A 144,179-nucleotide genomic window follows, 5' to 3' on the forward strand; every position below is an offset into this window, starting at 1 on the left:
TATGACATAATCATCGCCATAACAACCATTATGACATAATCGTCATCATGGCAACCATTATGACATCATCATTGCCATGGCAACCACTATGACATCATCACCATGGCAACCATTATGACATCATCACCATGGCAACCAATATGACATCATCATCGCCATGGCAACCATTATGACATCATCATCGCCATGGCAACCATAATGACATATTCGTCACAATGGCAACCATTATGACATCATCCCCCTGGCAACCATAATGACATCACCACCATCGCAACCATTATGACATCATCATCACTATGGCAACCATTATGACATCATTATCACCATGGCAACCATTATGCCATCATCATCACCATGGCAACCTTTATGACAACATCATCATCATGGCAACCATTATAACATCATCGCCATGGCAACCATTATGACATTATCACAGTGGCAACCATTAAGATATCATTATCGACATGGCAACCATTATGACATAACCATCACCATTGCAACCTATTATAACATCATCATCGCCATGGCAACCATTATGACATCATCATCACAATGGCAACCATTATGACATCATCATCACCATGGCAACCTTTATGACATAAACGTCACCATTGCAACCTATTATGACATCATCATCACCATGTCAACCATTATGACATCAGCATCACCATGGCAACCATTATGACATCACCATGGCAACCATTATGACATCATCACCATCGCAACCATTATGACATCATCATCACTATGGCAACCATTATGACATTATCATCACCATGGCAACCATTATGAAATCATCATCACCATGGCAACCTTTATGACATCATCATCGCCATGGCAACCATTATGACATCATCATCGCCATGGTAACCATTATGACATCATCAGCACCATGGCAACCATTGTGAAATCATCATCGCCATGGCAACAACTATGACATAATCACCATGGCAACCTTTATGACATCATCGTCGCCATGGCAACCTATTATGACACCATCGCCATGGCAACCATTATGACATCATCACCATGGCAACCAATCTTCTATATATATAATTGTCTAAGGGTTTTTCCATCTGTCTGTCTGTCTGTCCTGGAAATCCTGCGTCTCTGATTGGTCGAGGCCACCAGGCCTCGACCAATCAGCGACAGGCACAGTATCGACGTAGAAATCCCGCGTCTCTGATTGGTCGAGGCCGCCAGGCCTCGACCAATCAGCAACGAGCACAGTATCGACGTAGATGTCATAATGGTTGCCATGGCGACGATGATGTCATAAAGGTTGCCTCGACCAATCAGCGACGGGCACAGTCTGCCGCGAATTCTGGAATCATCATTGTCCATATACTACGGGGACATGCATATTCTAGAATACCCGATGCGTTAGAATCGGGCCACAGTCTAGTATAATATAATGGCCCCACATAGCCTTCCATATAATGTAATAGGTCCTTCATAGCCCTGAATATAATATAATGGCCCCCACATAGCCCTGAATATAATATAATGGGCCCCACATAGCCCTCTAATTAACATAATGGGACCCACATAGCCCTCCATATAATATAATGGCTCCATATAGCCCTCCAAATAATATAATGGACCCCAGATAACCTTCCATATGGAGGGTGTAATGGAGGGTATAATGGCCACACATAGCCCTCCATATAACATAATGGCCCTACATAGCCCTCCATATAATGGCCCTATATAGCCGTCCATATAATGTCCCCCTACATAGCCCTGAATATAATATAATGGGCCCCACATAGCCCTGAATATAATATAATGGGACCCACATAGCCCTCTATATAATAGAATGGCCCCCACTCATCCCTTCATATAATATCAAGGACCGCACGTAGCCCTTCATATAATATAATGGCCTCACACTACCTTCCAGATAACATCATGGGCCCACATAGCCCTCCATGTAATATAATGGGCCCAACATAACCCTCCATCTATATATATAATTGTCTAAGGGTTTTTCCGTCTGTCTGTCTTTCTGTCTGTCTGTCTGTCTGTCTTTCTGTCTGTCTGTCTGTCCTGGAAATCCCACGTCTCTGATTGGTCGAGGCCGCCAGGCCTCGACCAATCAGAGACGGGCACAGCGACGATGATGTCATAATGGTTGCCATGGTGACGATGATGTCATAAAGGTTGCCTCGACCAATCAGCGATGGGCACAGTCTGCCGCGAATTCTGGAATCATCATTGTCCATATACTACGGGGACATGCATATTCTAGAATACCCGATGCGTTAGAATCGGGCCACAGTCTAGTCTATATATATAATTGTCTAAGGGTTTTTCCGTCTGTCTGTCTTTCTGTCTGTCTTTCTGTCTGTCTGTCTGTCTGTCCTGGAAATCCCGCGTCTCTGATTGGTCGAGGCCGCCAGGCCTCGACCAATCAGAGACCGGCACAGCATCGACGTAGAAATCCCGTGTCTCTGATTGGTCGAGGCCGCCAGGCCTCGACCAATCAGCAACGGGCACAGCGACGATGATGTCATAAAGGACGTAGACATCCCGCGTCTCTGATTGGTCGAGGCCGCCAGCAACGAGCACAGTATCGACGTAGATGTCATAATGGTTGCCATGGCGACAATGATGTCATAAAGGTTGCCTTGACCAATCAGCGACGGGCACAGTCTGCCGTGAATTCTGGAATCATCATTGTCCATATACTACGGGGACATGCATATTCTAGAATACCCGATGCGTTAGAATTGGGCCACAATCTAGTCTAATATAATTGCCCAACATTGCTTTCCATATAATTTAATGCTTCCACAAAGTCCTCCATATAATAGAAAGCACAGGTACATGACTTTTACCTTCCTAAGACCATACTGAGGACCAGGGGGCACACATTACGGGTGGAAGAAAGGCACTTACATCAGTTAAATAGGAAAGGGTTCTTCACAGTTAGAGTAATCAGTCTGTGGAATGTCCTACCACAAGAGATAATAGACAAACCCAAAATTTATAGGCCTAACAGAGGCACTTGCAATATACTGTATATACTCCTACAAACCACAACGGAAGCATATGCCAATTAAGGATAAAAAATTATATATTTTATTACACATAGACATATACACAATGAAAACGGAGAATTACAATACAAAATAGCTGCCACTACAAAGCCATGCCCTCTATGCGAAAGTGCCTATACAGCCTTTTAATAATAAATAATAGCTATATATATATAGTACCATCAGACATGAAAGCACCTGGACTAATAAATATCTATCCTGAATGCAAAGTGAGATACACATAGAAGATGTCTAAACTAGCAGGTGCATATATGGAAATATATCACACAGTCCTATATGCCTAATTACAATAGATAAATAGCAAAATATATATAATCATGTAATCACTAGCCTAATGCTGCATAATAAAGACAAATGTTATCATTACTCAATGGACGCTAAAGTAAAAAAAGTATTAACCCATGGGGGACAGCGCAGGCCCCAGATAAGATGCAAGTAAAGTACCTAGTGACAATGGTTGTATTTCATGTATAGCCCATTTTTATAATATAAAGTGCAAATATAAAGAGTAAAAAATATATATAAGGGCTATTTTACAAAAAGATACCATCCATAGGAGACAACGCTAGTGTAGCTACACTATGCTTTATTGCTAATATTGGCGGTTAACATTGTTTTGTCACTTGGCACTTTACTCCTTTTCTGCCCTTATGGAGGATAGCGTTGTCTCCTATGGATGGTATCTTTTTGTAAAATAGCCCTTATATATTACCATTGAGTAATGATAACATTTGTCTATATTATTCAGCATTAGGCTAGTGATTACATGATTATATATATTTTTTGATATTTATCTATTGTATTTAGGCATACAGAACTGTGTGATATATTTCCATATATGCACATGTTAGGCTACCTTCACACTGGCGTTTTTTTAATACGTCGCAATGCGTCGTTTAGGGGAAAAAACGCATCCTGCAAAGTTGTTTGCAGGATGCGTTTTTGCCCCATAGATTAACATTACCGACGCATTGCGACATATTGACACACGTCGCAACCGTCTTGCGATGGTTGCGCCGTGTTGTGGCGGACCGCCGGGAGCAAAAAACGTTAAATGTAACGTTTTTTGCAGCCGACGGACCACCGCTTTTTCCGACCGCGCATGCGCGGCCGGAACTCCGCCCCCACCTCCCCGCACCTCACAATGGGGCAGCGGATGCGCCGGAGAAATGCATCCGCTGCACCCGCTGTGCGGCACAACAAACGCTAGCGTCGGAATCTCGAATCTCGAATCCGACGCTAGTGTGAAAGTAGCCTTAGTTTAGACATCTTCTATGTGTATCTCACTTTGCATTCAGGATAGATATTTATTAGTCCAGGTGCTTTCATGTCTGATGGTACTATATATTGTCATATTATCACTCTTTGGTAGCTATTATTTATTATTAAAAGGCTGTATAGGCACTTTCGCATAGAGGGCATGGCTTTGTAGTGGCAGCTATTTTGTATTGTAATTCTCCGTTTTCATTGTGTATATGTCTATGTGTAATAAAATATATAATTTTTATCCTTAATTGGCATATGCTTCCGTTGTGACAGGAGATAATAATAGCAGACACTAAAACAGCTTTTAACCCCTTTCAGACATGTGCCATAATAGTACGCACATGTCAGATTCCCCCAGCGCTGGAGCCCGCACCTTTCCAGTCACATGACAGCTGATCTATACAGATGACATGTGCCCGCAACAGTTGGGGATGGAATTACGATCCGCCTGCGGCTGCTAACTGTTAAATGTTGCTGTTAATCTCTGACAGCGGCATTTAACTTGCGCTTACAGGAAGCGCATCACTAATCCCGCACAATGGTGATTCCAAATCAGTGAGTTCATAGACAATAAACATATATAGGTTATTTTTTATTTAAGTAGTGTGAGATAGCACTCACTAACGGGTTGGGGAATACTCGCTTAGGAACACTTTTTCACTTAAACAGTCTATGCGGTTTATTAAAGAGTCATAAACCGTATCACAAACAGTCCATTACACACTGTATCAGGACTTCAGATTAAAGGGACACTGTCACCTGAATTTGGAGGGAACAATCTTCAGCCATGGAGGCGGGGTTTTTGGGTTTTTGATTCACCCTTTCCTTACCCGCTGGCTGCATGCTGGCTGCAATATTGGATTGAAGTTCATTCTCTGTCCTCCATAGTACACACCTGCGCAAGGCAAGATTGCCTTGTGCAGGCATGTACTACGGAGGACAGAGAATCAACTTCAATCCAATATTGCAGCCAGTATGCAGCCAGCGGGTAAGGAAAGGGTGAATCAAAAACCCCGCCTCCATGGCTGAAGATTGTTCCCTCCAAATTCAGGTGACAATGTCCCTTTAAATTGCGGTCACTAATCATGCTGGACCTCAGTCTGTCCAGTTACCATGAGTAACATGGTACATGACCGCACAGTTCAGAATGCTTCTTAGTACTCATGCCGACCCATCGGTGTTCTGCGATCATGTGAAGGGGTCACCAATGGGCAGGATTAGTGACGTGCTTCCTGCAGGTACTAGTTAAATGCCCCTACCAGAGATTGACAGCAGCTGCATATACCAGGATGGGGGGATCATATACCAGGATGGGGGGAGCATATACGGGGATGGGCGGGAGAGCATTTACCAGGATGGGGGAGCATATACGAGGATGGGCGGGAGAGCATTTACCAGGATGGGGGAGCATATACGAGGATGGGCGGGAGAGCATTTACCAGGATGGGGGAGCATATACGAGGATGGGCGGGAGAGCATTTACCAGGATGGGGAAGCATATATGAGGATGGGCGGGAGAGCATTTACCAGGATGGGGGAGCATATACGAGGATGGGCGGGAGAGCATTTACCAGGATGGGGGAGCATATACGAGGATGGGCGGGAGAGCATTTACCAGGATGGGGGAGCATATACGAGGATGGGCGGGAGAGCATTTACCAGGATGGGGGAGCATATACGAGGATGGGCGGGAGAGCATTTACCAGGATGTGGGAGCATATACGAGGATGGGCGGGAGAGCATTTACCAGGATGGGGGAGCATATACGAGGATGGGTGGGAGAGCATTTACCAGGATGGGCGGGAGAGCATATACCAGAATGGGCGTGCATATACCAGTATAGGAAGCATGTTCCTTTATATCTGCAGTCTGGTACCCCTGCTCCTGTCTGTGGCTGGTCTCTGCTGCCCCCGCATACTTTCTGCTGCCCCCGCCTGCTCTCTGCATGAGTTGTTTGTTGGCACTTTGTGATAAATAAGTGGGTTTTGGGTTGCAGTTTGGGCACTCGGTCTCTAAAAGATTCACCATCACTGTACTAGTTCTTTAAAGCAGTTTCATCTTTCCTAATGTCAGTGTTAATCCTATTCATAAACCTCATAATAGGAAGTGGTACATCCCTCCTACAAGAGATTACGGTAGATAAAAATTGGCTCCTTTTAGTCTAGCAACTGTTCCTCTTTTATACATGCATATCACATACAGTACAAGTTTTTAATAGGATTATTTTATTAAGTTTATTGCAAGATCAAAGGTTAACATTGCTCCATTCTACATATTCATAGCATATTTATAATTTCCCCATGATGTATACATTTCTTTTTATAATTCTAAAAGAACTTATAGAGGATGCTTTACTTTACTTTTAATAGTACATAGGAAATAATAATCCAATCAAACAAAAAGATATTGTAGGAAATAAGTTTATTGATGTCTATCGTTATACTATTATTAAGCATAATAGTGTCATTGAACAACAACGTATAGGGCCATTGAGAAATAACTTTGCATATAATAACAATAATAATAATAAATAATGTATTATCTCTAGATTAATTCTTTAGAATCATAATGTTACAGTATAGTGGTAGCATAAGATAATACATTTTCCAGAATTCTAATCTAATTCTACCTCTGTATACTTATTATGTAGCAGAAATAGTCATCAAGTCTAATAAGAACAGCACCTACTAGCACACAATTGTCAGTAAACATGGGGGAAAAATGTATCCAAACTGACAGTGACTGATTGTGATGCAGTTGTAGCGATTCATTTGTAAAGCATTATTGCTGTGGTCTTATAGTTGAGCTTTGATCATTTAATTATTACAACAATGCTCTCACAATAAACATTGCTATTTTAACAGAACCTTTAGTCTAAATGTATTATTTTTAATCTTCAAAATTAAAAATTAGGTTATTAGAAAATACAATACAAAAATAAACTCTATATTTCATCTCTGATTCTGCCGAGTCGTGCTTCAAGACTGGTCCATGGGAAAGTAAAAGCGCCATTAAGAAACACTGTAAAAAGTCACAAAATTTTGCCATTTGTCTTCAGTTTGTTCAGCTCCGGCAAAATGAGTGGAGTTAGGATTGGGCCTGGGCATGGTGACACATGCTCACCTAATTTATGATGAGCTGTGGAGTGCCTTATGCCATAATTCTTAATCCAGTCCTGCTAATGAATCATGCGTGACTATCTCCAATACGCCCCCTTGTCAATATTGGCATGTATAATGGCGGTCTTGATGAATCGGGGCCAATTTTTTAATTATACAGTTATATGAAAAAGTTTGGGCACCCCTATTAATCTTAAGCTTATGTTTTATAAAAATTGTTTTTTTTGCAACAGCTATTTCAATTTCATATATCTAATAACTGTTGGACACAGTAATGTTTCTGCCTTGAAATGAGGTTTATTGTACTAACAGAAAATGTGCAATCTGCATTCAAACAAAATTTGACAGGTGTATAAGTATGGGCACCCCACCAGAAAAGTGACATTAATATTTAGTAGATCCTCCTTTTGCAAAAATAACAGCCTCTAGTCGCTTCCTGTAGTTTTTAATAAGTTCCTGGATCCTGGATGAAGGTATTTTGACCATTCCTCTTTACAAAACAATTCCAGTTCAGTTAAGTTTGATGGTCGCCGAGCATGGACAGCCCCCTTCAAATGATCCCACAGATGTTCAATGATATTCAGGTCTGGGGACTGGGATGGCCATTCCAGAACAGTGTAATTGTTCCTCTGCATGAATGCCGGAGTAGATTTGGAGCGGTGTTTTGGATCATTGTCTTGCTGAAAGATCCATCCCCTGCGTAACTTCAACTTTGTCACTGATTTATGAACATTATTGTCAAGAATCTGCTGATACTGAGAGGAATCCATGCGTCCCTCAACTTTAACAAGATTCCCGGTGCAGCATTGGCCACACAGCCCCAAAGCATGATGGAACCTCCACCAAATTTTACTGTGGGTAGCAAGTGTTTTTCTTGGAATGCTGTGTTTTTTGGCCGCCATGCATAACGCCTTTTTGTATGACCAAACAACTCAATCTTGGTTTCATCAGTCCACACTACCTTCTTCCAAAAAGAAATTGGCTTCTCCAAATGTGCTTTTGCATACCTCAGCCGACTCTGTTTGTGGCGTGCTTGCAGAAACGGCTACTTTCACATCACTCTCCCATACAGCTTCTCCTTGTGCAAAGTGCGTTGTATAGTTGACCGATGCACAGTGACACCATCTGCAGCAAGTTGATGCTCCAACTCTCTGGAGGTGGTCTGAGGATTGTCCTTGACTGATCTCACCATTCTTCTTCTCTGCCTTTCTGATGTTTTTCTTGGCCTGCCACTTCTGGCCTTAACAAGAACTGTACATGTGTTCTTCCATTTCCTTACTATGTTCCTCACAGTGGAAATTGACAGGTTAAATCTCTGAGACAGCTTTTTGTATCCTTCACCTGAACAACTATGTTGAATAATCTTTGTTTTCAGATCATTAGACAGTTGTTTTGAGGAGTCCATGATGCCACTCTTCAGAGGAGATTCAAACAGGAGAACAACTTGTAAGTGGCCACTTTAAGTAGCTTTTCTCATGATTGCATACACCTGGCTATGAAGTTCAAAGCTCAATGAGGTTAGAAAACCAAAAAAAGTGCTTTAGTAAGTCAGTAAAAAGTAGGTAGGAGTATTTAAAACAAGAACATAAGGGTGCCCATACTTATGCACCTGTCAAATTTTGTTTGAATGCAGATTGCACATTTTCTGTTAGTACAATAAACCTCATTTCAAGGCAGAAACATTACTGTGTCCAACAGTTATTAGATATATGAAACTGAAATAGCTGTTGCAAAAAAAAAACAATTTTTATAAAACATTAAGCTTAAGATTAATAGGGGTGCCCAAACTTTTTCATATAACTGTAATAAATCTATTTGTTAAATATATTGTATAACAAACTGAACCCTTGGTCCTATATATTTTATATATTTAGTAATCTTTTAGAATTAGGACTGTGCTCTACAAAATAAGGTAATTAAGCTCTATGGCACACAGTGAGATGTCTAAGGACTGTGCATGAACCTCTGTCATTGAAATCAATCAGAAATATGAGCAACTAACCAGGGCTATTTAGACCAAGAACTGGTCATAAACAGTGTATTCATCAAGGAAACCTAAATCAGGAATACAAAACTAGCTCCTTCTTGAAGTGGAATTAAGTTTTAGTGGCTAGAAGAAAATAATGTAACAGGGACATTTAATACAATTAAGTAAAGAGCAGTCCATTGTCCTCCTTCCTACTGCTTTCCTACAACAGACGGTTTTAGGCAGAGTTTCTCACCAAATTACAATTCCCTCCTATTCACAAGATAGTCTCCAATGTTCATACATTTATCACCTGTCCTGTGGATCGATAATAAATCTGATTGATATAAAGTACCTTCTACTTTGCATCTAGAATTATTACCATGAGATCATTTCCCGTCCTAGTCTTAGATGTCCTGGACTCAACAGATAAAATGAATAATGATTTTTCAGTGTAGGTTTTTTTTATTTCTTTCAACACATGATAATCTTATATTCTTATCAAACATTCCTCCAAGAAACAAGATTTCCATATCTTGTTATGACAAGGACTTCCAAGCTTGTTACAGCTAAATGCACTTTACATTAACCCATTCATGTAGTGGCCATTTTCCGTCTTTTTTGTTTGTTTGTTTTTCTTCCCCTTCTTTCCAAGAGCCATAACATTTTATTTTTCCGTCAATATAGTCATATAAATGCTTGTGTATTTTTTTTTATTAACTATATTGTTTTTAGTGGGGCAAAAGGGGGGTGTGTTGAACTTTTGCATTTTTTTATTTTTCATATATTTTTTAAAACTTTTTCTTTCACGATCTCCTATGAACACCAGCCACAGGCTATCATGACAACCTATTGGCGCCCCGTGATCACGTCACGGGCTTGACAATGGGAGTGTGAAACGATGTCGCTGTCAGAATGGCAGAACTCCACTCCACCTGTGGCTGTTAGAGGCACAAGGTCGCTGATTAAGTCAGGCATCATGTGCACGGAAAGATGCAGGCTTGATTTGCGAGCCCTCATTAAAGGCAGGAACACGGCAAATGACGTAAGTGAACATCATATGTCGTGAAGGGGCTAAATGTCTTTATAAAGCTAGTTGGTATTTGTCCTATACACCAATGGGTACTAAATGCAGAGACTACCATGGAGAGTAGGAGATAATTTCCATGGCTCCATTATACTAAAATATGTGTGGTAAAACTGGCAATTTTGGGTAACAGTTTTGACGTACATATATCTCTGTTTTAAGAAGTCAATCTTTGTAGTTTTTCCAGTGTGGTGAAATGTCATAATGACTTTGAGTAGTTGCTGACTGGTAATATGGAGATTTACAAACTCTGTGGCTTGGAAATAGCTCATCTTGAAATAAAAGAAACACTGGTTGTAAATACACATGTTTTGCTCTCTTTTTCTACACTCAAAACCCATGTCTTGTACTACCACTCAAAATTGTAGTGTCTGCATTTAAAGGTCATGTGTCGGTATTATCAACACTTCTCTGCCATCTATATGGGCATGCGCATCAGAGGAAGTTGAATAAATTGATATCTGCTCTCTGATGTCTTATTCCAGACAGATCTACCTGAGAGTCTGCCTCCAGTGCTTATTTAAATTAAATGTCTCACACTGGTGGCAGATTCTCAGGTAGATCTACGTCCAGACCATAGATCTTAACAGCTAATTTACATATTAAGAAAAAAAGTGGATTTCGCAGGAATAAGACATTGGATCAGAGATATAAAGGCATCGTTTTAGTTATGATCTCTATACCTATATAGACGGGTTAGGAGGGTTGATCCTACTGACAGATTCCCATTACTTTTAGTCATGCAGTGTTTAATATAAAAGTATACAAATAAATGAACACCTTTACTCTTTTTTAGACAATGTTTCTTTGTTGTTCTGCTGTATCTCAATTATAATATAATGCAAATGTGAAAATAGTCTTAATTTATAAAAAAGTTCTTCCATTTGTGTTAGCAGCTCCAATGCAAACCAGCATGTCTAAGGATGCTTTCACATTGCTTTGTGTGTCCCCGTCGGAGCATACATCCAAAATACCCCGCAAAATGGGGTCCCGACGTATGTGCCAATAGGGCCATAGACTGCAGCAATTTATTACTCTCTCTACCCGCTAAGGTCAAGACAGTGGAGCAGACAGATAAAGAAACAGTATGTATATAGAAACTTCTCCTAACAGAAGGATTTATTTAAATTAAGACTATTTGCAGATTGTCTTCATTTTTTTCTATTACTTTAGATGAATTGGAACAATTAGAAAAAGAATGGTTCCAAGCATGGACACAATACATTCATTTTGTTATAATTAAAAGTGAATCCATAGTGAATGTGAATGCAATTTGTTTTTTGCCCACTTATACAGTGCCTTTAAAAAGTATTCATACCCAGTAAACTTTTCCAGATTTTCACATTTATTTTATTGGAATATTATTTGATGGACCAACCCAAAATGGCAAGTATTTCTGAAGTGTAAAGGATTAAGGTTCTGATTTGATTTTTAACCTAAGTCATATTGCAGGGCTCGTTAAAGAGTCGATATTGACTTGTAGGATTGCTACTTAAATTAGGTTTCACTAGAGTTCTAGTCCTCCTCCTCTCTGAAGAGAGAGTTCGCATATTTAATTTCCCAGCGGAGCATGCAAGGCTTTAAGTTTCCTCATACTGATGAGGTTTGGTTTAAAGTTGTGGAGAAGAGTAAACCAGGGTTAGGTTATAAAAAATAGGCCAAGCTTTTAACATCTCGGCCCGTAGAAGTGCAGCCGCACGAAACGGCCGTAGTCCGTTATTCCACGTTCTCCTGTAAGTTCCCTGCACATGTTCTGATTAAAGGCATATAATTTTGAAGGACTTTCTTTTATCTTTTTCCTTGCTGGATTTACACCAAGAAGAGAACTATGTAGAGAAGAAGCAAAGAGGCCCATGGCCACTCTGGATGAGCTGCAGAAATACACAGTTCAGGTGGGAGAGTCTGCCCAGGCAACAACTATTAGTCATATACTCGGCAAATCTGTCCTTTATGGAAGAGTGGGAAAAGCCATTTTTCAAAGCAAGCTATAAGAAGTCCCATTTGCAGTTGGCAAAAAACAATGTAGGGGACAGCATGTGGAAGAAGGTGCTCTGGTCAGATAGTATAAAAAAGTAACTACCGTATATACTCGAGTATAAGCCGACCCGAGTATAAGCCGACCCCCCTAATTTTGCCACAAAAAACTGGGAAAACTTATTGACTCGAGTATAAGCCTAGGGTGGAAATGCAGCATTTACCGGTGAATTTCAAAAATAAAAATAGATCATTATTTCCTCATAGCTGTGCCATATAGTGCTCTGCACCGTTCATATTTCCCCATAGCTGTGCCCCATACAGTGCTCTGCACCGTTCATTATTGCCCCATAGCTGTGCCCCATACTGTGCTTTGCACCGTTCATTATTGTCCCATATCTGTGCCCCATATATGCTCTGCACCGTTCATTATTGCCCCATATCTGTGCCCCATATATGCTCTGCACCGTTCATTATTGCCCCATATCTGTGCCCCATACAGTGCTCTGCACCGTTCATATTGCCCCATAGCTGTGCCCCATACAGTGCTCTGCACCATTCATTATTGCCCCATATCTGTGCCCCATATAGTGCTCTACACCGTTCATACTGCCCCATAGCTGTGCCCCATACTGTGCTCGGCACCGTTCATTATTGTCCCATATCTGTGCCCCATATATGCTCTGCACCGTTCATTTTGTCCCATAGATGCTCCACACAAATCTGTGCCATGGCCGCTGCTGCTGCAATAAAAAAAAAACAAAACACATACTCACCTTTCTTGCTTTCTTGCGGTCCCGGCGCCTCCATCTTCCCGGCGTCTCTCTCCGCTCTGACTGATCAGGCAGAGGGCGCCGCGCACACTATATGCGTCATCGCGCCCTCTGACCTGAACAGTCAGAGCGCAGACGCCGGGAAGATGGAGGCGCCGGGAAGATGGAGCGACGCCCGACGGCTGGAACGCGGACAGGTGAATATAAAATACTTACCTAGTCCCAGCGATCCTGACGCTCACTCTGCCTGTCACAGCTGTCTTCGGTGCCGCAGCTTCTTCCTCTATCAGCGGTCACCGACACCGCTGATTAGAGAAATGAATACGCGGCTCCACCCCTATGGGAGGTGGAGCCGCCTATTCATTTTTCTAATGAGCGGTCCCACGTGAACGCAGATAGAGGAAGAACTGCAGCACCGAAGACCGTGGGACGGCAGGGACAGCGCCAGGATCGCTGGGACTAGGTAAGTATACCTCAGCGCCCTCACCCCCTCACCCGCCGACCCTGCCGCCCACCTTGACTCGAGTATAAGCCGAGAGGGGCACTTTCAGCCCAAAAATTTGGGCTGAAAATCTCGGCTTATATTCGAGTATATACGGTATTTGGGCTAAATGCAAAACGCTATGTGTGGCGGAAAACTAACACTGCACATCACTCTAAAAACACCATCCCACAGCCAAACATGGTGGTGGCAGCATTATGCTGTGGGAATAATTTTCTTCAGCAGTGGCAGGGAAGCTGGTCAGAGTTGATGGGAAGATGGATGGAGCTAAATACATGGCAATTCTGTAGGAAAACCTGTTATAGGCTGAAAAAGAGTTGAGACTGTGGTGCAGATTTACCTTCCAGCAGGACAATGACCCTAAGCACATTGCCAGATCTGCAAAGGAATTATTTAGATTAATGCATATTCATGTGTGTGAATGGCCGAGTCACAGTCCAGATCTAAATCTCATGGAGAATCTGTGGCAAGACTTGACAATTGCTGTTCAGACTCCTCCATCCAATATCACTGGGCTAGAGCTAGTTTGCCAAGAAGAATGAGCAAAAATTTCAGCCTCTAGGTGTCCAAAGCTAGTAGAGACTTACCCCAAATGATTTGCAGAAGTAATTTCAGTACAAGTATTGACTGAGGGAGCTGAATACAAATGCACATCACAATTTTCATATTTATATTTCTTAAATATTTAGAAAACCATGTATCATTTCCTTTATACTTCACAAATACTTGTCAGTTTGTGTTGGTATATCCCAATAAAATACATTTACGTTTGTGGGTGTAATATGAGAAATGTGGAAAAGTTCATGTGATGTGAATACTTAAAATAAAAATGGACTAATATGGCCAATCCCTTTTAAAAATGAGGACATTCACATGAGCTCATTGATCTCCACAAACCAGGCCGCTGAACCCCATAGCAGTCAGCTGTTACAGGTGCAATTTGGGTGTTATTCATCCTTTTTATTGACCCTTTCGCTAAAGGTGAGATTTCTGTTAGCAATGTGATCAGAATGTAAGGCATTATAGACATGGCCATAAGAAAAATGAGCAAAAAATATACTGGCATGCTCCTTTAGAAGCTAATGCTGTACTGAGGTATTGTCTACATGAATCAAGTTCCAAGTGAGAGAATATCTCCTTATGTACCATATTAAACACAGCCTTCACAGAAGCACACAGAGCCTAGGAGGCTATGCGCATACTGTATGTACAGTTTATTCTCTAGGACAGGGGTCCCCAGCCTGTAGCTCGAGAGCCATATGTGGCTCGCGGTCCCATGAATTGTGGCTCGCGACTGTCTGCCAGCTCAGTGCATTAGCTCCAGGTCTAGCAAACAGGTATGAAGAGCACATCTCTAAATGGTGAATTTTGTGAGTAGCCCTGCACAGAAAAGCAGATCTGGATGCACATATACTGGTCTTAGGGGTTTAGAGATGTTTTAGGTATCGAGGATGATATTACCTGTTAGAGAAGGGTCTTGAAGCTTGTTGCGACAGTGTGTTGGGAGTCCTTGATGGGAGAATACTGAACTGGGGTATTGTGGGAACCCCTGGATCTCAGTGTACTGCTTTGGAGTGATTTCTGTGGAAAAGCTTTGGTTGTCATTATACCCGTTAATGGGGAATTTGGTTGACACTACGTTGAGGGGGACAGGAGCAGGATGCTGCTCGTGACCCCCTCTCAGAGCTGAATGTGACTCACGACTCTCTCTCAGTGCTGAATGTGGCTCACGACTCTCTCTCAGTGCTGAATGTGGCTCTCTAGATCAAAGGTTGGGGACTGCTGCTCTGGGATAAGGACCCCAGGATGAAGGCTGCACAATTTTCTAGGAAAACAGAAGCTTTATCTGCAAAACAGCGCAACTATTAGGGACTGTGCACATGTCACGGTATTTTCAAGTTTTCATCACAATTTTTCCTGCACAAATTTGACACAAAACCTGAAGGATTTCCTAGTACCAGCAAAGTGAATGAGATTCCTGAAGTCTCATGCACATGTTGTTTATTTTTTCCTTGCAGATTTGCAGCATTTTTAAATCTGTAGCATGTCAATTCTTTTAGCGTTTTTGCTGCAGATTTCACCCATACAAATTAGTGGGAAACATGCAGCGAAAATGCAGCAAAACACGCATAAAAACCTTATCAAAAGTGCATAAAAAATGCATATTTTATGCTGCAATTTTCATGCAAACACATCAGTATTTGCAGCAGAAAACTCTTTGCAAATACTGATGTGTTGGCATGAAAATCGCAGCATAAAATATGCCATTTACAATCAGTTTGAAAACTGTAAATGGTTATGCTGTTTTACAGAAAAATTTTCTGCAAAATTGTGCACCTACTTTACAGTCAGTCAGTAAATTCCCTGACAAAGCTATAGCGAAACGTGCATTGGAGTGGTGGTGGGGGCTGGTATATGCCTTTCATGGTCAGTGTCATGGTTACAGCTTCAGCATAAGGCCGGCGTCACACACAGCGTATGAAAATACGGTCCGTATATTACGGCCGTAATACGCTGAAAAGTCCCGAAAATAGTGGTCCGTAGCTCCTCCGTAGGCAGGGTATGTCACCGTTTTTTGCGCATGGCATCCTCCGTATGTAATCCGTATGGCAGCCGTAATGCGTGTTTTTATCGCAGGCTTGCAAAACCGACATACGGCTATACAAGGGATCCATGTGTAAAAAAAAAAAACATATATACTGTCTATATATATATATATATATATATATATATATATATATGTCAGTAGACACATATATGTATATATATTAATATTTCATCCAGCGCGATATAGCAGAGGACAACCAGCAGAGGGCGCCCTCTTATGATCTCGAGCCAGGGAGCTTTCTAGGAAAGTTCCCATGATCTAGGAACAGCCAGCAGAGGGCGCCTCACCGCAAATGCAGGTAAATATAGGTCAATGACCTACTTTACCTTCATTCTCCGGGGTTTTGCAGGCAGGAGTAGCGCTGCATTAACAGAACTCCTGCCTGCAAAATATTTTAACCCCTTCAGATGGATTTACATCGTTGGACCTTACAGATCCTCGGAAGGTATGTATATTCTTGGTTTATTATTTTTTTTTTATTTACAGATCGAGGGTCTTCAGTGAGTGGATTGAGAGTAGAATAAATTAATACAACAACCTTTGTGTTTTTTTCATTAAATTAATTTTTAATAATGTGTGTGTGTTTTTTTAACCCTTTACTAGTATTGGATTAATAATGGATAGGTGTCATAATTGACGCCTCTCCATTATTAATTTGGCTTAATGTCACCTTACAATAGCAAGGTGGCATTAACCCTTCATTACCCCATATCCCACCGCTACACGGGAATGGGAAGAGAGTGGCCAAGTGCCAGAATAGGCGCATCTTCCAGATATGCCTGTTCTGGGGTGGCTGGGGGCAGATGTTTTTAGCCGGGGGGGGGGGCCAATAACCATGGACCCTCTCCAGGCTATTAATATCTGCCCTCAGTCACTGGCTTTACCACTCTGGCGGAGAAAATTGTGCGGGAGCCCACGCCAATTTTTTCCGCCATTTAACCCCTTAATTTACTAGCTAGAACGGCCAAATTTTGCATATACACACTACTAACATTAGTAGTGTGGAATATGCAAAAAAAATGGGGATATGAGATGGTTTACTGTTGTTAAATATTAATTATTCTTATTTTTATTCTGTACCGAGCACATGGTTTCTTGCTGACACTATCAAAAGCTATTTCTGTGTATGTAGCTCAGAGTATAAGTTAACTCCATATACAGAAGACACGTGATCTGTAGAAACCATATATAAACGTCTCTTAGGAGGGGGTGGGGGCTTTTTGTCACGTGGGACGGTCACCTCCCTTCCTTCACCATCATTCTCCATGGACATGAGACAAGACACGAGGAACAACAGCTGTTAGCTACTCCATGCCATGATGACTTCAGACTTTCACACAGACAGATGACTTCTACCATTCAGGACCCTGGAAAGATGAGTAACAGGAGAAGCGCTGATATCTACACATGGACACTCTGTTTGTAATTGTTTCATCTACCTTTTATGTTTTTGCTGCGATGGTGGATAACTCAATAAACCACTATACTTTCGTCAGAATATCATGACATTTTTCTTTTAAGAATAACGCACCTGGTTAAGTCTTGATTAGATATTTTTGCTCAATAACGATTTTTAACATTGGCCTAGCCAGCCAGTTTTGATTTTTTGTGCTATTTTTGCGTGAATTTCCTTCTTCTTGCACACGGGGGAAGACAGAAGAGTTCCGCTAGATTGTGCAAGTATTCAGGAATTCCACTTCAAAACTTCAAGTCACAAAGAACTCATATAAGAACCTACGAATTACGAAGACTTTAACAGGTGTCAGACGGATTGACAGCAAGCACTGGTAGTGCTGAAGATAGATGTGCTAAAAATAGCCGTGCTGAAGTCCGGAGCCCAGCGTTGTAAAAGCAAAGGGATTACAAGCTGAGATTTCAAGGTAAGACAAATGGATTTGATAAATTCATATGCTAAATCAAGTCAGATAGAATTTGTAAGTTTGTATGGATCTAGCTTAGAAATATTTTGGTCTAATTTATTTGCAGAATGCAGAATAGCGAATTCGAATTTAGATTCTAAGCTAATGTTTAAGAAAAAAGAAAAAGAGCAACTTAGAAATATTTTACATATGGTTTATGTATTTAACGAGTTTGTGACAGAGAAGTCCAAAAAAGACAGTGTAGAAAGAATTTCTAAGGAAACTAATGATGTTCCCAAGATTGACTGTAATGAGAAGAGTGAGAAAGATGTGACGCACGTATCTGTAATGACGATGACCACCCAAAGTGACATTGACTTTGTGACACAAGATGAAAAACAAGATGGAGGAAGTGAAGGAGACATGACAATTGACAAAGATGATCTACGAGGGACAGATGTACCATTGCCCTTAAAAATAGACGACTCAGAGGCCCAACTCCAACCTAAATCTAGGAAAATTCTGCTAAAATTATGCTAAATCATTCCTGCATATGATGACAAAATCCATGTGTGCAGAAATTCAGAGATATTTGAAAGTTTTGCTGATAAGTTTGATTTGACTAATCAGGAGAAAAATAATTTGTTTAAAATTTGGCTGCCAGTAACTTTTATGAGAAGATATTCATTAGAAATGCAGAATGAGGAGTATGAAAATATGACTGATGTAGAAAGATTAAGAATTTTGATTTTCTGTGGATTAAAAGAAAATTATCCAGATCTTGATATTCTTCTAAAATTGAAGATTGGCCAGAAAGAATGTACTTTTACATTCATGTCCATTTTTGAAAGGATTTATAAATTGGTCTGTACGAATTTGAATCAACAATCCATGATAAATTGTTTTGTAAACAAGTTTAAATTCTTAAATCCTGTATCTCGTATAATTGCTACACAGAAAAATTCTTTATACGAATGCGCCCAATCCCTTGATTTTTCTAGAAAACACGAGAATCTTGAAAGGAAAACACATTTTACTAAGTTTTTGAAACCAGTCAGAATTCAATCTTATCAAAAGCCAAAATCAAAATCTTCAAATCTGATCCAAAATCAAATCTATGAAGTACGAAGAAAATTACATATTTGTTACAAACCGTATGAAAAGATTCAGGAGTCTATTAAAGAAATTTCTCTGAAAGATTTAAAATCTGAAGGGTCAGATCTGTCTCTAAAGATGGCGGAAACTGACAGACGGAAGCAGGTGAGTATCCCAGGGGGAGCTCAGCTGAACACTCCATTATCACAGCAGCTCTTCAAAGAGTCCATAGGGTTAAACTGACCTTACTAAATTTAGCATTTCAGCAGATTATCGACAAACAGCCAAATTTTGGGATAGGAATTGGCTAAAAATTAATTATATTATATGATGAGTTATACAATGTATTATTTATTAATGTAATTATTCTATTTCAATATAATTCTGCAGTTACATATATTAATATAGTATACAGTAAATACTGTAGCATATTTGTATAAGTAGAGATTATATTAACTGCATTTTTATATATATAGCGAAATAATTAAAATTTACTCCAGTAAAAAATATTTAGAATTACAATTAAATACATTTATTAAATATATACATATGTATAAGATATTTAAATTATTTTGTTTTGAAATAAATATGAAATTAACCTTTATCTTTCATTTCCCTTAGAATTTTACTTTCAAAGCGAGGATTGAACAAAAAATACCTGTTTCATGAATTTATGTCTTATTCACACAGGAAGTTATATTAACTGCATGATTTTTATATATTTAACACTTAAAAATAAATAATATATCTAACAACCTAAAAATGTGTGTACTACATGTAAATTTTCTTTCTGTAATAATCTAAAACGTGTTTTTTTTTTCCTCCCACTGCATGGTGTGACATATGTGAGTTAAGGAATATCATATAGCCTTGTTTTTTTTTAGTTTTAGAAATTTTCCTCAGGCTTTGCATTCAACCGGATTCAGTTACAGGCTTGTTTCAGGATTAGCTGTGAAACATTCAACTCGGGTTTCTTGTAAATGGAGGAGTCCTTTCTATAGGTTACAACATAGTGTTAGATAATATTTGGGGAATATTCAAAGGAATATTAGAATACTAAATTTAATAGATTACAATGCGCATTGATTGATAATTAGGATACAATATTTTGGGTTAATATACATGTTTTTTATTCTTTGTATGTGAAATGTATTGTGAACGTCTATGTGAGTCACATGTGACAGGTGAGAGAACATATGAGCAGCTGCTGAGTGAATTTGACATGAGATGTGATGTAAGAGTGACAAGAGCGTGGTATGTGGAATGTGGTATGTGGAATGTGGAATGTGTATGCACAGTTTGACTGAGGCCTCATGATTTATGGTATGTCAGAAAAAAAAACCCAACAACTGTGTGTTTAAAAAAAAAAAATAATAATAATAGGATTCAGTTAAATTATTAGAATATTAAGATATATTTAAATATTATTATGCAACATATATTTCTTTGGTGATTATTATTTAATAAGTACAATAATACATCAATATGATTTTTCTAGAAAACCTACATTTAGAATAATTTTTCCAAATTATAATTTTATGATATTCAGTGTTTTTTTTTATAGTTACATAGATAAGTACACATCTTCAAACAAATATATGGCACAAGTTGATATGACAGTTATAAAAATAATTATTTTTCACTTGGGTTTTTACAAATTAATTTTTTCATAAAATAATATTTTTTGATACTAAGGGGGAAATGTGTTTTTGATCCTGATCACATCATCACATTTCATCAATACCTCTTCTTCACACATTTTAATAAAGAAGAAATATTAATAAGGTATTATTGGGTATAATAACAATACATATTATAAAAGTCATTTTTTTCTCTAATGAAGGGTATTATATGCAAAGCTGCATAATTTCAATATTTTGGTGATCCAAGGTTATGACAACATCCACATGGGGAAAATATTAAGGGAATGTGTTACTGAGACATAACCTCAGCATTTGTCATCAACATATAAAGGTCTTATTCTTATTTTTTATTCTCATTTTTGTTTTTAATTTTTCATTTTTTTTATCAACAAATGAAGGCCTTATTTTAATTTTTAATTTTTAATTTTTTCTTCAATTTTCTATTTTTCATTTTTATTTTTTTATCTCAAGAAAAAATCTATATTTCATAAAGTAATGTCTAATACAAGAATATTGCTTGATCAAATATAGTGATCATATGGTTTCATTATATAAGAAATGTTTCAATTCTGAGTTAAATACAATTCTTTCACTCATTCATTCATTCATACATATATTTTTATTTTGGTTCATGGCTATACATACTTACATATTATTGGTCTACTAAACATAAATTAATAAAGTTTTAATAATAAATATCAGCACTTGTTACATAAAAGACATACTGACATCTATGGGTTCAAGAAGAAATTACACCTGTGACATAAAAATGTCCAATCACATGAAGAATATGGTAAATAATATATCATTTATTATTATTATTATTATTTTATTTTCTAAATATAAATTTCATATTAATATCATTTAATAATTATATGAATATTATTGATTGCTATGGTACGCTGTGATATTATAAGTTAGGGAAATTACCAGATTTGGTATAGAATAGGGAATGAAGACTTCAATCAAGATACCGGAGATACGTTAATAAAGACTTTTCATTTTTCTAAATTCAATTGATTCTTAAAAGTTGCAAGAAGAAAAGCCGTTATCCAGAAGTTCCACAAGGTAACAATGCTATGATTTCTGAGAAATAATAGACTGTGTCAAATACAATTCATGTCACTACTGACAACAACTACAGCATCCATCACTGACAACTGAGTACAGTATCAAAGATGAACTGTGTTATTACGTTCCAGTGGTTTCCTATCACCTATAAGACTTCCATGAAAGCTGGTGAACACTCAGGTAATTGTCAGGACGATACAATAACCCTGACATGTGTCCTGTGCACTAAGGACTGGTTATGGTGCTATGTTTAGCAAGGAAGAGTCAATGTAACCCTTGCTGTGCTGACCAAAGACGTCACACCTGTCCCAAGACCAGCGTGGATGATATGAGGATTCCAGATGATTTCCAAGGCGAGCCAATGTAAGTCCAGGTTTCTAAAGGTGACACTGCACAGATATTAAAGCTACATTTCATCTATGAACTTTGTTTTCTTATCAACATTTGAATTTATGGACTTTGATTGACACATGACACACAGTCTCTACATATCTACATGCTATCATCTATTACAAAAGACTTATATTAAAGATTGTTTAAAAGAACCAAGAAGACATCAATATGAAGATCAGATGACATCACACCTGAGATGCTTCAAGTAGATATAGGGAAGTATAATATATATATTTTATATGAATATTAGTCACGGCCTACCATAACATGAAGTTACATATCATTATATTATTGAGAACATATAACAATATTATTATTGATATTATTTATTACATCATTTTGCCAAAGAAGAAAGAAGATTTTATTAATATTTTACTTTGAGGGTTCCAATCAATGTCTGTCACCCTCAAAAGGGGGAATTGTTAAATATTAATTATTCTTATTTTTATTCTGTACCGAGCACATGGTTTCTTGCTGACACTATCAAAAGCTATTTCTGTGTATGTAGCTCAGAGTATAAGTTAACTCCATATACAGAAGACACGTGATCTGTAGAAACCATATATAAACGTCTCTTAGGAGGGGGTGGGGGCTTTTTGTCACGTGGGACGGTCACCTCCCTTCCTTCACCATCATTCTCCATGGACATGAGACAAGACACGAGGAACAACAGCTGTTAGCTACTCCATGCCATGATGACTTCAGACTTTCACACAGACAGATGACTTCTACCATTCAGGACCCTGGAAAGATGAGTAACAGGAGAAGCGCTGATATCTACACATGGACACTCTGTTTGTAATTGTTTCATCTACCTTTTATGTTTTTGCTGCGATGGTGGATAACTCAATAAACCACTATACTTTCGTCAGAATATCATGACATTTTTCTTTTAAGAATAACGCACCTGGTTAAGTCTTGATTAGATATTTTTGCTCAATAACGATTTTTAACAACTGTATGTAAACCAGGTCTCATATCATGTCGGGTTTAGGAAGGAGAAAGCAAAAGCCGGTAATTGAATTACCGGCTTTCTGCTATATCGCGCTGGATGAAATATTAATATATATACATATATGTGTCTCAATGACATATATATATATATATATATACCTATTCTATGTGTACACATTTATTCTACCTATTCTACTGTAAGCTGTCAGTGTGATTTTACTGTACACCGCACTGAATTGCCGGCTTTTCTCTCTAACAGCGCTGCGTATTCCTCGCAAGTCACACTGCTGGTCCGTGTGTGATCCGTATTTTTGGGGCTTCCATAGACTTTCATTGACGTTTAATTTGCGCAATACGGTGACAAACGCAGCATGCTGCGATTTTCTACGGCCGTAGAAAGCCGTATAATACTGATCAGTTTAATACGGCAGATAGGAGCAGGGGCATAGAGGGTAATTGTGCCGTATTTTTTGCGAGTTTTACGGACATAGTTTCTGCGCTCTTACGTCCGTAAAACTCGCAAGTGTGACGCCGGCCTAAAGGGTGCCGTACATTTTCTTACTATGCAATATCTATTCAGTCCAAAATAATTAATGTATTTATTACTATTTTATTATTTTTCTATTGCTGCACAGTATACATTCTATATTATATTTCATAGTTACATGAAATGTGACTTTTTGTATGGTTAAATATTGTGTTATTAATGTTTCACTGTCATCTATATTTATTTAAATTTTTGTAAATATTTATCTCTGTTTGTACAGTGTATATATGAAAATATGTAGACACGTACATTGGTACATTGTATACACCTTGCTCATCCATCCTCCTCCTTTTTATTTCCTTCCCACCCACCTTTTTTCCATTCCCAAAATTTTTACTTTCTGCTTTCCTTGTTTTTAACCCCTTTGCGCCGCAATCCATTTTCATTTTTGCGATTCTGTTTTTTGCTCCCCACCTTCCCAGAGCCATAACATTTTTATTTTTTCGTCAATATGGCCATGTGAGGTCTTGTTTGCTGTGGGATGAGTTGCACGTTGTACTTTTGAACGACACAATTGGTTTTACCATATCGTGTACTCTAAGGCTAAGTGCACACGTTCAGGAATTCATGCAGAAAATTCCTGTGAAAAACCGGACATTTTCTGCATGAAATCCGGAAGAAATCCGCATGCGTTTTTTGCCGCGTTTTTGACGCGTTTTTGACGCGTTTTTTCCGCGGTTTTTTCCAGACACTTCCCAATGCATTTTGTAGTGGGAAATCCGCATAAAAACCGCAAAAAGAATGAGCATGTCCGGATTTTGTGCCTGATGCGTTTTTTATGCGGAAAAAAACGCATCATGTGCACAAAACATGCGGAATTCATTCTAAATGATGGGATGCTTCTTGTATGCGGTTTTTTTGCGGTTTTATAGCGTTTTTATAGGGAAAAACCGCGAAAAAACCGCGAAAAAACTGGAACGTGTGAACACAGCCTAAAAGGGAAAAAAATTCCAACTGCGGTGAAATTGCAAAAAAAAGTACAATTCCACAACTTTAAAAAAAAAAAAAATTTTTTGCCATGTTCACCAAATGCTAAAACTGACCTGCCGTTATGATTCTCCAGGTCATTACGAGTAGACTCCACACATGTCTAGGTTCTTTTTTATTTAAGTGGTGAAAAAATATCCAAAGTTTGTTAAAAAAAAAAAAATTGCAACATTTTCTGAGACCCGTAGTGATGTGATCTCGGGTTGGGCGAGGGCTTATTTTTTTTTTGTGCCGAGCTGACGTTTTTAATGATTTAATGATACCATTTTAATGCACTGTCTCGGCGACCAAACTAACGTAATTCTGGCCTTTTTTACTTTTTCCTCGCTACATGGTTTAGCGATCAGGTTAATCCTTTTTTTTATTGATAGATCGGGCGATACCAAATATGTGAAGGTTTTTTTTATTGTTTTATTGTGAAAGGGGGGTGATTTGAACTTTTATATTTTTTTAAATATTTTTTAAAACATGTTTTTTTACTTTTGGCATGCGTCAATAGTCTTCTCCACTAGAAGCTGCCAAAACCCGATCAGGTCTGCTACATACAGGTGATGATCAGATTGCTTGTAAATAGCCGAATTGCTGACTTACTATGAGCACTGACCACCGGGCCCATAGCAATCTGGCATTGACAACCATAGAGGTCTGCAGGAGACCTCTGGTTGTCATGCCAATCCATCGGTGACCCGCGATCAGGTGATGGGGGTCACCGATGGGCGGATATCCGGCGCAATTGCCAGAAGTGTATGTTAAATGCCGCTGTCAAACTATTTAAATGGTTAACAGCCACAGGTGGATCGCAACAGCTGACATGTGCTGGGAAAGATGTGGGCTCATGTGGTTGCATCCCTCAAAGGGGGAGACACGACATGCACAGTACTAGTAGGGTGCATGTCGTAAAGGGGTTAAATAAATCAAATAATAAAGAAACATGATTTGTCCTGTTCCAATTTTTGCCTCATTTTTTAATATAGTTTTTTTTTTTGTTTTACAGTCAGTAAACTAGGCTGAACTGTAAATTGACGTGTTTCTCGCCTCCTGTTTCAGCTGTCACAATGCTGCACAAGTAATCCATTTTTATTTTAGTTATTAATCACAAAAGAAACATTTCCATAACTATACATGGGATGGATACAAAAATGTACAGAGTACAATTAAAAGATAGTCCTCAATATAGCTCTTAAGAAGTGCATCACGTCCCTGTCTCCCGGCTTTCTAGTTGTGGGACTGTAGGATTCTGATGATTAACCGTTTAGACTATTGACATGGTTGAGCCACTGTCTAAACTGTGCCCCTTTGGAGGTAGCAATGGAGGAGCATTGAAGCTAGTAGAATACAGTGATCTGGCCAGCTTCAGAGCAGCGTGCATCAAGAGGAACTTACAATCAATGTACTCTTGGCCTAGGAGACCAGCCACCACTCATTGACTGCAGCGGTAACCAGTACATGCCATGAATAAGAACCACACATAAATGCTGATTCAAAACGCGTAGGTTTTTACAGGATGTCCTTTTTTTATGCTTTTAAAATATTTGGATGTTTCAATAAACGTTTTTATTCACACTGGAAAACAAGTGCTGGATTTGCACTAACTTTCCGAGAAGTAACCGGTAACCTGACCAGCAAGTAGTACGCGGTAAAGTTAACAAATACTTTTGTTCTTGAGAACAAGAAGTATTTATCATAACAAGTGAATTGTAAAGTTCCTTTTTTTTTTCAAGCACTTTGTAATTATAACTATTTATACTGTTAAGACTAACATGTCGCAATGAAGTATTGCCATTCACCTATGAGTTACATGGCAAAAATAACTCTCCAATGAAGTCCAATCCAAGAAACATAGTCAGCACATGTCCCTTTAAAATCTTCCATTTTTATTACTTCACATTAAAGGTTCTTACTAAGGCCCCAGGAGGTCAGAAATGTGTTGCTTTTCACCTATTGTCATTCTGTTACCACAACTGCATGCTTGTAGCCTTTATTATGTGGATGTGGATTTATACAAAGTGATAAACGTGGATGAATATCCATGCTGTGTGCAATATTCTGTACCCTGATCACCTATTAATTGATTTATTTGATTGTGTTCGTGCCCATACCAATGAATCAATATATAAAAATAGTGTTTCCTTTAATTATAGTATTATTTACTATATAATGGAAAATATAAACATATATATATTTATATATGTAAAATAAAAAGTACAAACAACAGTTTTAGCGCCTAAAACTTAGCAAATTATTGGCTGAGATCCACATCATGATGTGTATAGTATACTATAGTCAATCTGTACATTTGATTGAAGGACTAATGGAAGGCTTAAAGGGGCATTGTGCTACCTGATAAATGATTAATAGGCTACAGAAGAGCAGAAGAGGACCAGAGTGCGGGAAAGGAGAGAAAGTAGAGATGGGTGATAATTATAACCCATGCACAGTTCACATATGACTGACAACTAAAAGAGGGGTTGCTAAAAAAAAAACTCTGGAGTCGTCCGTTAATGTAACAGTCTAGCAATTTTTTTGTAACTGACTTTGTAACTAGTCTCCCAGTATACATATTTAAATTGTTAATACCATATTTAATAGTTCATTTTGTTATCGAAATTCATGGATTCCTTCTCCCGATTTATGTTATTTGATCTCATGGAGTGTCCCTGGAAATTAATTGCCTTTGCATTCTCAGTCACCAGAACTGCTTGCATGGTTGAATTGCATAAATTGTATCACTGAAGTTCTTCGCGGGGGGGGTACAGAAACTCCTATCGTAAATACTTATGATGGTTGCATGGCTCCTGTCGCAAAATTATAAAAGACGCAAAAAATAACCATTTAACCTGAAGTTTTATATTTATCAGAACATAGAAAGGAGGATTATCACTGGCTCTAGCTACCAATGTGATCAGGGCCAGCGTCAGCACCCGGCGTACCCGGGCAACTGCAGGGGCACTGAACAAATGGGGTGCCCACTCGTGGCCGAGACACCAGGGAGCCCTGGCTGCTCCCCCAGCAGCTTCGGCACTACTTGAGGTCAGCCATCACTTAAACAAACATGGTCGCGCACAGTGCACTCTGCAGCTGTAGTAATGATGCGGCCGGGCAGACACATAAGCAAAGTTAAAGGCACAGTGCTGGCCCGACCGCATCATTTAGTAGCAGACAAAGCTGCAGAGTGCACTGTGTGCGGCCATGTCTGACTGCCATCAAACAGCGCGCTCTCCATAGCCACAAGCCAGAGCAGCCTGATGAGCGACAAGCCAGGGGGAGGTGACTGAGGCTTGTGTCTGTCTGTGTATGCATGTATGATGTGCATATCTGTGTGTATATCAGTGTGTATTATTGTATATATTTATGTATTTTTGTGTATTTGTCTTCAAATATATGTATGTACATATCTGCGTATTGTGTGTGTGCATGTCTGCATATTGTATGTATATATCTGCGTATTTTACTGTATGTGTGTGCTGTGCATGTCTGCGTATTGTGTGTGTGTGCATGTCTGCGTACTGTGTGTGCATGTCTACGTACTGTGTGTGCATGTCTGAGTACTGTGTGTGTGCATGTCTGAGTACTGTGTGTGTGCATGTCTGAGTACTGTGTGTGTGCATGTCTGAGTACTGTGTGTGTGCATGTCTGAGTACTGTGTGTGTGCATGTCTGAGTACTGTGTTTGTGCATGTCTGAGTACTGTGTGTGTATGTCTGCGTACTTTGTGTGTGCGCATGTCTGAGTACTGTGTATGTGTGCATGTCTGCTTATTGTATGTTTGTGCATGTCTGCGTACCGTATGTATGTGAATGGTTACGTATTGTATATGTTCATGTCTGCGTATTGTGTGTGTGTGTGTGTGTGTGTGTGCGTGTCTGCGTATTTTGTGTGTGCAGATCTTCCTATGTGAAGGATGGGGGGAAGGCTAGGCCCTGTGTAATATATCTATATTTCTCCTCCGTATCTGTGCATCATGAATCGTGGTATGTGGGCCCACTGAGACTCTTTTGCCCGGGGCCCACAAAAACCTGGAGCCGGCCCTGAATGTGATGCTGTACTGGTTTAATAGCAGAGCACAAATGGATAAAATACAGGATGTTGAGAAGTCAAGATGGAGGCTGAACTACAGGGATATGACTGTACTATATACTGTAAGAGAAGGGCAGAGTGTGATAGACAATCAAGCGGGATGGAAAGAAAAAAGGCTGGACTCCTTCCTTAAATAAATGGTAACACAGGAACACTGCAGCAAAAGTGATTGGTGGTCCCTGAATTGTGAGGATTTCCTCCTTTTTTGTTTGTTCATTTGATGGCTTACTCTAGTGAAAATTTTTGTATAGAGCTTAACCGTCGCTCCAGCGCTGCCTCTCTGCCACTGCCTCCAATATATTTGTTCACATGGCTGCAGTCGTAATGTCATGATTACATCATGTGACTGCCACAGCCAATCGCTGGGCTCAGCAGTCTTGTGCCTGTTACATCAGCATCACCAATTAGTCCAGTGATTGTCTGCTGAGGTCACATACTGTACTCATAATCACTAGTGATGAGCGAATATACTCGTTACTCGAGATTTCCCAAGCACGCTCGGTGACCTCCGAGTATTTTTTAGTGCTCAGAGATTTAGTTTTCATCGCCTCAGCTGAATGATTTACATCTGTTAGCCAGCTTGATTACATGTTGGGATTCCCTAGCAACCAGGCAACCCCCATATGTACTTATGCTGGCTAATAGCTGTAAATCATTCAGCTGAGGCGATGAAAACTAAATCTCCGAGCACTAAAAAATACTCGGAGGACACCCGAGCGTGCTCGAGAAATCTCGAGTACAAAGTATATTCGCTCATCACTAATAATCACCACTGCATCCAATTTAAGCAACAGAGGCGGTGTTGAGCATATTTAGTTTTTTTTTGCAGAGTAAGTACATGGAATTAAAAAAAATGAAAGTTGAGTTCTCATTTAATATGAACACTTCTGTAATACGAATAAATAAAACTTGGCACTGACTAGGGATATAGGGGAAATAGGCTGTCCAAATACAGTATTTGAATAAAAGAGATAGAGCGCATAAAAAAATGGCCAAACAACACAACATTTACACTATCCAATGCATAAGGGCCAACAGATTGCTACATGGCACAAATATCAGACTCATAAAGGGTGCAAATACCTGAGCCGCAAATAATAGTGCCATAGAGTGCTCACGTGCTTCATAATGTAAAGCACTTAATCAGACACTATGTTTCAGGCTACTGCCCCTCATCAGTGCAAAGTGTTAGATGTGGTTTGGTTAGAGGCATTGAGTTTTTGTTTTGGCTTTTATCCTGTCATGTGACAAGGCTCATTAGAGAGTCGATACTGACTTTTAGAATTGCTACTTCCTATAAGTGACACTAGAGTTCTAGTCCTATTCCTCTCTGAAGAGACAATTTACATATTTCCCAAAGGAGAATTGCGGCTTAAAAGTCTCCTCACATTGGCATGTCAGGCTTGACATGTCACTCTCTGCAAGGGGAAACTTTACCTCTTGGATTTCTGCTACAGAATTGACATGGAGTAGACCATTTGGATGAATTATCGCACAATATAGCAGGGGAATAACCTGTTTCATTAAAGTCGTACATGAAAAATATCCCTGTAATTGTATTCAGGTTACAGAATGGCCCAACCAAAGAAGTCTTAATAAAAAATGTAGTAAATTTTGGAAAAAAATGGCAGCTGATTGGCTTATTATGAATGGATTTCACAGATCTTATGACTTATTATTTTGCTGTGTGTCAGTACAATTAGAAAAATCACATTGAAAGGTTGGTGTAATTTTTTTTCAATACTGATATTATTTCCTTGTGTAATATTGATTACCTGGGGCTCTCAATATTATTTTGTGCCACTATATTTTGTAGAATAAATATAGAAATATTGAATCAAAATAAATCCTACTTAGAAAAAAAATATGTTCCCTTTGTATTTGTACTTAGATTTCATGTAAAATATATTGCTATTTCTTTACATTTCAACAATCTCTTTACATTGATTCCAAATATAAAAGATGCAGAAATTACTGTAAGGATTTGGCATCCAAAACTAATAGTAATAGTTATTACACTTCAAGGCAGCCCAATACACACCTTTGTGATTTACAATAAAAATACTTCTAATTCTACATACAGTAGCTTGTTTTTATGAATCAAACCTAATTAACACTATAATAATGTTAACCAGTTGTGAGTGGCTTACTGCCCAGTTGGAATTTAGCCCAGTGTTTGTATACTGCCTGAGTGTCATGCTGCATTATCTAATAGACTCAATACAACTTGTGCTTTACACTGCTGACTTCATGGAGGAATGTTTAGATACCCAACAGTGGTGACTAAGCTGTATGAAAGTTGCTGGTTGCATATTTAGTAGATAGCTCATTTCTAATTTCCATGCTCATGCAGTGAGTTTGCATGGTGGTGTAATGCGGTCTACCAAATCTAATAGTCCACTGAAGTTATTATAGCCCTAGGTTCTTCGTAAGAGGCTAACATGGCCTGCTTTGGTGGTATGACGGTAATTATATCTGCTAAGTCTGGAGAGGTTCCATCTCTATCTATCAGAGTAGTAACATGTTCCTCCCTGTCTTCATATAAAGTGCTTATGTGGAGCAAGGGATGAGTTGGGTTACGGTTGAATACACTCATTGGCTCAGGCTTCAGCTGACTGAGGGTAACGCTTGACGTGGAAACTGTAGCGTTCACCATATGACTGCCACTGGTAAGAAATGTCCCTGATACTGAAACATCTCCACAGCTTTCAGATAATGGCTGGTTTTCTTTCTCAAGAATTTTAGACGATTTGGATACATCTGTTAAAAAAGCAGAAACACATTTTAGAATACTTGCAATGGTCTCACCAATAATTAAAGGGGTTGATGAAGTTATCTAAACTTTCATGTGTTAGGGGTATAATTTTGTGGCACATACAGTACTAATATATATGTATTATAGGTTCTCCTTTTGTTCTTGTTATTACAGCCTTCTTAATAGACTGCAGAGAGGTACTGCCCCAAAAAATGGCTGCTGGAGGAAGAACATTTGACCAATCCTGCCAAACCATCTACTCCAATTGAAAAAGAGATTTCCAATGTGCAGAGTTTTCAATAGGAGCAGGGCTGCTGAGTTAGTCTGGTCCATCGGAGGCCATATTGCGTACAGGCGGTGTGCGGTCTGAGGAAAGCTGTACTAACGTGTACAGGAGGAAAAACGTAGATAAACATTGTAGGGAAACAGAGTGAACCAGACCACAGGGTGATACCTTCCTAAAAAAATATATATTAAAACCAGGTCATCTGCTCACCTCAGTGAGTTGTGTAGGCACAACTTCAGTGAAGGCTTAATAACGGTTTTTGCTCCTCCGTGGCTGGGGGATGAACTCCACCAGGACGATTGAAAGGAAAGGACAATTTACGGTTTTAGGCTGCGCTAACCAAAATGAAGATCCTTGATCCCCAATAAATAAAGAAGTGGCTTTTATTTCACACCGGACTGGCATCCTTCTCAAGACCATTTGCTGCTATTTCCCTCTCCATGTCAGACCGCTTTACTGAGTTACGTCATTCTGCTCTACCAACTCTGCTGCATCTTCCTGCTGTCTCCATCCAGTTAAAGGGAGGCATGGCCAGATCCTGCAGAAATTTAAGCCTGCTGCATCCTCCAGAGTTTGGCCTCCCTAGCCTATCAGGAGATATATTAGGCAGCTCTTCCTTCTATTCCCTGCCTGAACTTAGGTTTCTGGTTCCTGTCTGTCTGGTCTCCAGCAATCAGTTTAAGTGCTTTTTTTGTCTCGTCACACTTGTTACTGACTTGACTTGTTTACCCATTCTGTCTTACCACCCCACTCCTGACCCCGGCTTTGCATGGTGAACCCGTGCTGCCTGCCTGGGCTGTCTGACTATGCTTCTGTCTTTGCCCTCCTGTGCTCCACATTCCTGCTTTGACCCTTGGGTCAGCTGCTCCAGGTCTGGGTACAGCCCTGGAGCAGATGAAGGGTAAGTATACTATGAGCTCACAGGCTTGTACATAAGGCTGGGTTCACATTACGTTAATGCAGTCCTTTAGACGGACTGCGTTAAACCGCGGCATAACGCAGTTTAACGCAGTCCGTTAACGCTGCCATTAACCCCTATTATTGTGCGCATCGCCAAAGCATGCCATAATCGGCATGCGCTAGCGATGTGCCGTCATTCAGTGATGGAGCCTCGGACACGGGCTGCAGCGTCTGAGGCTCCGTCACCGCTAGAACAGATGAATTGTCTGTCCTAGCGGTATAGCATAACGTGATGGCGTGTATGCTATAGCGTTAACGCTGCCCGTCAATGCTATGCGTTGAACGGGCTGCTTTAACGCAATGTGAACCTGGCCTAAGTGACAATGACTGAGTTACAGCTCTACCTCATCTGTTTCATGATAATGGTACCAAATTCTTCGTGTTTGAATTTGGAAGAAGTAGAAGTCTTCAGAATATTTGTTTTGTTTTTCACTCGGGAGAAATAATAATTATTTTGTGTTTAGCAAAGGCAATTTTAGTAGTATCACATGTCCCAAAAAATTTTTTCTGAAAATTGGGTATATGACATAAAAATCAAGTAGCAAAGTTAGCATATGAGTGTAGCCTTCCAAATACATGGTATATCTTGTTGCTTGCTGTGATCCTGGCAGTCCGAGTAATAGAACAGCCAGAAATGGACCAAGACATAAGATCTACAGACATAATTTTCATCATTTCATCTTGTGTTGACATTGGCATTTTGCATTGTGCCATATGGCTTGAAGCCTGGAGCCAATACACACAACCACAATGACGTCTATTAAAATGCCACTATCTTACATGTTAGTTTTCAGAATTTCAGTTTCTGTGGCTCATTATTATCAGTGCTATCAGGATAGCTTTGTTTGTACATATTACTTTGCATTAAGGATTCTACATGTCTCAAGATTCAATATACTTGTATGTAGTGAATGGAAATAAATGTACTGGAAGTAGCCCACAATCAATCAACATATATGGCTACACAGATCTTACCTTTAACAGAGGCAGACACATGGGCCATGACACCTTCATTTTGGCTAAAGAAACCATTCTCTTGACTTTCTGATGTTGCAATGGGAGCAGTTTCTTGTGTTTCTGGTTTGGCCTTTTTATTGCTAAGTACATAAGGATGAACATCTAAAGAGAAGTGCCGAGTGTGTTTCTTTTCACTGATGATGCTTGCCATGCTGCTGGCCTCACTCTTTTGACATGAAGGCTGGGGTGAAGTTTTGGAAGCATCTATAAGTGGAGCATTTAAGGTGTCTGTAGCAGTTTTCCTCCTCACTGGCTTGGGCTTTTCTGGCTTACTATTTTCAATCTTCATTATGGCTAATTGTTCCTTGAAGGGTTGGGGTAAAGGGTTGCTACTTGGGATCCACTTCATTTTCTTTCTAGGTCGCTTTATAACAAGCTGCTCGTTGACATCAATATCAGCAGGGTCTAGACTGGGGTCTACAGTTTGGATCCCGGAATCTCGCATGGTTGGAGTAGCGTCATAATTAGACTGTGCTAATGCTGCGAGTAGTTGACGAACCACATTGTCATACATAAGATCACTTTCATTGGTTATAAAGTCAAGACGATTTAGAGATTTTATATGGTCACGATTTTCGTTACAAAACAAGGCTAGAATGTTAATATCACAAAATTGGGATTTTTGCCATTGTTTCTTAGTCTTTATTCCAACTTTATTTAATTTGTCAAAAATAAAGTTGGACTTTCTTACAATGAAGAGGTGTATTAAATTTATAAGGATGATTAGGTTCATGAAACTAAGAAGAAAAATATCGACTGCAGCAATAATTCGCTGGAGTTGGACAGATGGCAACTTGCAATTAACTCTTATATGCAATTTTGAGTTACTAGTTTTTAGATGGGGTTCTCCTAGCGCACATGTGAACTCATTCTGCTTTTGTGTAGCATAATAAGTACTTAAATAAGTCATTGGTATGATACTTAAAAATATAATGAGCAAATGTCTTGCTAAATATAGTTTAGCTAAAAAGTTACTCCGACCTCGTCTTTCTAGATATTTTTCAAAAAGGTTTTGTTCGGGGCTTTTTTCCTTTTCTGCATTCTCTATAATTTCACGTTTCTCTCGTTCTGTAATGCCGGGACCCTTTGTTTGAATTTGCTTCTCGATTTTGGGTGCTCTTCCCTCGGCTGCTCGGTGGTAGCAGTTGTCAATTTCTTGAAGTAGGAAGTTCAACTCTGAAGTCAATCTTGTTGAGGCAAGGAACTCCCATCCTAGGGCAGGAATATACATGATTCCAGCAAAGGCCAGTAAAGCATATGGCAGGAACTTGTGTTCAAACAATGATGGCCACTGGCTGGCGTTCACACCTGGAAGTGCATCTTTAAGTTCTGTCCAGCAATATCCTCTGGCATACAGTGCTTGGTCCCGGGTGAAGTTGTGAGGTGTGTAGCAATAGATAGGTTCCTCTGTATAACAGATAGAAAAGTCACTGCTGTAGTTTTAGCCTACAAAAGAAACTCTGAAAAATAAATAAATGTATAGTGATCGAATGTGACACTCTGGGGAAATAGCATATGTGAGCATGTCCTGAGGCACAGAAGGGCTTTTCTCAGGAGTAAAGTATAACCATAATGCCAAATGTAGCTGAGTGATTATACAGCGTATGTATATGTCTTTGGATAAATTCAATCTTCTAAAAACTATAATCAAAATTAACGGAAAAAAAAGATACAGAGACATGTTGATAACAGATGTAATGGAAAAAAAAGCAATTGATATGAAGCTATAATAAGCTTATGTATCTGGAGATTCTGACAACATGCATAAGCAGAGTCATTAGGATGATCATTTTAACTTTGCATTACTGTGAGTAGATCTATAGTGTAATACACATAATGCATTGTTCATCTTGTGTTATACTGCTGAAATGTCTACAAAGAATATGGACATCTTCATTTTACTTTACATAAATGCATGCATTTTTGGATAAAAGTAATTTTTTCAGTTAAAAACTCTGCACTGTTTGCCCTCCATAGCCTCTTTGTTCCACTGACTATTGCTGGCTGCGGAATCTGCTGATTGAGAATCCATCAGTGAGCTTCTTCTAGGGAGAGTTTGTAGATATTAAGTTCTTCTTATCAGCTCCTCTCAGTTGATTTATGACTGCAAAGTTGATCTCAACTTTAACGTGGCCATAAATCAGCCAAAAGAAGCTCAGAAATAAGTAAATAAGTGTGAAAAACACACAAGTTGGGCTACATTTAGCCCAACTTGGGTCTCTCCCTAAGGTGGCTAGCATATATGTATCGCTTGCTCACCGAGCCCCACTCCATACAGCCATCCAATTCCAGCCCTGTGCTGATGAGGGCCCAAAGCCCGAAACACGTGTTCACAGGTAGGAATTGGTTGGCTGTGTAAATTTAGAAACTAATCCGCAGCATTGCACGCTTGGCGGTTCCAAGCGCTGTGGATTAGACTGGGGTGGAAAGAGATGATTTGCATAGCTCCGCCTACTGCAAAGGATTCTGGGTAAACCTGCTATTCTTTGTATTATGCTGCTTGCAAGTAGTTTCCGTTTCAGGAAAGCATCCACTATGTATTTCCTTTAAGTAGAGGACTTTTCGGTCTCTTTCGTCCCGCTACATTTAGCCCAACTTGGGTCTCTCCCTAAGGTGGCTAGCATATATGTATCGCTTGCTCACCGAGCCCCACTCCATACAGCCAACCAATTCCAGCCCTGTGCTGATGAGGGCCTAAAGCCCAAAACACGTGTCCACAGGTAGGAATTGGTTGGCTGTGTAAATTTAGAAACTAATCCGCAGCATTGCACGCTTGGCGGTTCCAAGCGCTGTGGATTAGACTGGGGTGGAAAGAGATGATTTGCATAGCTCCGCCTACTGCAAAGGATTCTGGGTAAACCTGCTATTCTTTGTATTATGCTGCTTGCAAGTACTTTCCGTTTCAGGAAAGCATCCACTATGTATTTCCTTTAAGTAGAGGGCTTTTCGGTCTCTTTCGTCCCGCTACATTTAGCCCAACTTGGGTCTCTCCCTAAAGTGGCTAGCATATATGTATCGCTTGCTCACCGAGCCCCACTCCATACAGCCAACCAATTCCAGCCCTGTGCTGATGAGGGCCTAAAGCCCGAAACACGTGTCCACAGGTAGGAATTGGTTGGCTGTGTAAATTTAGAAACTAATCCACAGCATTGCACGCTTGGCGGTTCCAAGCGCTGTGGATTAGACTGGGGTGGAAAGAGATGATTTGCATAGCTCCACCTACTGCAAAAGATTCTGGGTAAACCTGCTATTCTTTGTATTATGCTGCTTGCAAGTACTTTCCGTTTCAGGAAAGCATCCACTATGTATTTCCTTTAAGTAGAGGGCTTCTCGGTCTCTTTCGTCCCGCTACATTTAGCCCAACTTGGGTCTCTCCCTAATGTGGCTAGCATATATGTAAAAACATTCCCATCAGACTTAGTTCAGTGATGGAGCAGTACAGAGGCTGGGTAGTGTGGGGGAGGGGGGCAGTTTAGAGAAGGGGAAGCATGGGGGGACAGTATAATTGTATGGTATGGAGGAGACAGCATGCAGAAGAGTGAGGAAGAAGCGCAGACTGATCAGTATAGGAGAGACAGTATGATGGGGCAGAGAAACGAGAGGGCGGTGTGAAGGGCATGTACCAAAAGAGGGACAGTGTGGGAGTCATGATTTGTGCAGGGAGCATAGTGAGGGGCAATTATTCAGGGGCACTGCATATGGCAGATATTTTTATTCAGGAGCATTCTAATTGCATTGTTATTGTTAAGGGAAACCTGTTGGGATGTGCAGCAGAAGACCAGAGACAATGAAGTCTGTAGAAATGATTTGTGGATGTAAAAATCCTCATAGCATTTGGATAAAGAAGAAAATAAAGAAAAGTACTCTAATCAGAAAAGATGTCACCTTTAAGATACCTGGATGTAATAGGATGTAAATGTTTATTTGTGATACTGCCTGTATCTCATTAGTACAGTGGTTCCTGCATGGTCCAGTCTGATGATGACTGATAACAATTTCCAAAATCTCCTTAGCTTTGTTCAGGACCTACTGGGATTTGTAGGTTCATGCAACAGAAGGGGGGAAAGCACATCAGCGAAATGCGCATTGGGGTGGGTGGTATTGTGGATGGTCGACTAACTACATCATGGGTAACCTCTGTATTGCACCCCTCTCCATGTGGATGAAATAAATGTTACTTATATATTTATATCTATATATTTGACTACCACTTTGGCATCCCTGGTATGTAGGGTTCATATATACTTATGCCACTGGTATTCGCAGTTTGACCTTACACCACTCTACCACCCTTTCATACTCGATTCATTTCCTCTTTTGATCCCTCCCACATGCATAAGTTTAATTTCTTGATTCATGTTTTTTTAATGTGTATTATTTTCTAATGCGTACTATTTTGCAATAAAATATACATTATATTTTAATATTATATATCTCTTTGAGTGATGTTTTTGGATATTTTGTATCCTTTTCTAGGTTGCATATGCCAGTAACTCAACCATTTACTAATTTGTCTATGAAGGGGAGACTAAGGCCTCTTTCACACTTCCGTCTTTCTTTTTCTGTCACAATGCGTCGTTTTGTTAAAAAAAAGGATCCAGCAAATGTTTCTGCTGGATCCGTTTTTTTTCTCATAGACTTGTATTAGCAATTGCTTTCCGTCGGGCGGAGACCACGCACAGGGGAACGTTTTTTCTGCACATCGGAAAATCGCTCAGCGACGGATCCTGCGCTGCCTGTCGTTGGCTATAATGGAAGCCTATCGACGCAGGATCCGTCGCTGACTGTCAAAAGCAGGAATCCAGCAACGGATGCCATCTTTTGAAACTGAGCATGCAAGGAAGAATTTCCCGTCAGGGAAATTCTCTCTCTCTTTTTACTATTGATGCTGCCTATGCATCATCAATAATAAAAAGATATAATGTTAAAAAAAAAAAATCATGATATTCTTACCTTCCGGCGTCCCCCGGCCTTCCCGATACTCAAGATGCTGCAAGGGACGCCGGAAGGTAAGCATATCACGATTTTTTATTTTTGTAAATTATTTTTAACCTGGGTTGTGTTGTGTATGCGTTTTCGCAGCGGAAAAACTCAGCGAAGACGCATACACAATATGTGCATATAACCTCGACAGATCCATCAAAAAAACGGACCCAGTGCACCCGTTTTTTACAATCTGCACAGGATCCGTCTTTTCAACATTTTGACTGATTGTAAAAAAACGGAAGTGTGAAAGAGGCCTAACCTCTATGTTTAGAACCCCTACAAATATAATGATTTGTTTTTGGATATTTTTATGGTTCTGGTCAAACTATGCAGAATTTTTAATGAATCACAATGGTAAAATAGATTTTTTTTACATTAAGTAAAATAAATAAATAATTGACCTTGAAGGTGTCCATATCTTATAACTGTTATGTTATACAAATTTATGCATAGACGTGTTAGCCTTTAAAGCAAAGGGACCGGTCTCCTCAATGTCAATGTGTACCATGGCCAAAATGTAACTAGAACAAGGCACAGATGGTAGAGAATTCATTTGTCAATCTGTACATAAATGTCGCAAAGGAATATATATTTTAAAAAAAAATAATAGACATTCATGAGAAGTGCGCCATCTGTTCAACTAATGCAGGCAATTCAACTGGAAAATTTTGTGGACTTTTTGGCAAAATATTATATATAGAGAGATATATAGTTTCTTTACAATAATTGAAAATTGTAGCATTTCACAATATATCAGTTATTCGTATGCGCTTACCACATTGTATGCTGTGTTATCGTACACCCCTTTGTATTTTATCAATGTAGCTTTTGATATCTATCGATGTTTGTAAAATAGATAAGTGAATACATAGGTATTCAATTTAATAATACAGTATTCAGATCATTCTTTCAAGTGTGTGTATTTAGTGCATAGCTTTGAAGGGCATACTTGAGTTTTGAAAAACGTTAGCTGAAGGCTCTACCACTCCATTTATTGCAAAGCTATTGAAATATGAATGTATTTACACAATATAACAATTTCAATCAACAGATAATACACAATGATCATATAAAACTGAGTAAAAAGAGAATCTTTATATCCTGAAACATTGATACCAAGTAAATAACAGACTAAAACCCCACTCACATAAATACGCTATTATAATAACACACCAGTCTATACAGCTGATGTATGATTATTTTTCATATATTAATGAACTGATGCCACTTTATAGATGAGTGGTGCTTGAAATGTCTGGCAGCTGTTTACCCTTTTTCTATTTTTAAAAATCATACATAATTATTATTATTTGTATATGATCACCAGCATAAAATCTGATATGAATCTGATTATTTGCGTGTGCTGCACAGTACAGAGAGAAAGCTGTCAATCAGCGGGGTTGAGCGGGGCGAGCGCCAGATCATGAATATATGGACTTCAATAGCTTAGCACGTACCTAACAATTTTATGAAAAAAGCTTAAAGAAAAAAAAAAGAAATGAATCCTGATTGCAAATGCAATTTTCATTTTCTAACATCTTATTTTTTTAGGAACTGACCTTGAAGGTTTTAGAGAGTACAGTTGTGGTTTATATAAAACATAAGAAAAGATTCTTAAAGCACCACTCCAGCAGTTTTTTTTTATTATACTGCTGGCATGGTGTCACTAATCTAAATTTCCTTTAACTAGACTTATACTGACCAGCTGCCGTCCTCATCTTTTATCGGTGCCACTCCGGTTGGTATTCTTCAGCAGGTTGTGACTTGCCGGATCATTCCAGTGTTTGCTGGTCGATCTAGAAGTCACTACTTAATGTAAAACTATGAGAGCCTGAATGTGGCTCTCAAAGACTTACTTTTAGAGTTTGTCACTTACTTTGGACTTCCGTCAGTCAGAAGTTGCGGTCGCTAGATGGCGGATCGGCATTAGAGCAGCATCGGGAATAGAAGAAGCTGGAATGTATAATACTAGGGTCAGGGATATTACAATAGTGGCACCACTCCAGGGCCGAAATAATAAAAATTTATAGAGTGGTTCTTTAACTATGTGCAATAGTGATAAATAGCAATACATTCACTTAAGAGACCCATTTAGACTATCTGGAAAGAGCGTTTCTTAGAACACTTGTTCGCCAATTGTCATCTCGTGTAAGCATGCTGGCAATTACCCAATAAACAAGGGAAACGTGTTTTCATCAGGTTATTGGTTTGTTCATGTGTTCATTAAAAAATTTTTTTTTTGCCATCACTTCTGTTGTGAATTCTGTGGCAGAGCTCCCTCCTGTGGTCACAAGTGGTGCTTCGGCTGATTCTCTCTGTGAGCTTCCGTTGGTGGAGGAAAGTGGTACTGCGGCTTCTGAGTTTCCTTCCTCAGGTGATGTGGTGAAGTCGTTAGGTGCTGCTCTATTTAACTCCACCTAGTGCTTTGATCCTGGCCTCCAGTCAATGTTCTAGTATTGGACCTGTTTCCTCCTGGATCGTTCCTGTGGCCTGCTGCTCTGCATAGCTAAGTTCCGCTTTGCTATTTTGTTTGCTGTTTTTTTTCTCTCCAGCTTGTCTATTTGTTTTTTCCTGCTTGCTGGAAGCTCTGGGACGCAGAGGGTGTACCTCCGTGCCGTTAGTTCGGTACGGAAGGTCTTTTTGCCCCCTTTGCGTGGTTTTTGTAGGGTTTTGTGATGACCGCAAAGTTACCTTTCCTATCCTCGCTCTGTTCAGAAAGTCGGGCCTCACTTTGCTAAATCTATTTCATCTCTACGTTTGTCTTTTCATCTTAACTCACAGTCATTATATGTGGGGGCTGCCTTTTCCTTTGGGGTATTTCTCTGAGGCAAGGTAGGCTATTTTTCTATCTTCAGGCTAGCTAGTTTCTCAGGCTGTGCCGAGTTGCATAGGGAGCGTTAGGCGCAATCCACGGCTGCCTCTAGTGTGGTTGGAGAGGATTAGGGATTGCGGTCAGCAGAGTTCCCACGTCTCAGAGCTCGTTCTATGTTTTTGGGTTATTGTCAGATCACTGTATGTGCTCTGACTTCTATGTCCATTGTGGTACTGAATTACCTCATCATAACAGTACTGGAGGCCAAAAGTACTAATGATTCTCAATAGAGGGAAAAAAGAAGTTCTGAGACCATTTTTTTTTCTCTGCACTGTGTTTTGCCTTTTTTTTCCCCTAGACATTTGGGTGGTTCAGGACACAGGTGTAGCGATGGACATTAAAGGTCTGTCTTCATGTGTGGATCAGCTCACGGCAAGAGTACAAAATATTCAAGACTTTGTGGTTCAGAATTCTATGTTAGAACCGAGAATTCCTATTCCTGATTTGTTTTTTGGAGATAGAACTAAATTTCTGAGTTTCAAAAATAATTGTAAACTATTTCTGGCTTTGAAACCTTGCTCCTCTGGTGACCCAGTTCAACAAGTTAGGATCATTATTTCTTTTTTACGTGGCGACCCTCAGGACTGGGCATTTTCTCCTGCGTCAGGAGATCCTGCATTAAGTAATATCGATGCGTTTTTCCTGGCTCTCGGATTGCTGTACGATGAACCTAATTCAGTGGATCAGGCAGAGAAAAATTTGCTGGCTCTGTGTCAGGGTCAGGATGAGATAGAGGTATATTGTCAGAAATTTAGAAAGTGGTCCATACTCACTCAATGGAATGAAGGTGCGCTCGCAGCTATTTTCAGAAAGGGTCTCTCTGAAGCCCTTAAGGATGTCATGGTGGGATTTCCTATGCCTGCTGGTCTGAATGAGTCTATGTCTTTGGCCATTCAGATCGGTCGACACTTGCGTGAGCGTAAATCTGTGCACCATTTGGCGGTATTACCTGAGCTTAAACCTGAGCCTATGCAGTGCGATAGGACTTGGACCAGAGTTGAACGGCAAGAACACAGACGTCTGAATGGGCTGTGTTTCTACTGTGGTGATTCCACTCATGCTATCTCTGATTGTCCTAAGCGCACTAAGCGGTTCGCTAGGTCTGCCACCATTGGTATGGTACAGTCAAAATTTCTTCTGTCCGTTACCTTGATCTGCTCTTTGTCATCGTATTCTGTCATTGCATTTGTGGATTCAGGCGCTGCCCTGAATTTGATGGACTTGGAGTATGCTAGGCGTTGTGGGTTTTTCTTGGAGCCCTTGCAGTGTCCTATTCCATTGAGAGGAATTGATGCTACGCCTTTGGCCAAGAATAAGCCTCAGTACTGGACCCAGCTGACCATGTGCATGGCTCCTGCACATCAGGAGGTTATTCGCTTTCTGGTGTTGCATAATCTGCATGATGTGGTCGTGTTGGGGTTGCCATGGCTACAAGTCCATAATCCAGTATTAGATTGGAAATCCATGTCTGTGTCCAGCTGGGGTTTTCAGGGGGTACATGGTGATGTTCCATTTCTGACTATTTCGTCATCCACCCCTTCTGAGGTTCCAGAGTTCTTGTCTGATTACCGGGATGTATTTGATGAGCCCAAGCCCTACCTCAGCATAGGAATTGTGATTGTGCTATCGATTTGATTCCTGGTAGTAAATTCCCAAAAGGTCGACTGTTTAATTTATCTGTGCCTGAGCACGCCGCTATGCGGAGTTATGTGAAGGAGTCCTTGGAGAAGGGGCATATTTGCCCGTCATCGTCGCCATTAGGAGCAGGGTTCTTTTTTGTAGCCAAGAAGGATGGTTCGCTGAGACCTTGTATAGATTACCGCCTTCTAAATAAGATCACGGTTAAATTTCAGTACCCCTTGCCGTTGTTATCTGATTTGTTTGCTCGGATTAAGGGGGCTAGTTGGTTCACCAAGATAGATCTTCGTGGTGCGTATAATCTTGTGCGTATTAAGCGAGGCGATGAATGGAAAACTGCATTTATTACGCCCGAGGGCCATTTTGAGTATCTAGTAATGCCATTCGGACTTGCCAATGCTCCATCAGTGTTTCAGTCCTTTATGCATGACATCTTCCGAGAGTACCTGGATAAATTCCTGATTGTGTACTTGGATGACATTTTGATCTTCTCGGATGATTGGGAGTCTCATGTGAAGCAGGTCAGAACGGTGTTTCAGGTCCTGCGTGCTAATTCTTTGTTTGTGAAGGGATCAAAGTGTCTCTTTGGTGTTCAGAAGGTTTCATTTTTGGGGTTCATCTTTTCCCCTTCTTCTATCGAGATGGACCCTGTTAAGGTCCAAGCCATCCATGATTGGACTCAGCCGACATCTCTGAAAAGTCTGCAAAAGTTCCTGGGCTTTGCTAATTTTTATCGTCGCTTCATCTGCAATTTTTCTAGTATTGCTAAACCATTGACCGATTTGACCAAGAAGGGTGCTGATGTGGTCAATTGGTTTTCTGCTGCGGTGGAAGCTTTTCAAGAGTTGAAGCGTCGTTTTTCTTCTGCCCCTGTGTTGTGTCAACCAGATGTTTCGCTTCCATTCCAGGTCGAGGTTGATGCTTCTGAGATTGGAGCAGGGGCTGTTTTGTCGCAGAGAAGTTCTGATTGCTCGGTGATGAAACCATGCGCCTTCTTTTCCAGGAAGTTTTCGCCTGCTGAGCGAAATTATGATGTGGGCAATCGAGAGTTGCTGGCCATGAAGTGGGCATTCGAGGAATGGCGTCATTGGCTTGAAGGAGCTAAGCATCGCGTGGTAGTCTTGACTGATCATAAGAACTTGACTTATCTCGAGTCTGCCAAGCGGTTGAATCCTAGACAGGCTCGTTGGTCGCTGTTTTTTGCCCGTTTTAACTTTGTGATATCGTACCTTCCGGGCTCTAAAAATGTGAAGGCGGATGCTCTGTCTAGGAGTTTTGTGCCCGACTCTCCGGGTTTATCTGAGCCGGCGGGTATTCTCAAAGAGGGAGTAATTGTGTCTGCCATCTCCCCTGATTTGCGGCGGGTGCTGCAAAAATTTCAGGCTAATAAACCTGATCGTTGCCCAGCGGAGAAACTGTTTGTCCCTGATAGGTGGACGAATAAAGTTATCTCTGAGGTTCATTGTTCGGTGTTGGCTGGTCATCCTGGAATCTTTGGTACCAGAGAGTTGGTGGCTAGATCCTTTTGGTGGCCATCTCTGTCACGGGATGTGCGTTCTTTTGTGCAGTCTTGTGGGATTTGTGCTCGGGCTAAGCCCTGCTGTTCTCGTGCCAGTGGGTTGCTTTTGCCCTTGCCGGTCCCGAAGAGGCCTTGGACACATATCTCTATGGATTTTATTTCAGATCTTCCCGTCTCTCAAAAGATGTCAGTCATTTGGGTGGTCTGTGATCGCTTCTCTAAGATGGTCCATTTGGTACCCTTGTCTAAATTACCTTCCTCCTCTGATTTGGTGCCATTGTTCTTCCAGCATGTGGTTCGTTTACATGGCATTCCAGAAAATATCGTTTCTGACAGAGGTTCCCAGTTTGTTTCGAGGTTTTGGCGAGCCTTTTGTGGTAGGATGGGCATTGACTTGTCTTTTTCCTCGGCTTTCCATCCTCAGACTAATGGCCAGACCGAACGAACCAATCAGACCTTGGAAACATATCTGAGATGCTTTGTTTCTGCTGATCAGGATGACTGGGTGTCCTTTTTGCCTTTGGCTGAGTTCGCCCTTAATAATCGGGCCAGCTCGGCTACCTTGGTTTCGCCGTTTTTCTGCAACTCTGGGTTCCATCCTCGTTTCTCTTCAGGGCAGGTTGAGTCTTCGGACTGTCCTGGTGTGGATACTGTGGTGGACAGGTTGCAGCAGATTTGGACTCATGTAGTGGACAATTTGACCTTGTCCCAGGAGAAGGCTCAACGTTTCGCTAATCGCAGACGCTGTGTGGGTCCCCGACTTCGTGTTGGGGATTTGGTTTGGTTATCTTCTCGTCATATTCCTATGAAGGTTTCCTCTCCTAAGTTTAAACCTCGTTTTATTGGTCCGTATAGGATTTCTGAGGTTCTTAATCCTGTGTCTTTTCGTCTGACCCTTCCAGATTCTTTTTCCATACATAACGTATTCCATAGGTCATTGTTGCGGAGATATGTGGCACCTATGGTTCCATCTGTTGATCCTCCTGCCCCGGTTTTGGTGGAGGAGGAGTTGGAGTATATTGTGGAGAAGATTTTGGATTCTCGTGTTTCAAGACGGAAACTTCAGTATCTGGTTAAGTGGAAGGGTTATGCTCAGGAAGATAATTCTTGGGTCTTTGCCTCTGATGTCCATGCTCCCGATCTTGTTCGTGCCTTTCATATGGCTCATCCTGGTCGTCCTGGGGGCTCTGGTGAGGGTTCGGTGACCCCTCCTCAAGGGGGGGGTACTGTTGTGAATTCTGTGGCAGAGCTCCCTCCTGTGGTCACAAGTGGTACTTCGGCTGATTCTCTCTGTGAGCTTCCGTTGGTGGAGGAAAGTGGTACTGCGGCTTCTGAGTTTCCTTCCTCAGGTGATGTGGTGAAGTCGTTAGGTGCTGCTCTATTTAACTCCACCTAGTGCTTTGATCCTGGCCTCCAGTCAATGTTCTAGTATTGGACCTGTTTCCTCCTGGATCGTTCCTGTGGCCTGCTGCTCTGCATAGCTAAGTTCCGCTTTGCTATTTTGTTTGCTGTTTTTTTTCTCTCCAGCTTGTCTATTTGTTTTTTCCTGCTTGCTGGAAGCTCTGGGACGCAGAGGGTGTACCTCCGTGCCGTTAGTTCGGTACGGAAGGTCTTTTTGTCCCCTTTGCGTGGTTTTTGTAGGGTTTTGTGATGACCGCAAAGTTACCTTTCCTATCCTCGCTCTGTTCAGAAAGTCGGGCCTCACTTTGTTAAATCTATTTCATCTCTACGTTTGTCTTTTCATCTTAACTCACAGTCATTATATGTGGGGGCTGCCTTTTCCTTTGGGGTATTTCTCTGAGGCAAGGTAGGCTATTTTTCTATCTTCAGGCTAGCTAGTTTCTCAGGCTGTGCCGAGTTGCATAGGGAGCGTTAGGCGCAATCCATGGCTGCCTCTAGTGTGGTTGGAGAGGATTAGGGATTGCGGTCAGCAGAGTTCCCACGTCTCAGAGCTCGTTCTATGTTTTTGGGTTATTGTCAGATCACTGTATGTGCTCTGACTTCTATGTCCATTGTGGTACTGAATTACCTCATCATAACACACTTCGTCCTGTATAACATGACGTATGTTCCCGATAACTATGATTTTCTGTACACAAAGAGCAATAGTTAATGATCCTTCTGTGCACGTAGAATTATGGTCGGCCTGTCTAAACAGGCCATAAATCTACAGCCGGCTTTTATGTAGCTGGAAAATCTACAGTGGATCAAAGTGTACTCAACATTTTAGGAAATTTGTTTTAATTAAATATATGTGTGTGATGTTAAAAAATAATTTTTGCAATTGGGTTTCATTAACCCTTTAACTAACGCCAATACACCTTTTAACAGCAGTAGTTAAGGGTGCTTGTGGTGCCCCTGAGGGTCCAGTCACCACAGAGGTACTGCATCAAAGCCAGAGGTGTGGTACTCCAACTCTCTGGTAAGAAGGGGACACTGCATAAAACCCTAACACTTGCACCCATCACTAGACCTCCCCAGACCAGTGAGGGATTAGGTAGAAGGTGTGGGTGGAGACTGAGGAGTTGTCAGGGGAGACAGGAGGGAGGAGTCAGAGAGTTGATGAGGAGAAGTGGAGCAGGGCAGAAGTGTGGGTCTGAAGCTCCTGACAGTCTGAAGAGGGAGAGAGAAAGGATAGAAGCTCCCAGGAAGAACGAAGCAGTCCTAGGAGCACTGACCATCACCAGGTGGAGGGACCAGGTCACAGAAAGGGGAACCGGCCCCTGATCTAGTGGAGGAACTACAGGTCTCAACTAGGAACCCGGAGGCTGTCGTGACTGTAAGTGTGACAGCCAATCTCGCACCTACTTTGCTGAAAATGTGGACATAGAGGGTCAAGGGACAGTGAAGATGTCACCCGGCAGGACCAACAACTACCGGCTCGGGACTCTGAGTGTGAAGCGCAGGGCAGGAGAGGAGGCAGCCAGCGCAGTGAGACGGCCAGGAAAGACATAAAAGGAGGTTCTGGACGAGTACCCTAAGTTACTGGAGAGTGACCTGGAGGACACAGCACCCCAGCTGGGGTAATCAGAACTGTGAGTAAAACGTGAAGAGTGCATCTTGCTGTGTCCTCTTAATTCTTTCCTGCGACGCTTGCCCTGCACCACTACCACCCATCAATAACTTTATCATACACTTCTTTAACTGCCCTGAGGACTAAGCTCTACCTGTGGGGAGCTATACCAACTCTGCTGCAACACCATCAGCCCCAGCGGTCCCTTTAAGCAGCATCGGCCATTCTACGTGGTCTCGGCTACTGGGAGACCTTTGGAGAACATGATTCTGGTAGGTTTTTACTGACCCCAGTGTTACAATCACCGTTATTCACAGAATAACGGCGACTGCAAAAAAAAAGTTGAATTTCCTATTTATTTCTCTCTCCTCTGATATAATCTAGCACATTAGAGGAGAGAGACATAGGGTCCCCCGAACCCACCCAGTACCTCCGGTTCCCCCAGTTCATCCAGCTGTGTCCCCCGGCCCTCGGTGTCTTGTCTTCTTGCATGCACAGTGCACCCGCTGAGATCTGTCATCCCAGCAACAATAGGAAATGTTTCCTATTGGTTCATTTTGATCACTGTGATAAACCCTATCAAAGTGATCAAAATAGAAAAAAATAATAAATCAAATCCCCCTTGTCACCCCCTTAGGTAAAAATAATAAAATAAAAAAATGTATTTATTTCCATTTTTCCATCAGGGTTAGGGTTTGGCTAGGGTTAGGGTTAGGCTTGGGGCTAGGGTTTGGGTTGGGGTTATGGCTAGGGCTAGCATTGGGCTAGGGTTGGGGCTAGGTTACAGCTAAGGTTAGGGTTGGGATAGTGTTGTGTTGGGTCTAGGGTTGTGTTAGGGTTAGGGTTGTGTTGAGTTTAGGTTTGTGGTGTTGGGGTTAGGGTGGTGATGGGGTTAGTCTAGGGTCACATTGCGTTAGCAGCAGCCCGTTCAGCACATACGCTAACGGGCTGCTGCTAGCGCAAGTGCCTGCGCTACATCACGCTAGCACAGATGGAGCTTCTGCTAGCTCCATCTGCGCTAGCAGTGACGGACCCGGAAGCCAGCATCTCAGGTCCGTCACTCAAATGACGGCACATCGCTAGCGCACGCCCAATGTGGGCATGCGCTAGCGATGCGTTCGCCATTACTAGCAATGGCGGCGTTAACGGACTACGCTACACCGCATTATGCAGCGGTGTAACGTAGTCCGTTAAACGGACACCCGAAATGCAATGTGACCCCAGCCTTAGGGTTGGTTTAGGGTCTCCAAATGCGACATGGCACCTGCCATTGATTGCAGGCAATTTTGAGTTAAAAAATGTCAAATGGTGCTCCCTCCCGAGCTCTGCCATGCACCCAAACAGAGGCTTTCCCCCACATATGGGTATCAGTGTACTCAGGAGAAATTGCACAATAAATTTTGTGGTCCATTTTCTCCTGATACCCTTGTAAAAATAAAAATGTTTTGTTCCAAAGTAATTTTTTTGTGAAAAAAGTAAAATGTTTATTTTTTCCTTCCACATTGCTTTAGTTCTCGTGAAGCAGCTGAAGGGTTAATAAACTTCTTGAATGCGGTTTTGCGCACCTTGGGGGGTGCAGTTTTTAGAATCGTGTCACTTTTAGGTATTTTCTGTTATATCAATCCCCAAACTCACTTCAAATGTGGGGTGGTACATAAAAAATGATTTTGTCAATTTTGTTGGAAAAATTAGAAATCTCTGGTCAAATTTTAACCCTTATAACATCCTAACAAAAAAAAATTATGTTTCCAAAATTGTGCTGATGTAAAGTAGACATGTGGGAAATGTTATTTATTAATTATTTTGTGCAATATGACTCTGATTTAAGGGCACAAATATTAAAGGTTAGAAAATTGCAAAATTTTCACATTTTTTGCCAAATGTCCGTTTTTTACATAAAAAAATGCAAGTCATATAGAATAAATTTTACCACTTACATGAAGTAAAATATGTCATGAAAAAACATTCTCAGAATCAGTGGGATCCGTTGAAGAGTTCCAGAGCTATAACCTCATAAAGTGACAGTAGTCAGAATTGGAAAAATTGGCTCGGTCATTAAGTACAAAATTGGCTCTCTCACTAAGGGGTTAAAACTTTTGCACTGTTTGGGTTTTACAGGCTTTTGTTTCCCACCCAAACACTCAACTTAGAAGTCATCTGTGGTCATAAATCAGAAGAGAAGAGCTGAAAGAAAAAAAATCACAGAGAAGAATTACAATTCTCCTTCCAGAATGAGCTCACTGATGAATTCTCAGTTAACCCATTCTAAGCCAGCAATAGGTGCTGAGGTTTTAGAAGGGAAACTGCAAAATTTTAACTGAAACCTAATTACAAAAATAATGATTTTTAGCCAAAAGTACATGAACTTTAGTAATAAAAAAAATGGCCCCAAAGGTGGACAACTTCTTTAATCTATAACATTACTCTAAGAGAGGTCCCAAAGTAAATCGAGCAGTAGTACACATGCATGACCATCACGCTATTCACCAATTCCATAGAGAGTGAATAGAGAGGTGATAACAAGTCACACATCTCATAGTCGGTGGGGGACTCAGATGTCAGACCTCAACAATATGGTTAGGAGATAAATGCTGGTAGGATAATTTATTAATTTACTGTCACTTGCAGGGGAGGGGCTGGTCTCTGCTCACCTTGTTTACCATACAATGCGAACTGACAGTGCACTCTCTTGCCGGCTGATCACTTCTCATCAGATGTGTTGAGATAGTGCACTGTCACTGTGCATGAAAAAGAATATTGTACAGTGACAAGATCCTACTGATACAGGAAAATATATATCTTTGTACTGTGTTAGCCAGTAGATAGAAAAATATAAAAACTTGAGAATCCCCAGTTAATGGCTAACTGAAAAGATGGCAACAAATTGCAAGCTTTCAAGAATACTCAAGTCTATTCATCAGGCATAGAATAACACAAAATCTGAAGAGTGACATTTTTATGTGCAAGAGAACACAGGAATAATGCAATAGATAAGACAAGTGATGTGAAGCAGAACTATCAATGTGGGACAGGGAGAAACAGCTGTGGCCCTAAATATTGGAACAGTTCATAGATAAGGACTGTTATTGTCCTGTGATTGAGGTCTGGTCCATGATTGTGATGCCCCCAAAAGGTCTGAGGAGCACATTCCTTATTTAATATAGAAAGACATAAATCCATGCGACACATTCATTCCTACACTGAGCGTGTCAAAGGTTGTCATATAAGGAATTTCATGAGCATACGTCGCAATTGACAATCAGCGCATGCTCAGAGGAGCATGGAGTAGCCCAGCCCCTGAATCGGATGTCACTGATGATACTGCATTTCAGGGAGGGGGCAGAGGCTACGGCAGTGACCACAGCCTCTGCTCCCTGATGTCTTGCTTGAGTTTCGCAGCATTGAATGGAGATTCTCAAATGAAGAGTCATCAAAACGGAAATAGGTAAAAAAAAATAAAATAAAGCAATTAGAATAGTGAGGAGACAGTAAGGGCTTTTTAATTAAAGTATATTAGAAAAGAGATTCGATTATTACATTAAATTGACAGACATTTAGAATTAAAATAAATGTTAGTTTCGTACAACCCTCTTAAGGCACAGAGTTTCTAACTATACCTTTCTAATCAGTAACAAACTACATGACCACTAAAGTTGTGTATTCAATCTTGATATCAACTAAATGTTTGTTCAATTGGGGATTGTTCTACATCATTATTTCTCGTTGTTCAGCACTGACCTTAAGGGTACCGTCACACTATACGATTTACCTACGATCACGACCAGCGATACGACCTGGCCGTGATCGTAGGTAAGTCGTAGTGTGGTCGCTGGAGAGCTGTCACACTGACCGCTCTCCAGTGACCAACGATGCCGAGGTCCCCGGGTAACCAGGGTAAACATCGGGTTACTAAGCGCAGGGCCGCGCTTAGTAACCCGATGTTTACCCTGGTTACCAGCGTAAAGAAAATAAACAGTACATACTTACATTCCGGTGTCTGTCCCTTGCCTTCTGCTTCCCGCACTCACTGACTGCCGGCCGTAAAGTGAAAGCACAGCACAGCGGTGACGTCACCGCTCTGCTCTGCTTTCACTTTACGGCCGGCAGTCAGTGAGTGCGGGAAGCAGACGGCAAGGGACCTGACGGACACCGGAATGTAAGTATGTACTGTTTTTTTTTTTTTACATTTACGCTGGTAACCAGGGTAAACATCGGGTTACTAAGCGTGGTCCTGCGCTTAGTAACCCGATGTTTACCCTGGTTACAAGCGAACGCATCGCTAGATCGGTGTCACACACACCGATCTAGCGATGACAGCGGGAGATCCAGCGATGAAAGAAAGTTCCAAACGATCTGCTACGACGTACGATTCTCAGCAGGGTCCCTGATCGCTGCTGCGTGTCAGACACAGCGATATCGTAACGATATCGCTGGAACGTCACGAATCGTACCGTCGTAGCGATCGAAATGGCACTGTGTGACGGTACCCTAAATCTGTATAAAGTGAAATGAAGGTCAGACCCATGAAGCTCCAATAAATAATTACAAAAGGCATATTTTTACATCTAACATAAATGTTAATGTTTAGTTTAGTTTTTTGTTTTAGGAATATAGCTAATTTTGTTAATCCACCTTTAAAGAAATGTTTGTTTATCTGCAATAGCCGAAGAAGGTTTACATGGGAATGCCTTGTACACTAGCTGCATATGACCTTGAGGATGACATTCACTGTTTAATGCCTCTCTCAGATAACACTCCCAGATAACGCAGTACTACTTGGCACAGTGCTATCTACCTTTCTTGAATTCTGCAGAATCAAATAGTTGATTTCAAATAATAATTCAAAATAATGTAATAATGTGTGTCAGAAGCAGCTAAATTCTGAAGCGGGCTAAATATGTATTATTAGTGTTTTTCTGTATGTACTATGTAAGCAGGATTACCATATTGTGCAGACTTTGATGCACCTAACCATATTTAGAGGTCAGAGAATAAGAAAATATATGTAATAATTGCAACTACTCTGGGATTTATACTTTGTAGTCTTGTGTGACCCCACTATTATGTCAATGTTTATTTTCGGGAGGATTCATGACATGTGCACATAGCACTTGGCTCCTTTTCTGCATTTCACTGATTATACAGATCACTCTGATAAAGCAAATAGAATTATGAGACCACGGAGCCGTGATCAGACAGATTTCTTAGTAGCCACCCACACAGCTTCCTTTTGTGCCCGGCCGGCACTGATCATGCAGTTCTCAATGTGATCAGCCAGTGCACTTCATAATTATTAAATAAGCGATTAGGTGTATGGTATTAATCATATCCCCTCACTGTTGTCTATAAGGCTCAATTTACATCATTTATTTGGCTCATAGAAGAGTGCAGAATTACTAAATGCAGGTCGATCCTGGTTCTTTAAAGCCCCATTTCCACAGGTCAACAAAAACTATATGGAAGAAGAACAACATCCATTAATGAGATTGTTCTATCCCAATACAGCACCATTTTATGTGCAGTACATCCCAAGGATAATTTATGTTGACATAAAAGTCATCATTATTACCAGATTAACGACCGCTTGGCTCATTCAGCAGGTGATTGGTGGCATGTTTACACGGGCAATAATCAGTAACAAGCATTTATCCTGTGAGCTTTAAAAACACTGAGATTTTTTAGTTCAGAAACATGTCATATAAAAAATAAGTCTATCATGTATACTTTTATCATGTTTTGTATTTAAAAGAAACTGCCTCAAAACTTACACTATATAAAACCTGCAAATATTGTAACTTGGACGATTTGTAAGGAGAAGGGTAAAATAGCCCATATAAAATTAGAGCACCCATGGCCGGAGGGAAATATATGTCACAATAAGGCCCGTGTACAAGTAAAAACAAATTCTAACATTGATCATTTCACACCCATCCACTGGACCATAGCCGTAGCTACCAGGCTACCAGGGAAACGGGCATTAGGTAGAAAGACCTATCTTAATAATGATACTATAAGTATTACAGATACCTGAGAGATATAGCAAAGAATTCCAACAAAATGGGAAAGGTTTGGAGTCAAAAGAAAACTATATTCTTTAACTTCTTGGTGCCAGCTGCCATATACAGTATTTATCATGGGCAATATCATATGGATTCTATCATAAGAAGGCCCATGGTAAATAGTGCTTTTCTTTTTGGAATGTTAGTCTCAAGACACATGTTCTCGTGTAGCCATAGCATAAACTTAACATTTTTTCAACATTCACCCTTAGTACACTTATACTAATATAAGTAAATGCAAAAACAGCAATTCAGAGGACATGTTCTTCCAGCACTGCTCCCGATGATTGACAGGTGTCGCCCAAGGTAAGATACCTGTCAATCACTTGCTGCGGCACTTGGGGAAAAAGGTCTTCAAATAATTTTTTTGTGACACACCGAAGCAAAAGAGAAATATATACCTGGCTGCAAGGCTGATTTTTGATGCCATGGCTTGAGCAGGACGAATTAGCTGATCATTTCCCTTTAATATAACTGTCTGCGCTGTGATATCCATCTTGTGTGTTTGTTTAACCAGTTCAATACCAAGCCTTTTACTCCAATTCCCCACATTTTCAGATTGTTTCTTGCATGCAGTATAAGGAGCTGTAAAAAATGTTCTCATTTGGATATTCAAATAATTTTTGCATCCTTTGTCGTAATATTTGCAGTGTCATTTTTATATTATTTTCATATTCTCTTTCTTTATATTTTTGACGATTTTGGGTGATTTTAGTGGGGAAATAAAGTAAATACCTGTCTGTGTTTCACATCTATTTTGATAATCAAAAAAGGACCACCGAAGTACATTTTAAAGTTTTCCTTTAACTAGAAATTTCTATTTATCAGACACGGGTTTATTTCGATGAGGCAAGACTTGTAACAGGAATTTGGATTGGCAGTGGCTTTTTAGTTATTCATTTTTTACATTTTTTTAATATATACTTCGGGGGCCATTTCAACTTTCTTACCCAATTTTCCATGCAAATATGGCTGGTATATTAGCCTCAGTTATAGGAGAAATTCGTGTTCTAAAATGCACAATAGAGATTACTGGATCTCCTAGGACCCAGCAACTCCTGCTCCCTCTATACACCTAGCATTCACATGACCAACTTTCTGATATCAAACAAAAGAAACTATAGGAGAGAAGAAGCGCACATAGGGTCTTATCCGACAATTTCAGAATCTGTTATTCAGAAAACTGCTCACTTGACAAGACATTTACTGTAAATGTCAGCTGCCGCAGATTCACGGATCAAAGATTGACCATGTCAGGAACCATACAAAGAATTTTTGTGGATATTGTCTGCGCTGCTGAACAAATGGAAATTTGGACGTATTGACGAAAAGAAATGGTGGTTTAATTCAACGTGTTTTGAAGTCTATATATGACTTCTTCCTCAGGAATTACCAAATATCATATCATATGTGTGTGGTATTTCCTGAGGAAGAAGTCATATATAGACTTCAAAATGCGTTGAATAAAAACACAATTCCTTTTCATCAATACGTCCGGATTTCCATTTGTTCAGCAGCGCAGACAATATCCACAAAAATCCAACTTTCTGATATGTCAGCACTTCCTATATGCCTTGTACACAATGATTGTTTAGCGCTGTGTATACAGTGATCAGGAATGCTGAGACAGAAATAAACCATCTCTGCCTTCTTTGAGGGGAATCCGGCTGTGTCTGACAGACGGCTCCCCTCTTCTGCAGCTGCATGATTGGATGCAGATTCTCTACTTTTAAGAGATCACTGTAGAGAAGAACACATAGTACCTGGACATTTATCCTATGGAAGGTTCCAAATTAGCTAAAGGGAATCTGTCAGAAAGTTCTATGTCCCAAACTATTTATATGACTGTGCAGCTCTTTAAAAACTAAGTACCGGTAAGTTGATCCCTTTATGACTCCAAAGAGATGCTCCAGCAGCGAGATATTGTATTTTGAAGTTCTGTGTATATGTGTTTAGAAGTGCATTGGGGCGTGTCAATGTACTGACAGTTCCTCAGCCTCATGCAGTATTCCCTGCCATGTATCAAATCTAATGACCTGTCAACCATAACAGAGTGGCACAAGGCAGGGAATATATTAGTGTAAAGCCAAGGAGCTCCTCACGCTGGGTGAGCTATAAGCTAGGTGCACAACAATGGGAAAAGGGTGGGGGAGTCCAAACACTAGGAAAGGAGGGACTGGAGACCCCTAGGCAGATCTGACAACACCCTGTCTGCTTTTATGTCCCTATATAGGTTCCGCACCTATCGCTGAGCAGGAACCTAATCTCTGACTGCCTCTGGCGATAGGCTCTGGATAGGGAGGAGACTTCGTATGCACTAGTCAGCCCCCACTACAACTAAAGATAAAAGCAGGAAGACAAATGAGGGAATACAATTAGCTTGAGATGACACAAGAGAGCTCATGCCAGTAATCCTTCAAGAGGCTCCAAAAAGAAACTAGTCGACTTCTAGCACTTCCAACAGACAGAGGTAAATAGAGCCATCACTGACACATTGCTGAAGCATCTAAAGATATTTAAACATCCAGCAAGGGTGTGTTAATCAGCAGCAGATGGTGGAGATCACCGCTAAGTCCTAGAGGGAGAATGATATCACTCCACAGTAGAGATACAAGATCCAGAATGTAACAACCTAAGGACATAAATTAAAAAAAACAAAACAGAAAAAACTGCCTTACCAAAACCAAGTCAGGTCACAAATGCACAAGCAGGATGCAGCAGACCTCAATTATAAAGGTGGGGGAAGCACAAGTGCGAACTACTGATGAAAGCAGCCACTCACAGACATACCAATTCATGGAGGAGGTGGCTGCCTGGTAAAAAATGCACACAAACGAAGCTTGAATAGAATGCCAGTGACACACTTACATGTGATGTAAAGCCTGCCTGACATAATATTATGGGCGTCATTAACCCCTTCATGACCCAGCCTATTTTGACCTTAATGACCTGGCCGTTTTTTGCAATTCTGACCAGTGTCCCTTTATGAGGTAATAACTCAGGAACGCTTCAACGGATCCTAGCGGTTCTGAGACTGTTTTTTTGTGACATATTGGGCTTCATGTTAGTGGTAAATTTAGGTCAATAAATTCTGCGTTTATTTGTGATAAAAACGGAAATTTGGCGAAAATTTTGAAAATTTCGCAATTTTCACATTTTGAATTTTTATTCTGTTAAAACAAGAGAGTTATGTGACGCAAAATAGTTAATAAATAACATTTCCCACATGTATACTTTACATCAGCACAATTTTGGAAACAAAATTTTTTTTTGCTAGGAAGTTATAAGGGTTAAAATTTGACCAGCGATTTCTCATTTTTACAACGAAATTAACAAAACCATTTTTTTAGGGACCACCTCACATTTGAAGTCAGTTTGAGGGGTCTATATAGCTGAAAATACCCAAAAGTGACACCATTCTAAAAACTGCACCCCTCAAGGTGCACAAAACCACATTCAAGAAGTTTATTAACCCTTGAGGTGCTTCACAGCAGCAGAAGCAACATGGAAGGAAAAAATGAACATTTAACTTTTTAGTCACAAAAATTATTTTTAGCAACAATTTTTTTATTTTCCCAATGGTAAAAGGAGAAACTGAACCGCGAAAGTTGTTGTCCAATTTGTCCTGAGTATGCTGATACCTCATATGTGTGGGTAAACCACTGTTTGGGCGCACGTCAGGGCTTGGAAGGGAAGGAGCGCCATTTGACTTTTTGAATGAAAAATTGGCTCCACTCTTTAGCGGACACCATGTCACGTTTGGAGATCCCCCATGTGCCTAAAAATTGGAGCTCCCTCACAAGTGACCCCATTTTGGAAACTAGACGCCCTGTTATGATCAGGTGGCCTTGGAGCAGCATGAAAACCTTCACTGGAGTAGGTGGTAACTTATACTGACCGCAAACCCTGATCTTATCACCGCAACTAGAAGTAGCCGTGTGGTGTGCCTAACAAAACCTAGACACCTCGACACAGCCGGAGGACTAAATACCCCTAAAGATGGAAATAGGAAAACTATCTTGCCTCAGAGTAGACCCCCAAAGGATAGGCAGCCCCCCACAAATAATGACTGTGAGTTGGAGAGGAAAAGACACACGCAGGCAGAAAACAGGCTTAGCAAAGGAGGCCACTTCTAGCTAAATAGAAAAGGACAGGACAGGATACTAAGCAGTCAGCATAAAAATACTACAAAAATATCCACAGCAGAAAATACAAAACTCCACCACCTAACTAAAGATGTGGAGAGTATAACTGCAACTCCAGAGAATCCAACCAGACTGAGAAAAACAACTGACACAGTCTAAGCTGGACAAATAGAAACAAAAGATCAGCACTGAAAATAAGCACACAGCAAGTGTGCTTCAGAAAAAGAAACAGACACTTATCTTTGTTGAACTGGCAGCTAAGCAGGTGAGGCCAGGCAGAGATCCAATACTTCCAAAGAAACATTGACAACTGGCAAGGGCTAATGAATCCTGCACATTTAAATATCCCAGTCAGAACAGCAATTAGCAGATACACCTGGCCAGGACTGTGACTCAGAGACAACTGCATTCCCACCTACAACCACTGGAGGGAACCCAAGAGCAGAATTCACAACAATGCCCCAAGGAACTTATCTAGATGCATAGTGAGCACTTGAAACCCCCAAGTGCTTCACAAATTGATCAGTAAAAATGAAAAAGTTCTTTAAGCCTCAATTTTTTCATTTTCACATGGGCAACAGGATAAAATGGATCCTAAAATTTGTTGGGCAATTTCTCGTGAGTACACCGATACCTCACATGTGGGGGTAAACCACTGTTTGGGCACATGGTAAGGCTCGGAAGGGAAGGAGCGCCATTTGACTTTTTGAATGAAAAATTATCTCCATCGTTAGCGGACACCATGTCGCGTTTGGAGAGCCCCTGTGTGCCTAAACATTGGAGCTCCCCCACAAGTGACCCCATTTTGGAAACTAGACCCCCCAAGGAACTTATCTAGATGCATATTGAGCACTTTAAACCCCCAGGTGCTTCACAGAAGTTTATAACGCAGAGCCATGAAAATAAAAAATAATTTTTCTTTCCTCAAAAATGATTTTTTAGCCTGGAATTTCCTATTTTGCCAAGAGTAATAGGAGAAATTGGACCCCAAATGTTGTTGTCCAGTTTGTCCTGAGTATGGTGATACCCCACATGTGGGGGTAAACCACTGTTTGGGTGCACGGCAGGGCTCGGAAGGGAAGGCACGCCATTTGGCTTTTTAAATGGAAAATTAGCTCCAATCATTAGCGGACACCATGTCACGTTTGGAGAGCCCCTGTGTGCCTAAACATTGGAGATCCCCCACAAATGACCCCATTTTGGAAACTAGACCCCCAAAGGAACTAATCTAGATGTGCAGAGCCATGAAAAAAAAAATTTATTTTCTCAAAAATGATTTTTAGCCCGCAATTTTTTATTTTCCCAAGGGTAACAGGAGAAATTTGACCCCAAAAGTTGTTGTCCAGTTTCTCCTGAGTACGCTGATACCTCATATGTGGGGGTAAACCACTGTTTGGGCACATGCCGGGGCTCGGAAGTGAAGTAGTGACGTATTGAAATGCAGACTTTGATGGAATGCTCTGCGGGCGTCACGTTGCGTTTGCAGAGCCCCTGATGTGGCTAACCAGTAGAAACCCCCCATAAGTGACCCCATTTTGGAAACTAGACCCCCGAAAGGAACTTATCTAGATGTGTGGTGAGCACTTTGAACCCCCAAGTAGTGTTGAGCGATACCGTCCGATACTTGAAAGTATCGGTATCGGATAGTATCGGCCGATACCCGAAAAGTATCGGATATCGCCGATACCGATATCCGATACCAATACAAGTCAATGGGATACCAAGTATCGGAAGGTATCCTGGTGGTTCCCAGGGTCTGAAGGAGAGAAAACTCTCCTTCAGGCCCTGGGATCCATATTAATCTGTAAAATAAAGAATTAAAATAAAAAATATTGATATATTCACCTCTCCGGCGGCCCCTGGACATCACCGCGGGTAACCGGCAGGCTTCTTTGTTTAAAATGAGCGTGTTTAGGACCTGAGAATGACGTCGCGGCTTCTGATTGGTCGCATGCCGCTCATGTGACCGCCACGCGACCAATCAGAAGCCGCGACGTCATTCGCAGGTCCTAAATTCCTAGAATGAGGAGTTTAGTGCCTGAGAATGACGTCGCGGCTTGTGATTGGTCGCGTGGCGGTCACATGAGCGGCACGCGACCAATCAGAAGCCGCGACGTCATTCTCAGGTCCTAAACGCGCTCATTTTAAACAAAGAAGCCTGCCGGTTACCAGCGGTGATGTCCAGGGGCCTGTCATGATTCCAATGGCAGGGAATCACAAAAGGACAAGCACCAACGAGCTCTAGGGTGATGGAACCTGAGCTGACCGCGACCCTAAACCTGAACACACAAATAACAATAGCCGGGGAACGTGCCTACGTTGATCCTAGACGTCTCGCACCAGCCGAAGATCTAACTTCCCCTATTAGAAGAAACACAGACCTCTCTTGCCTCCAGAGAAATACCCCACAGAAATAGCAGCCCCCCACATATAATGACGGTGAAATGAGAGGAAGGCACATACACAGTATGAAAACAGATTCAGCAAAATGAGGCCCGCTAAAACTAGATAGCAGAGGATACAAAAGTAAACTGCGCGGTCAGCAAAAAACCCTTCAAAAAACCATCCTGTAATTACTTGAACTCATGTTCCAACTCATGGAACATGAGGAGCAATTACAGCCCACTAAAGCAACCAGCAGCAAAGAGACAATTATATGCAAGCTGGACAAGACAAAAATAAAGCAAAACGTGGAACAAGAAAATCAAAACTTAGCTTGTCCTGAAGATTACTGAAGCCAGAAGCTGAGGTAACAAAACACTCTGATAACCTTGATAGCCGGCGGGGAAATGACAAGAAAGCCCGGTTAAATAGGAAACTCCCAAATCCTAATAGAACAGGTGGACACCAGAGACAGCAGAACACAAATCACCCAGTACCATCAGTAACCACCAGAGGGAGCCCAAAAACAGAACTCACAACAGTACCCCCCCCTTGAGGAGGGGTCACCGAACCCTCACGAGAACCACCAGGGCGACCAGGATGAGCCCTATGAAAAGCGCAGACCAAATCATCAGCATGAACATCAGAGGCAACCACCCAAGAATTATCCTCCTGACCATAACCCTTCCACTTGACCAAATATTGGAGTTTCCGTCTGGAAACACGAGAATCCAAGATCTTCTCCACAACATACTCCAATTCTCCCTCCACCAGCACCGGAGCAGGAGGCTCAAGCGAAGGAACAACAGGTACCTCATACCTCCGCAACAACGACCGATGGAACACATTATGAATAGCAAACGATGCCGGGAGATCCAAACGAAACGACACAGGGTTAAGAATTTCCAAGATCCTATAAGGACCAATGAACCGAGGCTTGAACTTAGGAGAAGAGACCTTCATAGGAAAAAAACGAAAAGACAACCACACCAAGTCCCCAACACGAAGTCGAGGACCCACGCGGCGACGGCGATTAGCAAACTGCTGAGCCTTCTCCTGGGACAACTTCAAATTGTCCACCACATGACTCCAAATCTGATGCAACCTATCCACCACCATGTCCACTCCAGGACAATCAGAAGGCTCCACCTGACCAGAGGAAAAACGAGGATGAAACCCCGAATTACAAAAGAAAGGAGAAACCAAGGTAGCAGAACTAGCCCGATTATTAAGGGCAAACTCGGCCAGCGGCAAAAAGGTAACCCAGTCATCCTGATCAGCAGAAACAAAACACCTCAAATAAGTTTCCAAGGTCTGATTAGTTCGCTCCGTCTGGCCATTCGTCTGAGGATGGAATGCAGACGAAAAGGACAAATCAATGCCCATCTTAGCACAGAACGTCCGCCAAAATCTAGACACAAACTGGGATCCCCTGTCAGAAACGATGTTCTCCGGAATCCCATGCAAACGAACCACGTTCTGGAAAAACAGAGGGACCAACTCAGAGGAGGAAGGCAACTTAGGCAAGGGTACAAGATGAACCATTTTAGAAAAGCGGTCACACACAACCCAGATGACAGACATTTTTTGAGAGACAGGGAGATCCGAAATAAAGTCCATGGAAATGTGCGTCCAAGGCCTCTTCGGGATAGGCAAAGGTGACAACAATCCACTGGCTCGAGAACAGCAAGGCTTAGCCCGAGCACAAACCTCACAAGACTGCACAAAAGAACGCACATCCCTCGACAAGGAAGGCCACCAAAAAGACCTGGCCACCAAGTCTCTAGTACCAAATATTCCAGGATGACCTGCCAACGCAGAAGAATGGACCTCGGAGATGACTCTACTGGTCCAACTATCCGGAACAAACAGTCTCTCAGGCGGACAACGATCAGGTTTACCCGCCTGAAACTCCTGCAAAGCACGTCGCAAGTCTGGGAAGACGGCCGACAAAATCACCCCATCCCTAAGAATACCAGTGGGCTCAGAATTTCCAGGGGAGTCAGGCACAAAACTCCTAGAAAGAGCATCCGCCTTCACATTCTTTGAACCTGGCAGGTATGAAACCACAAAATTGAAACGAGAGAAAAACAGTGACCAACGAGCCTGTCTAGGATTCAGACGCCTGGCAGACTCAAGGTAAATCAGATTTTTGTGTTCAGTCAAGACCACCACACGATGTCTAGCACCCTCCAGCCAATGACGCCACTCCTCAAATGCCCACTTCATGGCCAAAAGTTCCCGATTACCCACATCATAATTCCGCTCAGCGGGCGAAAATTTTCTAGAAAAGAACGCACATGGCTTCATCACCGAGCAATCGGAGCTTCTCTGTGACAAAACCGCCCCCGCTTCAATCTCGGAAGCATCAACCTCAACTTGGAAAGGAAGCGAAACATCAGGCTGACGCAACACAGGAGCAGAAGAAAACCGGCGTTTAAGTTCCCGAAAGGCCTCCACAGCCGCAGGAGACCAATCAGCAACATCAGCACCCTTCTTAGTCAAATCCGTCAAAGGCTTAACAACACTAGAAAAATTAGTTATAAAACGACGATAGAAATGAGCAAAGCCTAAGAACTTCTGCAGACTCTTAAGAGATGCAGGCTGCGTCCAGTCACAAATAGCCCGAACCTTGACGGGATCCATCTCAATAGTAGTAGGGGAAAAAATATACCCCAAGAAAGAAATCTTCTGGACTCCAAAGAGACACTTTGAGCCCTTTACAAACAAGGAATTAGCCCGCAGGACCTGAAACACCTTCCTGACCTGCTGAACATGAGACTCCCAGTCATCAGAAAAAACCAAAATATCATCCAAATACACAATCATAAATTTATCCAGATATTCACGGAAAATATCGTGCATAAAGGACTGGAAGACTGAAGGAGCATTAGAAAGTCCGAAAGGCATTACCAAATACTCAAAATGGCCCTCAGGCGTATTAAATGCGGTTTTCCACTCATCACCTTGCTTTATTCGTATAAGATTATACGCACCCCGAAGATCAATCTTAGTGAACCATTTAGTCCCCTTAATGCGAGCAAACAAATCAGTCAACAAAGGCAAAGGATACTGATATTTTACGGTAATCTTATTCAAAAGACGATAATCTATACAAGGCCTCAATGACCCATCTTTTTTGGCCACGAAAAAAAAACCTGCTCCCAAAGGGGACGAAGATGGACGGATATGTCCCTTTTCCAAGGACTCCTTAACATAATCCCGCATAGCAGTATGCTCTGGCACTGACAGATTGAACAAACGACCTTTAGGAAATTTACTACCAGGAATTAAATCTATAGCACAATCGCAATCCCTGTGAGGAGGAAGCGAACTGAGCTTAGGCTCCTCAAAAACATCCCGATAATCAGACAAAAATACAGGAACCTCAGAAGGAGTAGATGAAGCGATAGAAATCGGAGGTGCATCATCATGAACCCCCTGACATCCCCAGCTTAACACAGACATTGTTTTCCAGTCAAGGACTGGATTATGAGTTTGTAACCATGGCAGACCAAGTACTAGAACATCATGTAAATTATACAATACCAGGAAGCGAATCACCTCCTGATGAACGGGAGTCATACGCATGGTCACTTGTGTCCAGTACTGAGGTTTATTCATAGCTAAAGGTGTAGAGTCAATTCCCTTCAAAGGAATAGGGACTTCCAGAGGCTCAAGACTAAACCCACATCGCTTGGCAAATGACCAATCCATAAGACTCAGGGCAGCGCCTGAATCCACATAGGCATCGACGGAAATGGATGACAATGAGCAAATCAGAGTCACAGACAGAATGAACCCAGACTGTAACATACTAATGGCAACAGACTTATCAACTTTTTTTGTGCGTTTAGAGCATGCTGATATAACATGAGCTGAATCACCACAATAAAAGCACAACCTTTTTTTCCGCCTATAGTTTTGCCGTTCACTTCTAGACTGAACTCTATCACATTGCATTGTCTCAAGTGCCTGTTCAGAAGACACCGCCAAATGGTGCACAGGTTTGCGCTCCCGTAAACGCCGATCAATCTGAATAGCCATAGTCATAGACTCATTCAGACCTGTAGGCGCAGGGAACCCCACCATAACATCTTTAATGGCCTCAGAAAGGCCATCTCTGAACTTTGCAGCCAGGGCGCACTCATTCCACTGAGTAAGCACTGACCATTTCCGAAATTTTTGACAATATATTTCTGCTTCATCTTGCCCCTGAGAGAGAGCTAATAAAGCTTTTTCAGCCTGAATCTCCTGGTTAGGTTCCTCATAGAGCAAACCCAATGCCAGAAAAAACGCATCCACATTAAGCAACGCAGGATCCCCTGGTGCCAATGCAAATGCCCAATTTTGAGGGTCACCCCGCAGGAAAGATATAATAATCTTAACCTGCTGAGCAGGGTCTCCAGAAGAGCGAGATTTCAAAGAAAGGAACAGCTTGCAATTGTTCCTAAAATTCAGAAAACTAGATCTATCTCCAGCAAAGAACTCTGGAATAGGAATTCTAGGTTCAGACATAGGAGCATGTACAACAAAATCTTGTATATTTTGAACCTTAGCAGCAAGATTATTCAAGCTGGAAGCTAAACTCTGGACGTCCATGATAAACAGCTAAGGTCAGAGCCATTCAAGGATTAAGAGGAGGAAAAAAAAAAAAAAAATCAACCTGGCTGCAATTAAGGCTAGGCAGAGGAGAGAAAAAAAAAAAAAAAAACTTCCTCAGACTACTTTTCCTCCTACTTCAGCCCAAACATTTTGGCCGGCTATACTGTCATGATTCCAATGGCAGGGAATCACAAAAGGACAAGCACCAATGAGCTCTAGGGTGATGGAACCTGAGCTGACCGCGACCCTAAACCTGAACACACAAATAACAATAGCCGGGGAACGTGCCTACGTTGATCCTAGACGTCTCGCACCAGCCGAAGATCTAACTTCCCCTATTAGAAGAAACACAGAAGATTACTGAAGCCAGAAGCTGAGGTAACAAAACACTCTGATAACCTTGATAGCCGGCGGGGAAATGACAAGAAAGCCTGGTTAAATAGGAAACTCCCAAATCCTAATAGAACAGGTGGACACCAGAGACAGCAGAACACAAATCACCCAGTACCATCAGTAACCACCAGAGGGAGCCCAAAAACAGAACTCACAACAGGGGCCGCCGGAGAGTTGAATATATCAATATTTTTTATTTTAATTCTTTATTTTACACATCACTATGGATCCGATACCGATTCCCGATACCACAAAAGTATCGGAACTCGGTATCAGAATTCCGATACCGCAAGTATCGGCCGATACCCGATACTTGCGGTATCGGAATGCTCAACACTACCCCCAAGTGCTTCACAGAAGTTTATAACGCAGAGCCGTGAAAATAATAAATACGTTTTCTTTCCTCAAAAATAATTATTTAGCCCAGAATTTTTTAATTTTCCCAAGGGTAACAGGAGAAATTTGACCCCAATATTTGTTGTCCAGTTTCTCCTGAGTACGGTGATACCCCATATGTGGGGGTAAACTACTGTTTGGGCACATGCCGGGGCTCGGAATTGAAGTAGTGACGTTTTGAAATGCAGACTTTGATGGAATGCTCTGCGGGCGTCACGTTGCGTTTGCAGAGCCCCTGATGTGGCTAAACAGTAGAAACCCCCCACAAGTGACCCCATTTTGGAAACTAGACCCCGAAAGGAACTGATCTAGATGTGTGGTGAGCACTTTGAACCCCCAAGTGCTTCATAGAAGTTTATAATGCAGAGCCGTGAAAATAATAAATACGTTTTCTTTCCTCAAAAATAATTATTTAGCCCAGAATTTTTTATTTTCCCAAGGGTTACAGGAGAAATTGGACCCCAAAAGTTGTTGTCCAGTTTCTCCTGAGTACGCTGATACCCCATGTGTGGAGGTAAACCACTGTTTGGGCACACGTCGGGGCTCAGAAGGGAAGTAGTGACTTTTGAAATGCAGACTGAACCCCCAAGTGCTTCACAGACGTTTACAACGCAGAGCCGTGAAAATAAAAAATCATTTTTCTTTCCTCAAAAATGATGTTTTAGCAAGCAATTTTTTTATTTTCACAAGGGTAACAGGAGAAATTGGACCCCAGTAATTGTTGCGCAGTTTGTCCTGAGTATGCTGGTACCCCATATGTGGGGGTAAACCACTGTTTGGGCACACGTCGGGGTTCGGAAGTGAGGGAGCACCATTTGACTTTTTGAATACAAGATTGGCTGGAATCAATGGTGGCGCCATGTTGCGTTTGGAGACCCCTGATGTGCCTAAACAGTGGAAACCCCTCAATTCTACCTCCAACACTAACCCCAACACACCCCTAACCCTAATCCCAACTGTAGCCATAACCCTAATCACAACCCTAACCACAACCCTAATTCCAACCCTAACCCTAAGGCTATGTGCCCACGTTGCGGATTCGTGTGAGATTTTTCAGCACCATTTTTTGAAAAATCCACGGGTAAAAGTCACTGCATTTTACCTGCCCTAACCCTAACCCTAACCCTAGTTCTAACCCCAACCTTAGTGGAAAAAAAAATTTCTTTATTTTATTATTGTCCCTACCTATGGGGGTGACAAAGGGGGGGTGGGGGTCATTTACTATTATTTTTATTTTGATCACTGTGATAGGTTTTATCACAGTGATCAAAATGCACATTGGAACGAATCTGCCTGCCGGCAGATTCGGCGGGCGCTCTGCGCATGCGCCTGACATTTTGGAAGATGGCGGCGCCCATGGAGAAGATGGACGGACCCCGGGAGGCTCGGTAAGGATGATGGGGTGGGGGGAGCACGGGGGGGTGGATCGGAGCATAAGGGGGTGGATCGGAGCACGGGGGGGTGGATTGGAGCCTGGGGGGTGGATCGGAGCATTGGGGGTGGATTGGAGCATCGGGGGTGGATTGGAGCACGGAGGGGTGGATCGGAGTGCAGGGGGGTTGGATTGGAGCACGGGGGTGGGATTGGAGCACGGGGGGAGCGGACAAGAGCACGGAGGGAGCGGACAGGAGGACGGAGGGGAGTGGAGCAGTGTACAGGACTGATCGGAGGACTGGAGGGGATCGGTGGCGGTGGTGGGGGGGCAGACCAGTGTTTCCAGCCATGGCCGATGATATTGCAGCATCGGCCATGGCTGGAATGTAATATTTCACCAGTTTTAATAGATGAAATATTACAAATCGCTCTGATTGGCAGTTTCACTTTCAACAGCCAATCATAGCGATCGTAGCCATGGGGGGGGGTGAAGCCATCCCCCCTGGGCTGTACTACCACTCCCCCTGTCCCTGCAGATCAGGTGAAATTGGAGTTAACCCTTTCACCCGATCTGCAGGGACGCGATCTTTCCATGACGCCACATAGGCGTCATGGGTCAGATTGGCACCGACTTTCATGACGCCTACGTGGCGTCAAAGGTCGGGAAGGGGTTAATAGGCTGTAAGCCAGACACTGTGCATCACACGTACCTGTGTGACTGGTGTACCTGTGTGACAGAAGCTGTAAGTGCATTGTCACATCTCAACACACTTCTAGACACATATATACAGAACTTCAATAACAATTTGTTGCATTCATTTGTTTTATAAAGAGATCAACATAGTTATCTTTTAGTGAATTATATAGACATATGAATGGTTTTGGGGAGTGGAAGTTTCTAACAAGTTCCCTTGAAGAATGGCTCCAATGGTGCTAAATATTAAAACACCTTTACATGTTTGGGACCAGCTATGATAAAAGGTAACTGGCTATTCATTCAGCACACCAGTGTACAAGATGAGAAAGTATTTCTAAAGGATTATTGTCTACATTGTATATAAAAAACTTTCTAAATACATAAGGCCCTCTATATACATAGAATACAGACCAAATGATGCTTGAGGGCTATTTTCGTGTACTGCCTCAAAGGAAAAGCTATAGGCTGTTCTGAGCTTGTGGAGAGTGATAAATGCATATTCAGTATTTCAGGGTGCATACACTGCTCTCCTTCCCGCCTCTCATCAGACCCATGTAGCGTGACAGCTATTCTTACTGGTTTAGACCACTTGTATAGAACATTGGTAAGACGGTGACAAGAGTTTAGCTTTAATACATTTATAATATCCTCGTGTAGCACTTTCCATTGCATTAGTCAGTGTGGACATTTCAGACATTCCTTTTCTCCTGCAATACTTGAAATTTTATTATATAGGATATAATATGGAAATTATAAATCCACTCCACCCCAACTTAATTGTAGAACATAAACTAAGGAAAATATGAGAACAAAAATGTATGGTGACAGTATGAGGGGAGTGGGTGAGGGGACTGTATGGGGAAGGGACAGTATAGGGGTGAAACTTATTATGAGACAGTATGAGGGGGAGGGAATATGAGGGAGGAAATGTGTGTGTGGGGCCTGCATGGGGGCGACACAGGGGACAGTATGGGGAAGAAAAGTGTGAGGGAACAGTGTGGGAGTGGAGTGTGATTGGCCAGTCTGGGTTTGGGAATATATAAGGGGACAGTAGGGACGGGATATGTGAGGGAACAGTATGGAGGAAATATGTCAGTACAGTGCTGAGGGAAAAGTGTGGGGTAGGATAGTGTAAGGGGTCACAGTATGAAGACTGGATAGTGTTGGGAGGAGGTAGTTTAGAAAGTGGGCAGCATGGGGATACAGTATGAGAGCACAGCATGGAATGCAGAGTATGCAGTGAGGCAGAAGTTTGAGGAGGGGACACAGTAGCCCGGGTAGTACAGTGGGGACACAGTGTGAGGCAACAATGTAAAGATGGGCCCAATATGGAAAGGGGGCAGTATGGTGGGGGAAACTTAAGATATAGACGATGTGGTGGCTATAGCTAATAAGGGCAGATAGTGGTGGTTATAGTTCATAAGTGTGGACATATTTCATAGGAGAGGATAGTGTGTCAGATATATACCATTTGAGGGACAGTGTGAAGGTCATATTTTGTGCAGGGAGCTCAGTGAGGAGCAATTATTAAGAAGCAGACCTTAGGGCAGATGTGGCGAACCCTATTAACTCATTCTGCAGCCAGCAATAGACAGTGTAATACAGTGGTTAAAGGAGGCAAACAGGGCAAACTTTTTAATGAAACCCAATTACAAATATGATTTTTAGCCCCAACTCCATGCATTTAAGAAAGAAAGATGGACAACCCCTGTAAGCTATGTGTGACGCCCAGGAGACCGGGATACCCAGCACCGGACCAATGGAGTCTGTCTCTTGAGGGGGATGTCACGGGTGGCTTGACCCGGTGCTGTGGCCTCAGGCAATGCACAGTGTAAGGGGTATCATGAGGGGACAGGCACTTACTTGATCAGCAGCAGGTTCTCCCAGCGGTGACGATCTCGATCCTGGATAGATGGCTATTGTCCAAATGAAAGACTGAGGCACTGAAACGTTTAACCAGTTTACTTTAACATAAAAGGATTTACAACCAGTCCTGTCACCGGAGTCTGTATGGGAACTCTGAGTTACTTTGACCCTGCCGGGGTCTTCGCCTCTTATTGTGCGCAATTTCTGTGTGGCCCTGCTGCTGTATGTGAACTGGCTGCCGGCCCAATCTGTCCCCTCCGGGTCCTGGTTCGACGGGCAACCCGAGTCCTTTTATCGGTTTACCCCCTCTGGGAGTACCGCTGAACTCTGTGTCTGTTGCTGCATCCGACCCTAGTGAAGCTGATATCACCTCACGTTTTTCCGGTTGCTGTATTATATATAATGAATACAGCCACGGATCCGGTATCCGTCTTTGCGCCTGTTCTGGGTAGTGATTAATGCTACCCGGTTCTCACAATGTCCTTTTTCTCTATCCCTCTTCTCCTCAGGCCGGTGATTTAGGCCTGGTAACAGTCACAGGGCTGTTAGAGATTCAACTGTATGACCTCTTACTTTCAGCTCCTTGGCCCAACTGCCATTTCTTCTCTCAGACCAGAATGGATCAAGGGGAGTCTCTGGAGCTCCCCCTTCTGGCCGGAGGTGGTAGTGCAGTCTTGCTATTTTAGTATTTGTACTTACTGTCAGTAACTATTTTTGTGGCAAATACCCCTAGGGGTGCCACATTCCCCCTTAGTTAAGAACAGTACTCCGGGACTGTGGGACAATAACATTTTGAAATAACAATTAATATGTACAGAGTCTTAAAAATGAAAAGTTACAAAAACCACTCAAGGAAACAAAAATAGAGTTCTGTAAAAAGTCACTTCAAATAGCGTCCATTAATACAGTTCTACCCTTGAAGGTACTCAATAGAAAGTCTAAAGAAAGTTCAAAAAGAGCAAAAAGCAAAGTTCAAAAAGCAGTCTTTCCGGAGCTTTGATTTAGTGCCTCCAGGCTGATAACAAGTTCAAGAATATGCAAGAAGTTCATACAGACAAGTCTCTGTAGGTACTGGGCTTAAACGTTGCAGACTGATAACAATGACTATACTACATTTTCTGTTTAACTATATATGGCATAACATATATACAATTCACATTATGAGCTTTATAGTTGGTAATCTGCATACCTGGCCGGTAATTGACCCTGGGTACTACGCTGTGATCTACGTAATAGCGGTGTCTCTTCATGTGGTGTACTACTGTCTACTGCGGATGTAGTATCTGCCCGCTCTGCTAAAGATAATTCCACGACTATGGAGTTGGCAAGTCCACCGTGAATGGGATTACTCTGACCAGGAATCTGTTCTTCCTGGCCTGGAACCTCCTGTAGTACGGGGTCAGCCTCTTCCTGTCTTGGGACTTCTGGTATTGGGTTCGGTGTTGGGTAAAAGGCCACCATGGGAACCACTACTGCACCATGGTATGTTAGTAGGGTTTTGGGAAAGTCTCCTATACAGGTGTGATACACTTCCTCTTCTTTTTCCTTTACTGGTTGAACCTGTATGGGTTGAATAACTTCTGGTTCTGGCTGGACAACGTCTGGCTCTTTCAATGCTTCCGGACATAATTTAAGATTGTCTCTTGACACTAGTACAGATGTTAAGCCTCCGTTTTTGCTAATGAGACACATTTTAGGATTATCCACTCTTGTTGGTAAAACTGTGTAGGGTACGGCTTCCCACTGATTGTCCAGTTTATTGGTTCGACGATTTCTCTTGAGCACTTGGTCACCCGGTCTTAATGGGGTCGCTAGAGCATTCTGGTTGAAAGTTCGCTCTTGTCTTTCTCTAGTTTGCTGAAGGCTTCTTTCCACACTCTCTTGCACTTGGCGATACTGCTTTTGCCGTATGATATCCCAATTGGAGTCTTGAACTTCTGCGTCTGGTTTCAGAATTCCCATTTCTAGATCGATTGGTAATTGGCCGGGTCTTGCACGCATAAGGTAAGCTGGGGTGCAGTTGGTGGAGCTCACCGGGACATGATTATACAGATCCACCAAGTCAGGCAATTTCTCTGGCCATTGATTCCTTTCTGTCTCAGGTAAAGTCTTTAGTAGGTCTATTACAATATGGTTCATCTTCTCGCATAAGCCGTTTGTTTGTGGATGATAGGCCGTCGTCCGGATCTTTTTGCAACCATACATATTACAGAATTCTCTGAAGATCTCTGATTCAAAGGCTGTACCTTGGTCGGTGAGAACCTGTTCCGGATATCCATGGGGTCTACAAAAGTAAGTTTGGAACGCTTTGGCTGCTGTTTTTGCTGTCAGATCTTTTACGGGTACTACTACCAAGAAACGTGAATAATGGTCCACGATGGTCAAGGCATAGACATAGCCGGACCGGCTTGGTGTCAACTTCACGTGGTCCATGGCTACAAGTTCAAGTGGTTGTTTGGTGATTATGGGCTGCAGTGGTGCTCTTTGGTTCTTTTGATCGTTTCTTCTGAGGTTGCACGGGCCACAATTTCTGCACCACTGTTCGATTGATTTTCTCATCCCGACCCAATAAAATCTTTCTCTTAGAAGTACTTCTAACTTTTTCCAACCGAAGTGACCAGCACCATTATGGTAAGCTTCGAGGACCATCTTCACATCTTGTTTAGGCACAATAATCTGCCAAACCAATTCATGTGTTTTCGGATTGGTGTATCTTCTACAGAGCTTCCCTTGATACAGGAACATTTTGCCTGTCTCTTTCCAGAGTTGATGCGTCTCTTCTGGGGCATCCTCATAGGGATATGCACTTTGCTCAGTCAACAGTTCCTTCACCAACTTCACAGCCGGATTGCTGTCTTGGGTGTCAGCCCATCTATGGTGTGCTAACGGATTAAAATTCACCTCTTGTTGTTTCTGATAGGTACTTGACTGATGATGTTTTGCCTTGGGACGATGGAAGGCTGGTAGTTCAATTTCTTCAAGCTCCCCCGTTTCCTCTTCTACATCTCTCAAGTGTGGCATCCGGGATAGGGCATCGGCATTTCCATTCTTGCGACCTGCTCGATACTTGATTATGAAGTTGTAATTAGATAACCGGGCTATCCATCGCTGTTCTAACGCACCTAATTTGGCTGTGTCCAGGTGGGTCAACGGATTGTTGTCAGTATAGACAATAAATTCTGCAGCGGCCAGATAGTGTTTGAAACGCTCCGTCACAGCCCAAACTACTGCCAGTAGTTCCAATTTGAAGGAGCTGTAATTTTCTGAATTTCTTTCAGTAGGCCGGAGCTTTCTACTTGCAAAGGCGATGACTTTCTCCCGACCTTCTTGCTTTTGTGACAGCACCGCTCCTAGTCCCACATTACTGGCATCGGTGTAGAGGATGAAAGGTTTATGGTAATCTGGGTATGCCAGAACCTCTTCTCCGGTTAGTGCCTTCTTTAGTTGTTCAAAGGAGTCTTCCCTTTCGTCGTTCCACTGAAAAGGAGGGTTTCGGTTTGAAGGTTTCTTCGTCTGCCCTACCAAGGTGTCTTGCAAGGGTGCTGCCAACTTGGTAAATCCTTTTATAAATCTGCGATAGTAACCCACCAATCCCAGGAATTGTCTCACTTCTTTTGCGCTGGTAGGTCTTGGCCAATCCCTTATGGCGCTTATTTTCTCGGGATCTGGTGCTACTCCCTCCGAACTCACGATGTGTCCCAGGTACTGTACCTTTGGCTTGAGAAGGTGACATTTGGATGGCTTGACTTTCATGCCATACCTGGATAAGGCTTCGAACACTTCTGCCAGGTCTATTAAGTGTTGTTCGTAAGTCTTTGAGTAGACGATCACATCATCTAGGTACAGGAGGACGGTCTCGAAGTTCTTGTGTCCGAGGCAGCATTCCATCAGCCGCTGGAAGGTACCGGATGCGTTGCAGAGTCCGAACGGCATGCGATTAAATTCACATAGACCCATTGGTGTGGTGAATGCTGTCTTTTCCTTATCTCTCTCAGCCACAGGGACTTGCCAATACCCGCTTGTTAAGTCTAAGGTGGAAAAATAATTAGCAGATTTCAAAGCAGTTAAGGACTCTTCTATCCTAGGCAAGGGGTAGGCGTCTTTATGGGTGATGTTATTAATCTTCCGGTAGTCTACGCACATTCTCATGGTTCCGTCCTTTTTTTTGACAATCACTAGAGGGGCCGCCCAGGGGCTACAGCTGTCTCTTATTACCCCGGTCTGTTTCATTTCCCTCAGCATATCTTTTGCACATTGATAGTGAGTGGGCGGTATGGGTCTATATCTTTCTTTTATTGGGGGATGGTCACCTGTGGGGATTGTGTGTTCTACCCCTTCTATCCGTCCGAAGTCCAATGGGTGTTTACTGAAGACTTGTTCATATTCCGTCACTAGCCTATACACCCCTTGTTTTTGATGGGTAGGTGTTGAATTTATGCCCACGTGTAGCTGTTGGCACCAATCCTCCATTTCTCCATCTGAGCCATTGCCTTCCACCTGACAGGTTGGTTCTAAGGGCTCAATGGTTGTGATGGCATTGTTGTCAACAGTATATAGCTTTGCCATTGTAGCATACCTTGGCAAAGTGACCTCTTCCTCTCCACAGTTCAAAAGTCGTACCGGCACTCGTCCCCGGTGTACCTCGACTATCCCTCGTGCTGTGAGTATAGTGGGCCTGCTGTCGGTGTACACTGGTTCTATTAAGGCTTGATAATCTCGTCCCTTAGTACCAATGGCTGCTCTACACCATACCAGCATTTCTGTTTTTGGTGGGATTACAATTGTGGAGATCAGACTGAACTAAAACAATCCATCTTGTCTTCTTCCTGAGAAATCTCGCTTACAACAAGATACATTTCTGCTGACTTGACATTTCCTTTTATGGAAGTAATCATGTGTGCATTCCTTCTTTCAATAGCAGCCTTTATTCACCTTCCAGATGATGTAACTTTCTACTGATAAAGACTGGTATAGATTGTTTATGTAAGAGATAGTGAAATATGAGCGCTTGTGCGCATGTCTGTAAAAGTATAATTCTTTTCTATATAAAGGGAGGGCAAAGCCCAGAGAGAGAGATGTGCTCCTGGGCTTCCCCTGTATATGATCACACAATACCTTGTTTGCGTGTCATTTACTCAGGATCCCTACCTCTAGTAAGCCAGGGACTGAGAAGGACTTAACATTTCTTTGGCGCACCGAACGGGGACCCGAGATGAGAGTATTTGCTCGAGATTCACCTGCGGATACGGACAACGGAGATCTGGGATAATGGACGGCAAATGAACTGAAAAACCTGGCCAGGTAAGAGACATTATTAGTTCTCTTTTATCTGCCTTGTATTATCCGAAAGATCTCTATGGGCCGTGTCACGCTGGGTTAGTCTAGTAGTGAGTAGATACCTATAAAACTCGGGTTACTATATTGTATAGATTTATGAGTCCTGTCCCTGGCAGTGTGTGAACAGTGTTAAGGTTGTGGTATGTTGTGAAAGAAGAGCAAAAGTGCGTAGAAAAATAAGCCGAAATAGTTGGGGTATAAGCCTTATACACGGAAGTCAGCCTAACTGGGTCATGTGGTTGCGTCCTTTCGGGGAGACCTCCGCCCATGCTTGACTCTCATTTAAGTGCTTAACCTCCTTCATTTCTGGATAAGGTTTGATAGAATGAGCCCAGGACGCGGGTCCATGAGCCTGGGACAAGTATGCTAACTGACACAGAAAGTTTTGTGATCTGTATGGTGTTGCTGGGTCTGTTTGCGTGCATAATAGCACTTATGTACATTCTGCACATTAGAAAGAATGGAGCAGATCAGCCCTTCAATATTTTAGCTCCCTAGGAGAGAAGGCAACGAGACATCACCTAGGATAAGTGATTGTCCAAACGTCACCTGGGGTAGAAATAGCTAATATTGAAAAAAAAAAAAAGAAAAATGGGAAATAAACAGACAAAAACCGTCTTAGGACAAGTGGAAGCAGCAGATATCATACAGGAAAGATGTGGGAAGACAGTCAGAAGTCAGATTAGAAGGGTAAGAGAAAAATTGGGAATTTCAGAAGCACTTATGTTTAGCACTGAATGGGAAAGACTGAGTAAAGAACGAGGTGGAATTATCAAAGACAATGGGTGGGAAGAAATCATACACTGTATGATAGAGGTCTCAAAAACAGCTAAAGAGGAGAATTGGAAGTATGATCCAGACACTTCCAAATGGATTATGGGGAAGGGAAAAAGTTGTGACATAATCCCACCACCTTACCTAGATCCAAAAGCCCAATCATTTGTACCATCTGGAGGAGCAGAAGGAGGAAAACAATTTCCAGCCTTGTATCCCAATCTTGGTGGGGTAGGAGGATGGGTATGTTCACACTGTGGACAACAAAATCCAGATTGGAGAAATGATTGCCTAGTCTGTGGTACACCTAGACATGGCGCTGTACTTGCCCCTGTTAGGGTAGTACCAAGACCCTTTAGGGAACCTGGTGCTGACGGGGTAATGGGAACTAGATATCACCAGACCCGACAGTATTTTCCTTGGTCCCCTGCTGAAGGTATGTCCCTCCTGCATAATGCGCCTGATCCCACTCAATATCCCATCCGATTTGCACAATACATACAACAAATCATGCAGACTCATGCTGGGGTCTGGGCGGACGGGGAAGAATTATGTAGAATGAAAATGTCCCCCGGACTTTTTCAGGAATTATTGACACACCTACAGCCCAATAGACCAGTGGCAGAAGGGGGTGCCTTACAGACAGAAGCATCAGGTACCCAGTTCACAGAGGCATTAATAATTTTCATGAGAGAAAAACAGAGGGAAAGGGGATCTACGGGTGTGATTATGCAGAAATTTGGGCAAAGTATTGAAGAATATAGTCAAGAATTAGAAAATAGCTTTAGGGATGAAGGATTGGATTTGACTGATGCTTCAGTAAGGAGACTTTTTACAAAACAATTAATAGAGGGGCTAGATCCGAAAATCAGAGAAAAATTTAAATCCTCTACTCCAGATTGGAGAACAATTGAACAACCAAATATTGTGAAACAACGATGTTTAGGAATAGTCATGGATATGAGAGAGAATCGTAAGCCTGTTAGAATAGCACAAGCTAATACAGGAGGAAGAGTGAGACACAACTTTCCTTGCCACTACTGTAAAAAGCCAGGTCATTTCCAAAGAGAGTGCAGGAAGAAGTTGGCAGATATAAAGTCAGGCAAATTTGTTCCCAGAAATAACCCTCTCCAAACGGACAACCAGCAGAAATCTACCATCATAGATGGTCCCATACCAGATTCAGATTGACTCGATGTGTTACAAACTTCCCTACCAGCTAGAAGACCTATGATACAGGTGAATGTGGGGGGGAGAGAGATTCCATTTTTGATAGATACAGGTGCAACTTCCTCAATTTTGAATCAAGATTTTCTTCCGAATCCGGAAGATATTTCAGAACAAACAACTTTTGCTGAGGGTTATGATGGGGTAATTCGAACACTGCCATATACTGTGCCCCTAGAGGTCTCATTAGGACCTAAATGTTTTGCATCCAGATTTTTGTATGCCAGAGGTGCCCCAACATGTTTGTTAGGAACTGATGTCCTAAAGAAATTAGAAGCTAACATCAATTTTAGGGAAGATGGCACAGTTATACTGACTATCCCTGATGATGCAGAAACATTAGAACAATATGTTAGAATTCAGGCTTTTGAGGATTATGCTGAAGAAAAAGAGTACACCACAGATCTAGACCTCTCAATGGTCCCAGAAACACTGTGGGCACAGGGTGACACCGATGTGGGACTATTGCATATCTCTCCTGTAAAACTATCTGTGCAACCAGGAACTGTTCTCCCACAGCTCAGACAATACCCTGTGAGTGCCCAGCAGGAACTAGCGATTACAAAACAGATAGAGGGATATAAAGAGAAAGGAGTTTTGGTAGAGATACAATCACCTGCTAACACTCCTCTGTATCCAGTCAAAAAGAGAACTCTTGATAAGAGTTCTATGCCCAAATATCGTATGGTACATGATTTAAGAGAAATAAACAAAGTTCTAGATCCAATCACCCCAGTTGTACCCAATCCTCATACGTTACTATCACAGATACCAGCCAGTTCTCAAGTATTTACTGTAATAGATCTTTCAAATGCATTTTTCTCGGTTCCTTTACACCAAGATAGTTGGCATTTGTTTGCATTTACATTTAAGGGCAAACAGTTGGCGTGGACACGCCTTCCACAGGGAATGATACACTCCCCTACTCTTTATTCAAATGCCCTACAAACAGTCCTCCAGAGGTTTGAACCCGAACCACAGGTAGTAATTTTGCAGTATGTGGATGACCTACTACTTTGCTGCCCAGATCTAGAAACTGCAGAAAGGTCCACTGTGAGTTTACTATGTTTTTTAGAAAAAGAAGGGTGTAAAGTGAATAGACAAAAGCTACAAGTTTGTCAGACCAAAGTGGTCTTTCTAGGTCATTGCATTTCTCAAGGTAAAAAGCATCTTACACCACAAAGAACTGAAGCAATAAGACAGATGAATGAGCCTAGAAATCATAAACAGCTACGAGCATTTTTAGGAATAGTGTCTCATTGTAGACAATGGATTATACATGCCAGTCAACTAATGCAACCACTGTATGACTGTGTAAAAAGTGAACCTTATTTGTTGACAAAAGAAGGTCAGATTTCGTTCCAACAATTAAAAGATGCCCTTGTTTCAGCTCCAGCGTTAGGGCTACCAGACTACACCAAACCGTTTCAGCTTATGGCTGCAGAAGTTGATTCCCATGCTACAGGAGTTCTTACCCAGAAGCATGCAGGGAAACAAAGACCAATTGCATATCTTTCAGCAAGGTTAGATCCCGTAGCTAGAGCAGCGCCAACCTGTGTACGTGTAGTTGTTGCTGTCTCACTATTGTTGGACAAAGCATCAGAAATTGTCCTAGAGCATCCACTCACAGTTCAAACTACACATGATGTTTATGGGATATTAAACCAGGTCCAACCAAAACACATTTCCATGGCCAGACATTTGCGGCTTCAGTGTTCTTTGCTGCTCCCCTCTACTATCACATTTGCTAGGCTTCAGACTCTCAATATAGCTACACTGCTACCTCTCGAGTCTGAAGGGGGGAATAAGGACACTGATACACACACAAATTTTTTCCCTACAGACACACATGATTGTACAGAGCTCATTTTACAAGAAACGGTAGGCTTACCCAATGTATCCGAAACACCACTTCAAAATCCAGATTTAGAGCTGTTTATAGATGGTAGTAGGTTTGCAGATGACACAGGTAACTTCCATACAGGGTATGCAGTTGTGTCAGAATCTGAAACTCTCAAAGCAGAACCACTTCCACCGAAACAGTCTGCACAAGAAGCAGAACTAACAGCATTGATTGAAGCTCTTAAAATAGCTGAGAACCAGACAGCTAATATATACACTGATTCTAGGTATGCACATGGTATTGTGTTTGATTTTGGAGTAATCTGGAGAGCTAGAGGTTACATGACAGCGTCAGGACAACCTGTAAAACATGCTTCTCTGATCAAACAGATCTTAGAGGCTGCACAAGAAACAAAAGAAGTAGCAGTAATCAAGGTAGCTGCACATGTGAGACTCGACACTAGGGAATCTAGGGGAAATGATAGGGCTGATAAAGCAGCCAAAGCAGCAGCAGTCAAACCCTTACAACAGGTTCATACTGTAAACCCCACAGAAAATACTGAAGATAGACTGAGACAAGCACAGGAAGATGCAGGAGAAGAGGAGAGGGACAGGTGGAAAAAGGAAGGGGCAGAAGAACAAGCGGGAATTTGGAAGAAAAATGGACTAATATGTCTACCTAGAGCCTGGTATCCGATTGTAGTTGGTGGACTGCACCACCCTACTCATGTGTCTGCAAATGCAATGACACTACTGGCAAAGCAAGTCTGGTTGGCTCCAGGTTTTGGCAACTATGCAAGAGACTATTGTGCTGCATGCGCTATATGCCTGACACATAATCCCGGACAGACAGCAAAGACCCCTATGAAGCACCACGTCCGACCTCTCTACCCGTTTCAGCGATTACAAATAGACTTTATCCAGCTGCCAAAAAGTAATGGGTATGAGTATGTGTTGGTATGTGTGGACATGTTCTCGGGGTGGCCAGAGGCCTATCCAGTTCGGAAGGCTTCAGCTAAAAACACTGCTGTAAAGCTAGTTGCCGAACTGATACCCCGTTACGGTCTCCCTGAAGTGATCGAGTCAGATAGGGGTACTCATTTTACTGGAGAAATATTTCAAAATGTACTGAAAATGTTGGGTGTTGAAAGTCAGTTACACACTCCGTATCATCCTCAAAGTTCTGGTAAGGTAGAACGCATGAATGGAACTTTAAAATTAAAAATACAGAAAGCCATGGCTGAAACAGGAAAGCCTTGGACAGAATGCCTTTCACTGGCCCTTTACTCAATACGCAATACCCCAAGGGGTAAGACTAAACTGTCTCCATATGAAATTTTGTTTGGCAGGACTGCCAATTTAGGATGTTATTTTCCACAGCAACTTGTGTTAAATATTGAGTCATTGACTTCTTATGTGCAAAATCTTCAGAAACAATTAACTAAGGTGCATGCACAAGTTTTTGCTTCCCTTCCAGATCCTGACAACACAGAAGGAAGTCACAAGTTGGAACCAGGTGATCAAGTCTATGTAAAAAGACACACCAGAAAGGCTCTAGAACCAAGGTTTGACGGACCCTTCCAAGTCCTGTTGACAACACCTACATCAGTCAAGCTTGAAGGAAAGGCATCATGGATACATGCAAGCCATTGCAAGAAAAGCAGTATAAACTCATGATATTGATGTTAATAATGATAACCTCAACGGAGGCGTGGGATAGACTGAATTCTCTAGCCCCTTTGAACAATAGATTCGTACAACATCATAGAAAATTAGTGCATGACTTGTTAAACAATACACAAACCCTGACAGATTGTTGGATCTGTACCCATTACTTATTGCAAAACAAAGAAAAGGTTGCGAGAGTTAAACGGAAGAATTAATACTAGATTTGATTCTCTTATTGAATACAAGCATGTACATGTGTAATACCAAATAAAGGCTTTGTCTTTGGCCCTGTGGTAATAAAATAAATACAAGAAAATGTCAAAGGGGGGAATTGTGGAGATCAGACTGAACTAAAACAATCCATCTTGTCTTCTTCCTGAGAAATCTCGCTTACAACAAGATACATTTCTGCTGACTTGACATTTCCTTTTATGGAAGTAATCATGTGTGCATTCCTTCTTTCAATAGCAGCCTTTATTCACCTTCCAGATGATGTAACTTTCTACTGATAAAGACTGGTATAGATTGTTTATGTAAGAGATAGTGAAATATGAGCGCTTGTGCGCATGTCTGTAAAAGTATAATTCTTTTCTATATAAAGGGAGGGCAAAGCCCAGAGAGAGAGATGTGCTCCTGGGCTTCCCCTGTATATGATCACACAATACCTTGTTTGCGTGTCATTTACTCAGGATCCCTACCTCTAGTAAGCCAGGGACTGAGAAGGACTTAACACAATAGACGTTGGATCACTTACCCTCACACTGCCGATTTCTCCACCTGCAACTTCTACCTGTTGCCTTAACATCAATACTTTTATTTCCCTCCGGAGAACTCTCTGCTGGCAGGATTGGGCAGTTTCAGCAATTTGCTGTAAGACAGAAATGACTTCGGAAAAGCAGTTCTCTAACACATTCATTCCTATCAATACAGTTGGTTCACAGTTCCGCCGGTCAACATCAACAACAATTATACCCTGTTTCTTCAGTTCTACTTTACCAATCTTTATGGTCATCTCCCTGAATCCTAGTTTCGGTACCAACTTACCATTACTGGCCCATATATCTAGTTCAACATCAGAGGGCCCTTTATCAATATCTGCATCAGCCCAGTACCTCTTATAAAGGATATACGGTATAGATGAAATCTGGGAACCTGTGTCCAGCAAAGCGTTGAGGGGAATTCCGTCCAGCACGATAGGGATAATGGGTCGTCCTCCGATGTACCTGTCGTGCCAGGGTGTTGGGCCTTGAAAGTTCATTCCTGCGAAGCGGCCTGCATTCCCAGGGGATTCCCGTTTAAATCACAATCTCGTGCAAAGTGGCCCGGCTGCTGGCAACGGCGGCAAATGGGCTGTCCATCCGGTTGGTAGCGGTCGCGGGGTCGTCCTCTCCATGTCGGGTATCTCCGGGGTCTCATCCATGGAACATCCTCTCTACAGTTTGCCAACTCCATCTTGTGTCCTCTCATCTCCTGCATGGTTTTAGCCATTGAAGCAACAACATCAGCTAAAGAGTCAAGCTTTTGTTGAAGAGCCTCATTAGTACTGGGCCCCAGGGGCTTAGCAATGGCCCCAGACATAGCTGATGTCACTGGCACTCCCTGTTGTTGAGGTGCCTCTGCCATGGGTTGCGCAGGATCCTGATCCCGAGGTGCCTCTGCCAGCTGGAGACGTATAGCGCTCTCCTTTAATTGGGCAAATGTCAATTCAGGGTTCTTAAAAACAAGCATGCTCACATGCCCCCGGTGAGAAGGGGTGTAGAGTCCCTCAATAAATTGATCTCTTAGCAGTTTATCCGCTCCGGTGTTAAAAATGGGTTCAGCCAGTGTAAGTGATTTAAGGGCTTCCTGCAGGTTTAAGGCAAAGTCTCTCACGCCCTCATTAGCTTTTTGTTTGCAACTAAAGAATCGTATTTTAGCTTTGCTGCTGGCCGTGGTTTCAAATGTAGCTTTTAATCCAGCAAATATGCGTTCAACAGTGCCTTTTAGATCAGCTGCCCATGCTGTGACTTCTCGCTTAGCATGGCCACTTAACTGCATCATCAGGAGACTAACACGCTGAACTTCACCCACAGGGAACATGTCAAAATGGGCCAGCATCTTTTCTCTGAAATCGTCAAGGGTATTAGGCTCACCTTCATACATTGGAAGCCATGGGCCACCCGGGGTATTTGGCATCAGCACCGGCATGATGGGCGCCACTCCTTGCACCGCTGCGCTGCCGGACTCTCTATTGACACTCTGTCTTTCAGCTGCATTAGCGTTGCCGAGTGCTGCGGCGTCTCCGTGCTGCGACATACTGTGCCCCCTTAGTTAATCCGGACCCTTCCGGTCCTCCGCTTCCGTCGGGATAGTGTAGATTCGTTCCGCTGTGCAGCAGGATCGATTTTCCCCTTGCTCTGATGTCAGAGCGCTCAGCTTGGTGCCGCCCACAATGACACGCCCCCTGCTGCTCCCACCCACCGCGCTCTGTAATGGCGGATTCTGAAGTTTTTTAGTTAGACTGGGGCTCAGGTGATGGCGTAGCTCTATTAACAGTCTCGTGCCTAACGGTTATGAAGTGATTACCTCAGGGGATGGCGGCCATCTTTACTCCATTATAACCAATGGGGAAAAGTCACTTTCAATAGTTTTCAATGGGGAATGGATTTTTCTTTAATAAAGTCAATTTTCAAGATTTTTCATCCCAGTTTTCACAGCTTTGGGCTCCAATCACGGCACACAATACCCGGTATACGGGCTGGCTAGATCCTGTTCGTGACGCCAAATGTGACGCCCAGGAGACCGGGATACCCAGCACCGGACCAATGGAGTCTGTCTCTTGAGGGGGATGTCACGGGTGGCTTGACCCGGTGCTGTGGCCTCAGGCAATGTACAGTGTAAGGGGTATCATGAGGGGACAGGCACTTACTTGATCAGCAGCAGGTTCTCCCAGCGGTGACGATCTCGATCCTGGATAGATGGCTATTGTCCAAATGAAAGACTGAGGCACTGAAACGTTTAACCAGTTTACTTTAACATAAAAGGATTTACAACCAGTCCTGTCACCGGAGTCTGTATGGGAACTCTGAGTTACTTTGACCCTGCCGGGGTCTTCGCCTCTTATTGTGCGCAATTTCTGTGTGGCCCTGCTGCTGTATGTGAACTGGCTGCCGGCCCAATCTGTCCCCTCCGGGTCCTGGTTCGACGGGCAACCCGAGTCCTTTTATCGGTTTACCCCCTCTGGGAGTACCGCTGAACTCTGTGTCTGTTGCTGCATCCGACCCTAGTGAAGCTGATATCACCTCACGTTTTTCCGGTTGCTGTATTATATATAATGAATACAGCCACGGATCCGGTATCCGTCTTTGCGCCTGTTCTGGGTAGTGATTAATGCTACCCGGTTCTCACAATGTCCTTTTTCTCTATCCCTCTTCTCCTCAGGCCGGTGATTTAGGCCTGGTAACAGTCACAGGGCTGTTAGAGATTCAACTGTATGACCTCTTACTTTCAGCTCCTTGGCCCAACTGCCATTTCTTCTCTCAGACCAGAATCGATCAAGGGGAGTCTCTGGAGCTCCCCCTTCTGGCCGGAGGTGGTAGTGCAGTCTTGCTATTTTAGTATTTGTACTTACTGTCAGTAACTATTTTTGTGGCAAACACCCCTAGGGGTGCCACATTTGTATAGGAATGAACTGAAACCGATTCCTTGCCATAGGTACAAGAAAACCATAGATTCGCCTCTGACATACACATACTGTATACAAATTTACAATCTATGCAAACACTATGCAACTGTACTATACAATAATAAATGCATTAATTCCAAGTGTGAGACTGTGACTGGTGTTGTTGTGAATGGTCGGTATGTGTTGCAGAGGAGGAGGTCCTCTGCCCTGTAAGCCTGGAATGTTTCTCTGGGACTTGTAGTTCCACGAGCCTTGCTTAGTGTATAAGGGGTTGGGCTTGCAGGGTTGGTCGGAGAGCTGGGTAGGTCTGGCTAACCACTCGCCTCCCATCAATGCGTGTGTCTCATGCAATATAATGAGACTCTGGTTTGGTCACATGGTCTCTGTGCTGGATGGTCCTGCAAGTGTTCAGGTTTTCCTGGAAGGCACATGGAGGAGGCATGAGCCTGCAGAATCCATGATGGCTATCTGCGTTGGGGGAACCTACCGTCCTTCTGTGGGTCTGGAACTGACGGATGTGAGCTTGTCAAGCAAGTCATAGTATGGGTCAGTGATCCCAGTATACAAATGGGAGGACCCATTTCCCCGCCAATCACGTCAGCGGTATCGCCGGACACAAAGAGGGAACTACCGCTCAGGGGGCTCCTCACCAGCAGAAGGTTCCTCGGCAGGATCCGGCAGCGAGATTACATCACCAGGCCCTCGTTTTTTAGGACCAAACGGACGCCTACCAGGAGGTCAAGGAGGAAGAGCACCAGACCGTCACATGACCTTGAGGTCTCAGGTAGGAGTCCAAACTCGGTAGTCAATATATCTGATTAGTCTTTGTCTCCCCTTGAGTTGAAAGTACTTAACATGGGTTTATCTTTTTGTCCTACACCGAGATGGGACGCATTTCAGTTAGAGAAAGACCTTCAACGCTTTTACAGGAGTATTAGGTTGAAGGTACACTTTGATGCTAACACCACCGACAGGGGCAACATCGTAGGCACAACACCTGATCATGTTACACCTAAAATCACCATTGATTCCTTAGGACTCAGGAACCCGAGTACATTTATACCACCTAAATCCCACCATGCGGTGGAAACATTCATTAGTCTATTGGACAGAGATATCAAAAGTACCATTTATGATCAACGTTTGGGCCTTTTCCCTGTCCAGCATAATCTTAGCACCCCTGAGAAACATGCCTTGGATTCATTGAGTAATAACAAGAACATTATCATAAAGCCGGCGGACAAGGGTGGGGCTACAGTTGTTATGAACAGGAGCCAATACATTGCGGAAGTCAGACATCAACTCTCTGATCCCATTACCTACAGAAAATTACATACTGACCCCACTCACAGTATATGCCAGAAAATTAACATGGTACTGGACAAACACGTACAGCTCAAAACTATCGATTCCAAAATCAGAACATACCTTATGAACCACCATCCGGTGACTTCAGTACTTTACATCTTGCCCAAAATTCACAAAGACCTCCATAACCCTCCTGGCCGCCCGATAGTGGCATCCACCAACTCCATACTAAATCCGTTGTCCATTTTCCTTGAGAAAATTCTCACCTCGTATGCTTGTTCTACAAAGTCCTACATTTTAGACACAGGTGACTTTTTAAACAAAATCCACAACATCAAAAATATTCCACCGGATAGTACCTTATGTACTCTGGATGTAAACAGTCTGTACACCTCCATCAAACACGATAGGGGCACTGAAGCAGTAACATTGACCCTCCGTGAGGCCAATGTGGATACTGATTCACAAAATTTATGTATTGATCTGCTTAATCTTGTTCTAAGAGAAAACTTCTTCATGTTTGAAGATGACTTCTTTTTACAAACCTGCGGCACGGCCATGGGGCTCAATGTGGCCCCGGCACACGCAAATCTATACATGGACAATTTCGAACGCACACATGTATACCCAAACCCTATTTTCCAGCAGAATGCCCTAACATGGTACAGATATATAGATGACATTTTGTGCATCTGGAAAGGGGACCAAACCAGTCTACAAGAGTTCTATAACACCATTAATGGGGCCAGACCAGAGTTATCAATTACACTGGTACAACAACACGAGGAGATCGCATTCCTAGATACTAAAATTTTGAAGGATATTTCCGGGAACTTGAGCACGGATTTATATGTGAAACCAACCGACTGCAATAGCTTATTACTTTACAATAGTTGTCACTCTAAACCTACCCAAGATAATCTCCCCAGATCGCAGTTCAAGAGGGTCGCCAGGATTGTCTCTAACTCCGAGACCAGGAACACTAGAGTACATGAAATGGCCAACAAATTTAGGGCACGCAACTATCCAGCAAGACTCCTCGAGCTGGAATCTTCCAAAGCTCTTAATAACACGATTGATACAATCACAACTACATACAAGAACCCCAGACTCCCTTTCGTCCATAGCCACCACCCCACCATGCACAGAATCCATAACCTCAACCAGGGACATTGGCCACTTCTGACAAAGTCCTATCCACATATTCAGATTTTCAAAGACCCTCCCCTGATGAGCATGAGACAACCTCGGAATGTAAGAGACAAGGTAGTGCGGGCCGATTTAGGCTCATCTAGATCACTTCCACTCAGGACACTTACAGGTCAGAAAAGAACGGGCACATTCCCCTGCCTAAATTGCATGTGTTTCTCTAATATCATTAATGGCAGTGAAATTTTACATCCCCGCACTGGGAAAGCTTTCCCCATTAGGGATTATTACACATGTGAATCGAACTTTGTAGTGTATATCATCAAGTGCCCCTGTGGATTACTTTATGTGGGCGAGACCACCCAAGCAATTAGAAATAGGATCTCAAGCCATAAATCCACCATAAGGTGTGGTAAGACCTGGCTGCCACTACGCCTACATTTCAAGGAAGCTCAACACACATTTGCCCAACTAAGATTTCAGGTTATTGAAAAAGTCCCTCGCCCAAGGAGGGGAGGTAACCATTTTCAGATGCTTAAACAGAGGGAAACTTTTTGGATCTACACTCTAGATACACTTCACCCTAGAGGTCTAAATAGGGAACTTGATTGGCTAACCTAACCAGGCTTTTATTTTTCCCTAGGCGAACTAATCCACTGCACTTGTAGAATTCGTATCATACTTCCGCAGGATGGTAAGACGTATACCCTTTAGGAGCTTCACAAGTTTCCTTTTTTAAGCTTTTTAAAAAAAAAAAATTTCGTTGTTTTCATTCTTTTCATTATATTTTTTTTTCATTCATTTTTTTCATTTCCATTCAGTTTCATTCATTTTTATTCATTTTCATTCATTTCATTCATTCCATTTTATATTTAGTTTATTTTTTTCATTTTTTCATTTTTTGCATCAGTTTTTTCATTTTTTTCATTTTGTTCATTTTATTTTATTTTTTTCAATTATTTTTTTTCATTTTTCATTTTTTTCATTCATTGTTGTATCATTCCTTATTATTTCTGATATTCCAGTGTTTCAGTTTATACTTAACATTTGTTCCTTTGACCCATTCAACTCAAGGTTTCTTTTGTGAATAATCAATTAGAGTTTGGACTCCTACTGTTTATACAGTATGCCTTGTTATAGCTATATTTGATATAATTCTCCTTACATTATGTATGTTGGGACACTGTGGTACATGCATATATATATATATATATATATACAGTGGGGCAAAAAAGTATTTAGTCAGTCAGCAATAGTGCAAGTTCCACCACTTAAAAAGATGAGAGGCGTCTGTAATTTACATCATAGGTAGACCTCAACTATGGGAGACAAACTGAGAAAAAAAAATCCAGAAAATCACATTGTCTGTTTTTTTTAACATTTTATTTGCATATTATGGTGGAAAATAAGTATTTGGTCAGAAACAAAATTTCATCTCAATACTTTGTAATATATCCTTTGTTGGCAATGACAGAGGTTAAACGTTTTCTGTAAGTCTTCACAAGGTTGCCACACACTGTTGTTGGTATGTTGGCCCATTCCTCCATGCAGATCTCCTCTAGAGCAGTGATGTTTTTGGCTTTTCACTTGGCAACACGGACTTTCAACTCCCTCCAAAGGTTTTCTATAGGGTTGAGATCTGGAGACTGGCTAGGCCACTCCAGGACCTTGAAATGGTTCTTACGAAGCCACTCCTTCGTTGCCCTGGCGGTGTGCTTTGGATCATTGTCATGTTGAAAGACCCAGCTACATTTCATCTTCAATGCCCTTGCTGATGGAAGGAGGTTTGCACTCAAAATCTCATGATACATGGCCCCATTCATTCTTTCATGTACCCGGATCAGTCGTCCTGGCCCCTTTGCAGAGAAACAGCCCCAAAGCATGATGTTTCCACCACCATGCTTTACAGTAGGTATGGTGTTTGATGGATGCAAACTCAGTATTCTTTTTCCTCCAAACACGACAAGTTGTGTTTCTACCAAACAGTTCCAGTTTGGTTTCATCAGACCATAGGACATTCTCCCAAAACTCCTCTGGATCATCCAAATGCTCTCTAGCAAACTTCAGACGGGCCTGGACATGTACTGGCTTAAACAGTGGGACACATCTGGCACTGCAGGATCTGAGTCCATGGTGGCGCAGTGTGTTACTTATGGTATTCCTTGTTACATTGGTCCCAGCTCTCTGCAGTTCATTCACTAGGTCCCCCCGCGTGGTTCTGGGATTTTTGCTCACCGTCCTTGTGATCATTCTGACCCCACGGGGTGGGATTTTGCGTGGAGCCCCAGATCGAGGGAGATTATCAGTGGTCTTGTATGTCTTCCATTTTCTAATTATTGCTCCCACTGTTGATTTCTTCACTCCAAGCTGGTTGGCTATTGCAGATTCAGTCTTCCCAGCCTGGTGCAGGGCTACAATTTTGTTTCTGGTGTCCTTTGACAGCTCTTTGGTCTTCACCATATTGGAGTTTGGAGTCAGACTGTTTGAGGGTGTGCACAGGTGTCTTTTTATACTGATAACAAGTTTAAACAGGTGCCATTACTACAGGTAATGAGTGGAGGAAAGAGGAGACTCTAAAAGAAGAAGTTACAGGTCTGTGAGAGCCAGAAATCTTGATTATTTGTTTCTGACCAAATACTTATTTTCCACCATAATATGCAAAAAAAATGATAAAAAAACAGACAATGTGATTTTCTGGATTTTTTTTTCTCAGTTTGTCTCCCATAGTTGAGGTCTACCTATGATGTAAATTACAGACGCCTCTCATCTTTTTAAGTGGTGGAACTTGCACTATTGCTGACTGACTAAATACTTTTTTGCCCCACTGTATATATATATATGTATATATATATTCTCTTCATCTATATATTTGGTGCTTCTGCCGGTTTTTTGTGCTTCCATCATGTCATGCTGTAACCCTTATATACTGCAAACTAGTTATACCATCCATATGGTTTTTTCCATCCTTGTTTTTCCCATATGTACACCTTAGCTGGACCCTACACTTGTGCCAACAGCTTCAGCCAGACTTGCCCTCCTACCGCGCATGCGCTAGCAGCACTTCCAATACGCAGGCGCCAGGTACGCACACTGACGCCACTGCATTATACTATGCCGGCTCCGCTCTCCCCACAGGCTACAGCGCATGCGCTGGCGTGTCCCACAACACGCAAGCGCCGGGGACATACACGATCCCGGTGTACTGCGCAAGCGCCGGCGTTATGCCGGCTCCGTTCTCCCTACTGGCTACAGCGCCTGTGCCGGTGTGTCCCACAATACGCAAGCGCCGGGCACATACACGATCCCTGTGTACTGCGCAAGCACCGGCGTTACCATCAACTTCCGGTCATGGGACCCCGGGGCTGCATATAGAGCAGCTCCTTTCTGTCATGGCGCTGCCGCCCTCATCGCCAGGACACAGCTCGTGTCGGCGCTTCCTACCGGACCACCAATGCAGACTCCATGACCTCTGTCCATGCTCCACACTGCGCCGCCAATTGATGTGAGACTACGGACACACAACAGATAAGTACATTATGCGGATAGACCATTTGCTATAAGTAATATATATCTATTCATAGATCCTAACGGGCACATCTACCCCATACTGGTGTACTAACACGGCGTGGAATTCCCTGCCTTCACTACCAAAAATTCCCCCTTGTTTTTTCCAGTTTCCACGGACTATATGGTGTATGAAATAACCAAGGTAGAATTACTCTCTACAAATACTACCTGGTGCTCTACTAAATAACTGGTGTGTTATGTGGATCCACTATATATATTACTATATATTTTTTTGTTACAGCCAGTCTAACATTTGGCAGATGTCCTAAAACCATATTTGTACTGTCCCGGACAATTACAATTGAAAGTAAAGGCCCTTCATCTACAATCTGGGTAAATACCTCTCTTTATATGTCTATACCCTTATGTATAATCTGGAGCGTTAACCCCACAGACCACATGGGTCTTCATTCATTTCTATAAGATAGCTCCAGCACTTGGGTCATTAAACCTAATATAAACACCACCATTACGACATATATACCAATACCATCTCTTGTTCTCCTATTGCCTTCAAACAGGGGATCTCCGGGCCGTGTCTACTTTTTGAATATAATAAAATATCCTATGATCATATGAAGCTATACGAACTACCACTAAGGGTACGTGAATCCGTCTTCACCTCCTGCGATACCTCTTTCTACATGTGTGCACAACTTCCAAGAAACCCAGACTTTGTTTGAATGTCCTGATGTTCAACTTAGGTCGCAGGATTGTGACAACCTCTACCTGCTTATTTATTTATTTGCTCATGGATAACTGACATTTGTTCCATTTTTTCTCCATGATTTGGTATAGTTTTTTTTTCTCTACTGAATCTGTATATATTCTGTATATGTTGTATATTAAAACACTGTACATATTATATGTTCATACACAATTTTTTCTATTTTTGTTACAGCACCATTCTGTGATCAAGGCCACTGTGTGGCCGAAACATTAGAACTGTTGCCTTTGTTTAGAACTGTTGCCTTTGTTTCGTCTTCATCTTTGCACCTTTAATAAAAATACTCACTTCAGCAAAATTGACTTGTCCAGATGAGTGCAGTGATTTGATTTCTCTCCAAGTGATCCCAGTAAGGCAGCCCCCCTGGAAGTCAGGATGTCCATGACAGCTGTCTGTGTTGGGGGGAAGCTATCATCCTTCTGTGGGTCTGGAACTTACGGATGTGAGCTTGTCAAGCAAGTCATAGTACGCGTCAGGGATCCCAGTAAGGCAGCTTCCCTGGAAGTCAGGACCCATGTGATGCCAGCCTGTGAAGCCTGCAACGCTGCCAAGCAGGTAACCAAGAGCATGGGAGACCTTGTGCACTGATGAGGGTCAGTCAATGAACTGTGCGGACATAACCGCAGTTGAGAGTGGACTGTATGCTAGGTCTGTGATGTATAACATGGCCTACAATGGTTTATGTGCTGTTCCCTTCAAGTCCTTTTCATATCTTTCAATTGCTATTGTATTGTATTAATAGCTTCTTCCTTCATGCTTGTCTGCCGCCATCTAATGATCGAAGGCTTTGTGTCACTCCCTTGCTCCTTCTTTTACATTTTTCTAGAATGTGGGAGTGTCCTGTAGCCTTGTGTATTAGCTCACTTTCTGGCATCCATTTTTACTTTCAGCCATCGTGTGAGAAGTACACATCGCTTTTGGGCTGCGGAAAGCAAAGTCTTTTGACCACAGACACATTCAGTAGTGGCTCTAGGGGTGAACACCCACAAACCCACAAGACAACCACAGGAACGGCTACTTGTACCATCTGCATCGTACCACCTCATGTCTTTGGGTTATGGTTCAAATAAACCACTGCTGATTTATCTCTCTAAGTCCACGTTAGAATCCATCGACCCAGGAGTGACTCTTGTTCCTGTCTGCTCCACTGCAAGGACACAAAGGTAGGATTTCTCACACCATCGCCATACTACACACCTTCAATCACCTTCGGTAGGGACAGAACAGTTTATGATTCCATAATAAACCGCATGGACTGGCTTAAGTGGAAAATTGTTTCTGTGTGCCTTAATCCCGCTGCCAAGTGAGTGTTCCCCAATACATTCAGTAAGCAGTGTACTACACAAGGTAGCTGTGCAGATAAAAATGTGAGGTACTTGGTTTACAATTTTGAACAATTTGTGACAAGATGACCTCATTTAGATGAAACCATAAATGCTACAAACTCCCTCTCCAAATATTTTTCCAATAGTTCAGGAGCATACAATTTGTAGTAATAACTAGCCTGTATAAGCAGCCATTAAAGAGAAGCTCTGAGGTTTAGAAATTAGTAAAACTGAAAAACAAGCAACTTTGCAATTTACAAAGTTTAAAATCCTGTCTGTTCTCAAGAATGGAGGGATTTTAAATGTAATAGTTTATTGCACGTTTCCTGGGTTACATGACACCTTTCCGTTTGAGTGGCCGGTTACCTAGACAAGGAGCTCGAAGCAAGCAGGCTCCCTGCTTTACACCACTATGAAGTTGGCCAAATCCGTGGAACTGGCCAGCTTCTGCATTCTGCACTACTACCCTACTGCAGAGTCAAAGTTACTTCTGCTAGCAGCATGGGAGGGTGTGGAGTACGGATCCAAAATGTCAAGCTCTGTTCACCCGCCAAAACAGAGAGCGGGAGCAAAGAGAGGTGTAAATATACTGTATCTTGAGATTACCCCTTTAATTGATGGGCTGCTTCACCCTTAGGTTGTGTTCAAATTAACGCTGACACCAGTGAGGGTGTCTGCCATTACATGCACTGTTTTCTAATGAAAAATGGACAAGAATAGTGCAAGTTGCTCTTATATCCATTTAGTTTCAGATGCATAAAATTGTCATCTGTCACTCAGTAAAGTCCGAGCGACAAATGCTCACATGCACTTGCACACTGACTAACTCTTGAAATTGTGCTGCCCATGTGCAACTTACCGGAAATACTTTTATTTGAGCACATCGTAATGTTAATTCTTCTTTGTTTTCTTACTTGGTACCACATGACATTTTTATGACTCTTAGGCTACATCAAAGCAAAGAGTTGACAAACAAAACCACATGTGGACATCAAACTAATTACTGTAAGGCAACAGGGTAGTGCACATGAGCGACCATTGGGTCGTAATGTCTTCTCTTTTGTGAATGAGACATCTATTTTCAGTTATGCCCAATAGTACATAACTAATGCACCCATTTGTGATGTGGCAAAGTACACAGGGCTGCAAAAGGACACTTTCACGCCAACAATTTGTGGTTGTGAATGGTCCATTGTCTTAACATAGCCAAATACTAATAGGATAAGTTGATATGACCATACCATAAAATTGGCCTCATTACCACTGCCTTTTAAATATTGAAATATAGAAGAATAAGGAAGAACTATTAATAAAAACTACTAAGAAAAAGGCAATTTAGAAGATCCACATTGTAAGTATAATGCTTTTTTTCGTAACATACTTTTGTGTATTCAGGAAATAAATACTGAGTCCTACAAGGTCATTTTTTATGAACACACTACAATATTACTAGAAATTTAAATCAAATTTGCATCTTTTTTGTTCAGAGTTTCTCTTCTGTGATTCTTTAAAAAAAATGTTATGCTCATATTATTTCTAGGTGGCGGCTACAAATACAGAGGTGGTCATCCAGCTTTTCCACAATTTTTGAATTTCAAATCTACATTGTAATATAAACATGAACTGGTGGTTTCACAAAGGCATTGGACCCAATTCATCAGGACTGGTGTTGCACACATCTGTCTTGATGAGGAGGCATACTGGGGTCAGACACTCCTGATTCATTAAGAGGTACATGCCTTACTCCACTTTATCGAAGCAGGGCAAAAAAATGGCATGAGAACACCAAAAGTGGAAACATTTTTACACAACCTTGTGTTGCACCAAAATTTGCAACTTCAAAGATTTTTACTCCAGAATTCTGGTCTAAAAGCTTTTATGAATTGAACCCAATCTTTTTTTTAAAATAGAGCACACTTTATCTTCTCTCAACCTGGCGGTCATAAAACTTGTCAACAGTTCCAATTTTACTGCAAACTATGTTGAATAAAGGGTGGTGCTTAGCAAAACCATGTGGGCTATTTTAGGCCTTTATGGGCATTTTGGGGGCATGCTTGAGCATTTCAGAGTTGAACTTTTTTGTCCCAAACATAGTTTGGCATGCATAATGTGGGTGAGCAACAGCTGTTATCGCCAATCAGTGCTTTCTGTGAAGATAGGGTTATTCTAAGTCATATTGCAAGGCTCCTTAAGGTCAATATTGAGTTTTAGGATCTCTACTTCCAATAGGTGGCACTAGAGTTCTTGTCCTCTTCCTCTCTGAAGAGGCAATTTGCATATCACTGCTGTGGGCACACAACAGAGCACTGGAACTGAATTGGGTAAGTAAAGCGCAGATTGTTTTTCTAACAAGGAACTATGCATATAGGGAAAACTTTTCTGATATGGATTTTCTAGTATTACTGTCCTATCGAGAGCACTATTCCTAAATTCTCCTATTGCTACAATAGCTATTTTGGTGGTATGTCTACAGAACATACCACGTGTACTTGTGCCAGCGACAGGCACCACAATTTTTAACACCTATCACAGAATCTGGATTAATAGAGAAATGTACCTGAGGAGGGCTTGTGTGTGTGTTTTTAACAATTGTAGTGATTGTCCCTTGCACAAGTAAGGTGGAGTGTACTGCAGATACACCATCAACAGTAGCATGACTTGAAGCTTGTGGGCCTCAATGCAACATCTCAAACTAGGCCCCCAACTCTCACAGGACCTTTAATAGTATTGGTCTTCTCATAAGAGCAATAGGTACCTTTTGGGCCCACTAGGCTCCATCACCTAAGTTTGTCTGCAAACCCTGCACCCCCTGCAGTCATGCTCCAGGCCAGTCACATAACCATTACAGCAATAGGAGAGTTGAGAAACAGTGCGCTCAAGTAGACAGCAATAATGGAAATTCTACGTATTAGGGATAAAGTCCCTCAGTTGTGTCTTAATAATGTGTTTAGTGTTGCATATATCATGTCATTCATTAAAATAATACTTCATAAAAGATATGTTTTAATAAGCTAGTGCTTATGGTTGAAGAAGAGTACATTATTTTGTCCTTTTGAACAGTTGTTTGTCCATATTTTATTTAGGTACTTTTTTTAGGACACTTTTTATTCATGGGACGCATTGTAGGGTAAATTTTGTAATTATGGGGAAAAGTGTGGGATATTTTTTTTTCAAGAGGACACTTTGTAGGGCATTTTTGGGGTTAGGGGTACAGTGAGTAAAATATTTTTATTCAGGGGTACAGAATGGACCACAACAACGAATGGATTTTTTTGTTTGGCAGCACATTATGGGGTTAATTTTTGCTTGAAGGATATAATGTGGGGAATATTTTTATTCAAGGGTACATAGCCGGTAGGTCACTCTCCACAAGGATAAACGTTGTTATAGATTAAAATAATGGTCATTTAAAAAGTACGAGAAGTGTGACTCTCTGCAAACGTGTGCAGTTCTTTAACATCAGAAATGGGCTTACTCATTCTGTTTTATGATATTCTCCCCCAAATGTTTTCTTCTTTGTGCATCTAGATAGTTTTTCTTCTATTCAATGTGCAAAAATTGTATTAAGGATTTGCATGAAATACAATATTTGGTTTTACCTTACACATTTCATATTTTAAGCCTAAGGTCACTCACTATTGACCATTTAAAAATTAACTGTTGTTCTAATTTTTATTTAAAAATTCAATAGTACACATGAAAATAAGCAACTTTGTAATATATCAGAGAATATATATATATATATATATATATATATTATTATCCCCTATATCAAATTACTGATATAGGGGATGATAGTTACTGCCTACAGGATTCTATGGGGTGGGGAGTGGGAAGGAAAAGGGACGAGCTAGAAGCAGACATTCTGCTGCAAGTTCTACTGAAATAACAGTTACAGTTCTCCATAGAACTTTATGGGAACCAAGTGTCACGTCCTATCTCAGTAATGGGGATATCTGTATCCACTGAAGACAGATTGTAACCAAGAATTGAGAATTTTAAGATGCAATGATCAGTCCAATAGGACTCCTACCCCTGATGAATCCACTGTAGTGGCGACTGTTGTGAATTCTGTTGTCGGGCTCCCTCCTGTGGTCATGAATGGTACTTCGGCTGGTTCTGTCCATGGACTTCCTCTGGTGGGTGTTTCTGAGTTTCCTTCCTCAGGTGCCGAGGTTAATTCGTTAGCTGGCTGCTCTATATAACTCCACTTAGATCTTTGCTCCAGGCCACCTGTCAATGTTCCAGTATTGGTCTAGTTCTCTCCTGGATCGTTCTTGTGACCTGTCTTCCCAGCAGAAGCTAAGTTCCAGCTTGTATTTCTTTGGTTTACTATTTTTCTGTCCAGCTTGCTATTTTATTGTTGTCTTGCTTGCTGGAAGCTCTGGGACGCAGAGGGAGCGCCTCCGCACCGTGAGTCGGTGCGGAGGGTCTTTTTGCGCCCTCTGCGTGGTCTTTTTGTAGGTTTTTGTGCTGACCGCAAAGTAACCTTTCCTATCCTCGGTCTGTTCAGTTAGTCGGGCCTCACTTTGCTAAATCTATTTCATCTCTGTGTTTGTATTTTCTTCTTTACTCACAGTCATTATATGTGGGGGGCTGCCTTTTCCTTTGGGGAATTTCTCTGAGGCAAGGTAGGCTTTATTTTTCTATCTTCAGGGCTAGCTAGTTTCTTAGGCTGTGCCGAGTTGCATAGGGAGCGTTAGGCGCAATCCACGGCTATTTCTAGTGTGTTTGATAGGATTAGGGATTGCGGTCAGCAGAGTTCCCACGTCCCAGAGCTCGTCCTTATTATCAGTAACTATCAGGTCATTCCGTGTGCTCTTAACCACCAGGTCCATTATTGTCCTGACCACCAGGTCATAACAGTACAGGTGGCCCAAAGTACTAATGCATCTCAATAGAGGGATAAGAGAAGTTCTGAGACCATTTTTTTTTCTTTGCAGTGTGTTTTGTTTCTCTTTTCCCCTTTACCTCTGGGTGGTTCAGGACATTGGTGTAAACATGGACATTCATGGTCTGTCCTCTTGGATGGATAATCTCACTACAAGGGTACAAAACATTCAAGATTTTGTGGTTCAGAATCCGATGTCAGAGCCTAGGACTCCAATTCCTGATTTGTTTTTTGGTGATAGATCTAAGTTCTTGAATTTCAAAAATAATTGTAAATGGTTTCTTGCCTTGAAACCTCGCTCCTCAGGTGACCCTGTTCAACAAGTAAGGATCATTATTTCTTTGTTACGTGGTGACCCTCAAGAGTGGGCATTTTCCCTTGCGCCAGGAGATCCGGCATTGCGTGATGTTGATGCGTTTTTCCTGGCGCTTGGATTGCTTTATGACGAACCTAATTCAGTGGATCAGGCAGAGAAAATCTTGCTGGCTCTGTGTCAGAGTCAGGATGAAGCGGAGATATATTGTTAGAAGTTTAGAAAGTGGTCTGTGCTCACTCAGTGGAATGAATGTGCCCTGGCAGCAATCTTCAGAAAGGGTCTCTCTGAAGCCCTTAAGGATGTCATGGTGGGGTTTCCCATGCCTGCTGGTCTGAATGAGTCTATGTCCTTGGCTATTCAGATCGATCGACGCTTGCGTGAGCGTAAAGCTGTGCACCATTTGGCGGTACTATCTGAGCATGGGCCTGAACCTATGCAATGTGATAGGACTTTGACCAGAGCTGAACGGCAAGAACACAGACGTCAGAATGGGCTATGTTTTTACTGTGGTGATTCCACTCATGCTATCTCCGATTGTCCTAAGCGCACTAAGCGGTTCGCTAGGTCTGCCACCATTGGTACGGTACAGTCTAAATTTCTATTGTCTGTTACTCTGATTTGCTCTTTGTCATCCTATTCTGTTATGGCATTTGTGGATTCAGGCGCTGCCCTGAATTTGATGGACTTGGAGTATGCTAGGCGCTGTGGTTTTTTCTTGGAGCCCTTGCAGTATCCTATTCCATTGAGAGGAATTGATGCTACGCCTTTGGCCAAGAATAAGCCTCAGTACTGGACCCAATTGACCAAGTGCATGGCTCCTGCACATCAGGAGAATATCCGCTTTCTGGTGTTGCATAATCTGCATGATGTGGTCGTTTTGGGGTTGCCATGGCTACAGGTTCATAATCCAGTATTGGACTGGAAATCTATGTCTGTGTCCAGCTGGGGTTGCCAGGGGGTACATGGTGATGTTCCATTTTTGTCTATTTCGTCTTCCACTCCTTCTGAAGTTCCAGAGTTTTTGTCGGATTATCGGGATGTATTTGATGAGCCCAAACCCAGTGCCCTACCTCCTCATAGGGATTGTGCAATTAATTTGATTCCTGGTAGTAAAATTCCTAAGGGCCGATTGTTCAATTTATCTGTGCCAGAGCACGCCGCTATGCGGAGTTATATAAAGGAGTCCTTGGAGAAAGGCCATATTCGCCCGTCGTCATCACCGTTAGGAGCAGGGTTCTTTTTTGTGGCCAAGAAGGATGGTTCTTTGAGACCTTGTATTGATTACCGCCTTCTTAATAAAATTACAGTCAAATATCAGTATCCTTTGCCGTTGCTGTCTGATTTGTTTGCTCGTATTAAAGGGGCTAGTTGGTTCACCAAGATAGATCTTCGAGGGGCGTATAATCTTGTGCGTATTAAACAAGGCGATGAATGGAAAACAGCATTTAATACGCCCGAGGGCCATTTTGAGTACCTGGTTATGCCATTCGGGCTTTCTAATGCTCCATCTGTGTTTCAGTCCTTTATGCATGACATCTTCCGAGAGTACCTGGATAAATTCCTGATTGTGTATTTGGATGATATTTTGGTCTTTTCGGATGATTGGGAGTCTCATGTGAAGCAGGTCAGAATGGTGTTCCAGGTCCTTCGTGCGAATTCCTTGTTTGTGAAGGGGTCAAAGTGTCTCTTTGGAGTTCAGAAGGTTTCATTTTTGGGGTTCATTTTTTCCCCTTCTACTATCGAGATGGACCCTGTTAAAGTCCAGGCAATTTACGATTGGACTCAGCCGACATCTGTGAAGAGCCTGCAAAAGTTCCTGGGCTTTGCTAATTTTTATCGGCGCTTCATCGCTAATTTTTCTACTGTTGCTAAACCGTTGACAGATTTGACCAAGAAGGGTGCTGATGTGGTCAATTGGTCTTCTGCAGCTGTAGAGGCTTTTCAGGAGTTGAAGCGTCGTTTTTCTTCTGCCCCTGTGTTGTGCCAGCCAGATGTTTCGCTCCCGTTTCAGGTTGAGGTTGATGCTTCTGAGATTGGAGCAGGGGCTGTTTTGTCGCAAAAAAGTTCTGATGGCTCGGTGATGAAGCCATGTGCTTTCTTTTCTAGAAAGTTTTCGTCTGCTGAGCGTAACTATGATGTTGGTAATCGTGAGTTGTTGGCCATGAAGTGGGTATTCGAGGAGTGGCGTCATTGGCTGGAAGGAGCCAAGCATCGCGTGGTGGTCTTGACAGATCACAAGAATTTGACTTATCTTGAGTCTGCCAAATGGTTGAATCCGAGACAGGCTCGATGGTCGTTATTTTTCTCCCGTTTTGATTTTGTGGTTTCGTACCTTCCGGGCTCTAAGAATGTGAAGGCTGATGCCCTGTCAAGGAGTTTTGTGCCTGACTCTCCGGGTGTTCCTGAGCCGGCGGGTATTCTCAAAGAGGGGGTAATTTTGTCTGCCATCTCCCCTGATTTGCGGTGGGTGCTGCAAAAATTTCAGGCTGACAGACCTGACCGTTGCCCAGCGGAGAAACTGTTTGTCCCTGATAGATGGACTAGTAGAGTTATCTCTGAGATTCATTGTTCAGTGTTGGCTGGGCATCCTGGAATCTTTGGTACCAGAGATTTGGTGGCTAGATCCTTCTGGTGGCCGTCTTTGTCACGGAATGTGCGTTCTTTTGTGCAGTCCTGTGGGACTTGTGCTCGGGCTAAGCCCTGCTGTTCTCGTGCCAGTGGGTTGCTTTTGCCCTTGCCGGTCCCGAAGAGGCCCTGGACGCATATTTCTATGGATTTTATTTCGGATCTCCCCGTCTCTCAAAAGATGTCAGTCATTTGGGTGGTTTGTGATCGCTTTTCTAAGATGGTCCATTTGGTACCTTTGTCTAAATTGCCTTCCTCCTCTGATTTGGTGCCATTATTTTTCCAGCATGTGGTTCGTTTACATGGTATCCCGGAGAACATCGTTTCTGACAGAGGTTCCCAGTTTGTTTCGAGGTTTTGGCGATCCTTTTGTGCTAGGATGGGCATTGATTTGTCTTTTTCCTCTGCTTTCCATCCTCAGACAAATGGCCAAACCGAACGAACTAATCAAACTTTGGAAACATATCTGAGATGCTTTGTTTCTGCTGATCAGGATGATTGGGTGTCCTTTTTGCCGTTTCGCCGTTTTTCTGCAATTCTGGTTTCCATCCTCGTTTCTCTTCAGGGCAGGTTGAGTCTTCGGACTGTCCTGGTGTAGATACTGTGGTGGATAGGTTGCAGCAGATTTGGACTCATGTGGTGAACAATTTGACATTGTCCCAAGAGAAGGCTCAACGTTTCGCTAACCGCCGGCGCTGTGTGGGTCCCCGACTTCGTGTTGGGGATTTGGTTTGGTTGTCGTCTCGTTATGTTCCTATGAAGGTTTCCTCTCCTAAGTTTAAGCCTCGTTTCATTGGTTCGTATAAGATTTCTGAGGTTATCAATCCTGTGTCATTTCATTTGGCCCTTCCTGCTTCTTTTGCCATCCTTAATGTGTTCCATAGGTCGTTATTGCGGAGATACGTGGCGCCTGTGGTTCCATCCGTTGATGTTCCTGCCCCGGTGTTGGTTGAGACGGAGTTGGAGTATGTGGTGGAGAAGATTTTGGATTCTCGTGTTTCGCGACGGAAACTCCAGTACCTGGTCAAGTGGAAGGGTTATGGTCAGGAACATAATTCCTGGGTTTTTGCCTCTGATGTTTATGCTGCCGATCTGGTTCGTGCCTTTCATTTGGCTCATCCTGGTCGGCCTGGGGGCTCTGGTGAGGGTTCGGTGACCCCTCCTCAAGGGGGGGGGGTACTGTTGTGAATTCTGTTGTCGGGCTCCCTCCTGTGGTCATGAATGGTACTTCGGCTGGTTCTGTCCATGGACTTCCTCTGGTGGGTGTTTCTGAGTTTATTTCCTCAGGTGACGAGGTTAATTTGTTAGCTGGCTGCTCTATTTAACTCCACTTAGATCTTTGCTCCAGGCCACCTGTCAATGTTCCAGTATTGGTCTAGATCTCTCCTGGATCTTTCTTGTGACCTGTCTTCCCAGCAGAAGCTAAATTCCAGCTTGTATTTCTTTGGTTTACTATTTTTCTGTCCAGCTTGCTATTTTATTGTTGTCTTGCTTGCTGGAAGCTCTGGGACGCAGAGGGAGCGCCTCCGCACCGTGAGTCGGTGCGGAGGGTCTTTTTGCGCCCTCTGCGTGGTCTTTTTGTAGGTTTTTGTGCTGACCGCAAAGTAACCTTTCCTACCCTCGGTCTGTTCAGTTAGTCATGCCTCACTTTGCTAAATCTATTTCATCTCTGTGTTTGTATTTTCTTCTTTACTCACAGTCATTATATGTGGGGGGCTGCCTTTTCCTTTGGGGAATTTCTCTGAGGCAAGGTAGGCTTTATTTTTCTATCTTCAGGGCTAGCTAGTTTCTTAGGCTGTGCCGAGTTGCATAGGGAGCGTTAGGCGCAATCCACGGCTATTTCTAGTGTGTTTGATAGGATTAGGGATTGCGGTCAGCAGAGTTCCCACGTCCCAGAGCTCATCCTTATTATCAGTAACTATCAGGTCATTCCGTGTGCTCTTAACCACCAGGTCCATTATTGTCCTGACCACCAGGTCATAACAGGCGACACGCGTTGGGTTCCAGCACCCCCTGGATTATAGGTTTGCATTCATTCTGGTCATGCTCAATAGGTGCACACCTTTTATTATGCTGTGGCTCAGCATTTAGCCTGCTTCTGTCTATATGAGACTTATCTCACTTTTTGCCGTGGCATGTGGTATGACACATAAGGCTACTGATTTTTGCTGCCCTGTATATGGTTTACTTGACCTTTATAGGACAGTCTTTATTTATACAGGGCATCTGCTGTGTAATTTTGCATTGCACCAATTTGAAATCATTAAGGACTACGCATGGGACATTCATTTTGTTAGTTAGCTAGCTCCAAATATAGCTTACATCGTCTTCATTATTGTTTGAGTCTATGCCCACATTGGTATGCGGTATGCCTATTTGAGACATGCTATCAGTTTTATTTTGGAGCCTAGTACTGACCAACATATTGGGCCTAAACTGAGATTGGAGTTCCATATATACTTAAACCTCTGAGGTGCACAACAGGCAAAGGTACCCACCCATGAAACAATTTTGTTTATTATTTGATACTCTTGCAAGACATTTTTGAACAAACACCTTTTTTTTTTTTTCCTCTTTCATGCGTGGGTCCTGGAATCACAAATATGTAGTGTGGTCCCCCAGAGGACTATATGGCGGGTAACTAGTATATGGGCTTTGTTGACACCTTGTCATTTCTACCTTCCTGCTCATGGTTGGTTTGTAGTGTCCCTGTGTATATACCATAATTTATTATATATTTATTATATCCTACCATTGACCAGATTTTCTGCAATCATTTGTGTGTTACTGGACATTGTCACATAACTATACTTCTTATGTGTTATTCCAGGGGGTACTCATTCCTATATGGGGCATTTGTTTTTTGTGGTTTTAATTGATTTTAATATCTGTGCTTTGTGACTCTAGTAAAATTTGTTATTTAGTGGTATTTGTTGGTTTCTTATTTTCATGTGTACTATTGATTTACGGGTGAGGACATCATGCTGCACGGGGCAGGGGCTGTTTGGAGACTTCATACCATGTAAGGGGACTTTGTATAGGGGGGCCTTGTGAGGACAGTTTACTGTGCAGGGGGGGCTGGGTGGACATTATACTGTGTAGGGGGCAGTGTAGAGATGTTATACTGTGCAAAGGGGCTGTGTGGGGACATCATACTGTGTGGGGGGGGGGGGCCCTGTGTGGGGGGCTTTGTGGGTCATCATTCTGTAGGGGGCTTTGTGGGGGCATGCTGTGTAGGAGCTTTGTGAGAATGTTATACTGTATATGGGGTCTAACCTTACATCATACTGTGTAAGGGTAGTGTGGGGATAGCATACTGCATGAGGGGCTCTTTGGTGACATGCTGTGTGAAGGGACACAGGGATGTGTGTGGGGCTATTTAGGGACATCATCACCCTGTGTGGGGGGGGCTGTAGAGGAATCATATTGTGTTGTAAACTGTTGATCATGGTACAATGACTGACCGACAGCTGTATGACTTACTGTTTATAATAATCTTTATAAAAAGCAGTAAATTATATGGTTTTGCCTAGCTGCTTCTGATAAGAACACATTTCACAATAAGCCCAATCATATCAGGTATTAACAGTAGCAGCTAGTCAACAGACTCAATTCTGCTCAAATTAGGTCATAAAAATTAATATAAAACAATAATAATCCGTTGAATTAAGTTCTGTCGGTTGATTTGGCCCTCAACAACAGTAACAGTCTAACAGTCTTTTGTGACCTCTTAGGAAAATTAATTGCCCACCCCTGGACTAGAAGGTTTACAAAGCTGCTGCATCTTTGGATCAACTCACCTCTGAGGATGTGCAAGTCTAACTATAAACTAATCACATTAAACAATTCGGTTATTCTAAACCTTCATATCCCAGGAATAATGATCACAACACCATTTCTGTTACAGTCCCATCCACACATACAGCAAGAAATTCATCCAGTCACAAGATGGAGAATTAATGGAAAATAACAAATGGATTTTTTTCTAACTTACGTGATGGGCTACTATATTGGATTGACATATCTAAACAATATATAGTGTTTTATAAAAATAGACTTGTTAAAATATCAAGGATTTAGAATTGTCATCTAAGAATGAACAGTCTGCATCGGTGACATCACATCTGACTTACCAGCAAAGTTTTTTGTGAAGACCAAGGTTACAAGGAGAATGGGGATAAGAACTGTGCCAATGGTAACCACTCGGTCAAAGGGCAGTTCCAATTTCAGCTGGACCATAAGAGCTGCTAAAGATCCAGCTTTATCATCTTGCTGCCCCGGCAGGATCAATTCTTTCAGTTTCTCTCCAGCTAGCAAAGCAGTAGCCATGTCTGGATGGTTATCGATGATATGTTGCATAAGCGTTCGTGATTTCTTCTTTGCTTTTATGTGTTCTCACCAGCTACTGAAGTAACTGCTGTTGGTTCTGAGAATTCAAGTCTGTGAGAAAATACAGTGGAACATGAAAATATACCCGTCCATCACTTGTTTAACTTGACAAACACATGCAATGGATGAATAGGAAATGCTATCCTGCCATCCATCACCCATTGATATTCTACATATGGTGCTTCTAGTGCTGTATAAAAATAAGGAAAGGCAAAATATATATATATATATTATATATAAAAAAGCATACACTGTAATTAGGACTTTAGGCATTAGAAGCAACATCTGCATTTCGCTGCAGTGCCGCTATAGTGCGATGGTGCTAAATAATTGACAGAATTCTTTTATGAATATACGTAGATGTGCAGACATTTTCATATTTACCTGCTGAATGTCCCCTGAGTTTCCAAAAGGTGATGGGCAGAAGAGCTGCCATCTACAGATTTCAGGCAGACCGAAAACTTACATTGCATGTCCCTGCAAGCCGGCAAATGTTCAAGTGAGGATGAGTGAAGTGAGATTGTCATTCGCCTCGAAAGCGGTCCCTAATGCTACAAGAAAGCTGGAATTGTCGGATGTGCAATCTCAGTGCATCCTGATTACATAGAGAAAGGCATTTCTCATGGACGGAGGATTGGTAGTAAATAGGGATTCTGGTCGGCCATATGAACAGAGAAGAAAAGACACATAGCACTTCCATTTACTGCAGGCTCCAGAAAAGGAGGTGGGATCTCTTGCTGTGGTGAAGCATTACAAGCCTCACTGCTCTATGCAACAATATGTGTTCTCTCTTCCTCCCAGCCACACAATCAGATAAGCTTTTTCATTACCAATACACAGATATTCCCTTTTTTTCTTTCATTCCTGATGTCTACAGTAAATTGGCATCTACGGCTGGTACAATGCAGTTCTGTGATCCTTAGGTTAATATCTATATAGTAAAGTGCTTATTGAAAAACGATCAGAAAAGGGTCTTAATGGCAAAAATCTATTAATGACACAAATATGATATTGCTTTCAGTAATGCAGTATTTCTTGTGTCTACGTGTGACCCTGTATTACACTTGAAAAGGAACATCTAAATAATTTACAGCATGCGAAACAAGTACTGCAATCAACTCGAATTTGCCGACCTGTCCTTGAGACACTGCCGAGAGTGGATAGGAAACCGACCGTATAATGTCATGGTGCACATAGCCTTAGCCTCCTAAAAAAAATCTTCATGTCTTACCTGCTCTATAAAATGACAAACTTCTCTCATTTTGGAAGTCTGTTTGATTAAGATCTATGCATCTATGCAGCTGAGTTAACACCTTAAAATGTTTTCTTTACTAATGCATTATAATCTTTATTTAATGAGACACCAATAAAGCCAAACAGTCGCAAGCTAAATAGACTATTAAAAATAATATTTACAAATTAATAAAAATATTGGGGTGTTGCTTGTGTCAAAAATAGTGAGTTCCGGACCCAAATTTCTTGCCCAGAGCCCTCGAATTCCTGCAACCTCTGCATTTAACTGTCTCAGCATCAACATGACGCCAACCCAGTTCAATCCAGTGATCGAGAACTCCGTGCTCTATCACTGTCTGTCTCCTAAGCCGGATACCGCTATAGGCCTGCAGTTTACAATGTCAGTGTACCCACACAGGCAGTGCGATGAAGTTATTGTATTGCACCATCTCTGCAGGTCCACCATAGAAGTCAGAAGCGAGATAGAGGCTGCAGTACTGGCAATCAGTGTTAGATGAGTATAATCTTTATTGTTTTTTTATATTATCTGGTTGTGGGGGCCTGTTATGTTTGCTAATGACAGGTGTTTGAAGGCAATCCAGAAACACAGTGTGCTTAGCGATCAGAGCGCACACAGTGATCTGACAAATACCCAAAAATACAAGAACGAGCTCTGAGACGTGGAAACTCTGTAGACTGCACACCTGATCCTATCCTAAACACAACTAAAAGCGGCTGTGGATTGCGCCTAACAACTACCTAGGCAACTCGGCACAGCCTAAGAAACTAGCTAGCCTGAAGATAGAAAAATAGGCCTGACTTGCCCCAGAGAAATTCCCCAAAGGAAAAGGCAGCCCCCCACATATAATGACTGTGAGTAAGATGAAAAGACAAAACGTAGGGATGAAATAGATTCAGCAAAGTGGGGCCCGATATTCTAGGACAGAGCGAGGATAGTAAAGCGAACTTTGCAGTCTACAAAAAACCCTAAAGCAAAACCACGCAAAGGGGGCAAAAAAAAACCACCGTGCCGAACTAACGGCACGGCGGTACACCCTTTGCGTCTCAGAGCTTCCAGCAAAACAAAAGACAAGCTGGACAGAAAAAAAGCAACAAAAAAGCAAAAAGCACTTAGCTATACAGAGCAGCAGGTCACAGGAACAATCAGGAGAAGCTCAGATCCAACACTGAAACATTGACAAGGAGCAAGGATAGCAGCATCAGGCGGAGTTAAGTAATGAAGCAGTTAACGAGCTCACCAGAACACCTGAGGGAGGAAGCTCAGAAGCTGCAGTACCACTTGTGACCACAGGAGTGAATTCAGCCACAGAATTCACAACAGTACCCCCCCCTTGAGGAGGGGTCACCGAACCCTCACCAGAGCCCCCAGGCCGACCAGGATGAGCCGCATGAAAGGCACGAACAAGATCGGAAGCATGAACATCAGAGGCAAAAACCCAGGAATTATCTTCCTGAGCATAACCCTTCCATTTAACCAGATACTGGAGTTTCCGTCTAGAAACACGAGAATCCAAAATCTTCTCCACAATATACTCCAATTCCCCCTCCACCAAAACCGGGGCAGGAGGCTCAACAGATGGAACCATAGGTGCCACGTATCTCCGCAACAACGACCTATGGAATACATTATGTATGGAAAAGGAGTCTGGGAGGGTCAAACGAAAAGACACAGGATTGAGAACTTCATAAATCCTATACGGACCAATAAAACGAGGTTTAAATTTAGGAGAGGAAACCTTCATAGGAATATGACGAGAAGATAACCAAACCAGATCCCCAACACGAAGTCGGGGACCCACACGGCGTCTGCGATTAGCGAAAAGTTGAGCTTTCTCCTGGGACAAGATCAAATTGTCCACTACCTGAGTCCAGATCTGCTGCAACCTATCCACCACAGAATCCACACCAGGACAGTCCGAAGACTCAACCTGTCCTGAAGAGAAACGAGGATGGAACCCAGAATTGCAAAAAAATGGAGAAACCAAGGTAGCCGAGCTGGCCCGATTATTAAGGGCGAACTCAGCCAACGGCAAAAAGGACACCCAATCATCCTGGTCTGCAGAAACAAAACATCTCAGATATGTTTCCAAGGTCTGATTGGTTCGTTCGGTCTGGCCATTAGTCTGAGGATGGAAAGCCGAGGAAAAGGATAGGTCAATGCCCATCCTACCACAAAAGGCTCGCCAGAACCTTGAAACAAACTGGGAACCTCTGTCAGAAACAATATTCTCAGGAATGCCATGCAACCGAACCACATGCTGAAAGAACAAAGGTACCAAATCAGAGGAGGAAGGCAATTTAGCCAAGGGCACCAGATGGACCATTTTAGAAAAGCGATCACAGACCACCCAAATGACTGACATCTTTTGAGAAACGGGAAGGTCAGAAATGAAATCCATCGAAATATGTGTCCAAGGCCTCTTTGGGACCGGCAAGGGCAAAAGCAACCCACTGGCACGAGAACAGCAGGGCTTAGCCCTAGCACAAATCCCACAGGACTGCACAAAAGTACGTACATCCCGTGACAGAGATGGCCACCAGAAGGATCTAGCCACTAACTCTCTGGTACCAAAGATTCCAGGATGACCAGCCAACACCGAACAATGAAGTTCAGAGATAAGTTTATTAGTCCACCTATCAGGGACGAACAGTTTCTCTGCTGGACAACGATCAGGTTTATTCGCCTGAAATTTTTGCAGCACCCGCCGCAAATCAGGGGAGATGGCAGACACAATGACTCCTTCCTTGAGGATACCCGCTGGCTCAGATAAACCCGGAGAGTCGGGCACAAAACTCCTAGACAGAGCATCCGCCTTCACATTTTTAGAGCCCGGAAGGTACGAAATCACAAAGTCGAAGCGGGCAAAAAATAACGACCAACGGGCCTGTCTAGGATTCAAGCGCTTGGCAGACTCGAGATAAGTCAAGTTCTTATGATCAGTCAATACCACCACGCGATGCTTAGCTCCTTCAAGCCAATGACGCCACTCCTCGAATGCCCACTTCATGGCCAGCAACTCTCGATTGCCCACATCATAATTACGCTCAGCGGGCGAAAACTTCCTGGAAAAGAAAGCACATGGTTTCATCACTGAGCAATCAGAACCTCTCTGTGACAAAACCGCCCCTGCTCCAATCTCAGAAGCATCAACCTCGACCTGGAACGGAAGAGAAACATCTGGCTGACACAACACAGGGGCAGAACAAAAACGACGCTTCAACTCCTGAAAAGCTTCCACAGCAGCAGAAGACCAATTAACCAAATCAGCACCCTTCTTGGTCAAATCGGTCAATGGTTTGGCAATGCTAGAAAAATTACAGATGAAGCGACGATAAAAATTAGCAAAGCCCAGGAAAATCTGCAGACTTTTCAGAGATGTCGGCTGAATCCAATCCTGGATGGCTTGGACCTTAACTGGATCCATCTCGATAGTAGAAGGGGTAAAGATGAACCCCAAAAATGAAACTTTCTGCACACCGAAGAGACACTTTGATCCCTTCACAAACAAAGAGTTAGCACGCAGGACCTGAAAAACCATTCTGACCTGCTTAACATGAGACTCCCAATCATCTGAGAAGATCAAAATGTCATCCAAGTAAACAATCAGGAATTTATCCAGATACTCACGGAAGATGTCATGCATAAAAGACTGAAACACAGATGGAGCATTGGCAAGTCCGAACGGCATCACTAGATACTCAAAATGACCCTCGGGCGTATTGAATGCAGTTTTCCATTCATCTCCTTGCCTGATTCTCACCAGATTATACGCACCACGAAGATCTATCTTAGTGAACCAACTAGCCCCCTTAATCCGAGCAAACAAGTCAGATAACAATGGCAAGGGATACTGAAATTTAACAGTGATCTTATTAAGAAGGCGGTAATCAATACACGGTCTCAGCGAACCATCCTTCTTGGCTACAAAGAAGAACCCTGCTCCCAGTGGTGATGACGATGCGAATATGTCCCTTCTCCAGGGATTCCTTCACATAACTGCGCATAGCGGCGTGTTCGGGCACGGATAAATTAAATAATCGACCTTTAGGGAATTTACTACCAGGAATCAAATTGATAGCACAATCACAATCCCTATGCGGAGGTAGAGCATCGGACTTGGGCTCTTCAAATACATCCTGATAATCAGACAAGAACTCTGGGACCTCAGAAGGGGTGGATGACGAAATCGACAAAAATGGAACATCACCATGTACCCCCTGACAACCCCAGCTGGATACCGACATGGAATTCCAATCCAATACTGGATTATGGGTTTGTAGCCATGGCAACCCCAACACGACCACATCATGCAGATTATGCAACACCAGAAAGCGAATAACTTCCTGATGTGCAGGAGCCATGCACATGGTCAGCTGGGCCCAGTATTGAGGTTTATTCTTGGCCAAAGGTGTAGCATCAATTCCTCTCAATGGAATAGGACACCGCAAAGGCTCCAAGAAAAACCCACAACGTTTAGCATAATCCAAATCCATCAGATTCAGGGCAGCGCCCGAATCCACAAACGCCATGACAGAAAACGACGACAAAGAGCATATCAAGGTAATGGACAGAAGGAATTTGGACTGTACAGTACCAATGACGGCAGACCTAGCGGACCGCTTAGTGCGCTTAGGACAATCAGAAATAGCATGAGTGGAATCACCACAGTAGAAACACAGACCATTCAGACGTCTGTATTCCTGCCGTTCAACTCTAGTCATAGTCCTATCGCACTGCATAGGCTCAGGTTTAACCTCAGGCAGTACCGCCAAATGGTGCACAGATTTACGCTCGCGCAAGCGTCGACCGATCTGAATGGCCAGACAAAGACTCATTCAAACCAGCAGGCATAGGAAATCCCACCATGACATCCTTAAGAGCCTCAGAGAGACCCTTTCTGAACAAAGCTGCCAGCGCAGATTCATTCCACTGAGTGAGTACTGACCATTTCCTAAATTTCTGACAATATACTTCTATATCATCCTGACCCTGGCACAAAGCCAGCAAATTTTTCTCAGCCTGATCCACTGAATTAGGCTCATCGTACAGCAATCCGAGCGCCAGGAAAAACGCATCGACACTACTCAATGCAGGGTCTCCTGGCGCAAGAGAAAATGCCCAGTCTTGAGGGTCGCCGCGCAAAAAAGAAATAATAATCAAAACCTGTTGAATAGGATTACCAGAAGAATGAGGTTTCAAGGCCAGAAATAGCTTACAATTATTTTTGAAACTTGGAAACTTAGTTCTATCTCCAAAAAACAAATCAGGAATAGGAATTCTTGGTTCTAACATAGATTTCTGATCAATAGTATCTTGAATTTTTTGTACATTTATAACGAGATTATCCATTAAAGAGCACAGACCCTGAATATCCATGTCCACACCTGTGTCCAGAATCACCCAAATGTCTAGGGGGAAAAAAAAAAAGTGAACACAGAGCAGAAAAAAAAAAAAAAAAAATGATGTCAGAACTTTTTCTTTCCCTCTATTGAGAATCATTAGTTAGGCTCCTTGTACTGTTATGTTTGCTAATGACAGGTGTTTGAAGGCAATCCAGAAACACAGTGTGCTTAGCGATCAGAGCGCACACAGTGATCTGACAAATACCCAAAAATACAAGAACGAGCTCTGAGACGTGGAAACTCTGTAGACTGCACACCTGATCCTATCCTAAACACAACTAAAAGCGGCTGTGGATTGCGCCTAACAACTACCTAGGCAACTCGGCACAGCCTAAGAAACTAGCTAGCCTGAAGATAGAAAAATAGGCCTGACTTGCCCCAGAGAAATTCCCCAAAGGAAAAGGCAGCCCCCCACATATAATGACTGTGAGTAAGATGAAAAGACAAAACGTAGGGATGAAATAGATTCAGCAAAGTGGGGCCCGATATTCTAGGACAGAGCGAGGATAGTAAAGCGAACTTTGCAGTCTACAAAAAACCCTAAAGCAAAACCACGCAAAGGGGGCAAAAAAAAACCACCGTGCCGAACTAACGGCACGGCGGTACACCCTTTGCGTCTCAGAGCTTCCAGCAAAACAAAAGACAAGCTGGACAGAAAAAAAGCAACAAAAAAGCAAAAAGCACTTAGCTATACAGAGCAGCAGGTCACAGGAACAATCAGGAGAAGCTCAGATCCAACACTGAAACATTGACAAGGAGCAAGGATAGCAGCATCAGGCGGAGTTAAGTAATGAAGCAGTTAACGAGCTCACCAGAACACCTGAGGGAGGAAGCTCAGAAGCTGCAGTACCACTTGTGACCACATGAGTGAATTCAGCCACAGAATTCACAACAGGGGCCATAATACTATAATACTGTAAAAAAGGAGAAGTGAGGGCCATAATATAGTATATAAGAGGTTGTGGGGGGCATCATACTATATATAAGGAGCTATGGATGCCATAATACGTTGCATAATGGCCTGTGAGGCTATAATAAAGTATATAGGAGGCTGTGGGGTCACAGTATAGGATATAAGGAGCTGTGGGGCCATTATACTGTATACAAGGAGTTGTGGGGGCCATAATACAGTGTAAAAGGAGCTGCGGAGGCCATAATATAGGAAATTGGGAGCTGGGGGGGTCATTATACTGTATATGATGGGCTGTGGGGTCACAATTCATACTGAATTCATACAGTATATAGGGGGCCATAATACAGTATATAGGGCCATCATACAATATTAAGGGCGCTGTGGAGTCCATCAAACAGTATATATGGGACAGTGGTGAATTTGCCAAGATACAAGGGGCTGAGGAGGTCTTCATACAGTGTACAGGGAGCTGTGGGGACCATCATATGGTATGTGTGAAATTATGTCCAATTTGCCTTTTTTACTCAGATTTTTTTGTGTTGTTCCAATATATACAAAGGAGAGAAACATGTATATAACAAAACGTATAATTGCAATAATTTTCTGGGATAAATACTTCATTTTCTGGAGGAATTTCAAGGGTGTCATCACTTTCGGCAATTATGGTATGTATAGATCATCTTTTAAGTGGCAGGGAAGTCGTATGGGGGATGTGTACTTTGGTGCTTGGGTCCCTGGTCTTTTAAGGCCTTACTAAAGCGACTGAAGAATAGATCGCTTTATTGAATAATAAAATCTAGACATGTTAGAAAAAATTAAACACTGCACAAGTGAGGCTAAAAGAGAGGACCCCTAGAAAATAGGGATGAGCGGACCCATGGTTATTCCACTTCGTCAGGTTCGGTCGAACTGTAGTCCAAAGTTTGGTTCGGGCATCAGAACTTGACTTCAAACCCAATACAAGTCATTGGGGACCTGAACATTGGTGCTGGAAAATGTAAGGGCTAGGAGGCTGCAAAAGGAAACAAAATGGGGATAAGAGCAGGACAATTGCCCTGCAAACCAATGAGGATAGGAAAATGACTTAAAATAACATAGAATAAAAAAAATAAAAAAAAAAATCGAGGAGGCAGAGGTCCAAGTGGAGGGGTTGAGGAGGAGTTGGACATGGCAGTGTAGGTGGAAGAGGTGAAAGCCAACACTGTTTTTGTGGGGGGTTTTTTTTGGTTACTCTGAAAATAAGCTCTGTGGAGGCATGCTGCATACAGGCAATGTAATAATCTGCTGCCACTCTCTCTCTCTGTAAACAGTCCGTGTAATACTCTACACTTTTTCGGGGTTCTAATAATGAGAAGATCATCAAATAGGGGACGTTGGCGTGTTGCTGTTGGTGGTGGTGTAGCTGCCGCAGGGAGAGAGAAGACATGGTCGATCTGTGTCTGCTACGAGCTCAAATGAAACACCTTCCTCTGGTGCATGCAGGCAACAGGACCTTCTACGTAATTTCGTAGGCCCGAATACATTGGATAAATAGTGAGGCCAGAACAAGTAGGGGTGGTTTTAGATTTGTTGGCTGAGAGTTCCTCTAGGTCCTTTGCTTTGGATTCCACCCGATCCCCTGCTGAAAGCACAGAGTTCGCACCTCTGGCCCATGGCCATCTTCTACCACCTCACCGCCTTGTAAATCAGGCACGCAGTCTGTGTTCCAAGTCGTACAGCAGACACTTCTGCTTTTTGATGACTCAGCTGGTTGTGGTTCTGTGGGCTATCCACCTGGCGCTGCTGAACAAGTGGAAGAGTTTGAATGCAATGATGCCAAAACATTTGTTCTGTTTGAGGATGAGTACATGGGAGGGGTAGTATAAACGATCAGCAGACCACCCCAGCACATCTCTGATGATGATGATGAAACACAAGTGCCAGCTGCTGCAGCTTTCTTCTTTGTGCAGACTAGCAAGGAGGGGAGGAATGAGGATGGGTCGAAGATCATGAGGGGGGGATATTATTATTATTATTATTATTATTATTTATTTTTAGAGCACCACTGAATCCATGGTGCTATATATGAGGAGCGGTTACATGCAAAACACAAATAGAAATTACAGTGAACAATCTAATAATGACAGACAGGTACAGAGGAGAACCCTACCCTTGCAGCCTTACATTCTACAGGATAATGGGGAAGGAAACAGCAGCTTCGGTGTTGGTGGCGCAGCAACTCTGGTAGTGATGAGTTGACAGCGGGGTCATTGCAAGATGTCAAGAAAGTTAGAGATCCAGCTTCAGTCCATACAATCCGAAAAGTTTTATTGTTTCTTTTAAAACATAGCAAGCACTACTACTTGCACCTTAGCATAGGTGTGAGTTGGAGATAAGGAGTATGAGGGAAACGCCGGTCTCATTTTGAACATTAACTTCATTCTTATACTCGGCTAGATAAAATGAAGACAAGGAAGTGAGGCATTTAAAAACATGGCATGACCAGAATGAATGATTAATTAATTAGTGGACACCTGTGAGATGCTAACAATGCTTGGTCGGTATCAAAACACATGTATGGAAAATCAAACATTAAAAGAAACATTATGCATTGCAAACACAACAAGCAAAGTGTTATGTATGACATGTGAAAAAAGAGATTTTTTACCCCTTTCCTACCTGAGAAATATTCATACGCCCCTGTGACCTGGGTCTTATTGACCTTGAATGTATGGGTACGTCCCGGTGATTTTGTGAGCACATGGCCGCCACCCAATGTCAGCTGATTCTGACAGCTGACACCTGGCACTCAGTGCCAGTAGCAGTCCCGAACTGCTCCCAGTACTTTAACCCCTTAAATGCTGCAATCGAACACGATCGCAGCATTTCTGGAGCAGGTAGAGGGATGACAGCCCCACTACCCTTGGATCGGAGACCCCGTAACATCATGCAGGGTCCCGATCGTTGTCATGGTGACCCAATGTTGTCATGACGACATCCAAGTAACCAGATCTAGCAAACTTGCTAGATTATGCTCAGAGCATGATCAGCAACTTTATCTGTCAGTGCCATGCTGACAATTAGCGTAGCATAGGGATGCTGCTGCATCCTCATGCTATACAAGTGATCGGCCTGCAAAAAATGAAAGTACCATAGTGGGACAAAGTAAAAAAAAGTGAAAAAAAAAAAGTTTAAAAATTGTAAAAAAAAAATTACAAAAAATACAAAGATAACAATAAAAAAATCTAAATATATTGTACCCACAAATATTTTTATGAAAAAAAATATAAACAATAAACGTACATATATTTGGTATTGCCGCGTCTGCAACGACCCAATCTACGAACGTGTCCCACTAGTTAACCCCTTTAGTGAACACCTTAAAATAGACAAAAAACAATAATTCATCATCATACCGTCAAACAAAAAGTGGAATAAAACGGGATAAAAAAGACAAATATTAATAAACATGGTACCGCTTAAAATGTCATCTTGTCCCGCAAAAAACAAGATGCCATATAGCTACATCAGCAAAAAAATTAAAAAGTTATAGCTTTTAGAGTAAACCGATGCAAAAAAATTGTTTTCTCTATAAAATACACTGCTCAAAAAAATAAAGGGAACACTAAAATCCCACATCCTAGATATCACTGAATGAAATATTCCAGTTGCAAATCTTTATTCATTACATAGTGGAATGTGTTTAGAACAATAAAACCTAAAAATGATCAACGTAAATCACAACTAATATCCCACGGAGGTCTGGAGTTGGAATAATGCTCAAAATTAAAGTGGAAAATGAAGTTACAGGCTGATCCAACGTCAGTGGAAATGCCTCAAGACAATGAAATGTTGCTCAGTAGTGTGTGTGGCCTCCACTTGCCTGTTTGATCTCCCTACAATGCCTGGACATGCTCCTGATGAGGCAGCGGATGGTCTCCTGAGGGATCTCCTCCCAGACCTGGACTAAAGCATATGCCAACTCCTGGACAGTCTGTGGTGAAACGTGGCATTGGTGGATGGTACTAAACATGATGTCCCAGATGTGTTCAATCGGATTCAGGTCTGGGGAACGGGCAGGCCAGTCCATACCTTCAATGCATTCATCTTGCAGGAACTGATGACACACTCCAGCCACATGAGGTCTGCCATTGTCCTGCATTAGGAGGAACCCAGGGCCAACCGCACCAGCATATGGTCTCACAAGGGGTCTGTCTGAGGATCTCATCTCGGTACTTAATGGCAGTCAGGCTACCTCTGGTGAGCACATGGAGGGCTGTGCGGCCCGCCAAAGAAATGCCACCCCACACCATTACTGACCCACTGCCAAACCAGCCATGCTGAAGGATGTTGCAGGCAGCAGTTCGCTCTCCACGGCATCTCCAGACTCTGTCACATCTGCCACATGTGCTCAGTGTGAACCTGCTTTCATCTGTGAAGAGCACAGGGCGCCAGTGGTGAATTTGCCAATCCTGGTGTTCTGTGGCAAATGCCAAGCGTCCTGCACAGTGTTGGGCTGTGAGCTCAACCCCATCTGTGGACGTCGGGCACTGAGACCATCCTCATGGAGTCAATTTCAGACACATGCACATTTGTGGCCTGCTGGAGCTCATTTTGCAGGGCTCTGGCAGTGCTCCTTCTGTTCCTCCTTGCACAAAGGATGAGGTAGCGGTCCTGCTGCTGGGTTGTTGCCTTTCTACGACCCCTTCCACGTCTCCTGGTGTACTGGCCTGTCTCCTGGTAGCGCCTCCAGCCTCTGGACACTATGCTGATAGACACAGCAATCCTCCTTGCCACATCTCACATTGATGTGCCATCCTGGATGAGCTGCACTACCTGAGCCACTTGTGTGGGTTGTAGAGTCTGTCTCATGCTACCACGAGTGTGAAAGCACAACCAACATTCAAAAGTCACCAAAACATCAGCCAGAAAGCATTGGTACTGAGATGTGGTCTGTGGTCCCCACCTGTAGAACCACTCCTTTATTGAGTGTGTCTTGATAATTGCCAATAATTTCCATCTGTTGTCTATTCTATTTGCATAACAGTATGTGATTATCAATCAGTGTTGCTTCCTAAGTGGACAGCTTGATTTCACAGAAGTTTGATTTACTTGGAGTTATATTCTGTTGTTTAAGTGTTCCCTTTATTTTTTTGAGCAGTGTATATAAAAGTTCAAATCACCCCCTTTTCACCCCATTCAAAATAAAACAGTAAAAAAAATCAAATATACACATATTTGGTATCACCACGTTCAGAATTGCCCACTCTATCAATGTAAAAAAAGAATTAATCCAATTGGTAAATGGCGTAGAAAAAAATCAAAATGACAGAATTACGTTTTTTGGTCGCTGCAACATTTCAATAAAATGCAATTACAAGCGATCAAAAGATCGTATACACACCAAAATGGTATAAATAAAAACATCAGATCAGCGCACCAAAAATTAGCCCTCACCTGGCCCCAAATCTCGAAAACTAAAGACGCTACGGGTCTCGGAAAATGGCAACTTTTTTTTAACAAAGTTTGGAATTTTTTTTCACCACTTAGATAAAAAATAACCTAAACATGTTTGGTGTCTATGAACTCGTAATGACCTGGAGAATTATAATGGCAGGTCAGTTTTAGCATTTAAACTTAGTAAAAAAGCCAAACAAAAAACAAGTGTGGGATTGCACTTTTTTGCAATTTCACCGCACTTGGATTTTTTTCCCATTTTCTATTACAAAACATGGTAAAACCAATTGTGTCCTTCAAAAGTACAACTCATCCCGCAAAAAGCAATCCCTCACATGGTGTCACGGTCAGCTGAAGCCGCAGATGTGGCCCAGCACATAGACGCCCCCAAGCCGACCAACCTCAGAAGGAATGTGGCACGCATCCCCTGGGGATGCAATACAGACCCTTTAAACAGCAGAGGGGGACCCGGCCTACCCGAAGTAGGGGAGGGCAGCGACCGGGGTTCTGTGGCAGCTGAGCATGTGGACAAGGAAAGAGACACGTAGGATTTGATTACACCAATACTTCAGGTATAGAGAAAGTAAAGTTTACTAAAGTAAAGTCACACAGTACATAAACAAAACATGACGATGTCAAGCTCCCAATTCCACACCTCAAAAGGGTACCACCCAGTGGACCCCAAGGCACCAATGGATCACTGAGGCACACATGGGCGGGACATCAGGACCCAGGCAGGACATCAGGGTACACGAGGACATCAGGGTGCAGGCAAGACATCAGGATACAAACAGGACATCAGGACTCAGGAAAGACCTCAGGACATCAGGACACAGGCAGGGCATCGGGACACAGGAATACTGGACAGACATCTGGGACACTGGCGTGGCAGCCCAGGTAAACAGCTGGGACACTGGCGTGGCAGGCCAGGGCATCAGGTTACATTAGGACATCAGGAATACCGGATAGACATCTGGGACACTGATGTGGCAGCCCAGGTCATCGGCTGGGACTCTGGCATGGTAGCCCAGGGCATCAGTTACTGTACATCATGATATGAGACACAGGGAGGACATCAGAACATCTAGGAACAGACAGGATATCAGGACATCAGGGTGCAGGCAGGACATCAGGACATCTGAACCCAAGGTCACTGGCAGGCATCAGAGAGGAGTCGTTCGTTTCCGGACATCCGGCACAACCTACAGGCACCACCAGAATCATCCGGCTCCAAGCTCCAGACAGCGGTCATCAGGTTCCAGATTGCAGTTGTCAGGCTCCATGTATCAGACCAAGGAAGGAACTCAAGCGTGATGGTGCAAACACCGCCGTCCTGGACATGAGCCAGATGGGGTTAACACAGCATGGTAGTCAGAGCACAGAGTAGTAGATGCTCAGCAGAAACACCGGTTTCAAGAAACTCAAAGTCACTGGGAGTGAGGCTCCAGATGCAGAGGGATTCCAGGAACATAATCACAGCAGACACAGTTCAGACAGGTTCAGGTACAGAAGACACAAAAGAGAATAGTAAAACCAAAAACACTCAGTTTGAAAAAATGTTGCAGTAATCCGCAAGTGCTAGTAAAAGATGTAAAAAACAGGGTATTTGGTTGATACGTTTTTTGCAAAAAATGTATACTAAGCTGCTCTACCAATCTTCACGGTATACCCTTATCAGAGCAGTCCTAACTAATGTATGCAATCCCTATCTGATGTATTTAAAAACCTGATCATCTGTATATAACCTGTGTGAACAGGGTTCAGAGAGGAAAAATCCATGTGTGCATACAGGGTAGAACAGCAGGCAGGACATCAGGACATCTGAACCCAAGGTCACTGGCAGGCATCAGAGAGGAGTCGTTCGTTTCCGGACATCCGGCACAACCTACAGGCACCACCAGAATCATCCGGCTCCAAGCTCCAGACAGCGGTCATCAGGTTCCAGATTGCAGTTGTCAGGCTCCAGGTATCGGACCAAGGAAGGAACTCAAGCGTGATGGTGCAAACACCGCCGTCCTGGACATGAGCCAGATGGGGTTAACACAGCATGGTAGTCAGAGCACAGAGTAGTAGATGCTCAGCAGAAACACCGGTTTCAAGAAACTCAAAGTCACTGGGAGTGAGGCTCCAGATGCAGAGGGATTCCAGGAACATAATCACAGCAGACACAGTTCAGACAGGTTCAGGTACAGGACAGGTACAGGATCAAGGATTCGGGCCTGGATATACCGCCTCCAGGACAGGCGCCAGAACAGGACAAAACAGGAATCAAGGCAAGGACTTTGGTACCAAAACATAGACAGGAGAGGTGCAGGAACACAAAACACACATAGCAAAGCTCAGGAGCTTTGTGAGTAGCTTAGGCCCTGCCCATAGGGCAGGGGAACTTTATATATGAGCTGCCCCTCAGCAATTGGCTGGGGACAGCATATGAAGTGCACACCCTAACCCTGATGAAAGCAGGGGAGGTGTGGCCGCACACGCCCTAAGCACACACAGAAACCATTACAGCACCATCAGTGCAGGATCTGAGGTTCAGGGCACCTGACTGAAAGTGCATGCACTGAGCCCACGTGGAAAGTCATGCCCCAGCTGCAAATGACCTCACAACCCGCGGACAGCTTCACAGCAGCAACCAGGGACCGCACATGAAAAAGGTATGCAGCAGGTAAAATACCTAAACACCCATGTACGACTGCTCATCAGAGCAGGGAACTGACAAGGCTCATTCAAGTAACAGCCAACAGTATCCCAGCTCAAATTAGGGGGAAAAGAGTAAAGGGTTAAAGCAAACATATGCATTGTCACGCCGAAAACCAGAAACAGACAGAACGGCGTGACATTATCCACTCTTAAAACCCCCTCTTCTGAAGTCCCCTCCCAAAAAAATACACAGAAACTTTTCTTGGAAAAGCGGTTAGTCACAGTTCACAAGCAGCAGAGTTCATTGCTCCAGAAATCCACACCACTTACAAAGTGCAGGGTTGAGCAATCTAGTCCACTACCAGCTGGGATCCGAGCCATATCATCCACTGGCCAAGCGGGGCTCGGAAACAGTCCTACGGTCCATACATGCTCAACTGAGTCCGAGGCCTGAGCTTCTGTCACGGTCAGCTGCAGCCGCAGATGCGGCCCAGCACCTAAACGCCCCCAAGCCAACCAACCTCAGAAGGCGTGGGGCGCGCGTCCCCCGGGGATGCAATACGGACCCTTTAAACCGCAGACTGGGACCCGGCCTACCCCAACTAGGGGAGGGCAGCGACCGGGGTTCTGTGGCAGCTGAGCATGTGGACAAGGAAAGAGACACGTAGGACTTGATTACACCGATACTTCAGGTATAGAGAAAGTAAAGTTTACTAAAGTAAAGTCACACAGTACATAAACAAAACATGACGATGTCAGGCTCCCGATTCCACACCTCAGAAGAGTACCATCCAGTGGACCCCAAGGCACCAACAGATCACTGAGGCACACATAGGCAGGACATCAGGGTACACGAGGACATCAGGGTGCAGGCAAGACATCAGGATACAAACAGGACATCAGTACGTCTGGACTCAGGAAAGACCTCAGGACATCAGGACACAGGCAGGGCATCAGGACACAGGAATACTGGACAGACATCTGGGACACTGGCGTGCTAGCCCAGGTCATCAGCTGGGACACTGGCGTGGCAGCCCAGGGCATCAGGTTACATCAGGACATCAGGAATACTGGATAGACATCTGGGACACTGACGTGGCAGCCCAAGTCATCGGCTGGGACTCTGGCGTGGCAGCCCAGGGCATGAGTTACATCAGGATATGAGACACAGGGAGGACATCAAGACATCAGGGAACAGACAGGATATCAGGACATCAGGGTGCAGGCAGTACATCAGGACATCTGAACCCAAGGTCACTGGCAGATATCAGACAGGAGTCATTCGGTTTCGGACATCCGACACGACCTACAGGCACCACCAGAATCATCCGGCTCCAAGCTCCAGACTGCGGTCATCAGGTTCCAGACTGTGGTCGTCAGGCTCCGGGCATCGGACCTAGGAAGGAACTCAAGCGTGATGGTGCAAACACCGCCGTCCTGGACATGAGCCAGACGAGGTTAACACCGCATGGTAGTCAGAGCACAGAGTAGTAGATGCTCAGCAGAAACACCGGTTTCAAGAGACTCAAAGTCACTGGGAGTGAAGCTCCAGATGCAGAGGGATTCCAGGAACATAATCACAGCAGACACAGCAGACACAGTTCAGACAGGTTCAGGGACAGGACAGGTACAGGATCAAGGATTTGGGCCTGGATATACCGCCTCCAGGAAAGGCGCCACAACAGAACAAAACAGGAATCAAGGCAAGGACTTTGGTACCAAAACATAGACAGGAGAGGTGCAGGAACACAAAACACACATAGCAAAGTTCAGGAGCTTTGTGAGTAGCTCAGGCCCCACCCATAGGGCAGGGGAACTTTATATATGAGCTGCCCCTCAGCAATTGGCTGGGGACAGCATTTGAAGTACACACCCTAACCCTGATAAAAGCAGGGGAGGCCGTGCATGCCCTAAGCACAAACAGAAACCATTACAGCACCATCAGTGCAGGATCTGAGGCTCAGGGCACCTGACAAACTGCATGCACTGAGCCCACGTGGAAAGTCATGCACCAGCTGCAAATGACCTCACAACCCGTGGACAGCTTCACAGCAGCAACCAGGGACCACACATGAAGAAGGTATGCAGCAGGGAAAATACCTTAACACCCATGTACGACTGCGCAGAAGAGCAGGGAACTGAGAAGGCTCATCCAAGTAACAGCCAACAGTATCCCAGCTCAAATTAGGGGGAAAAGAGTAAAGGGTTAAAGCAAACATATACATTGTCACGCCGAAAACCAGAAACAGACAGAACGGCGTGACACATGGCCATTTTGACCAAAAAAGTTATGTGCTCTGCTTCTCTGCACTCCTCCTGCACTGGCTGTGAGCACAGCGGCCGGAAAGCAGAGCGGTGACGTCACCGCTCTGCTTTCCGGCTGACCGACGCTCACAGCCAGTGCAGGAGGAGTGCAGAGAAGCTGAGCGCCGGGGACAGACAGCGGTAGGTAAGTATGTAGTGTTTGTTTTTTTTAACTTTTACGCTGGTAACCAGGGTAAACATCGGGTTACTAAGTGCGGCCCTGCGCTTAGTAACCCGATGTTTACCCTGGTTACCAGTGAAGACATCGCTGGATCGGTGTCACACACGCCGATCCAGCGATGTCTGCAGGGAGTCCAGCGACGAAATAAAGTTCTGGACTTTCCTCAGCGACCAACGATCTCCCAGCAGGGGCCTGATCGTTGGTCGCTGTCACACAGAACGATTTCCTTAACGATATCGTTGCTACGTCACATAAAGCAACGATATCGTTGACGATATCGTTATGTGTGAAGGTACCTTTAATGTTTATTTGTGATACTGGTTATGTCTCAGCAGTATTATGGTTCCTGTATGGTCTACAGCAGGGGTGTCAAACTGCATTCCTCGAGGGCTGCAAACAGGTCATGTTTTCAGGATTTCCTTGTACTGCACAGGTGATAATTTAATCACTTACACAAATAATGAGTTGGTGATTAAATTATCACCTGTGCAGTACAAGGAAATCCTGAAAACATGACCTGTTTGCAGCCCTCGAGGAATGCAGTTTGACACCCCTGGTCTACAGTCTGATGATGGCTGGTTAATTGCAGGTTCATGTGATACAAGTGTATGTAGAGCTATCATGAAACTGCAATTAATCACTGTAGTAAACTTGGTGATGTATTTCTACACTGACGGTAGTTCTAGTCATATAGCAATCATAATGTGCCTCATGTTAAAACTGAAAAATCCTAAAAACTGGTTGTTTCTGCTTCTGTGTTCACTTTGATTTTTTTTAGCAGAAACTAGTCCAAATGTGGTTCTGATGATGTATTAATGTACTGACAGTGGATCTGCTGATGTATACCTGTAAACATAAATGTAAATCTTTTTGCGACCCATCAGATTGGTCCAGTACGACAATGTGGCCTTTGGACCAAAAAATGTTGCAGACCCCTGGTTTAAGCAAACTAAGGATAAATAAAGGTTAACCAATAGACTTTAAAGGGACACTGTCACCTGAATTTGGAGGGAACAATCTTCAGCCATGGAGGCGGGGTTTTGGGGTTTTTGATTCACCCTTTCCTTACTCGCTGGCTGCATGCTGGCTGCAATATTGGATTGAAGTTCATTCTCTGTCCTCCGTAGTACACGCCTGCATAAGGCAATCTTACCTTGTGCAGGCGTGTACTATGGAGGACAGAGAATGAACTTCAATCCAATATTGCAGCCAGCATGCAGCCAGCGAGTAAGGAAAGGGTGAATCAAAAACCCCAAAACCCCGCCTCCATGGCTGAAGATTGTTCCCTCCAAATTCAGGTGACAGTGTCCCTTTAAGCTTGCAAGCAGGTTTTTCACTCCTCTTGGTATTTGTTGGACTATGTGTTACTCTGTAATATTTTATTTTGCTTGTACATGTCCCTTCTGAACTGTAAAGTGCTGCACAATATGTAGAAATAAAATTATCATTAATCAATTTTCCCATTATATTCAACTTAAAAAAACAACAAAACGAGTGAATTGATGATTCCATCATAAATCCTGTACATCTAAGGTTTAATTTACCATTCAGATACTGTATAGAATAAGTTTCCTCCACAGTTTGTATGCCCCAGAAATAAGAATCTCACCAAATTTTGTGTTCATTCTGGTAAAATAAAGATAAAATCTGCATTGCTCGAATACTCAAATAAAGCAACTGATTTGCTAATGATATGTTATTGAGGAGAGAATTAGAATTTCATCTATTGTCACTTGTGTGTTTTGCAGGACTGATGGGTTCTTTTTAAAGGGGTAAAAATATTTGAACTACCAGGAATGCGCAAAAAGGATAATATACTCATACTCTAGAAAGTGCTACGCACCTGTTCCAGCTAAGCGGCTCTTCTACCTTTTAAGACCCAGTTAGTCACACACCTGTGTCTAAGGCCTCTTTCACATTTCTGTCGTTTGGCCTCCATCGCAATGCGTCGCTCTGTGCAAAAAACGCATCCTGGAAAGTTGCCCACAGGATGCGTTTTTTGCCCGTAGACTTGTATTGCCGACGGATCGTGACGTATGGCCATACGTCGCGTCCGTCTTGCACTGGATGCATCGTGTTTTGGCGGACCATCGTATCAAAAAAACATTCAAGGGAACCTGCATTTCCTACCATGGCCAGAACTCCGCCCCCTCCTCCCCGGGATTTTAAAATGGGCAGCGGATGCGTTGAAAAACTGCAGCCGCATCCCACGTTGTGCCGAATTTTCACAACGTCCGTCAGTACGTCGCGCTGACGCCTAGCAATGGCCCCGTACCCACGGAAGTGTGAAAGAAGCCTTAGTGTTGAGACTTGAGTTCAGTTGTTTGGAGTAGTTGTTTGTAATGCTCTACCACCCGTTCACATTGGGCAGTCATTTTGCAATTTTCCTGTGATTCCTGCCAGGTTCGGTTAAACCTCAACTAGCCATCTTATTCGTTAACCCATCAGTTACAGTAAGCATAACAAACTGTTATTGGAGTCTGTTCTTATTGTGCATTTTTTTACTCTGCTTTTTTTCTGTCTTATGCTTTGGACTTGTCATTTCCTTCTGGTTTGTCTTTTTAGTCCTGTGGTTTCAATTGTGCTCAAGTCCTCACTCTCCAACGTGCCCTCCACCTTACCAATGCCCTGCAACTGTGTGTCCACCCTGACCTGCGGGTTTGTGACTCCACCACTTCAGGTGAGCCTAACACGATGAGTTAATAATCCAGTAAATATTGAGAGAATTTGAACTTTACAGAGTCCATTCAAAATATGTCTTATTGGAACAATACAGAGATTGATTGGGAAGAAGATAAAGTCATTATAATGTGATGTTGGGAATCAAACGTATATTGCTTTCTACAAGTAAAAAGGAGGAAAAGGGAAAGTAGAAACGTAAGGCTAGTGAATATAAATAGAGAATTAGTCTCTCATATGACAAAATAGTTTGATTTCTTATCACTATTTTATGAGGATCTCATCAGTCTAAAAGAATTGCCATCACCCATGCAGGCAAATTTTCTTCAGTATGTTAGATTTTAGAAAATTGATACATTGGAAGTGAGGGGAAAGAATAGACAACAGAAGTATAATACTAAATCAATAAATTAAATGCATTTTATAAATATTTTGATCGAATTTAACAAGATTATTCAATAAAATTTGGCATGGTTTGAAATATAGGGATGGAGTTTAGAGGCCCCATTTTAAACATGATTATACATCTTTATAAACTTCCTATAATAAAATATGAAGCTTTGGCCTTATTTCTCATTCATTTGTAATATCTGAAAACACAGGTCTGCTGACTGTCGCCACTTATTTTTAGTCTCATTATTTTTAGTCTTAGATTTTTATAGAAAATGAGCTAATAAAAAACATTACAATAGCAGATCAGTCTTTTAAGGTGAGTATCTATGCAGATAATATAAAGTGAACATGTATCAACCTTATAATATTGTTAAATGCTTTAAGATTCTTTTATAGGCCACTCAGATTTTTCATCTAAGAATGCTAAGCAAAATGTCAAATTACACCACAAAATATCTCATCAAATTTGGATACTGCATTGAAAATCTCCCTTATGCTGGGCTAAAGATAAGTATAGTGATATATTTCATTATCAATGCAAGTTGTAGTTAAAGTTTTCTTTGTTTGATTGTATCAACATGAGAAATATGAATGTCTATATGAAACTATTCTGCACTATTTCAGTATTGAATCCCAACTAATAAAATAGTTGATATTTAAACCCTAATATTTAAGTGGGAAGCACGGTGACGCAGTGGATAGCACAGCAGCCTTGCAGCACTGGAGTCCTGGGTTCAAGCCCCACTAAGGACAACATCTGCAAGGAGTTTGTATGTTCTCTCCATGTTTGCCTGGGTTTCCTCCGGGTGCTCTGGTTTCCTCCCACATCCCAAAGACATACTGATAGGGAATTTAGATTGTGAGCCCCATTGGGGACAGTGATGATAATGTGTACAAAACTGTAAAGCGCTGCGGAATATGTTAGCGCTATATAAAAAAAATAAAGATATAAAAAAATAATGAAGAAGTATATATATGGCTATAAGAAACTCATACCCATATGTGAGAAAAAAAAACGTCCGATTTCTGGACCGAAAAAATGGAGGCAAAACATGCGAGTGTCATGCGATGTCAATGCGATTTTGTATGACATCCATATTACATCCGAATGCAATCCGTGTGCAACTCGATTTTAACATGAGCTTTTACATACAGCGGTTCTCTGACATTTACACATCGTTTTACAACTAAATATTGTTCAAACACACACATATATATACACACATATATATATGTGACAGACAGATAGATAAAATAAATGTCTACACGTAGTATAGGTAGATATATATATAAATATATGTCACTGAGACACATATACAGTCATGGCCAAAAGTATTGACACCCCTGCAATTCTGTCAGATAATACTCATTTTCTTCCTGATTGCAAACACAAATTCTTTGGTATTATTATCTTCATTTAATTTGTCTTAAATGAAAAAACACAAAAGAGAATGAAGCAAAAAGCAAAACATTAATCATTTCACACAAAACTCCAAAAATGGGCCAGACACAAGTATTGGCACCCTCAGCCTAATACTTGGTTGCACAACCTTTAGCCAAAATAACTGCGACCAACCGCTTCCGGTAACCATCAATGAGTTTCTTACAATGCTCTGCTGGAGTTTTAGACCATTCTTCTTTGGCAAACTGCTCCAGGTCCCTGATATTTGAAGGGTGCCTTCTCCAAACTGCCATTTTTAGATCTCTCCACAGGTGTTCTATGGGATTCAGCTCTGGACTCATTGCTGGCCACCTTAGAAGTCTCCGGTGCTTTCTCTCAAACCATTTTCTAGTGCTTTTTGAAGTGTGTTTTGGGTCATTGCCCTGCTGGAAGTCCCATGACCTCTGAGGGAGACCCAGCTTTCTCACACTGGGCCCTACATTATGCTGCAAAATGTGTTGGTAGTCTTCAGACTTCATAATGCCATGCACACGGTCAAGCAGTCCAGTGCCAGAGGCAGCAAAGCAACCCCAAAACATCAGGGAACCTCCGCCATGTTTGACTGTGGGGACCGTGTTCATTACTTTGAATGCCTCTTTTTTTCTCCTGTAAACTCTATTTTGATGCCTTTGCCCAAAAAGCTCTACTTTTGTCTCATCTGAGCAGAGAACATTCTTCCAAATTGTTTTAGGCTTTTTCAGGTAAGTTTTGGCAAACTCCAGCCTGGCTTTTTTATGTCTCATGGTAAGAAGTGGGGTCTTCCTGGGTCTCCTACCATACAGTCCCTTTTCATTCAGACGCCGACGGATAGTACGGGCTGACACTGTTGTACCCTCGGACTGCAGGGCAGCTTGAACTTGTTTGGATGTTAGTCAAGGTTCTTTATCCAACATCCGCACAATCTTGCTTGAAATCTCTTGTCAATTTTTCTTTTCCGTCCACATCTAGGGTGGTTAGCCACAGTACCATGGGCTTTAAACTTCTTGATGACACTGCGCACGGTAGACACAGGAACATTCAGGTCTTTGTAGTGGGACTTGTAGCCTTGAGATTGCTCATGCTTCCTCACAATTTGGTTTCTCAAGTCCTCAGACAGTTCTTTGCTCTTCTTTCTTTTCTCCATGCTCAATGTGGTACACACAAGGACACAGGACAGCGGTTGAGTCAACTTTAATCCATGTCAACTGGCTGCAAGTGTGATTTAGTTATTGCCAACACCTGTTAGGTGCCACTGGTAAGTTACAGGTGCTGTTAATTACACAAATTAGAGAAGCATCACATGATTTTTAGAACAGTGCCAATATTTTTGTCCACCCCCTTTTTTATGTTTGGTGTGGAATTATATCCAATTTGGCTTTAGGACAATTTTTTTTTTGTTTTTTCATTTAAGACAAATTAAATGAAGATAATAATACCAAATAATTTGTGTTTGCAATCATTTTCAGGAAGAAAATGAGTATTATCTGACAGAATTGCAGGGGTGTCAATACTTTTGGCCATGACTGTATGTATATATATTTATATTTCATACAGAGCTAGATACCATAAAAGCTGGTAATTCAATTGCCATCTTTCTATCTCCTTCCCAAACCCGATAGGATATGAAACATGGTTTATATACACATCCCTTATTTTTTTACATATTCCGCACTAATAATATTCCAAATGTATGTGTGCAAAATTTGGGGGCTCTAGCTGTTAAAATAAAGGGTTAATTCACGGAAAAAACTGGCGTGGGCTCCCGCACAATTTTATCCGCCAGAGTGGGAAAGCCAGTGACTGAGGGCAGATATTAATAGCCTAGAGAGGGACCATGGTTATTGGCTCCCCCTGGCTGTCACACTCGTGCCCTAGACTGGTTGGCGTAGGCGTGCGAGGGTGAAACTGTCACGCTCTCGCCCAGACTGGATGGTGTGCCATGCGGGGGGTGTGGCCCCACTGTGCCACAGACCAGACTACCCCAGAAGGGGCGTAACTAAGTAGCTTCCTTGGTGTTCGCTGGAGCCTCTGATGTGAGGTCAGGCTTGTGCAGCAGGAAGCCACCAGGTGCTACTCCAGGGTGGTGTCTGGCTGTGGCTGCTGATCCCATCGGGGAACGGAAGATAGACTGGCAAGCAGGCACAGCTGGCACTCCGGTAAACAGGTGGGCATTGCTGGGACACAGGCAGGCAGATGGGTACAACAGAGACACTGGCAGGCAGGTGGGCACAGCTGGCTCTCTGGTAGGCAGACAGGTATGGCTGGCTCTCTAGCAGGTCAGGCGGACAAGGCTGGTACACTGGAAGAACCGGTAGGGACCGGTCTGCAGGCAGGTATGTAAAACAGGTAAGAACCTGTTCAGACAGGAGGATTTAAGAATAGGCAGCGAACGACCGCAAGAGCAGGTGCTGAGCGAAAGCACAGGAGCTAGAGCCAAGAGATGCAGGAGGCGGAGCCAGGAGGAGGAGCCAAGTGCAGAAACGCAGAAGACGGAGCCAAGAGCAGGAGGCGGAGCCACAAGCAGGAGGCAGAGACAAGTGCAGAAACACAGGAGGCGGAGCCAAGAGCAAAAGATGTAGAACCGCAAGGAGCGGAGCCACAGAGCGAGAGCTGAGCAGAGCCACAGAGCAAATCCACAGAGTGCAGAGCAAGATCAGAGTGCAGAGCAAAGCTACAAAGAGTAGATCTCAGAGCAAAGCCATAGAGTGCAAAGCTGAGAGCAAAGCAAAGGCAGTGTGCAGAGCTGAGTGCAGAGCAAGACACAGAGTGCAGAGCTGAGAGCAAAGCCACAGAGTGCAGAGCTGAGAGCAGAGCAAAGTCAGAGTGCAGAGCAAGACACAGAGTGCAGAGCCCAGAGCAAAACCACAGAGAGCAGAGCAAGGTGCAAAGCAAGGTTGCAGAGAGTAGAGCCAAAAGCAGAGCAAAGCAAGACACAGAGTACGCACAGCAGGGAAAGGAAACTGTTGTGAATTCTGTTGTCGGGCTCCCTCCTGTGGTCATGAATGGTACTTCGGCTGGTTCTGTCCATGGACTTCCTCTGGTGGGTGTTTCTGAGTTTCCTTCCACAGGTGACGAGGTTAATTCGTTAGCTGCTGCTCTATTTAACTCCACTTAGATCTTTGCTCCATGCCACCTGTCAATGTTCCAGTATTGGTTTAGTTCACTCCTGGATCGTTCTTGTGACCTGTCTTCCCAACAGAAGCTAAGTTCCAGCTTGTATTTCTTTGGTTTGCTATTTTTCTGTCCAGCTTGCAATTTTTATTGTTGTCTTGCTTGCTGGAAGCTCTGGGACGCAGAGGGAGCGCCTCCGCACCGTGAGTCGGTGCGGAGGGTCTTTTTGCGCCCTCTGCGTGGTCTTTTGTAGGTTTTTGTGCTGATCGCAAAGTAACCTTTCTATCCTCGGTCTGTTCAGTAAGTCGGGCCTCACTTTGCTAAATCTATTTCATCTCTGTGTTTGTATTTTTATCTTACTCACAGTCATTATATGTGGGGGGCTGCCTTTTCCTTTGGGGAATTTCTCTGAGGCAAGGTAGGCTTTAATTTTCTATCTTCAGGGCTAGCTAGTTTTTTAGGCTGTGCCGAGTTGCATAGGGAGCGTTAGGCGCAATCCACGGCTATTTCTAGTGTGTTTGATAGGATTAGGGATTGCGGTCAGCAGAGTTCCCACGTCTCAGAGCTCGTCCTTTATTATCAGTAACTATCAGGTCATTCCGTGTGCTCTTAACCACCAGGTCCATTATTGTCCTGACCACCAGGTCATAACAGTACAGGTGGCCCAAAGTACTAATGCATCTCAATAGAGGGATAAGAGAAGTTCTGAGACCATTTTTTTTCTTTGCAGTGTGTTTTGTCTCTTTTTTCCCCTTTACCTCTGGGTGGTTCAGGACACTGGTGTAAACATGGACATTCAAGGTCTGTCCTCTTGGATGGATAATCTCACTACAAGGGTACAAAGCATTCAAGATTTTGTGGTTCAGAATCCGATGTCTGAGCCTAGGATTCCAATTCCTGATTTGTTTTTTGGTGATAGATCTAAGTTCTTGAATTTCAAAAATAATTGTAAATTGTTTCTTGCCTTGAAGCCTCGCTCCTCAGGTGACCCTGTTCAACAAGTAAAGATCATTATTTCTTTGTTACGTGGTGACCCTCAAGACTGGGCATTTTCCCTTGCGCCAGGAGATCCGGCATTGCGTGATGTTGATGCGTTTTTCCTGGCGCTTGGATTGCTTTATGACGAACCTAATTCAGTGGATCAGGCAGAGAAAATCTTGCTGGCTCTGTGTCAGGGTCAGGATGAAGCGGAGATATATTGTCAGAAGTTTAGAAAGTGGTCTGTGCTCACTCAGTGGAATGAATGTGCCCTGGCAGCAATCTTCAGAAAGGGTCTCTCTGAAGCCCTTAAGGATGTCATGGTGGGGTTTCCCATGCCTGCTGGTTTGAATGAGTCTATGTCCTTGGCCATTCAGATCGATCGACGCTTGCGTGAGCGTAATGCTGTGCACCATTTGGCGGTACTATCTGAGCATGGGCCTGAGCCTATGCAATGTGATAGGACTTTGACCAGAGCTGAACGGCAAGAACACAGACGTCGGAATGGGCTCTGTTTTTACTGTGGTGATTCCACTCATGCTATCTCCGTTTGTCGTAAGCGCACTAAGCGTTTCGCTAGGTCTGCCACCATTGGTACGGTACAGTCTAAATTTCTATTGTCTGTTACTCTGATTTGCTCTTTGTCATCCTATTCTGTTATGGCATTTGTGGATTCAGGCGCTGCCCTGAATTTGATGGACTTGGAGTATGCTAGGCGCTGTGGTTTTTTCTTGGAGCCCTTGCAGTATCCTATTCCATTGAGAGGAATTGATGCTACGCCTTTGGCCAAGAATAAGCCTCAGTACTGGACCCAATTGACCATGTGCATGGCTCCTGCACATCAGGAGGATATCCGCTTTCTGGTGTTGCATAATCTGCATGATGTGGTCGTTTTGGGGTTGCCATGGCTACAGGTTCATAATCCAGTATTGGACTGGAAATCTATGTCTGTGTCCAGCTGGGGTTGCCAGGGGGTACATGGTGATGTTCCATTTTTGTCTATTTCGTCATCCACCCCTTCTGAAGTTCCAGAGTTTTTGTCGGATTATCGGGATGTATTTGATGAGCCCAAAGCCAGTGCCCTACCTCCTCATAGGGATTGCGATTGTGCAATTAATTTGATTCCTGGTAGTAAGTTTCCTAAGGGCCGATTGTTCAATTTATCTGTGCCAGAACACGCTGCTATGCGGAGTTATATAAAGGAATCCTTGGAGAAGGGTCATATTCGCCCGTCGTCATCACCGTTAGGAGCAGGGTTCTTTTTTGTGGCCAAGAAGGATGGTTCTTTGAGACCTTGTATTGATTACCGCCTTCTTAATAAAATTACAGTCAAATTTCAGTATCCTTTGCTGTTGCTATCTGATTTGTTTGCTCGTATTAAAGGGGCTAGTTGGTTCACCAAGATAGAGCTTCGAGGGGCGTATAATCTTGTGCGTATTAAACAAGGCGATGAATGGAAAACAGCATTTAATACGCCCGAGGGACATTTTGAGTACCTGGTTATGCCATTCGGGCTTTCTAATGCTCCATCAGTATTTCAGTCCTTTATGCATGACATCTTCCGAGAGTACCTGGATAAATTCCTGATTGTGTATTTGGATGATATTTTGGTCTTTTCGGATGATTGGGAGTCTCATGTGGAGCAGGTCAGAATGGTGTTCCAGGTCCTTCGTGCGAATTCCTTGTTTGTGAAGGGGTCAAAGTGTCTCTTTGGAGTTCAGAAGGTTTCATTTTTGGGGTTCATTTTTTCCCCTTCTACTATCGAGATGGACCCTGTTAAAGTCCAGGCCATTTACGATTGGACTCAGCCGACATCTGTGAAGAGCCTGCAGAAGTTCCTGGGCTTTTCTAATTTTTATCGGCGCTTCATCAATAATTTTTCTACTGTTGCTAAACCGTTGACTGATTTGACCAAGAAGGGTGCTGATGTGGTCAATTGGTCTTCTGCAGCTGTAGAGGCTTTTCAGGAATTGAAGCGTCGTTTTTCTTCTGCCCCTGTGTTGTGCCAGCCAGATGTTTCGCTCCCGTTTCAGGTTGAGGTTGATGCTTCTGAGATTGGAGCAGGGGCTGTTTTGTCGCAAAGAAGTTCTGATGGCTCGGTGATGAAGCCATGTGCTTTCTTTTCTAGAAAGTTTTCGCCTGCTGAGCGTAACTATGATGTTGGTAATCGTGAGTTGTTGGCCATGAAGTGGGCATTCGAGGAGTGGCGTCATTGGCTGGAACGAGCCAAGCATCGCGTGGTGGTCTTGACAGATCACAAGAATTTGACTTATCTTGAGTCTGCCAAATGGTTGAATCCGAGACAGGCTCGATGGTCGTTATTTTTCTCCCGTTTTGATTTTGTGGTTTCGTACCTTCCGGGCTCTAAGAATGTGAAAGCTGATGCCCTGTCAAGGAGTTTTGTGCATGACTCTCCGGGTGTTCCTGAGCCGGCGGGTATTCTCAAAGAGGGGGTAATTTTGTCTGCCATCTCCCCTGATTTGCGGCGGTGCTGCAAAAATTTCAGGCTGATAGACCTGACCGTTGCCCAGCGGAAAAACTGTTTGTCCCTGATAGATGGACTAGTAGAGTTATCTCTCTGAGATTCATTGTTCAGTGTTGGCTGGGCATCCTGGAATCTTTGGTACCAGAGATTTGGTGGCTAGATCCTTCTGGTGGCCGTCTTTGTCACGGGATGTGCGTTCTTTTGTGCAGTCCTGTGGGACTTGTGCTCGGGCTAAGCCCTGCTGTTCTCGTGCCAGTGGGTTGCTTTTGCCCTTGCCGGTCCCGAAGAGGCCCTGGACGCATATTTCTATGGATTTTATTTCGGATCTCCCCGTCTCTCAAAAGATGTCGGTCATTTGGGTGGTTTGTGATCGCTTTTCTAAGATGGTCCATTTGGTACCTTTGTCTAAATTGCCTTCCTCCTCTGATTTGGTGCCATTATTTTTCCAGCATGTGGTTCGTTTACATGGTATCCCGGAGAACATCGTTTCTGACAGAGGTTCCCAGTTTGTTTCGAGGTTTTGGCGATCCTTTTGTGCTAGGATGGGCATTGATTTGTCTTTTTCCTCAGCTTTCCATCCTCAGACAAATGGCCAAACCGAACAAACTAATCAAACTTTGGAAACATATCTGAGATGCTTTGTTTCTGCTGATCAGGATGATTGGGTGTCCTTTTTGCCGTTGGCTGAGTTCGCCCTTAATAATCGGGCCAGCTCGGCTACTTTGGTTTCGCCGTTTTTCTGCAATTCTGGTTTCAATCCTCGTTTCTCTTCAGGCCAGGTTGAGTCTTCGGACTGTCCTGGTGTAGATACTGTGGAGGATAGGTTGCAGCAGATTTGGACTCATGTGGTGGACAATTTGACATTGTCCCAGGAGAAGGCTCAACGTTTCGCTAACCGCCGACGCTGTGTGGGTCCCCGACTTCGTGTTGGGTACTTTGGTTTGGTTGTCGTCTCGTTATGTTCCTATGAAGGTTTCCTCTCCTAAGTTTAAGCCTCGTCTCATTGGTCCGTATAAGATTTCTGAGGTTATCAATCCTGTGTCATTTCGTTTGGCCCTTCCTGCTTCTTTTGCCATCCATAATGTGTTCCATAGGTCGTTATTGCGGAGATACGTGGCGCCTGTGGTTCCATCCGTTGATCCTCCTGCCCGGTGTTGGTTGAGGGGGAGTTGGAGTATGTGGTGGAGAAGATTTTGGATTCTCGTGTTTCGAGACGGAAACTCCAGTACCTGGTCAAGTGGAAGGGTTATGGTCAGGAAGATAATTCCTGGGTTTTTGCCTCTGATGTTCATGGAAAGGACAATAATGGACCTGGTGGTTAAGAGCACACGGAATGACCTGATAGTTACTGATAATAAAGGACGAGCTCTGGGACGTGGGAACTCTGCTGACCGCAATCCCTAATCCTATCAAACACACTAGAAATAGCCGTGGATTGCGCCTAACGCTCCCTATGCAACTCGGCACACCCTAAGAAACTAGCTAGCCCTGAAGATAGAAAAATAAAGCCTACCTTGCCTCAGATAAATTCCGCAAAGGAAAAGGCAGCCCCCCACATATAATGACTGTGACATATGAAACCCTTTAAGCAAAAATGATGTAACTGGTCAAGTAGTAAAGAAAATCAGTATAAACTTTATTGAATACCAATTAAAAACACATAGCATAACAACAGACCAAACGTGGGAACGAGGGTGAAACTGGACCACCCAATACACTCTGTATGACACATAGGTGACTGACACCCGCACCCGGTATCCACTACAAATGCCCAGTAGCTATATATAAAAAGTGTATTGAATCTAACATGTGGATCAGTACCCACCATAGCCACTATAGCTACTATAGATACAGTGACGTAATTCCATCACTCGCACTATCACTAACCACTGGTATAGCTGTGACCTATTCCCCCATATAACATGTAGCCGAGAGGCCGAAATATAAACGCCGTAAAGTCGGCAATAATTACCTCAGAGAATGGGGGTACCAGGATAAAGTGGCTGTCCGGGTGAGAGCGTCTGCCCCGACGCGCGTTTCGGACCTTATTCCTTTTTCAAGGGGCCTGATTACATCGCTTACGGCCGGTCTTTAAATAGTACCCGTTGAATGTGCATTGTGACACCGTCACCGGAAGTTGCGCGCCCGGCCCGGAAATGACGCGCCGCGTCGCCCTGGTAACCACAGAAGCGGCCGGTGCCGGCGTCACAGGGAGGGTGGGTCACATGACCCAACCCCCGTGTAGAGATACCGACAACCCGCAGCCACCGCGGCACCCAGGCGGCGAGCGCGTACAGGGCAGGGATCGCAACTGCCAACTAAACAAGAGCATAATCCCCAATCAGCACAAACTACATATTAAAAACACCTTAAAAGCATAACCAAGATCTATGGGGACAGATATCTCATGGAGATAGAAATGTTTGCACAACATGGGAGCCTGCAAAATATCTACCAGCGAGAGCTAGTTGGTACCCATCACTATTACATAATGCAAAGTATACGATGATTCTACCAGATATACATATACTACTCAATTCTTTATACTTTATACATTTTGCATTATACATTTTGCCATTTACAATGCCTACACCTGTGTATTCAATAATAACAACAAAATTATATCAAATAATAATAAAAATAAACACACGCATAGTGCACACCCATATATGTATAATCAAAAATACGGATATATGGCATAACATAATACAGAGACGGGGTATCAGACTAGTTCAGACTATGCGTAACAGAGTCTTCATATGCAGAGATGTAACATGGCTCAATCTTCCACATCTTCATAACCTGATGAGTCTTATGCACCATAGGACGCTCCTCACGTACCACAGAATCTGTCCCAATACTCGTAACTACAATACATTAAAAACAAATTAAAATATGCACACACAAAATGGATCGTGTACCAGATAACAGGGCGGCATTCAGAGAAACGGGGTGAAGCTAAGGTTCTCGTTGAGTCCAGATGGATGGACCGTACCCAGTGTCCATATCCATCTGGACTCCAACTGGGCCAACCTTTTGAATATTCCACCACCACGAATATTAGTATCAAGCATATCTATGCCCCTAACCCGAAATTGCCTACAATCACAGCCGTGAAACCTGCTAAAATGTCGAGGGATTGTTTTAAGTACTGTCAAGTCTTCCGCAGTAGCCGCTGCCTCAATCCCTAGCACATGCTCTCGGATTCTGATCTTCAACTGTCTGGTGGTCATCCCCACATAGATCATATTGCAAGGACAGACCCCATAGTAAATTACATTTTTGCTCGTACATGTAATACTTGTTTTAATATTAAATTCCCTAGAGCCTTCCTGATTTTTAAATTTATCAGTACGATCCATATTAGAGCAGGCCACACAATGGCCGCATGGGGCACTTCCATATCGTCTTTTAAATTGATCCAAGAAGGTAGTAGATGGCTCACCCATATAGTGGCTACGGACCAATCGGTCTCTTAGATTTCTGGACCTCCTGGCTGTAATAACAGCCCTATCTGGGATAAATCTAGATATCACTGGGTCTGCCTTCAAAATGTGCCACGACCTATCCAGGATACTCCTCATTTTCGGGAAATGTGAGTGGAAATTGGTAATAAACCTAACGTCACCTGCCTTTTTAGTTTGACGTGTCCCATAAAGCAACTCATTTCTAGTTGACCACCGCGCACGATTGTAGGCTTTTTTGATCATGCGGTTACTGAAAAAAAAAAGCCTACAATCGTGCGCGGTGGTCAACTAGAAATGAGTTGCTTTATGGGACACGTCAAACTAAAAAGGCAGGTGACGTTAGGTTTATTACCAATTTCCACTCACATTTCCCGAAAATGAGGAGTATCCTGGATAGGTCGTGGCACATTTTGAAGGCAGACCCAGTGATATCTAGATTTATCCCAGATAGGGCTGTTATTACAGCCAGGAGGTCCAGAAATCTAAGAGACCGATTGGTCCGTAGCCACTATATGGGTGAGCCATCTACTACCTTCTTGGATCAATTTAAAAGACGATATGGAAGTGCCCCATGCGGCCATTGTGTGGCCTGCTCTAATATGGATCGTACTGATAAATTTAAAAATCAGGAAGGCTCTAGGGAATTTAATATTAAAACAAGTATTACATGTACGAGCAAAAATGTAATTTACTATGGGGTCTGTCCTTGCAATATGATCTATGTGGGGATGACCACCAGACAGTTGAAGATCAGAATCCGAGAGCATGTGCTAGGGATTGAGGCAGCGGCTACTGCGGAAGACTTGACAGTACTTAAAACAATCCCTCGACATTTTAGCAGGTTTCACGGCTGTGATGGTAGGCAATTTCGGGTTAGGGGCATAGATATGCTTGATACTAATATTCGTGGTGGTGGAATATTCAAAAGGTTGGCCCAGTTGGAGTCCAGATGGATATGGACACTGGGTACGGTCCATCCATCTGGACTCAACGAGAACCTTAGCTTCACCCCGTTTCTCTGAATGCTGCCCTGTTATCTGGTACACGATCCATTTTGTGTGTGCATATTTTAATTTGTTTTTAATGTATTGTAGTTACGAGTATTGGGACAGATTCTGTGGTACGTGAGGAGCGTCCTATGGTGCATAAGACTCATCAGGTTATGAAGATGTGGAAGATTGAGCCATGTTACATCTCTGCATATGAAGACTCTGTTACGCATAGTCTGAACTAGTCTGATACCCCGTCTCTGTATTATGTTATGCCATATATCCGTATTTTTGATTATACATATATGAGTGTGCACTATGCGTGTGTTTATTTTTATTATTATTTGATATAATTTTGTTGTTATTATTGAATACACAGGTGTAGGCATTGTAAATGGCAAAATGTATAATGCAAAATGTATAAAGTATAAAGAATTGAGTAGTATATGTATATCTGGTAGAATCATCGTATACTTTGCATTATGTAATAGTGATGGGTACCAACTAGCTCTCGCTGGTAGATATTTTGCAGGCTCCCATGTTGTGCAAACATTTCTATCTCCATGAGATATCTGTCCCCATAGATCTTGGTTATGCTTTTAAGGTGTTTTTAATATGTAGTTTGTGCTGATTGGGGATTATGCTCTTGTTTAGTTGGCAGTTGCGATCCCTGCCCTGTACGCGCTCGCCGCCTGGGTGCCGCGGTGGCTGCGGGTTGTCGGTATCTCTACACGGGGGTTGGGTCATGTGACCCACCCTCCCTGTGACGCCGGCACCGGCCGCTTCTGTGGTTACCAGGGCGACGCGGCGCGTCATTTCCGGGCCGGGCGCGCAACTTCCGGTGACGGTGTCACCATGCACATTCAACGGGTACTATTTAAAGACCGGCCGTAAGCGATGTAATCAGGCCCCTTGAAAAAGGAATAAGGTCCGAAACGCGCGTCGGGGCAGACGCTCTCACCCGGACAGCCACTTTATCCTGGTACCCCCATTCTCTGAGGTAATTATTGCCGACTTTACGGCGTTTATATTTCGGCCTCTCGGCTACATGTTATATGGGGGAATAGGTCACAGCTATACCAGTGGTTAGTGATAGTGCGAGTGATGGAATTACGTCACTGTATCTATAGTAGCTATAGTGGCTATGGTGGGTACTGATCCACATGTTAGATTCAATACACTTTTTATATATAGCTACTGGGCATTTGTAGTGGATACCGGGTGCGGGTGTCAGTCACCTATGTGTCATACAGAGTGTATTGGGTGGTCCAGTTTCACCCTCGTTCCCACGTTTGGTCTGTTGTTATGCTATGTGTTTTTAATTGGTATTCAATAAAGTTTATACTGATTTTCTTTACTACTTGACCAGTTACATCATTTTTGCTTAAAGGGTTTCATATGTTATATATGATGATGGGTCTACGAGGTCCTGATGGACACTTGATCTAATAATAATATGCGGCATTTTACTGAGATCATGTGCCCTGGTCATTTTTGCTTTATATGATATAATGACTGTGAGTAAGATGAAAATACAAACACAGAGATGAAATAGATTTAGCAAAGTGAGGCCCGATTTACTGAACAGACCGAGGATAGGAAAGGTTACTTTGCGGTCAGCAAAAAAACCTACAAAAAGACCACGCAGAGGGCGCAAAAAGACCCTCCGCACCGACTCACGGTGCGGAGGCGCTCCCTCTGCGTCCCAGAGCTTCCAGCAAGCAAGACAACAATAAAAATTGCAAGCTGGACAGAAAAATTGCAAACCAAAGAAATACAAGCTGGAACTTAGCTTCTGCTGGGAAGACAGGTCACAAGAACGATCCAGGAGTGAACTAAACCAATACTGGAACATTGACAGGTGGCATGGAGCAAAGATCTAAGTGGAGTTAAATAGAGCAGCAGCTAACGAATTAACCTCGTCACCTGTGGAAGGAAACTCAGAAACACCCACCAGAGGAAGTCCATGGACAGAACCAGCCGAAGTACCATTCATGACCACAGGAGGGAGCCCGACAACAGAATTAACAACAGTACCCCCCCCTTGAGGAGGGGTCACCGAACCCTCACCAGAGCCCCCAGGCCGACCAGGATGAGCCAAATGAAAGGCACGAACCAGATCGGCAGCATGAACATCAGAGGCAAAAACCCAGGAATTATCTTCCTGACCATAACCCTTACACTTGACCAGGTACTGGAGTTTCCGTCTCGAAACACGAGAATCCAAAATCTTCTCCACCACATACTCCAACTCCCCCTCAACCAACACCGAGGCAGGAGGATCAACGGATGGAACCACAGGCGCCACGTATCTCCGCAATAACGACCTATGGAACACATTATGGATGGCAAAAGAAGCAGGAAGGGCCAAACGAAATGACACAGGATTGATAACCTCAGAAATCTTATACGGACCAATGAAACGAGGCTTAAACTTAGGAGAGGAAACCTTCTGAACTCCAAAGAGACACTTTGACCCCTTCACAAACAAGGAATTCGCACGAAGGACCTGGAACACCATTCTGACCTGCTTCACATGAGACTCCCAATCATCCGAAAAGACCAAAACATCATCCAAATACACAATCAGGAATTTATCCAGGTACTCTCGGAAGATGTTATGCATAAAGGACTGAAATACTGATGGAGCATTGGAAAGCCCGAATGGCATAACCAGGTACTCAAAATGGCCCTCGGGCGTATTAAATGCTGTTTTCCATTCATCGCCTTGTTTAATACGCACAAGATTATACGCCCCTCGAAGATCTATCTTGGTGAACCAACTAGCCCCTTTAATACGAGCAAACAAATCAGATAGCAACGGCAAAGGATACTGAAATTTGACTGTAATTTTATTAAGAAGGCGGTAATCAATACAAGGTCTCAAAGAACCATCCTTCTTGGCCACAAAAAAGAACCCTGCTCCTAACGGTGATGACGACGGGCGAATATGACCCTTCTCCAAGGATTCCTTTATATAACTCCGCATAGCAGCGTGTTCTGGCACAGATAAATTGAACAAACGGCCCTTAGGAAACTTACTACCAGGAATCAAATTAATTGCACAATCGCAATCCCTATGAGGAGGTAGGGCACTGGCTTTGGGCTCATCAAATACGTCCCGATAATCCGACAAAAACTCTGGAACTTCAGAAGGGGTGGATGACGAAATTAACAAAAATGGAACATCACCATGTACCCCCTGGCAACCCCAGCTGGACACAGACATAGATTTCCAGTCCAATACTGGATTATGAACCTGTAGCCATGGCAACCCCAAAACGACCACATCATGCAGATTATGCAACACTAGAAAGCGGATATCCTCCTGATGTGCAGGAGCCATGCACATGGTCAATTGGGTCCAGTACTGAGGCTTATTCTTGGCCAAAGGCGTAGCATCAATTCCTCTCAATGGAATAGGATACTGCAAGGGCTCCAAGAAAAAACCACAGCGCCTAGCATACTCCAAGTCCATCAAATTCAGGGCAGCGCCTGAATCCACAAATGCCATAACAGAATAGGATGACAAAGAGCAAATCAGAGTAACAGACAATAGAAATTTAGACTGTACCGTACCAATGGTGGCAGACCTAGCGAAACGCTTAGTGCGCTTACGACAAACGGAGATAGCATGAGTGGAATCACCACAGTAAAAACACAGCCCATTCCGACATCTGTGTTCTTGCCGTTCAGCTCTGGTCAAAGTCCTATCACATTGCATAGGCTCAGGCCCATGCTCAGATAGTACCGCCAAATGGTGCACAGCTTTACGCTCACGCAAGCGTCGATCGATCTGAATGGCCAAGGACATAGACTCATTCAGACCAGCAGGCATGGGAAACCCCACCATGACATCCTTAAGGGCTTCAGAGAGACCCTTTCTGAAGATTGCTGCTAGGGCACATTCATTCCACTGAGTGAGCACAGACCACTTTCTAAACTTCTGACAATATATCTCCGCTTCATCCTGACCATGACACAGAGCCAGCAAGATTTTCTCTGCCTGATCCACTGAATTAGGTTCGTCATAAAGCAATCCAAGCACCAGGAAAAACGCATCAACATCACGCAATGCCGGATCTCCTGGCGCAAGGGAAAATGCCCAGTCTTGAGGGTCACCACGTAACAAAGAAATAATGATCTTTACTTGTTGAACAGGGTCACCTGAGGAGCGAGGTTTCAAGGCAAGAAATAATTTACAATTATTTTTGAAATTCAAGAACTTAGATCTTTCACCAAAAAACAAATCAGGAATTGGAATCCTAGGCTCAGACATCGGATTCTGAACCACAAAATCTTGAATGTTTTGTACCCTTTTAGTGAGATTATCCATCCAAGAGGACAGACCTTGAATGTCCATGTTTACACCAGTGTCCTGAACCACCCAGAGGTAAAGGGGAAAAAAGAGACAAAACACACTGCAAAGAAAAAAAAAATGGTCTCAGAACTTCTCTTATCCCTCTATTGAGATGCATTAGTACTTTGGGCCACCTGTACTGTTATGACCTGGTGGTCAGGACAATAATGGACCTGGTGGTTAAGAGCACACGGAATGACCTGATAGTTACTGATAATAAAGGACGAGCTCTCGGACGTGAGAACTCTGCTGACCGCAATCCCTAATCCTATCAAACACACTAGAAATAGCCGTGGATTGCGCCTAACGCTCCCTATGCAACTCGGCATACCCTAAGAAACTAGCTAGCCCTGAAGATAGAAAAATAATGACTGTTGTGAATTCTCTGGCCAAGCTCCCTCCTGTGGTCGTGAGTGGTACTGCGGCTGGTTCTGTCTATAAGCTTCCTTTGGTGGATGAGAGTGGTACTGCGGCTTCTGAGTTTCCTTCCTCAGGTGATGAGGTTAAGTCGTTAGGTGCTGCTCTATTTAACTCCACCTGGTGCTTTGATCCTGGCCTCCAGACAATGTTCTAGTATTGGTCTTGCTTCCTCCTGGATCGTTCCTGTGGCCTGTCTATCCTGCATAGCTAAGTTCTGCTTATGTTATTTTTGTTTGCTATATTTTCTGTCCAGCTTGCTATATTGGTTTTTCTTGCTTGCTGGAAGCTCTGAGACGCAGAGGGAGCACCTCCGTACCGTTAGTCGATGCGGAGGGTCTTTTTGCCCCTCTGTGTGGTTGTTTGTAGGTTTTTGTGTTGACCGCAAAGCTATCTTTCCTATCCTCGGTCTATTCAGTAAGTCGGGCCTCACTTTGCTAAATCTATTTCATCTCTGTGTTTGTATTTCATCTTTACTCACAGTCATTATATGTGGGGGGCTGCCTTTTCCTTTGGGGAATTTCTCTGAGGCAAGGTAGGCTTATTTGTCTATCTTCAGGGCTAGTTAGTTTCTCAGGCTGTGCCGAGTTGCATAGGGAGCGTTAGGCGCAATCCACGGCTCCCTCTAGTGTGGTGTGATAGGATTAGGGATTGCGGTCAGCAGACTTTCCACGTCTCAGAGCTCGTCATATGTTTTTGATAAATGTCAGGTCACTTTTTATGCTCTGAATTTCAAGGTCCATTGTGGTTCTGAATTACCTGTTCATAACAGTACTGGAGGCCCAAAGTACTAATGCTTCTCAATAGAGGGAAAAGAGAAGTTCTGAGACCATTTTTTTTTCTTTGCACTGTGTCCTGTCTTTCTTTTCCCCTATACATCAGGGTGGTTCAGAACACAGGTGTGGACATGGACATTCAGGGTCTGTCCTCTTTGATGGATAATCTCACTATAAGAGTACAGAACATTCAAGATTTAGTGGTTCAGAATCCTA

The 144,179-nt window shown here is 42.9% G+C and overlaps 1 protein-coding gene across 1 annotated transcript; it reads right to left on the reverse strand.

Annotated features, from left to right (window-relative positions):
• Positions 1-31,255: 31,255 nt before the first annotated feature.
• On the reverse strand, positions 31,256-105,226 carry PANX2 (pannexin 2). The gene is made up of 4 exons (XM_069762040.1): positions 105,139-105,226; positions 104,499-104,805; positions 33,959-35,407; positions 31,256-31,742 (listed from the first exon to the last, which is right to left on the reverse strand). Exons 2-4 carry the CDS (start codon positions 104,722-104,724, stop codon positions 31,372-31,374), a joined length of 2,046 nt encoding a protein of 681 aa, XP_069618141.1. The 5' UTR covers positions 104,725-104,805; positions 105,139-105,226; the 3' UTR covers positions 31,256-31,371.
• Between the last annotated feature and the right edge of the window lie 38,953 nt (positions 105,227-144,179).

The sequence above is a fragment of the Ranitomeya imitator genome, chromosome 4 (assembly GCF_032444005.1).
Source record: "Ranitomeya imitator isolate aRanImi1 chromosome 4, aRanImi1.pri, whole genome shotgun sequence".
Taxonomy (NCBI): Eukaryota; Metazoa; Chordata; class Amphibia; order Anura; family Dendrobatidae; genus Ranitomeya; species Ranitomeya imitator.

Bases quoted from the DNA above. Each gene is read 5' to 3' on its own strand.
- PANX2 (XM_069762040.1), bottom strand. From the start codon at position 104,724: ATGCAACATATCATCGATAACCATCCAGACATGGCTACTGCTTTGCTA. The intron at 35,408-104,498 runs GTAAGTCAGATG...TCTGTTATACAG, and splicing joins CTTCACAAAAAACTTTGCTG to AGGAACCTATCTATTGCTAC. The intron at 31,743-33,958 runs GTAAGATCTGTG...CTTTTTTAACAG, and splicing joins TGTGTCTGCCTCTGTTAAAG to ATGTATCCAAATCGTCTAAA.